General features: G+C 50.2%; 4 protein-coding genes and 1 long non-coding RNA gene across 12 annotated transcripts; 2 read left to right on the plus strand and 3 right to left on the minus strand.

Annotated features, from left to right (window-relative positions):
* Window positions 1–35522: 35522 nt before the first annotated feature.
* On the plus strand, window positions 35523–38031 carry CDK5R2 (cyclin dependent kinase 5 regulatory subunit 2). Its single transcript, XM_015092832.3, has one exon. The coding sequence runs from the start codon at window positions 35711–35713 to the stop codon at window positions 36830–36832; it is 1122 nt and encodes a 373-aa protein (XP_014948318.2). The 5' UTR covers window positions 35523–35710; the 3' UTR covers window positions 36833–38031.
* Window positions 38032–58016: 19985 nt separating this feature from the next.
* FEV (FEV transcription factor, ETS family member) lies at window positions 58017–62349 on the minus strand. Its single transcript, XM_004004936.5, has 3 exons — window positions 62234–62349; window positions 61419–61493; window positions 58017–59136 (listed from the first exon to the last, which is right to left on the minus strand). Exons 1-3 carry the CDS (start codon window positions 62283–62285, stop codon window positions 58550–58552), a joined length of 714 nt encoding a protein of 237 aa, XP_004004985.1. The 5' UTR covers window positions 62286–62349; the 3' UTR covers window positions 58017–58549.
* On the plus strand, window positions 61781–73134 carry LOC121818754 (uncharacterized). Its single transcript, XR_006058849.2, has 2 exons — window positions 61781–61859; window positions 71171–73134. It is a non-coding gene; the product is annotated as an uncharacterized LOC121818754 (long non-coding RNA).
* Window positions 67162–70570, minus strand: CRYBA2 (crystallin beta A2). The gene is made up of 4 exons (XM_027965198.3): window positions 70382–70570; window positions 69419–69560; window positions 67838–67980; window positions 67162–67364 (listed from the first exon to the last, which is right to left on the minus strand). Exons 1-4 carry the CDS (start codon window positions 70540–70542, stop codon window positions 67217–67219), a joined length of 594 nt encoding a protein of 197 aa, XP_027820999.1. The 5' UTR covers window positions 70543–70570; the 3' UTR covers window positions 67162–67216.
* Window positions 73135–80854: 7720 nt separating the features above from the next.
* CFAP65 (cilia and flagella associated protein 65) lies at window positions 80855–120322 on the minus strand. Of its 8 annotated transcripts, none has more exons than XM_060411312.1 (35): window positions 120237–120322; window positions 119402–119568; window positions 117752–117798; window positions 117197–117428; window positions 114893–115077; window positions 109032–109134; window positions 108350–108516; window positions 107958–108157; window positions 107525–107670; window positions 106861–107083; window positions 106202–106467; window positions 105597–105797; window positions 105005–105364; window positions 102668–102805; window positions 100500–100745; window positions 99692–99916; window positions 98641–98799; window positions 98247–98397; window positions 97672–97800; window positions 96062–96275; window positions 95620–95748; window positions 91120–91296; window positions 90762–90828; window positions 90504–90614; window positions 88350–88472; window positions 88087–88245; window positions 86774–86917; window positions 86254–86367; window positions 85949–86056; window positions 84041–84085; window positions 83602–83804; window positions 82997–83125; window positions 81986–82474; window positions 81167–81304; window positions 80855–81053 (listed from the first exon to the last, which is right to left on the minus strand). In XM_060411312.1, the coding sequence occupies exons 4-35, from the start codon at window positions 117359–117361 to the stop codon at window positions 80921–80923; spliced, it is 5547 nt and encodes a 1848-aa protein (XP_060267295.1). In that variant the 5' UTR covers window positions 117362–117428; window positions 117752–117798; window positions 119402–119568; window positions 120237–120322; the 3' UTR covers window positions 80855–80920. The 8 variants fall into 8 exon arrangements, 7 of the variants coding, with proteins under 7 accessions (XP_060267295.1, XP_027821000.2, XP_027821001.2 ...); XM_027965199.2 differs by having other exon boundaries at window positions 88350–88541; XM_027965200.2 differs by lacking the exon at window positions 117752–117798 and having other exon boundaries at window positions 88350–88541.
* Between the last annotated feature and the right edge of the window lie 1574 nt (window positions 120323–121896).

Consider the following 121896-nt stretch of genomic DNA (forward strand, 5'->3'; position numbering starts at 1 on the left):
GCGAGTGCGCAGCAGCGGATCACTCCGGAGTCCTGGAAGCGGCCCGGGGTGGGGACCTGAGGCAGGTCAAGGGGGCGGGGTCCCAGGGGGTAGTCCCTGGCCAGGGGTCCTTAATTAAAGCTTCGGGCTGTGGCCTTATGCCCAACTTCTCCGCTCCAGACAATATGGGGAGGAGAGGTCTACTCGGTGCTCAGTCCTTCTCTGCCTCAGTTTCTTCCTCCTGGAACGCAGAAAGAGCGCATGGTGTGTGTGTGGTGTGTCTGAGGACGCAAGAGCTCAAACCCCTCAAGGCCGGCTCTCTTTCCCGCCGCAGACAGCCGCGTGGGTCTCTCTTGGCGTGACGCCCCGCGGGATGGACCGGGTTCTGTCCTGCTGAGCCAGCCGGTACCACGTTTTTCTGGGAATCGGTACATGGCGCCCCCTCTGGGCGGGAGGTTCCCACGCTTCTACCCCCACAATGAAAAACAGTCCCGGAGCCTGCAGGGCAGCGACGTGGGGATCCTGCCACCACATTTGCCCCCCTGCCGTCCCTTCTTCCCTCTCCCCTCGCCTGCGGGTCTGCAGGGGCTAGGGGAGAGCTCAAGTCTCCCGTGGTCCAGCTTCGCACATCTGGCCCGCAGCTGGGACCCGCCCACTTGGAACTGCTGTGGACCCAGCGCCCTCTGTTGGTGCCTAGCGGCGGCGCACCAGCTTTCCGCCTGGACCGCCGCCCTCCTGGGGTCTCGCTCCAGTTCCAAGGATTTCGGGTTCCACCCATTCGGCGCCCCATGCCCTTGCGTATACCCCACTCTCTGCCTCACGTCGCTCCCAAATCCGACTCCTTAGGCTTTTTGCTGTCCACCGGCCGATGCCTCGCTGACTCTCTTTCCTCGGTCCCTGTGTGCTTAAAACCGTGTCCGTGGGACCCAGCTGTCACCCAACCTCCCATCTCAGTCGTTCAGGCTTCGAGGGCAAGTACTGTGGTGAGGTCTCTCTGCGCCCAACATAAAAGTCCGCAAATAGGAACATAATTACATAAATCGCTGCCCATCTGCTGGATGGAATTCCTCGCTGTGCCCTTAAAAATGAGGTGGTTGGAAGTATATTTAGGGACTGAGACTGTCTGCTCTTCATCTAGAAGAGGGTGGGTGTGCAAGATGCAAAATAGCACAAGGAAGGATCCCTCCTTTATTGCAACAAAAAAAATTATAGATGTGAGTTGCATTTATAAAGTCATTAAAATAGGCAGCAAAATGCTAACATTATTTTTGGATGATGGAATTATAGGTGGTTTAAAATTTTATCTCCCTTTTATCTACATTTTTCATTTACCTTTAATGCACATGTATTACTTGGGCATGATAATTACTTCATTTCCAGAATATTTTTGTTCAAAATGTGGTCATCGAATTACATCATTAGAATATGTTAAATTGTAAAAGAACCCTTTTAAAACTAGGAATTAGGGAGACCTCCTGACAAGAGCTTGGAGAAGGCAATGGCACCCCACTCCAGTGTTCTTGCCTGGAGAATTCCAGGGACAAGGGAGCGTGCTGGGCTTCTGTGGGGTCGCACAGAGGCGGGCACGACTGAAGCGACTCAGCAGCAGCAGCCTGACAAGAGCTAATATGATTATGTCATTGGGATTTCCTTCTTAAAATCATAATGCTTTGTAGGGAAAGCAGGCTTCTGACCTCTGAATTTCAGGGCCCAAAGAACTGAGAAGTTGTCAGAAGGGTCTACAAATCCAAACGCATATCCAGTATTGTTGTGAATGGAATAGCTGACTTATTTTCCATTGTAGTACATAAGTATAAAGATGCTGTCATGATTAACAATGTAGAAAATAGTTTTAATACCTTTTCCCCCGTCTTGATCTTCTTGGATCTCTTTGCAACACTATACATCATTAAATGTCCTCCCCTTAGACATATTTAACCCTTTGGCCCATATGTTTGATGTCACACTGCCTCATCCTCCTCTCATTCTCCACTGCCTCAGGTACAAAGAACTTTCCCCTTCCCTGAACTGCTTCCTGAAAAAGTTGCCTCAGTTCAGTTCAGTTCAGTCGCTCAGTCGTGTCCGACTCTTTGTGACCCCATGAATTGCAGCACGCCAATGCCTAACATTTTAGCGTACATACTTTAGGGTATATTCCCTCGTGTCTCAGACAGTAAAGGATCTGCCTGCAATGTGGGAGACCTAGGTTCAATCCCTGGGTCGGGAAGATCCCCTGGAGAAGGGAATGGCAACCCACTCCAGTATTCTTGTTTGGAGAATCCCACAGACAGAGGAACCTGGTGGGCTAGAGTCTATAGGGTCGCAGAGTCAGACACGACTAAGCTACTAACACTTTCACAAACTTTTCACTTTCTTAATAACCCAATACAATACTCACAATCAGGAAATTAACACTGATACATTAATACTATCTAACTGCCAGATCTTACTGAACTTTCCTCAGCTGGTCTAATGATGAAAGGATCCAGTCCAGAATTACTCATTGCATTTAGCTGTTGTGTCTTCCCAGTCTCCTTCAGTCTGAGACAGTTCCTAAGGTTTCCTTTACTTTTATGACCAGGATGACTCAGAAGACTACAGACCTATTGTATCGTAGAATGTCCCTCAACTTGGGTTTATTTGTTGTTTCCTCATGATTAGATTTGGGCTATACAGCTTTATGCAACAATATTACAGATGTGAGTGTTTTACTCAGTGCTTCATTATTCATTTTGATGCTTAGAATTTCCCAGAGTTGGCCAGCTGCCACACTGACTTCTGTCACCACAATTCTTTGAGTACTTCCTTACTTTCTCAAAACAGGATATTCCAGGTTCATCTTGTACTTTCTCTGCTCAAGTGCTGTAACCAGCCATTTCTCCAAGGGACATTTGTTTCTTTTAATGGAGAAAGATATGTAGAAAACAAGACCTGGGTGCCAGGCGTGCTCATTGTTATGAGGTGTCACTGCTTCCAGGTCTCTTATGGAGAGTGCTAGGAAATTTGTGTCTGATTAAACACACACATATGATCTATCTATATATCTATCAATCATTTATCAATGTGCGGAGAAAACCATTTGTTCACACAATACCTTAATTCCCATCTAACACTACAGGATTTATGATATTTTCTCCCTTTTTATTTGCATAACTTCCTTCTCTCTTCTTGTTGGATTTATCCCTTTATAAGTAACCTATTCCTAGCTGCTGCTGCTGCTCCCTCCACTCCCCTTGCAGATATCATCTTCTCCTATCTTGGCCTTGATAACTTATGCCAACCCAGTGTCCACTCTGCCCCCACATGCTTGCTTCACTTTGGTTGGCCCCGACATCATGGCTTTTCAGCCACATTATTCAGACAGGCAGGCAGACAGGAAGGCTAGGAACAACTTTGCTCTCTTTTTAAGATTTAGATACAATTCTCAATCCTTCCAGTTCCATAAATGCCAACTGATCTTCCTGTCAAAAGCACTGGAGTCGTTGGGCACCTTTAGTTCCCTGACATCTCACATCCAATCCATCAGCAGATGTTGTTGGATTTCCTTCAGTTTATAGCTAGAGTTTGGACACATGTCACCTCCTCAATCATTACCATCATGGTGCAAGACACTGTGGTCTCTTGCTTTGAATGACTGTGGTTATCTCTTAGTTGATCTCCTTGCTTCTGCCCTCACATATCTCCAGCATACTCTATACATAGCAGCCAGAGCGATCCTTTTAAAGCATAACATTAATCATGCAGTGCACCTGCTGTGCTCAAAATTCTCCAGTCTTCCTATCTCAGAACAACAGCCAAAGTACTTACAACCACTTACCTAGACAGCGTATTAAAAGCAGAGACATCACTTTGCCAAGTCAAAGCTATAGTTTTTCCAGTAGTCATGTACGGATGTGAGAGTTGGACCATAAAGAAGGCTGAGCGCTGAAGAATTGATGCTGGAATTGTGGTGCTGGAGAAGACTCTTGAGAGTCCCTTGGACAGCAAGGAGATCAGACCAGTCACTCCTAAAGGAAATCCAACCTGACTATTCACTGGAAGGGCTGACGCTGAAGCTAAAGCTACAGTACTTTGGCCACCTGACATGAAGAGCCAACTCATTGGAAAAGACCCTGACACTGGATACAAGATTGAGGTCAGGAGGAGAATCGGGTGACAGAGGATGAAATGGCTGGATGGCATCATTGACTCAGTGGACATGAGTTTGAGCAAACTCCAAGAGATAGTGAAGGACAGGGAAGCCTGGCATGCTGCAGAACATGGGGTCACAAAGAGTCAGACATGACTTAGCAGTTGAACAATATGGCAAAAGTGGTACTAAGTTCATAGTAGGTGCTCAATAAGTGAATGAATGAATGTCTTTGGGAATGACTACCAATGTGTCTTTAGGCCCAGCCTTCCTTCATAGGATCCTTCTTGAAGTTCTGGATGCCAGCTAGACATATTTTGCTGTGTGTTTGTGGCACCACAAACTGAAGCTTTATGAAGGCAGTTTCATGATCTCATGCATATACTTGTTAATACAAGGAATGAAATTTCACTTTATTCACTGAAAGTTGATCAGTCGTGTTCGACTCTTTGCGATGCCATGGACTATACAGCCGATGAAATTCTCTAGGCCTGAATACTGGAGTGGGTAGCCTTTCCCTTCTCCAGGGGATCTTTCCAACCCAGGGATCAAACCCAGTTCTCCTGCATTGCAGGTGGTGTTTTTTTTTTTTTTTTTTTAATCAGCTGAGCCATAAAGGAAGCCCAAGAATACTGGAGCGGGTAGCCTATCCCTTCTCCAGGGGATCTTCTTGACCCAAGAATCAAACTGGGGTCTCCTGCATTGCAGGCAAATTCTTTACCAACTGAGCTATCACCTGAACAGGGACTTTGTTCACTGCTGACTTCTTAGTGCCTAGAACAGTGCCTTGCATAGAGCAGGCATTTAATGTTTGTTAACTGAATGAATGAATGATTTCCCTCTCAAATTAGTTCTCCCTCTCTTTGTAACATCATTTTTTCTCATTATTAAGGCTCAAAATTCCTGTCAACTTGGACTTTCTCCTCTTTCTTTTCCATATTCTATGACTTCCCAAAACCTGCCCATTCTCCCCCTTCATTGGCACTGTCAATATGATAGTTCATCACACACCTCAGATGTCATGACAGCCTCCCATCTAACCTCTTTGATCCATCTCTATCAGATTTTCCTATTTTTCTCTCCCACAAAGTGCTCTAATCATGTAATTTCCTTTGGCTGAAGCTTTCAATGGGTCTTTGTACCGATTAGGGTACTTAATTGCAAACAGTAGAAATGGACTCTGGTTCACTTAAGTAGAAGTGGAATTTACTGGAATGATATCAGGCAGTTCACAGAACTGACAGGAAGCCTCAAGAATCAGGCTCAGGAAATAGTCAAGTACCAAGAGAAGTTAGGCAGCCAGAACCTCATTCAGGTCTTGCCCAGGAGCAGCCTGATTAGGGAGCTGCTTCCCCTGGGCTTCGCTCTCACATAGCCACCACCACCGTGAGAACTGACTGGTGCTGCCTCTAGGATGACTCATAAATAGTCATCTGCTTCTTTGGGTCACTTGCTGAAGACTCAGAGTCCTGAGTGGGATCATTGCTTTGGTTGTACACTGTTGAGGTCATAGTTCTGTGACCTTCCTGCTGGGGGTCAAGGGAATGAGTATCTCATTTCTCACTAAGACATCCACTAAGGAGGATACTCCAGCATAGGAAAGAGGCTCAGATGCCAAGCAGCCTAAAAACCCAGTGTGTACCCACATACACAGTTCCTGAATGCGTCATTGAAGCCCTCCATTCTCTGCCACAAACCATCACCTCTAGTTTTTTCTCTCTTGCACGCCATGTTCCGCTGAAGCAGGACTACATGCCATCCCCTGAGTTGATCCTTCCTGCCTCAGCCCCTTGCTGCAACTAATCTCTAAAGATGGTCCCTATCGAAGCACACTTCCTAGATATTCACATCTAAGTATTGTCTTCTGTCCTTGAATCTTGGCTTGCCCGATGATTCATCTTCATGGATAGCAAGCTTTGGAAATGATACTGCATGACTCCCAAAGACAGAGTATAAGAAGTCTTGCAGCTTCTGCCTCAGCCTTTTGGAATGTTAGGGGAAGCCAGTCACCATGTATGAAGTCTGTCTGCTCTGAGACAACAATGCTATGAGGAAGTCTAAGCAAGGCACAGGCAAAGGCCATGTGGCGAGAGAGAAATTCCTGGCTAGTCCCCATCTGTTTCATCTCATCTGAAATAATTCAGATGAGATGCCAGACATGTGATTGTAAAAAGCCATCTCTTGGATATCCAGCCCAATTTAGTCTTCAGATGACTCCAGCTCCAACCTCCATCTGACTGCAATTGCAGAAAAGACTCCCAGTGACAACTGCCCAGCTGAGTGTCCTATTGGACTGTGAAGATAATAATAAATTGTTATTTTAAGCCACTAAAATTGGAGGTGATTTGCTCCACAGTAATGGAGAATCAAATCAGCCCCTTTGTGGTTCATGTTTTGTTCTCTCTGGAATGTCGCCCCAGTCTCCTACCCTATCCATGTACCACTCATATCTGCGATTGTCGAAAACCTTCTGCTTAGTGTGGCTCAGGACACAGAAAAGAGCCAGGCTTTGGGAGTCATCTATGGATGGGTTCAAAGGTATTGAATCTTAACTTAGTCCCACCATCCCTGTGACTTTAGGGAAAACAATTTCTCTGGACCTCAGTTTCTGCATATGCCATATGGAAGTAAAAACGCCTGTCTCCCAGAGTTCTTTTAAGTAAGAGATAGAAAAATATATAATACAACAACGCAACTGGTCCATTTTAGTGTCTTTGAATAGAGGTCTTCAGGAGATACCCAGCTTTCTAGACCTGCATCAAATGGCATTCCCAAAGTCTAATTCTTGTCACTTACAAAATACATAGTTTTGGGCAAATCCTTTAAATTTCTTTGAGCCTACGCTCCTCCTATGTGACACAGGTTTGACGATAGTAACTGTAATGGGGCTTCTTGACTGGGCCAAGGATTGGATTATCTCATGGTGTTAGGCAACACTGCCCCCTTGAGACAGAACACCTAGAATCCTTAACCCATGTCCATTAACCTATATGACATCAGGAATCCTTTGGAAGTGAACAAAACCACACCCACAATTGTAGTTTGGGCATGAAAGGACATACCTAGTGGGTCAGGGACTGCCAGACCACAGGAAATAACAGCAGAGTTTCTGAAAGCTCATCACCCTGAGTGAGAAAGGGGTTTCAGTGGAGGCGGGAAGTGGTGCATTGAACAGAGCAGAGGGAAGACTGTTATTTGGAATCATGTGAGGCTAGACACGACCATCTTATGGCTCAGTGCATCTTCATCTCCTACTTTTCCAGGGCCTTCCTGGTGGAGAAGGAAAGATCTGGGGTATAATGGCAAAGACAAGGGCTACCAGAGACACATGTATCCTTACTAAGGGAATCCTTATGAGAAGCAGCAGCAGATATTTTTCCACCTCAGAGAGGGAGGCATGCCAGGGGATTCCAGTTGCAACCCATGCAAAAACAGGAAAAACATTTGTTGTTGGAAGGCAGAATAGTGGTTACACCTGCAGGGGAAGGAGTGACTAGAAGGAAACATGAGGGGGATTCTGGGAGCTGGTAACGTTTTGCTTCTTCATCAAGGGGCTGGTTACACCAGTATGTTCATTTTATAATGCTTGAGTACACTTATGATTTGTGTGCTTTTCTGTATCTTATTTCAATAACAAGTTCACACACACACCTACCCCTCCTTCTGTGGAAGATAACCAGTCATTTCCCACTTCAAGCCTTTTGAAGTGTAGTCACATCAGGTAAGGGGATAAAAGATTTGTGAGGTGGAGGCAAGATTTCCTGGTATCAGCCCAGATATATTTCACTTCTCCCTCCATTCATTCACTCTCACTTAGTTTAAGTATCCCCTAAACATTGAAAACTATAGTGTGATAATAGCAGTAGCTTCCACCTATTAAGCAGCTTATTTGGAATAGGGTCTGAATACAGACAACTCACAATAATCCCATGTAGTCTCATCCACATCTATTAGTGAAGGAGTTTCAGAAAGGTTAAGCAAATTGCTCAATGTCACACAAGAAAGTGTCTAGATTTTCATGGGTCTACGTGAACCCAAAACTTTTCACTGAGCTACACTCTCCTATAGGAGTCTAGGGGTAGAAGGATTGTTCACAAATTGTTCCATCGCAGCAACGGTAGAGAGGCTTTAGAGCTGGAATCAGGCTTGTCTGGGTTCGAATTTTGGTCTCACCCTTTTTCTGTGACCTTCAGCAGGTTCCTTCATTTTTGAGCCTCAGTTTCCCTATCTGTGTAATGAGCGTAAAAAAATACGTTCCAGTGAACGCCTAGAACAGGCAGTCATTAATATTTTTGCAAAACTCTACCAGGGCCACAGTCAGGCATGGGTACGGAGTGGGAAGGCGAGTCCCTGCCGCTCAGCTCCTAATCTAAACCATTTGAGCCTGGGGGACTTAAGTGAGCCGGTGAGCCTTAATAGCCCTGTCAGCGGTCGTAGAAAACGGGTCGGGCGAAGAGCCTACGTGCCAAACGACACTCCAAAGGGCTAGGATTCCAGAAGGCGACTATGCCGCTCCGCTCCGCAGGCTATCAGATGCAATATCGCGAGACCTGAGGGGATCCAACGGGTTTCCAGGCCGGAAGTAGCGGGCGGGCCGGAGGGGGCGCGCTCCTTTTGAAACATGCAGAAGGGGCGTGTGGGCTGGAGGTCGCTGTCCCTTCTGCGAATCGGTCGAGTAACGCTGGAGTGGGAAGCTGGATCAGCGGAGACCTCGATGTGCGGTTAGGCCAGGAGCGGTCACAGCTTCATTCATTGTGCAGCTACCAGGGTTTGTCACGCGCTGTGAGCCACTGTGTCGAAGCCCCTCCTTGCCTCCCCTGAGTTTAGCTCTGTCCGCTCCATACCAACCTTCAACCGTAAATAAAGTTGCCTCCTTTTGGCACAGCCTTTTAAGGAGCCTTTGTGACCGCGGAGGTGGTTTGCTCTGACACTAACCAAACTTCACCTTCTGGAGGGCCACTTGCCCAGGTCCCGTTTGTGGCCATGGTATGGATCTTAGCAACGTGTTCACACGATCATGTTTTTATAAACTTAGCAAAACTGGCGATATCAGTATTTTAATCCACATCTGTTAAGACAACTGCCTCTTTCCACTGGGACTTTCCGGTCTGGGAGCATTGAAGTAGCCAGGGCATCTTGGGGCGTTTTTAGGTAGGTCTTCTCGTGGCTAGGGCTTGATTGTTTCTACTTGGGCTGCCTTTGGATTCTGGGTGAGAGGCTCAGTAAAGATAAAAGGGAAACAGTTGCGTTACTGAAGTGCCTCCAAATCTCGGAAGGTGGCAGCCTCCTCCCTCCACCCCTCCCAGCAATGAAAGGACAGCGTGTGGTGAAAGAACCATCACAAGAACTGCAGCCATGGGTCCTCCCTCTATATCAGGGTAAGTGTGGAATCCTTGAACAGAAACATAAGCTGGTGAACCGGCTGTGAGTGAATATGCATGCAAACATGTCTTTTATTGTTTCTCAAGCCAAGTATATTTTTGATCTGTTTCCCTGGAGACCGGAATAGGGAGAAGCTTTACTAAGTGGAGTATAATTTTGCCGACTCCACTTCCTTTCCAATTCTCAGAGTTAGTCATCTTGTCTATTCACCTGAACTGGTTTTATCCAAGGTTATTTAACTTCTTTGTTGCTAAATTTAACTTTTCTCTCCTAATCCTAACTGACTCTCCTTTGCTACCAATGCTCTTTTCAAAGTCCTATCCACCTCTGCTTAAAATCTTTCAGTGGCTTTGCTTTTAGAATTAATACTCAAATCTCCAGCTAGCATGGTCAGACCCAGATCTCTCCAAATTCATTCCATTGATATTTTACTTCTCCAGTGGGCCATGCGTGTTTCCTGATACCAAGGTTTTGCACATTTTCCTTCACTCATTTTTATACATGCCTCAGTTTATCTGTTAACACCACAAATACTGTGGGACAATAAATTTTTGCTACTTACGCACTCAGTTTATGATAATTTGTTACAGCAGCTCTAGAAAACTAATATACTCACCAACACTTCCATCAGCAGATGAATGGATAAGAAAGCTGTGGTACATATACACAATGGAGTATTACATCAGTTCTGATGAGATGGATGAAACTGGAGCCGATTATACAGAGTGAAGTAAGCCAGAAAGAAAAACACCAATACAGTATACTAACACATATATATGGAATTTAGGAAGATGGCAATGATGACCCTGTATGCAAGACAGGGAAAGAGACACAGATGTGTATAACGGACCTTTGGACTCAGAGGGAGAGGGAGAGGGTGGGATGATTTGGGAGAATGACATTCTAACATGTATACTATCATGTAAGAATTGAATCGCCAGTCTATGTCTGACGCAGGATGCAGCATGCTTGGGGCTGGTGCATGGGGATGACCCAGAGAGATGTTATGGGGAGGGAGGTGGGAGGGGGGTTCATGTTTGGGAACGCATGTAAGAATTAAAGATATTAAAATTAAAATAAAATAAAATAAAATTTTTAAAGTACAAATTTATTTATTTTAATTGGAGGCTAATTACTTTACAATATTGTATTGGTTTTGCCATACATTGACATGAATCCGCCATGGGTGTACATGTGTTCCCCATCCTGAACCCACCTCCCACCTCCTTCCCCATCCCATCCCTCTGGGTCATCCCAGTTATTTTCCATTTTTAAAATGATCATTATAGCCATCCATTTGGGTGTGAAGTGGTATCTCATAGTTTTGGATTGCATTTCTTTAACACAGGTGATTTTGAACTTTCACATGCTTATTAGCTATGTTTATATCTTCCTTGGATCCTCTGTTCATTTTTCAATTGGATTATTGGTCTTTTATTATTGAGTTTTAGAAGTTTTTTTTTTATAAATCTAGAAAGAAGTCCTTTGTCCTTTATGTGTGTGTGTGTGTTAGTCACTCAGTTGTGTCCAACTCTTTGAGACCCCATGGACTGTAACTCGACAGTCTCCTCTGTCTATGGGATTTTCCAGGCAAGAATACTGGAGTGGATTGCCATTCTCTTCTCCAGGGAATCTTCCTGACCCAGATATCGAACCTGGGTCTCTTGCATTGCAGGCATATTCTTTACTGTCTGAGCCACCAGGGAAGCTCCTTTTATCCTTTATACATTTTGCAAACATTTTCTCCTCTGTTCAGGTGGTCTTTTCCCTTTCTTGACAGTATTCTTTGAAGCATGAAAGTTTTTACTTTTGATGAAGTTCAATTTATCTATTTTTTCTTTTGTTGCAGTGTTTTTGGTATTTAGTGCCCTTCTATCTTGACCTAGCTCAAATGTTCCTCCCACAAGAAAGATAGCATTCCTCTGATGTATGCTCTCACAAAACCATTTTTGTAATTACAGATTTATTGGAGAGATTTATTCAATTGACTTTCCCTCTACATGATAAACTCCAGAAGAGTTTATCCATTGTGTCCCCAGCAGAGTGCCTGCTATGTAGCAGGTGCTCAGAGTTGAATGAATAAATGTGGACTTGACTCAATGGACCATTCCCCATGTGAAACACTTGGTGTGGTCTTGATACATTCACTCTCCTGCTTCTCCTACTTCCTGCCTGATCCTCGGGCTGTTCCGCTGGTTCCTCTTCCTTTACTTTTCCTGTGGTCATAGGCTCTTTTCTCTTCTCCCTCTCCATACTCTCTTTGCCTCTGTTGCCAAGACTTTAATTGCATACTTAAAGCTAATGACACTCAACTGTTTCCTACCTAGATGGTTCTCCTCAACTGCAGACCACTGAAAGAACTGTGCATTTTTTTGTTAAGTGGAGTGTTCTATAAATGGCATTAGGTCAAGTTGGTTGATAGTGTTGTTCTTGCCTTCTGTGTTCTTATGAATTTCTGTCAGCACGTTCTATAAGTTATTGACAAAGGAATATTGAAATCTGAATATAATTGTTGATTACTCCTTGCAGTTCTATCAGTTTTTGCATTGTGAATCTTGGAGCTCTGTTTTTTAGAAGCATAAACACTTTGGATTGTTATGTTCCTTTGATGAATTGACCTTTTTAATCACTATAAATTTTTTCTCTGAAATCTACTTTGATATTATTATAGCCACTCTGCCTTTCTTTTAGTACCAGCATGGTATGTCTTTTTCTATCCTTTGGCTTTTACCTAGTTATGCCCTTATATTTAAAGTATATTTAAAAGAAATTGTTTATCTTACTGAGCCATATTTTAGTTGTGGTACGCAGGATCTTCAATCTTCATTCCGGCATGTGGGGTCTTTTAGTTTTGACAGGCAAGTTCTTAGTTGCACATGGCATGCGAGATCTGGTTCCCTGATCAAGCCTGGGCTCCCTGCTTTGGGAGCACGGAGTCTTAGCTGCTGGACCACCAGGGAAGTTCCTAAAGTGTATTTATTTCACTTATCCTTATTCCTTCTCCAGTGTTCTTCCTTTCTTTATGTAGATCCATTTCCTTTTCTCTAAAGAACTTCTTCTAACATTTCTTGCAAGGCAGATCAATTGGCAACAAATTCCTTCAGTTTTTTGTTGTCTGAGAGAGTCTGTTTCTCCTCCACTTTTGAAGAATAATTTTGCAGGGTACAGAATTCTAGGTTGGTAGTTTTTTCTCTCAACACTTTAAATATTTCAGTCCACTTTCCTCTTGCTTGCATGGTTTCTGAGAAGTTGGATGTAATTCTTATCTTTGCTCCTCTGTAAGTAAGGTGTTTTCCCATCTGGTTTCTTTCAGTATTTTTTCTTTATCTTTGGTTTCTATAGCTGTAAAATATTAGTAGTATAGTGAATCTAGTCCCAGACCTTCCGCCTTCACAGAAATTAATTCAAAATGAATCACAGACTGTTTTTTGTTTCTTTTTATCTTTTTCTTGCCTTCTTTTAAGATGTATACTAAGATGTATATCACCATCTACATTTGGCAAGAAGGTAAGTATTTTATAAGAAACCAAGAACAGCTAATCCTTAGGTAACCTGGGACATAACTTAAGAACTAGCTGATTTAGGACCTTAAGTGAAATTGTGACTGGGTCATGTTATCATGCCCACAACATCAGAAGTGCTTCAGTTCCCTGCCATCATGGGGACTCAGCTTGTTTCTTTCCTTGATTTTCATACTCTTCCTGCTAGCAGTCAACCCCTTCAGTCTCTTCTCTGAATATCATTTGTTTGTTCATTGATTTTGCTTACTCATGGCTTCTGCTTCTTTGTGGCCTCAAAACCTCTGCAACCTGCCCCTTCTTTTTTGTGTTCACTGAATTTCACAACCTGTTATCAGCTTCTGCATCTCAGTTTCAGCTGTGCAAGAGAGTGAATCTGATTGATTCATTTAGGCATGGTCAGTTCTCTGGGCAACGCTCTTGTGCCAGGTCACATCATGGTCATCATTCATTTATTTGCCTATTTAACAAATATGCAAAGGGCATTGGCTCACATTCAGGTAATCTATCATAAGGTACGTGCCCAATCCTGGGCTAGTAGCTGTGGTTGGAGTAGAGTGGAGGATGAGGTCATAAAGTGGTAACAGCATGGAGATCTACCAATATATTTAAGAAACTGTCTTAGGAAGGGGTTGTGGTCATACCAAGCTTTCTTAGCCTTGACCAGTTCAGGAAACAAATTCCAGCAAGACTTTTGGCAGAAATCATTGAAAGTAATTAAAAATTAAGACCCCTGGTGCCAGGTGTGGTGGCATTTGCCTATAGTCCCAACTACTCGGGAGGCTGAGGCTGGAGGGTCGTTGAAGCCCAGGAGTTCTGCGCTATAGTGCACTATGCTGATCAGATGTCTACACTAAGTTTGGCATCAATATGGTGACCTCCCGGGAGTGCGGGATCAACAGGTTGCCTAAGCAGGGGTGACCAGCCTAAGTTCAGAACCCTCATGCTGAGAGAGTGGTATTTTACATAGCTAGTGAATAGAAGTGTCTTTTGAGATATAAGTACTGAAGGTGACAGAGTTAATTTGGGGGATGGGAAGCAGAGGTCATTTAATGTGAAACTGAAGAGTTGATTCATATTCTGGCCTGATGAATAGTTGTCCCATCTTTGCTGCAGGAACACTTTTAAGGTTAAGATTCCCTAAGAAATTCTGTGCCCTAAAACCATGAGAGATGTCTTGATCTGGAAGACCGTCTGAGGAAAGAAGCTTAGAATGTTTGATTTTGAACATGGATTAACTGCACAGTTCAAAAATTTTAATAAATTGATCCACATAAGTAACTGTTGAATTGATCCTCCTGGAATAATATCAGCCAAAAATGGGAATTTGACATTGGCATCTTCTTTCCTATTAACAGACTCAGCTTGCTGCCTTCCTCCCTTCCTCCCTTCCTTCCTCTTTCAAAATGTTTTTTGTTTTTCAAGGAATTAAAAATAGATCATATTATTAAGAAATTAAGAAATATATCAATCACTTAAATATATTACATGAATATGTATAGTTTAAAGATTAATCATCCAATGAACTTTCATAAACGCACTATTTAGGTTAAGAAACAATATATTATGAGGGTTCCATAATGCTCCCTGTGGGCCCTTCCACAATTATATCTCCCTCCCTCCTCCACAGAGATCACCTCTGCCTGACTTCTATGTGAGTTATCTTCTAGTCTCTATAATTATCCTTACAATTCCTAATACCTCAGTATTCCTCTACCGTAATTGTTTTGCTTCATAAAACAGTAACATGCACAAAACTAGTTTAGTAAGACAGTGTGCAGTTCCTCTTTAGATGCAGGCCCCCAGGAGAAGCTGAAATGATGGTCTCTGGATTAGAGGTAACCTCATGTTCTCTGAAAATATACAAGGCAAAAGCACAAGTGAGTCTATGGGAAATAGGACTCATCAAAATTGGCCTCCATGGCAGAGTGAAGTGTCAGCCAAATATAGGACATCAGGCAGGGATGTGATCAGGAAGAGTGGGTGGCTGAGTATTTTGTGATTTGAAGTTCCCGTGGCCTACTTCCAACTCCTGGGAATGGTTTGGAGCAAAATATTTTTGTGAGAGTGAAATAAATATCTTCACATAATGCAGACAGGAGGGCATCAAGGGAAGAGCAGGAACTTCATTCACACATGGTCAAGACAAGCTTTCTGGTGATGCTTCAAACACCAGAACCAGCTAAAGATTTATGGTCAACCAGAAGGGCTGTGGGAATGAGCCCCTCAAAAAGAAGAGATGATGTCGATGGTAATGATGGTTACTGAATGCTTACTGTGAGACCCACATGGAGCTAAGCAGTGTCCACATTGTCTCATTTAATCTTCATAACAATCCAGAGAGGTAGATATTAATATAATGCTTGTTGTCCAAATGAAGAGATTGAGCTTCTGAGAGTTTTTAATTAAAAAACTGGCCCAGCATCACACAGCTGGTAAATTGCTTCACAGGTTTGCCGGGGATCAGGGCCACATTATCTGCTAGGAGAGAGATGAAGAGACTAGCACAGGTGGTGAGCTGATGGGAGCATGCTTGGGCTTGTGGCAATAATAATAAAATCAGGGGAATTCCCTGGTGGCCCAGTATTTAGAATCTGCGCTTTCACTGCGAAGGGCCTGGGTTCAATACCTGGTCAGGGAACTAAGATCCTACAAACCACACTGCCAAAGGAAAAAATGGCAGCATTTACTGCATGTGCACTAAGTACTTGACCCAGTGCTAAGCACTTTACATGCACTAATTTGAGGTGAAATAAAACCCAAATACACAGAACTGGCACATGAGGGACCAAGCTTGAGGCTTTTGAAAGAGTTAAAAGTACCCCTCTAGCCACATCAAATGGGCAAAAAAATAAATAAAATTCTAGTTGTACTGTAGATATTTCTTCTGATCAGAGATATCTATTTACTCAAATTTTATTTATGTAGTGCCTCTTGTCTCCCAGGTATTGTTTTAGGCACTGAGAACATAGCAGAGAACAGAACAGGCTCAAGGAGAAGAGGAAAGTTCAGAAACATATAAAGAAATATTCAGAAGCATCTGTATTTTTGCCCCTCTGATCAATGCCACCAGAAAAGGAAAAAAGAAAAAGACGGTTACAGTTGCTACTGGTGCTACTAAATTGTGTCCTTGCCTAATTTCATTTCAGCAAGGCTTTACTGTGAACCACTAATGTGCCAGGTACCATGTGTGGAGGCACTGGCCCAAAGATGAAGATGAGGTTTCTCTCCTTGAGAAGTACAGTGTGGGAGACAGACAGGTAAGTGGATAATTATATTACGGATGATTTGTGCTATGATTGGGGTATGAACAGAATTCCGTAGGAGCAGAGAAGAGTGACTAATCCTGCCTGAGGGTGTCAGCTAATGTTTAATGGAAGAGAGGACATGTTAACTGGGTCTAAGAGAGGATAGGAGATGGCCAGATGGAGATGGAGAGAAAAGACATCTAGGGAGGAGTCATTTGTGGATAGAGTGACGAAGGGACTGTTGCTGAGTTCTGAGACGTGGCCTGCACATGGACAGCCTGGATCCCTTAGACAATAGTGGGATGGGTTAGTCCACAGGGTTAACGATTTATTGAAAGGAGGATTGAGGCTTATTAAATGACTGGGTTGATAAACAACCCACTGACTGTTTCTCTATGCAGAAACCATTCAGGCATCCATCATAGTTTCTCCACTTTGTGTTTAAGCTGAAGTATCAAAAACACTTAAATCGCTGCCATTCATATTTGGGGAGGGCAGTGTAAATTGGTATGGCCCACATGAAAAGCAGATTTGCACTATCTGTAAAATTACAAATGGTGTATGTATCTTATGACCAAGCAGTTTCACGTCTAGGGATATATCTTTAGATGCACTCACTCACACATGGAATAACTTATGCATCATGTTGTTGTTTCAGTTCAGTTCAGTCTCTCAGTCGTGTCTGACTCTTTGTGACTCCATGGACTGCAGCATGCCAGGCCTCCCTGTCCATCACCAACTCCTGGAGCTTACTCAAACTCATGTCCATTGAGTCGATGATGCCATCCAACCATCTCATCCTCTGTCATCCCCTTCTCCTCCTGCCTTCAATCTTTCCCAGCATCAGTGTCTTTTAAATGAGTCAGTTCTTCTCAACAGGTAGCCAAAGTATTGGGAGTTTCAGCTTCAGCATCAGTCCTTCCAATGAATATTCAGGACTGATCTCCTTTAGGATCCAAGGTTGGATCTCCTTGCTGTCCAAGGGACTCTCAAGAATCTTCTCCAACACCACAGTTCAAAAGCATCAATTCTTCGGTGCTCAGATTTCTTTATAGTCCAACTCTCATATCCATACATGACGACTGGAAGAACCATAGCTTTGACTAGATGGACCTTTGTTGGCAAAGTAATGTCTCTGCTTTTTAATATGCTGTCTAGTTTGGTCATAACTTTTCTTCCAAGGAGCAAGTGTCTTAATTTCTTCATGACTTCAGTCACCATCTGCAGTGATTTTGGAGCCCCCCCAAAAAGTCTGTCACTGTTTCCATTGTTTCCCCATCTATTTGCCATGAAGTGATGGGACCAGATGCCATGATCTTAGTTTTCTGAATGTTGAGTTTTAAGCCCACTTTTTCATTCTCCTCTTTCACTTTCATCAAGAGGCTCTTTAGTTCTTCTTCACTTTTGACATAAGGGTAGTGTCATCTGCATATCTAAGGTTATTGATATTTCTCCCGACAATCTTGATTCCACCTTGTGCTTCCTCTAGCCCAACGTTTCTCATGATGTACTCTGCATATAAGTTAAATAAGCAATACTGTTTACTAAAGCAAAAGACTGGATACAAATTAAATGTTCATCAAGAGGGGATTGGTTAAATAAAGTATGGTATCTCTTTAAGATGGGTTACTAGTCAGTTTAAAAAGAAAACAAAGCATAAGGTAGTTCTTTATAGTATTGTTTGGAATGATACATTGTTGAAGGAAAAAGAGCAAAAAGCAGACCATTTGTATAAATTGGGGATGGAGAGAATTCAAGTCTTCATGGAATGTTCCAACAAAGAACCCTGGGCTGCCCTGCCTCCAGGCTCCTTGTGATATGTAATTAGAAAGGTCAGCTGAGAAGGAGTCTTCTGTGACTTGTAGCCGAAAGCATCCAGTTACAACTCTGAAGTCTGCAGAGATCTTTATGTTTGGACCAGGAATAATGCAGAAGAGTGAAATCTTTGATTTGCAGAAACTCTCCAGTTGACTCAATTTTAACTCCAATGGGCATCCCCAAGTGCTTTCTCTCTCGGGGTATGCTGAGCTCTGGATCTCTGGGCAGCCAGTCCTTCACATGATGCGGGTGTGGGGCTTCTGTGCAGAGACGCAATCTGGCAGAATTCAACCTGCCTCCTTTTCAAAGACAACCTCATCAAAACAAAAATGCTGAACGCATGAAAGAACATGTGTGCAGTCAGGGGCAAGAGGGCAGTGCACTGGATGCTAAAATCAGACCTTGTAATGTGGAATTTAGACAAGCCATTCTCTGCCTGCAGAGTTCAGTTCAGTTGCTCAGTCGTGTTCGGCTCTTTGTGACCCCATGGACTACAGCATGCCAGGTCTCCCTGTCCATCACCAACTCCCAGAGTTTACCCAAACTCATGTCCATTGAGTTGGTGGTGCCATCTAGCCATTTTGCCTGCCAAAGGATCCAGATAATCCTGCCTTGCCACAGTGACTGTAGAGCTGAGAAGTCTCTGGATCAAGCCATGTGATCTGAGAACTTGTCCACATGGCTGAAATTGTCCTGTCAGTGTCATTCAGACAATTTCAAGGACTCACTTTCACTCACTCATCTATTCTTTCAAGAAAATTATTTGTCCCCTGCACTCTATTAGGTGCTAGAGATACAACAGTGAGCAGAACTGAACTGGCCTTGCCTTTATTGACTTCCTGTCTGGAGGAGGAGATGGCCATTAGTTGAATATTATCCAGTAGGTATACAATGGTAACTGAGCAAAGTATGGTAAAGGAAGTGTTCATGGTGGATAAGAGTGGTTAAGAAAGATACCTGTATTTGAATAGGATCAGAGAAGGCCTACCTGAGGAAATGATACTTGAGCTGACATCTGAAGAATAAGTGAGATAATTAGGTGATGTGGGAGAAAAGTGTTTCAGCAGAAGGAATAGTTCCTGCAAAGGCCTTGGGGTTGGGGGTAGAATAGAACACTCAAAGAATTGGAAGAAGGCTGGTGTGGTTAGAGGGCGGAGGTGGGGTGGGGGTTGCTGGGAGGTGAGACTAAAGCCTGTAAAGGCAACACCAAGAGACATATATTTTTGTAAGAGCCAAGGAATACCATTTGTGGCATAGAGTATTGGTTGTGCTTCAGTATCCTTTTCCCCCTCTATTCTTTCAGTGTTTAAATCCTAGAGTTTCAGCTACTCATTTAAAAGGTAACTTTCCATACTGACTTGCATATGGATTTGCCCATGTGACCAAGTTCTGATCAGTGGGTTGTGAGCAAAGGGCCGGCTTCCATTTCTTCCTATTTCCTTCTCATCAGCTGAAATCTTCTCACTGGGCTGAAGGAGTCATCCTAGACCTTGAGATAGAAGCCATATGCTAAGGATGGCAAAGCAGCAACACAGAGAGAAACTAGATCCCCATCATCATGAAGCATGCATAGCAGCCCCAGGCTGCTAAACTCAGACTATATGTGACATGTTGATAAATTTCTGGTGCTTCCCTGGTGGCCCAGATGGTAAAGCGTCTGTCTGCAATGCGGGAGACCCAGGTTCGATCCCTGGCTCTGGAAGATCCCCTGGAGAAGGAGATGGCAACCCACTTCAGTACTCTTGCGTGGAAAATCCCATGGACAGAGGAGCCTGGTAGGCTACAGTCCATGGGGCCACAAAGAGTCGGACACGACTGAGTGACTTTACTTACTTACTGATAAATTTCTAACCTGTTTAAACTATATATATATATAGTCTTTATTATGAAAGTTACACCTGTATTCTCAGTTACCATTACAGACTGAATGTTTGTCCCCTCAAAGTTCATATGGTGAAATCCTAACCCCAGTGGTATTAGAAGGCAGGGCCTTTGAGAGGTGATTAGGTCATGAGGGTGGAGCTCCCATGAATGGGATTAGTCTTTATGAAAGAGGCTCCAGAGAGCTCTCTTGCCCCTCCTACCGTGTGAGGACACAGTGAGAACACATCTGTGAGCCAGGAGGGGGCTCTCACCAGACACTGAACCTGCCAGCACTTTAGTCTTTGACTGCCCAACCTCCAGAACTGTGAGAAATAAATGTTTGTTATTCAAGCCAGCAGCCTATGGGACTTTTGTTATGGAAGGACTAAGACAGTGTCACACCACTGAAGTGTTCTCCGTGACAGAGTCAGATTTCTGTCTTGAAGTGATCACTCTGGCTGCTGAGTGGAAGGCAGAAGCAGAACTACCAGAGCCCCCTGTCAAGGAGGACAGTGTCTTGGACCTGCAAAATAGCTATGAAGATTGTACTGGAGTCTACTAGGACACCTTTCACCTGGTGTAGTGGAAAGAGCATAGGCTCTGCCCTCAGGGATGGTTAGGTTCTGCTCCTGGATCCACTCCTTTGTCGCTGTGTCCTTGGGCAAGTTACTTAGGATCTCTGAGTCTCATCTATAAATACAAATTGAGGTTCTCTGTAGGGTAGGGGCTATATGGTTTATTTTAAGGCGGCTTTCAGACTTGAATTGCAACATCAGCTCTTCCCTGGGTCTGCAGCCTGCCGTCTTACCCCGCCTAGAGACTTTGGACTTGCCAGCCTCCATAATAAATCTTTCCTTAAGATGACTGTGCCAATCCTTTAAGATAAATCCCCCCTCTGAACTGTCTGTCTATCTACACACCATATTAGTTTTGTTTCTCTGAAGAACTCTGACTAATAAAGGGTAAACTTTCTATCAATTTATAATATACATAACAGCGAGTACACAATTATGAAGGGCACAGATCACTGATTTTGTACAGGGTGAACACACTCAACCGCCATCCACAAGAAGATATAAAGCAATGGAATTCCGTGAAGGTAGCTGTGTCAAAGGCATAGTATTTCACTCTAAATCCCTACATAAAAATAGATATAACAATCAGCAAAAGTACAATCCCATGGATAACATTTACAACAAAATTAGATGGCAAGTTATCCCCCACGAAACCCAAAATACAAGTGTGTGAGGACAAGGCACCAAGACCCCGAACTGGCATGTGTGCAGAAGCAAGCAGAGGAAGCAGTGAGCTTCTGATGAGCCTGAGAATAGGAGGGACATAAAGATAACTGATAGGTGCTGGTGGGTCAATTTGAGAACGTGGCAGAAACTGGAAGGGGTTTTACCTGATCCAGCAGTGAGTGCTGCAGCCGCAGCAGCAAGCAGTCTCCAGGAAGATTTGATATAAACGAGCACTCTAGCCCTAGTGAACTCTCAAGATGGGCTGGCCATCAGGGCTCTCTGCCAGGACAGGAGCCCACGCTAAGAAGAAAGTACTTGGAGAAGAATCAAAACTGGGCAGGATAGGTACAACAAAGATAAAGACAAGACAAGGCTCAGACAAGAATGGGGAGGGGAGCAGAGCCAAGAAACCTTAGAAAGCATGCTGCCACATTTTTTTTATTACTATATGAGAATAGCAGGAAAGAGAACTCTGTGAACTTAGGAGATTCATTCTGACCCGGAGTCAGATACAACTGAGCTCACACACACACACACACACACACACACACACACACACACACACTGAGCACATCCTAGTATATGCCTTATGGTGAATATATATATATATATATATATATATATATATATTATATTTCTGTAGGTTATAAACCTAGGAGTTAAAATTCTGGGTCACAGGATATACAGATGTTCAGCTTTAGTAGGTGCTGTAAAGTGTTTTCCACAGTGCTTCTGTCAATCTGGGGGCTTCCCTGGTGGTTCAGTGATAACCAATTCACCTGCTAAGCAGGAGACATGGAGTCAGTCCCTGGGTCGAGAAGATCCCCTGGAGAAGGAAACGGCAACCACTCCAGTATTCTTGCCTGGGAATAACCATGGACAGAAGAACCTGGTGGGCTACAATCCATGGGGTCATAGAGTCAGACATGACTTAGCAACTAAGCATCAATAACCTATCAATGTATACTCGTTACCAGTGTGCAAGAGTTCTTGTTGCTCATATTCTTACCCACACTTGCTCTTTTCTGTCTGTTTTCATTTTAGCCATTTTTATGGACTATAGTGAAATCTCACTGTGGTTTTAATTTACATTTTTCCTGGTGTCTAATGAGGTTTAGCACTTTTTCAAAAGCTTAATGGCCATTTAGAGTTCCCATTTATAAAACACCTGTTCAAGTCTTTTACCCATTTAAAAAATTGAGTTGCCTCTCTTTTCCTGATTGATTTATTCGTTTTTATGATTCTGAGATTCATCTTATATTCTATAACCAGTCCTTTGGCAGATATATATTGGTTTAGCCAAAGAGTTTGTTTGGGTTTCTGATAGATATTATGGCTATTATGGAAAGCCCAAACGCACTTTTTGGCTAACTCAGTATTTCTCCTTCCATTCTCTGGGTTTCCTTTTTATTCTCTCAATGATGACTTTTGATAAATAGAAGTTCTCAATTTTAGTGTAGTCCAGTTTATCAATCTTTTTCATTTGGTTATTTTAAATTTTATGTCCTGTTTACAAAATCGTTGCCTACTCCAAGTCATGGAAATATTTTGTTAAGTTATTATCAAGAAGCTGTATTCAGCCTGTGATCCATTTAGAATTGATTTTTGTGTACAGTGTGAGGTAGAGATTGTCTGGCACCTTTTATTGGGAAAAAAAAAACACCCTTTCCCCCGGGTATTAGAACTTTATCATAAATCAAGTGACCGTAAATTTAGGGGTCTGTTCATGGAGTTTGTTCCATTTGTCTATCCAATATCATGCTGTTTTAGATTGTGTGTGTGTGTGTGTGTGTGTGTGTGTGTGTGTGTGAGTGAGTGTGTGAAGTCGCTCAGTCGTGTCCGACTCTTTGCAACCCTGTGGACTCTAGTCCGCCAGGCTCCTCTGTCCATGGGATTCTCCAAGCAAGAATACTGGAGTGGGTTGCCATTTCCTTCTCCAGGGGATCTTCCCAACCCAGGGATCAAACCTGGGTCTCTTGCATTGCAGGCAGATGCTTTATCCTCTTAGCTACCAGGGAAGCCTTAGATATTATAGATTTATAATAAGTTTGGATATCTGGTTATTCGATAGATAAGCCTTCTAACTTCTTTTTCTTCAATACGGTCTTTACTGTTTTGTCTTTTTGACTTCCATATGAATTTTAGAGTTAGCCTATCAATTTTCATTCGGAGAAGGCGATGGCACCCCACTCCAGTACTCTTGCCTGGAAAATCCCATGGACGGAGGAGCCTGGTAGGCTGCAGTTCATGGGGTCGCGAATGGGACACGACTGAGCGACTTCCCTTTCACTTTTCACTTTCACACATTGGAGAAGGAAATGGCAACCCACTCCAGTGTTCTTGCCTGGAGAATCCCAGGGACGGGGGAGCCTGGTGGTCTATGGGGTCGCACAGAGTCAGACACGACTGAAGCAACTTAGCAGCAGCAAGCAGCAGCAGCAGCAAGTTCCACTGAAACATCTACTGGGGATTTGACTGGGATTTCATTTAGTCTTTTGACAAATCTGGGGGAAGTAGACATACTATTGAATTTTACAATCCATTGGTATATATTTTTCTGTTTATTTAGGTTTTCTTTAATTGTTTTTACTACTGTTTCCTAGTTTTGCATGTAGAATCTTGAATATTTTTCATTAGATTTATATCTTGGTATTTGATGCTTTTTTGATATATGATAAATGACATCACTTTAAAATTTTCAGTTCTAATTGTTATTGCTTATATATAGAAATACAATTGATTTTAAAATATTGACCCTTATATCTGGTGACCTTGATGAACTCTTTTGTTAGTTTTGTACTTTCTTCTTTTTTCTTCATGTACAGTCTTATAGTCTCTAAATAAAGTTTTCTTTTCATCTTTATACCTTTTATTCCTTTTCAGCTTGGATCTCCAGTATAATGTTGAATAGAAGTAATAATAGAGACATTCTTGTCTTGGTTTTAGTATCAGGAGGAAATCTTTTAGTATTTCACTAGTAATTATCATATTTGATGTGGTGGGGGCCCTGCACAGGTGTGTGATCCTTTGAGGAGAACATCTCCATAAGGAGAATGACCTGACCTGCGGCACTGGAGCCTGAATGGGGTGAGAAGGACCTTGCAGTATTAGGGCAGTACAGTACGGGGCTTCAGAGCCCAGGCAGACTAAGGAGGGCATGTTAGGCAGCCTCGTGGGGTGTGTTGGTGCCCCAATAGGGGGAGGCACAGGTCTACATATGGTGAAAGGTATTAGACCCCTGAAGGGTAAGGAGAGCTTTTACATAAGGGATGGCCTGGCACAGGGTATCAGAACCCTAGTTCAGATAGAAAGATATTTATGGAAGATTTGCAGAGGAAGGGAAGTGGAGGTTATAGGAGATTGATAACATACAAAGGGTTGAATACAGTCAGGAAATATATTGAGGAAAGTGGGAACCAGGTTTCTTGCTGTTAGAGAAAGAAGTTATGAAAAGAGGTACAACTAGAATGAAAGCTACAGCTATACATAAAAATGCCTGCAGATTACAAAACTACAGCTCTCTATATGGGCTGAATGGCTCCCCACCTCTGCCTCCCCCTCCCCAAAGTTATATCCATATTCTAACCTGTAGAACCTACAAATATGACCTTATTTGATAAAAGGGCCTTTGTCAATATAATTAAGTTATGGATCTCAAGATGAAAATCATCCTGTGTTTTGAATGGGCCCTAAATCCAATGGCAGGTGTCCTGCTAAGAGAAAGGCAGTGGCTCCTGCATTATAGGCAGACTTGAGAGACGCAGAGGAAAAGGTGATGTGAAGACAGAGGCAGAGATTGGAGTGATATGTCTACAAGCAATGGAGCTCCAAGGATTGACACAGTCATCAGAAGCTTAGGAGAAAGGCATGGGATGGATTCTGCCTCAGAGCCTTCCAAAGGAACAAAACCTGCCAACACCTGGATTCTGGACTATGAGAGAAATTCTTAATTATTTCAGGCCACCACATTTGTGGTAATTTGTTACAGTGACCCCAGAAAACTAATACAGCCACTAAGTCCAAATGAAATATTATCCCAATTTTATCTTGACCCCAGGAACTGTCATAGCATTTCAACATCCTCTGCATAAGGAAACAGGTAACAAAGGGGGAGTTGGAATGGAAACAGCATCTTAACCAATTTTGGCTAAAATACCAGTTCTTCAAATTTTGGAAAAATCATAAAACTCTGAATACATGAATAGGGCCCCTCCCAGGACATTGGAAGGGGTCTGGCCAAGTAAGAGTACCTGAAGCTTACAAATGGTAAGTTTTACAGGTGAGAAGCACAGTGTAGTGTTATAAACCCAAGCACTAAGTCAGATGGCCTAGGTTCAAATTCTAGTTCAGAAGTACCTGGCTGTTGACTTCAAACAAGTTACTTAAACTTTCTGTGCCCCAATTTCTTCCTCTGTAGAATATAAATGATAAAAACAGTATTTACCTCATAGGGTTATTAACATGGTTAAGTGACATGATACATATAAGTTGCATAATACATGTCACACACACATAGAACATTATATACCCCATGGTAAGTACTCAATACACATTAGCCATTCTATGATTTACTGGGCCAGCCAATGTTCTAGGCATTGGGGTGTAAAGACAAATGAGAAATGGCCCTTGCCTTCAAGAAGCTCACTTTAGAGGGGAAATAGAATATAAAATGATCACAATACATTTGCTAATTGGGATCTATATATGTAGTAGGAGAATAAAGAAATATATAAAAAGATAAACATCAAATCTGGAACACTGGTTATTTTGTTGGCCAGTTGGTGATAGAGAAAAGAAGGCTATTGGATAGAAGATGAGGAAATGGAACTATAGGCAATATTTTAAACCAGGTATGTTGTTTTGGCTTCTCTGGTGGCTCAGCAGTAAAGAATCCGCCTGCAGTGCAGGAGCTGCTGGAGACACGGGTTTGATCCATGGATTGGGAAGATCCCCTGGTTGCATGGCATCCCAACTGCAGTAATCTTGCCTGGAAAATCCCATGGACAGAGGAACCTGGCAGGCTATCGTCCATAGGGTTGCAAAGAGTCAGACAAGACTGAAGCAACATAGCACACATGCACACACTTATTGTTTTACTTTTTATAACTTCTTGTATTTTTCACTTATTGCATAGCAATTTTAAAGATTCCCAACCCTCAATCATAGCCTATAAACAGTAGAGGTGCTAGACATTGAGGGGCTCTTTGGGCTTGGACAATGAGTTCTCCCACAGGTCTGTGCTAGAGACTGTCTTCTGTTTTCTGGATATATTGTGCAACCTTTGGGAGGAGGATAAGAGTCCCCATAACAACTGAGATTGAATTTCCCTCCACCCCAATAGAATGAGACTAGGAGTCAGATTTAATTTAACATCTCCCCTACAAAGGAAAAAAAGAAAATGTCTTGCTCATCAATTTGTGTTGAGTGAATGAATGGAAAGATGAATTCTGAATGGATGCTGAGGTAGTCACACAGTCACTATCAAGACTGTGTATTTGGATCATAGTGTAGTATAGGAAAATAGTGTCCTATTGCAGAATAATCCAGAAGCTACTTGAAAGTAAGCAGCCTCAGAGTTAAGAGAGAGAGATGAACCATGTTGTAACCCCAAACTGTGGTTTTGTTGGGGCCCCAGCCACTCTCCTGAGAGAGCTCCCCAAGGGCAGGCCAGACCGAAGACCTGGAAGAGAACCCTGGGGCAGCTTAAAGCTCAAACGTACCCCTACCCCGCTCCTCACAGACATTGTGCTAATAGCCCTGATGATAACAAATGGTTCTGTGTGGCCACAGCTGCCTCTTAGACTGGTTGGGGGCAAACTTGATTCAGAAGCATGATGGAGGGTGAAGCATCAAGTTTCCTATTTAGCAGAAAGCTGATATCCAAGGAATGCAACCTGGCAGCTGCCCAGAAAGAAGACTTGACAGTTGTGCAGGCTGTGGGGAAATGGCTTTCTTGTCCCAGGGCTTTCACTTTGAGGGTTACTGGGATTCAGTGAACACCAATCACCAGCTACAGTTTGCACGAGGAGGTTTGAGAAATTCAGCAGGAAATAAGCCTTGGGGTCAGGAGCCAGGTTGTGGTCTACAGTGTTTCATCCAGATTCAGTCCTTCACTGACAACCCGGTGCAAGAGACCATCCCCTTCAGTGATCAAGACCCAACACATACTTCTCTGAAGTTAGCAACAAATGTCCAGAAGGAAAATTTCCAGGCAGGAAGTTCTATTTATTGGAACTTTTTTCCTTTGCAAATATTAAATTTGCTACTCAAATTACTTTAAGATTAGAAAAAAAGTGGGAAGGAGGGGTATTTATTGGGTCATAGACTTGCATTAGGTCCAGCTGGATCCAGGGGCTAAAATTACATGAGGAATCTGTCCCTCCATATGTTGCCTCTGTTTTCATGGGTATTAGTTCAGATGACCTCTCTCCATGTGAGGGCAAGAGAGTCACCAACATCTCAATGCTTAGCAGCCTCAGAGGAAGAAAAACATCTGATTCTCAGTAGTTCTAGTAAAACTCCAAGAACTGAATCATCTCATTCTCAGTAGTTCTAGTAAAACTCCGAGAACTGCATCTTGTTAAGATTGGCTTTGGTTGTCGGCCCATCTCTGATCCATTGTGACTGGGGAGGTAGATGGTCAGATACATAACTCTTAACGTGGCTGTTGAAAGTATCAGGTGAAATCTTGCCTAGGGATGTGCTTTGTAAGCTGTAAAGCACAGTATTCAGTACAGGTCTGGCCATTAGGTACATGGAAAAGACATGCCCATTGTCCCATGTAAACCACATGAATTGAGAGTGTGGGAGAAGTAATTTCCCAAAAGCAAGTTAGGGTATTCTTACTGCAGGGAGGCTGGATGCTCTTCTGGCAGCAAGAGCAGTGGTTCTTAACAAAAGAAACAGGTGAGACCTAGCCATCTCCCCAAGTTTTCCTCTTTCTCTTAAGACCACCCAAAGAAATTATGGTCCCATGGGTCTGAGATAGGTCCCAGAAATTATATTTTTACAAAGTTCCTTCAGATGACTCTGCTAGGCAGAGTAGTTTAGAAGCTACCAGTTAACCTAGCAGACAACCTCCTTACACTTCTCTGCTTTTTGTTCAATCGCTCAGTCATATCTGACTCTGTGACCCCATGGACTGTAGCCCACCGGGCTCCTCTGTCCATGGGATTCTCTAGGCAAGAATTCTGGAGTGGATTGCCATTTTCCACTCCCTACCCCAAATCAGAAGTGAGTATGGAACTTCCCTGGTGGTACAGTGGATAAGAATCCACCTGCCAATGCAGGGGACACAGATCTGATCCCTGGTCCAGGGAGATTCCGCATGCCATGGATGGTCTATACCCCTGCACCACAACTACTGAGCCTGCTGTCTGGAGTCCTCAAGCCACAGCTGCTGAAGCCCGTGAGCCTAGAGCCTATGCTTTGCAATAAGAAAAGCCACCACAGTGAAATGCCTGCGCACTGCAACTAGAGAACAACCCCCACTCCCTGCAACTAGAGAAAGCCCACGCACAGCAACAAAACCCCAGTGCAACCAAAAATAAAAAAATATTTTTTAAAAAGTGAGTATGTGTGCGGCCCTAGGTGATAAAATCAGGATTGCTTTTTTACTTAAAGGAGATAAAAATAAAGAATTGATCTTATATTTTGAGACCACAGAGATGAAAGCGTAAATTAACGAATCTGTTACAAACCCCATCCCCCCTCAGCCCCTAATCCTGGACAAATAGGAGGTAAACCGGCTCCTCTCCAGTTCTGGGCCTTAAGCAGGTCCACCAGGGCTCCTCCCACAAGCATTTACTCACTAACCCTCATTGCTCAGAGGGCAATACAGGCAGTGGCTGAGGCCTGGCTCTGCCTTGGGAAAGGTGCTTAGCATTTATCACAGCTTGAGGGCGGAGAGGAAAGGCCGTGGACTGGAGAGGATACAATACCAGATGGAGAAACAGGACCTCAGTTAAAAATTGATTTTATCCCCCTGCCAGTGGTTGCTTAGCTGTGAGACTTCAGGATAAACTGGAGTTAGATTAGCTGCAAAGGTAGAAGGGGGAAGGGCAGGGTTGGTCAAGTGGTCCAGTCCCATTCTCTGTAACTCACCAGAGGACATGGATCAATTTACTACTATTTATTATTATTTTTCATCTCTCTGTAATTTCTGTTGTATATTCTTTGAAGGCCAGAGGTCACCCCCACCCCAATTCTGTTTCCTATTCCCAGCCCCTAACCCAGTACTTTCTAGCTGACAGTTTCTCAAATAGTATTTGCCATTAAGGATTTTATAATTTTGCAGAACATTCTCTCAAAACTCTTGAAAAGAAGATCTGACCCTCCATGGAGTCTCTGGAGCTTTGTAGAAACAGCAGGGTGTGAGATGAGTAGCCAGAGAATGCCCTCTGAAAAGTGCAGTCAGAATGCAGGGCCAGCATGGTGCCGGGCACATGGCAGGCACACACAGCTTCACAAAATTAATGAGGCCCACAGTGGACTGGAGATGGGGCCAGTGCCTGATATGCTGGCAGGTCTTTGTGACCTCAGGAATCAAATCAAACAACCCCCCACCCAGGAACAGTCTGAGAAGCAATAGCTGCCAGCATAATGGCCCAGAAGAAAGGATAGCTCTAAATTCAGGTCTCAAAAGCCAAACAAAAAGAAATGATAGTACAACTCCTACCCTTTAATGAAGAATGTTCTAATGAGAGAAAAAAAAAATGCTAGTGGTACAGGTCAGACAAACTGTTCCTGCCCTGTAAAAATAATGATAGTATAATTTTGTAATAACTTACATTTTGTAACACCAAGCACCATGCACATATAATATACAAGCACTGTGGAGCATTGTGAAATTAAACAAAATCTTACAGCAACCCTATGATGGTCCACCTTTATGGGCCTCAGAAGAATTTAGAAACTTGCCCATGGTCCCTCAGCTCATAAGTGGAGGGGCTAGGCTTGAATCCAGACCTGCATGACTCTAGAACTCATGTATGAACCCCTATACTGTCTTTTTTTTTTTAAGGTGACAAATATTTTCAGTGCTATTTGTGAATGAATCAGATCTCTTCCTGGCCCCTCCCTCTGCTAACAAAGGAGTCTGGGACAGTGAGCTCCTTGTTCAGTCCTAAAGAAGGATTGTAACCCAGGGCTCAGCCTCTCTCAGGAGGCAGCCCTTGAACTCCAGGTTGAATTTAAGTTAAGATTAGAAAGGCTCTCGTGATCATGAGCTTAGGGATCTGAACATCCCTAGAGTTTAGGGATCAAGTTCCATGCAGGGGGTGACAGAGGATGAGATGGTCAGATGGCATCATAGACAGTGGACATGAGTTTGAGCAAACTCTGAGAGATAGTGAAGGACAGGGAAGCCTGGCAGTCCATGAGGCCACAAAGAGTCAGATACAACTGAGCAACTGAACAACAACAGGGGTTGTTGGCGCAGATGAAAGTGGGGCAGAGGCAAAGATTGTGTGGGAACCCAGGGAATATCTGAGCTAGAGTTCTCAAAGCCTCTTTTCTTTCCCCGAGAGTCTCCAAGACAGGGTTTTCAAACCTCCCTGGGCTCAAGCCAGGGCAGAGAGAATCCGTCTCCCATCCAGGGCATCAAGATGGGAAGGTAGGACTCCCAGAGTGGAATCAAGATAGAGGACAGAGGCAGGGAAGGAGATAGACAGCTACATGAAGACCCAGACACAGCGGCAGCTTTCCTGCAGCCACCTGCCTGGTTGAGATGGAAACGCTGATTCCAGCTTCAGCCCCCAGACAGGCTAAGAATATCCCAGAAAAGCAACAGCCACCACCCCCACCCTTCTTGATCTGCTCCTGCATCTGGAGTGCTATGCTGGGCTCCAGCAGGGCAGGGAAGAGACAGAGATGCTTGTGGCTGGGGTTGGGGGGTGAAAGAGAGGAGGCAAAAAAATGGGCTTGGTGGAGGGAGGAGGAGATGAACTGAGAAATAAAGCTATTGAAGAGTGTATATATATATATATATACACACATACATACATATATATATTTTATATATATATATATATATATATTGCTGGGAGGATTGGGTAGAGAGGACTGTTTTTAGGGGGCAAAAAAGGGAGATGAAAGCAGGAGCCAGACAGCCGGGGAGAGAAGGTCCAAGTATGAAGTATGAGGATGTGAGAGGGCTGGCATCAGTAACCTAGAGGGTAGACCAAGGCTTTATTAAGGGAGCAGAGCTTAGGGCAAGGAAAAAGAGCCCCAGCCTCGCCCTTGTCCTCCCCTGACCCTTCATCCTGGGCCTTGCAGCCTGTCAGCCTTGGCCTCTTCCCTCCGTGTCTCAGAGCACCACTTCCGCAACTGTGCTTATCAACCCTATTTTCTTTTCTATAAATCCTTTATTTGGGCTCTTCAATTAAGTCCTCCTAGCAAGGGGTCTGCTGGAAAGTGAAAGGCATGAGAACATGGGGTTTCCCTCTTGGCAGCTAGCAGCACCCCCTTTGTCAAGTCCATCTCTTCTCTCTGCTGTCTCTTTCTACACTCCCCACTGTTGCCTGGGGGCAGGCAGGGTTTCTACTCCCTCCATGGCTTCCCCGCCCCAGCTCCTCTGGGGTGAGGTCCTCTGGAGAGGGAGGGAGGGCTGGTGCATATGCTCTTCCTTTGCACACCTCAGGAGCCAAGGCCTTCAGGTGGGAGGAGTGAATCAGGGTAGGGCGGCAGCCAAATCCAGGCATTCAGATGCCTAGGCTGAGTCTCTTCTCTGGCTGTTTTAAGAACCTACATTGTCATCAGCCCCTTTGTAGGGGCCTCTTGGAGACATGAGATGCAATGACCTTGAGTTCCAGGGCCTCCCGCCTTGATGTTTACTGGGGAGACCATCTTGGCATCCTGTCCTTTGTTGCACCATCTTTCAGGCTCCCCGCCACCTAAAGCTTGGAGGGACCTAGGAACGTTTACATTGCTGAGAGCCTGAGCACCCCTCCCCTTCATCTCCTGGGTAGAACTGCAGAAGGGCAGGCCTCACACAGATGCTATGCACACAGGCCTGAGCCCATCATGCAGAAATAAGGAGAACCAGACAGGACTGGAGCTAGAAAGTGAAACAGATTCACAGGGCAGGTTTTATTTAGAAACAGATTCGTAGAGCTAGAAGAGTCTCTAAGAATCATTTTAAAGTTCAATCCCAAGATATTATCTTCCTCCTTCAGTGTTGTTGTTTTTTTTTTGCCTGATGATAAAAATATGTAGAATTCCTGCATTGTAGTGTGAAGGGAGAGCTGAAATGACTTCCCCAAGTCATACAATTAATAAGCTGTGGACTAAAACTCCTGACAGAGGATGAGATGGTTGGATGGCATCACCAACCTGATGGACATGAGTTTGAGCAAGCTCCAGGAATTGGTGATCGACAGGGAAGCCGGGTGTGCAGTCCATGGAGTCACAGAGTCAGACACGACTGAGTGACTGAGCTGAATTGAACTGAAAACTGCATCCCAGACTATGACTTATCAGATAAAAAGATAAAAAGCAGCCAAAGGGCAGAAGAGTTTGAGCAGCATTGCCTTTGGATGTTCCCTTAAAGATGGGGCTCATTTGGGGAATTCCCTGGTGGTCTACTGTCTTTCCATAAAGCCCACCTTCTCAGGATGCCTTTCCGGTTTCACTGTGCTTATCCTCCTTGGCCTCCACCCTGTAGAGACATAAACTCCCTCTTTCCTCCCTTAATACTGCAAGCTTTTTTGGTAACAGAAATGCTGTCACTCTTTATAGATTTGCTTTTATTATTTTGTCTTCTTGTCCTTTAAAATTCCATCCATATTCTTCTTGCACATCTTGGACTGAGAACTCAGAGCCCAGCCCTTAACCGAGTTATGTAGCAGCTGCTGCTGGCAGGGGAAGAGGTTAGAAAGACTGATGTTAGGAAGGGCATCAGGTCCCTCCCAGTCAGTCCATAAAAGCTTCTTGGAGGAGATGGAATTTCAAGAGCTTGACAAAGGCAGATTGGTGGTTTGAGGGAGGGTCCTGGCCCAGTGATAGGAGCTCAGAGATTCAAGAGGGATGACCAAACTAGGAAGGTGGTGATCATGTGAGCCCAAGAGAGGGGGTCTGAGGCAGGGTAAGAGGAAGATGAGAAGGGGAAATATGATATTTTAAGGCACCTGAAGCAGAGGAGGGAACTCTCAGTTCTAAAAGGACAGCAGGTCACTGCCGGGCTTGGAATGTCCCACAGTGGTGACATCTGTAGGGGTTGCATAGACTCTTGTCCTGAATGACACCAGCAGTAGGCCTTACGTCAGTGAGGGACTCCTGGGAGCAGAGGACCCACATGCCATTCAAATCCACATGCCTGGTGTTTCTGCCGGTGCAACTCAGTCTCTATGGGGCCTGTCCTTAACTACTGGTGAACCGACTGTTCCTTGGGTGTCAGATAAAGGCTGACTCAGAAAGCCTTGTAGGAGGAAGTAGGACCAATTACAGAAACTGAAAAAAGGGAACATTTTTCAGTAACTATGGGGAGAATGAGAGGTTGGGCAGGTCAGCTTGAGTTGTGAGAGAACAAAGATCAGATCTAAGGGAACAGGAGAGACCCCACTGAGAAAGTACAGTTGAGTGCTGAGTCAGGGAAGGGTACAAGTTGGCCTGTGTAAGGTGGCGTATGGTAGGGAATCAATACAGCTAGACCACAGGCCCCCACAGGGGTGGGGTGGGGGCAGGCCTGTGGGATAGCTGAGAAAAGCTGGTGCCTCTGTTGGCAGCCCAAGGGGATTCTGAAATAGCCTTTCTGCAATGAACTAGGTACACACGTGCATACACAGAAGCCCTGATAGCAGTGGATCCTTGGAGCTGGGTTGGTGGTCTCTGAGGAGCATAGAAGTGACTCTGGGGCCAAGTCTGAGAATTCTGCTGAATCCATGTGTGTGTTAGTCATTCAGTTTTGTCAGACTCTTTGCACCCCCATCAACTGTAGCCCACCAGGCTCCTCTGTCCATGGGATTCTCCAGGCAAGAATATTGGAGTGGGTAGGCATTTCCTTCTCCAGGGGATCTTACTGACCCAGGGATCAAACTCAGTTCTCCTGCACTGCAGGCATATTCTTTAACATCTGACCCACCAGGGATAGGTGAAGGCTTCTCTCCTCCATGAAACCCATACCTACCTCCAAAGTCCACTTAAGAAGCCAGAAGACTCCTGTGCTGGGGAGCCAGAGATCAGGCCAGGAGAAGGGTGGACACAGTCCTTCAAGGCAGATAGAACAGCCCAAAACCAGCTGGGCTCCAGACCTGCAGGTAAGGCCTATAGAATACCAAATCCGGGACAAAGGCGTTATGGGTGCCGAGGAGAGAACAGACAGACCCAGAGAGAAATGGGCAGGACCCAGCCTAATAGCCTAGAGCTGGGAATGGGGTCAGCTAGGACCTGAATGGCAGGGGGCATGTGACAATAAAAACCCATCTCAGCCTGGACCCAGGACTGGCCATGGGTGGGACCAACCCTCCTGGGCCTCCCTCTGCACAGAAGGCCAGTCTGCTGAGACTGGAGAGACCAATTTCCAGACTTTCCCCAGGAAATCACCCATCATCCACCCAAGTGTGAAATCAGGGGATTGGAGGGGAGAGGGACAAAGAGCAGGACCAGAGCTCAGGGCCTCTTATCACAGACTCAGCAGCAGAGAATCAGGTCGGCAAACCGTGGCTTCGGCGACAAATCTGAGTGTCTTACCACCCCCAGACTAAAGGCCTCTAAGGAGGCGGGTCGCGACCTTCAGGCAGACGAGGGCCCAGCCAACACCTCGTCACAGGCAGAGCAAGAATACACCTGCTGCAGTCTTCCCTCGTGGCCACATGGGGGAAGGGAGGGGAGGAGAGTTAAGAGGGAGTCCACCGACTGCTAGATTGGAGGAGCTGGTGCAGTGCGACCCAGCGGGGGCCTGGGCGCCTTGATGAAGGCACTCGCCTTGATGAAGCAGCTGCCCACGCTGCCCTCCCCCCACCCCAGCACATAATCAAAAGGGGAGGAGGCTGTTCCCATGGCATCTCTGCTATCGCGATCCAGTGCATCAAAACAAGTTGATTCAGGCCCCTAGGACCTGTAGGTGTAGGTGGGAGCAGCCTCCCACACCCACCCACCCACCGGTTCTGACCCTGATGAGGTCCTCGAACCAGCCACCTCCTCCTTTCGCCTTTCTGGTGAAGGGACTGGACCAGAGACCAAAGCATGGGGATGGGCGGAACTTGAGATTGGCATGAGAGATTCTATTGGTCAGCGCAGCTGCCGGTTAGGAGGGCAGCTTGGGCAAGGATTGGCTGCGTGAGACGGGGCGTGGCGCGGCGAAGACTGGGCCCAAGGGGTGGGGCTGACGCTGCAGCTGGCGCAGCTCAGACCCCGAGCAGCCGGCGCAGAAAAGCCAAAGCAGCCGCGTTCTACTGCCCGTTCCCGCGCCCGGGCCGGGGCTGGGCCCCCACCGCCGGGTCCCCGGGGGCTGCAGCAGAGGCGGCGGCGGCGCGGCGGGCAGGGGCGCCGCCCGCGGTTCCCGCCGGGGCCCGGGCGCCGGCCCCGCTCTGCAGGATGGGCACGGTGCTGTCTCTTTCCCCCGCCTCCTCGGCCAAGGGCCGGAGGCCCGGCGGGCTGCCCGAGGAGAAGAAGAAGGCGCCGCCCGCGGGAGACGAGGCGCTGGGGGGCTACGGGGCGCCGCCAGCGGGCAAGGGCGGCAAAGGCGAGAGCCGGCTCAAACGGCCGTCCGTGCTCATCTCCGCGCTCACCTGGAAGCGCCTTGTCGCCGCGTCCGCCAAGAAGAAGAAAGGCAGCAAGAAGGTGACGCCCAAGCCAGCGTCCACCGGCCCCGACCCCCTGGTCCAGCAACGCAACCGCGAGAACCTTCTCCGCAAAGGTCGGGATCCCCCCGACGGCGGCGGTGCCGCCAAGCCCCTGGCGGTGCCCGTGCCCACCGTACCCGCGGCCGCCGCCACCTGCGAGCCGCCGTCGGGGGGCAGCGCCGGCGTTCCGCCGCCAGGCTCGGACGGAGGGAAGCCGCCGCCGCCGCCGCCCCCAGCCCCGCAGGCGGCGCCGCCGGTCCCTGGCGGCTCGCCGCGGCGGGTCATCGTCCAGGCTTCTACTGGCGAGCTGCTGCGCTGCCTGGGCGACTTCGTGTGCCGGCGCTGCTACCGTCTCAAGGAGCTGAGCCCGGGCGAGCTGGTGGGCTGGTTCCGCGGAGTGGACCGCTCGCTGCTGCTGCAGGGCTGGCAAGACCAGGCCTTCATTACTCCCGCCAACCTGGTGTTCGTGTACCTGCTGTGCCGCGAGTCGCTGCGCGGGGACGAGCTGGCGTCGGCCGCCGAGCTGCAGGCCGCCTTCCTCACCTGCCTCTACCTCGCCTACTCCTACATGGGCAACGAGATCTCCTACCCGCTCAAGCCCTTCCTCGTGGAGCCCGACAAGGAGCGCTTCTGGCAACGCTGCCTGCGCCTCATCCAGCGGCTCAGCCCGCAGATGCTGCGGCTCAACGCCGACCCCCACTTCTTCACGCAGGTCTTCCAAGACCTCAAGAACGAGGGCGAGGCCTCCGCCAGCGCCGGGGGTCCACCCAACGGGGGCGCGCCCGCGGCCCCCTCCACCTCCTCCTCCTCCTCGGCCGCCAGGGACAGCTGCGCGACTGGAGCCAAGCACTGGACTATGAACTTGGACCGCTAGGGATAACCCAGGGCAGCGCCCGCTCCCCGCCCCAGCCCCTAACACACACTCGGAGCCCCCGGGACCATCAAGCCGCCGCCGCTGCTACCGCCGCTCCGCGCCGTGGCCGGAGGAGGAGCCGCCCCTGCCCCGCTGGGGAAGGTGGCGGCCAGGATGCCAGAGGCCTCGGCGTTTGGATTTGCTGGGCGCAGGGTGGGGGTGGGGGATGAGCGCGGGAGAGGAACCCCCAACCTCACCCTTTCTATCTATCTGCGCCCTCATCTCTCCAACTCTGCCCGGGTCGCCCCCTTCCCTTCTCTGTGTAAGTCCGTCTCCCTCGGACTTGTCCATTTCTTCATCTCCTTCCTATGTCTTCCCCTTCCCTCCTCCCTTCATCTTTTGCCTCCCCACCTTCCTCCTTGCAGTCACACTTTCCATCCCTTGGGTGTGTGTTTCCGTCTCCGTGTTGCCTACTACCTGACTCTCTCTCATTGCCCCGTTCCTCTTTCTGCGCCTCTGTCCCCATTTCCCCTTCTCTTTCCCTCGCTCCTGGCATGTGTCACCATCTTCCCCCTCCCGTCTGCCTTCCCCCCTCTCCGCCTGTTAGCTTGCATTTCTCTCTCCGACTGCGACCCCGTATTCTCCTCCCCAGACCGAAGGGAACATGAATTCTTGATTGGGATCGGCTGAGGTACAGCAGAAACTGCAGCCCCGGGAGCCCAGACAACCACCAGGATGGTCCTTCGCCCCATCCCCACCACCTCTCCCCACCTTTTCCAACGTGTTGCATGCCGGGAGTTGGGGGGAGGGGGATGCCAGCTTCAGGAGGCTGAGGTTTGGGAGCAAAAATCAACCTAGGAGGTCACCTCGGCGGTGGCGGCGGGGCCTCAGCAGAAGGGTGGGAGGAGACAGAGTACTCTTCTTACTCTGAGGGAGGAGCACCCCTCTTCCTTGCCCTTAGGTGTTTTTGTCCCCCCCACTCCCCACTTTTAATTTATTTGGTTGTTTCCGGAGGGAGGGGGGAGGGGCTGGGTTGGGCCCGGAACTGTCTGAGGTGCTGATTTGAGGCCGGGCCAGAATTCTCCTGGGAGGGTACCAGGGACTGGGTTGGGCCTGGTGCCGTGTCCAAGGTGCCAATGATGCGGGCCGACGGTGCGGGCCGCATTGTCTGTCTGTCCGTCTGTCCAGGAGAGAACTATAAAGCGCTGGAAGCGCCTGCAGATGTTTTTGCGCCAGCCTTTTTTTGGGCCTTGGGAGGGAGGGAGCGGGAGTGGAACTATCATAGGCAGGGCACTCGGGCCCCCATGGGCCTAGTGGGGAGGGTCGAGTCCCTGAGAACCGCTACTGTTTCCGTCACCCCTCCCCCCACTGACTTCCATCTTACAGAGAGCAAAGTGAGGGAGCCAAAGGACGAGAGGCCTGGTGGTAAGGCTGAATTCCTGCCCCACCCCGTGCCCCCACCCCCGCCACCCCTGCCTTCATTTTTTTCTGACCACCTGCGCATTAACACCCAGGCCATTTAGGGGATAAGTGATGAGGACAGCAGAAGTTTGCTCCCCTTTTACAGAGTGGCTCATTGAGGCAGCATCAGCTAGTTATTGTTGTTTTCTCTCTTTCCTCCACCTCTCCCTGCCATTCATTCTGTCGAGAGTTTCGTCAGGCCTGACTAGGTCTGTCTTCACCACTCTCAGGTAGGGCCCGAATGCCACACTTAGCCACATACTCTTTCCCCTACCCATGGGGCTCCTTCAAGACTGTTTCAGCCACATGCCTACCCAGGGCAGCTTTGGGAGGTCCATCCCTGCTTGAGATTCAGACCTAGCCCTTAATCGCCAGGGAGGCTAGTACACAGGCAGCCTGGAAGACAGGAGCCATTCTTCGGGGTTGAATGAAGAAAAGTAAGCCAGTTAGCCTGAGATTCCTCTTTGGTCCCCGTTGCCTTCTTAACCACTTAGCTAAGCGCCCCATTCAGTTTTTCATTGGCCCGAGGAGGCCCTGGCTGCAGCGGAGCGCTGGCGTCTGTGACCCTGGTCTCCACGGAGACGTCCGGAGCATTCGGAGAGAGAAGAGGGAGAAGCCCACCTAGAAAGGCCCTGGTTCGCTGTCCGTGGTACTGACGGGGCGCACTCGACAGGGTGAGGGAGGGCATGCAGGAGTAGGAGGAGCTGCAGACGGCCTCCGTTAGGTTTTCCTGATAATTGGGAGTAGATGTGATCCTTTCTGGTGGTAAGTTACAGGAGTCTGGCCCAAGAACCCAGGAAGACTGTCCTCCTAGGAAGACAGATCTCAACTCTTCCCCGGACTCTGCCCAGCGCCCTCTCAACCGGCCAGTAGCCGGAAATCCCCAGTCCAGATTTGTGAATCGAGTTCCCGGGGGGGAGGTGGGGAGAGCTGGTGGAAGGAAAGGCGGGAGCAGTCGCCCATTGGCTGGAATTTGGCGCAGTCAGCGCGGTGCCGTCATCTCTCTAGGTATGGAAGGAGAGAGGGAGGAGCACTTGGGTCACCCCGCGGCTGTCGCCATAGCAACCAGACTGAACAGGCGGGGTGGGGCGGGGCAGGGGAGGAGGGTGCCCTTTCCACTCTCTTACCTCTGGCCGGGAGGTTGCAGAGAACAATCCTGGTCCCTCTTATTTGGAACTAGTTATCGAAACTATTTGAGTGGGATTTCTGTGTTAGAAGAGCCCAACGGGGATGGAAAAGACACTCCTACAGAAACCCTCAAACATCCTTGGGGAGAGACGTCTAGATTCTGCCCCTGAACGCGTAGACACAGCACCCTTCTATTACTACGCTCCTATGCGCACTGGGACACACAGGTGGGCGACAGCGCGCTTGCCTCCAAGAACCTGTGGTCTGGCATTTGGAGACCTAGAATGAGAAAAAAGCCTTAGGGCCTGCTGGCAAATTAAATCTCACTTTCCTTGCCACGCCCCAGGCATGAGACATTGCCATAATCCGATTAAGTAGTGAGGGACTGGAGGAGGATCAGCACGAATACACGGAAGAATTAGCCTCCCGGTCAAACTTGGTCCGATTCCTGTTTTCTCAGGGAGAAGGTGGTCGTTAAGAGAAGGACTCGGAGCAGTCTTTTGAGAAGGCAAAGTGATAAGGGAGTAAATGCAGAAACAGAGTGACATGCCTTCTCTTGATTGCCCAGAAGTGAACCTCTGGGAAAATAAGTCCAGGCTTAGGACAGAGGTGGTGAAGAGGGCCCAGAGGTCTAGAGAGTCCAGCAGGAATGAGGGAGGGGTGGGCTGAGGAAAGAATGGAGATGGAGGATAGGAGACAGAAACCCAGATGGAGCCATGACTCAGCACTTCTGCTCAGCAAAGGTTGGAGGGCGGGGTGATTCTTACAGCACAGGGGCAACAGAGAGGGGAGGGGAGTAGGAAGCAAATGGGCAGATAAACTGTGATCTCACCATTTGCATGATACATGCTGATACATACATTGTTATACAACACATCTGAACACAGAAGCAGGTACATAGGCATTTAAGCTGATGAAGTCTCATTCAATCATAACATAAACACATCTCCACTTTCCTTCCCTGCCCTGCTTCCTGGAGCAGAGGATGTTCTGTTCTGAGAGCTATGCTTGCCTCTCCTTGAAATACCGTGGTACTTAATGGGAAAGGATAAACACAAAAAATCACAGGTGTGTGTGTGTGTGTGTGTGTGTGTGTGTGTGTGTGTGTGTGGTGGTTGTCATGGTAACTGCTTTGCCTGCCAGGCAGGGTGCCCAGCAACCAGAGCATCTGGCAGTATCCAAGGGGACATCCTGTGGCCTCTACCCTCTGGGACTCTGCCATGGGCACCAGATGGGCATCTCTAGAAGATTTCTACTACAGAGGCTGCCAAAGCAGCCCCTCTAACCATGCCACCATGACCAGGGACATCTGGTAGCCAGGTCTGGGGACCTGGCTTTCTTCATATGCCCCACTTTAAGTGCAACTCCTGACCCCTTTATACACCATAAACAATATTTGCCATGAGTGGCCTCAAGACAACAGAGGTTAAACTTTAAAGACCTTTTTAAGACCATTACCGGGACTTTCCTGGTGGTCCAGTGGCTAAGACTCCAAGCTCCCAGGGCAGCTGGCCCAGGGTTCAATCCCTGGTCAGGGAACTAGATCCCACATGCCACAACTAAGGCCTGGCACAGTGAAATAAATAAATTGTATATATATATATATATATATATATATACAAACACACAAAGACCATTACCTTCCCTTTCAGCATCTTGTCAGACATCCAAGAAGATCATCACACACAGGTTAGGTGTGTAAATGAGGCATACAAAAGTGTTTTAGTTCAGTGTGATTAAAAATTGGGTATAAGACAGATAAACTGCAGAGCACAGTCTCAGGATTCAAGTTCCTTTGACCTGAGTTTAATATTTTGCTAAGGTTTTTAGACGCAATCTCTCTTTTATGCTTGCAGACTGGCTGTCTGACTTTGTACTCTAGCACCCCACTTTCCTTATTTTCCTAGGCATTCAGTTTTAACCTGTTAGTTTCTGGCTTAAAATTCTCCCAACTGATTTTGGGCTTCCAGGGGATTTCTTTTTCCCTGGATTCTAATTCTTTAGCAGATCTCTCTCTACTTGGCCACCATAGTTACTCCCCTTTTACAACTTTCCCCTGCCCCATTTCTTCACCTCCCTTGATCATAATCTCCTGTGACTGATATTTGGCTTCAAGACCATACATCATAAAATTAGTCTCTCTGCATGCATTTATATATATGACAATCTAAAAGGAAGGAGGGGTGATGGTAAACAATGTAAATATGAAAAGGGATATTTCTTTATAACCTTTCTACATTTTACACGGTTTTTTGAAAATTTACATATTATCCCAGAAAACTGCAGGACATCAAGAAAAGCATAAGAAATAAGACTAATGATTGAAGGCTTGCCCTACTATATAATAAAATTTACTAAAGTGCTAAGGTCGCTAAAGCATAAGGCACTGATGTAGGAACAGATGTATCAATAGAACAGAATAGATAATCCCAAACTAAACTCCAACATAGGTGGGAATTTAATAGATGATAAAGGCACCATTTCAGATCCATTGGGAAAAAAGATAGATTAGTCAGTAAATACTTTTGGTTCAACTGGATACTCATTTATATGAAGGAAAAAGATCAATCCTTTCTCATTCTTAGCCCCCAAATAAGTTCCAAATTGATGAAAACATTTTTAAAAAATTATAAAACCTTAGAAGAAAGAACAATTTGAAGGTATCTATTAGAAATTCAAATGCATATATTTTCTACCCTGGAATCCCAATTTCTAGTATTGACCCCAGAGAAATACTTAAATGTACAAAAGATATGATAAAGATTTGTTTGTTGTATTACTGTTTAGAGAGAGAAACTGTACTCAACCTAGATATCCACTAGTAGGTGAGAAATTTAAAATGCTTTGATATAATGTTCAGTTTAAAAGGATGGACTGGACTGTACATACCAATGTGAAAGATCTCCAAAACACATAGTGTCATTAAAAGTTGCATAGCAATATATATAGTACCATATCATTTATACAAAAGCAAAACAAATCAAACTGTAATTTCTGTGTATATGTGTGTGTATAATAGAAGCTTAAAAAGATACAGATCACTCTTATTCAGTGACTTCTGGAAAGGAACTGAGATTGATGTTGTCTAGGGGACTTTTGCCTTATCTATGGGGTTTAATTTTTGCAACAACAATGTATTAGTATATTATTTGCATAATTAGAAAATAGTAATTAATATGTGATGGTAATCTAATATTAAATAAAATACTTGAATAAAACATGTGTTTATAATTATTATTATTGCATCTTGGGTTGGGTCAGTTCAGTTCAGTTGCTCAGTTGTGTCCGACTCTTTGCGACCCGATGAACCGCAGCACGCCAGGCTTCCCTGTCCATCACCAACTCCCGGAGTTTACCCAGATTCATGTCCATTGAGTTGGTGATGCCATCCAACCATCTCATCCTCTGTTGTCCCCTTCTCCTCCTGCCCTCAATCTTTCCCAGCATCAATGTTTTTTCAAATGAGTTAGCTCTTCATATCAGGTGGCCAAAGTATTGGAGTTTCAGCTTCAACATCAGTCTTTCCAGTGAACATCCAGGACTGCTCTCCTTTAGGATGGATTGGTTGGATCTCCTTGCAGTCCAAGGGACTCACAAGAGTCTTCTCCAGCACCACAGTTCAAAAGCATCAATTCTTCAGTGCTCAGCTTTTTTTATAGTCCAACTCTCACACCCATACATGACTACTGGAAAACCATAGTCTTGACTAGATGGACCTTTGTTGACAAAGTAATGTCTCTGCTTTTTAATATGCTGTCTAGGTTGGTCATAACTTTCCTTCCGAGGAGTAAGCGTCTTTTAATTTCATTGCTGCAGTCACCATCTGCAGTGATTTTGGAGCCAAAAAAAATAAAGTCTGACACTGTTTCCACTGTTTCCCCATCTATTTGCCATGAAGTGAAGGGACCAGAGGCCATGATGTTAGTTTTCTAGATGTTGAGCTTTAAGCCAACTTTTTCACTCTCCTCTTTCACTTTCATCAAGAGGCTCTTTAGTTCTTCTTCACTTTCTGCCATAAGTGTGGTGTCATCTGCATATCTGGCATTATTGATCTCCCAGCAATCTTGATTCCAGCTTGTGCTTCTTCCAGCCCCATGTTTCTCATGATTGGATTGGATAGGGAACATCTTTTTAGACATGGAGAAAGCTTAAAGAAAAAGATTGATTCCACTTAAGTTGAATGTTAGAGATACAGAGAAAAAGAACGGCCATAAACAAGATTGAAAAACAAGTGACAATCTAAGAGAACATAATTGCAACACAATATATTTTTAATAGAAAGATAGTTAAAACTGTGAAGAGGTAATTCACACAAAATATAGATAATCAATAAGCACAAAAAAGATAATTGACTTCACTATTAACTAAAGAAACTCAAGTCAAAACGTGGGATATTGCATCACTGACAAAGATCATAAAAATAGAAAATCCCAGCCATGACCAAAAAATGGGGAAATGTGCACTTCCTTGCACTATTGTCACCATATACATTAGTCCAGTGTTTTTGGAGGGCTACTTGGCTGTGGATCAAAATGTGAAAGGGAGTATACTTATTGTCCCAACTACTGCATTTCCAGAAATTGCCCTAAGGTGATAAGTGGAAAAAGACATGATACAAGGATACTTATAACATTGTTTATAAAAATAAAAAAGTGGATGCATCAGTAGGAGACGAAGTAAACTGTGACAAATCAATATTCATTGGGATATTATGAACCATTAAAAATGGTACATTAATCTATATTAAAAACGACCATGACAAAGTGAAAATAGCAGGTTGAAAACAATGTAATGTGGTCCCATTTGTGTACGAGAGAGATCTTTAAATAGCTGTCCTTTTCCTGTCATTCAGATCCTCCACTTAACAGCTACCTCTTCCTGCATGAATTCATCTCAATCTGCCCCATAGTCACCCCTCATCACATGCCTCAGATTGATTTCTTCATGACATTTTTTCCTGCCTGGTAATTTTTTGTTACTTGTTTTGTATCCTGTCATAAATGGCCTATCTTGTTCAGTGCCAGATTCCTGGCACCTGGCAGCAGGCAATCAATTGTTATTGTTCAGTCTCTCAGTCGTGTCTGACTCTGCGACCCCATGGACTGCAGCACGCCAGGCTTCCCTGTCTTTCTCCATCTCCCGGAGTTTGCTCAAACTCATGTCCATTGAGTCGGTGATGCCACCCAACCATCTCATGCTCTGCTGCCCCCTTCTCCTCCTGCCCTCAGTCAACAGATATATACTGAATCTGTGTGTATGTGTATGTGCAGCAATGCCAAGTTTTAGGATGTTTTTGTCTGTTTAGTCAGTTGTGTCTGACTCTTTGTGACCCTGTCCATGGGATTCTCCAGGCAGGAATATTAAAGTGGGTTGCCATTTCCTCCTCCAGGGGATCTTCCCGACCCAGGGACTGAACCTGTGTCTCCTACATTACAGTCGGATTTTTTACTCACTGAGCCATCGGGGAAGCCTAAAATTTTAATAGTTGTTCTCAATAAGTGGCAGGATTTTAAAAGACCAGTTTTACTTTCTTCTTTATACTTTTCTGAGCTTTTTAGTTAATTAAAACAAACTAAACTATTGTTATTACCTAAAAAAAGAAGAAAAATTATAAAGAAAAAGAGATAGAAGATAAATGAAAGAAAGGAAGGAAACGGGAAGAAGTGACACTCCTTTTCCAGTGTCTGGAAAAGGAGAAGCGCACATCTACAGCCCTGCCTACCTCCTCTTTCATGTGTCTCCAAACTCACTTCACTCCCTTCCTCCTCTTCAAGCTATTTCCAGATCCCTAGGATTTAAGGGTGTCCCTTGCTGGACAAGAGAAGTGAGACCCCCATCTATCCCAGCAGGCATGGGTGTGTGTACATGCACAACACACGTGTAGTACAAGCTCACACAGAGAGCATGGGCATGCACGCATACACACTCTTACAAGGATCCATCCAAGACCATTGAAAGAACATTTCTCTATCTCTCACATAAGTGCTGAGGAACACCCATTGTTACTTATACGAACAATAAAGCTAGGGAAAATATTCCTCTTCACATTAGCTTCTTCATATCTTTTCGTTAAACAATGAGAATTTGCTCAGCACCTGACGGTAGATCATTTCACACACTAGCAAAGTAATGCTCAAAATTCTCCTAGCCAAGCTTCAACAGTACGTGTACCGAGAACCTCCATATGTTCAAGCTGGATTCAGAAAAGGCAGAGGAACCAGAGATCAAATTGCCAACATCTGTTGAATCATAGAAAAAGCAAGAGAATTCCAGAAAAAAGTCTAATTCTGCTTCACTGACTACGCTAAAGCTTTGACTGTGTGGATCACAACAAACTGTGGAAAATTCTTCAAGAGATGGGAATACCAGACCACCTGACCTGCCTCCTGAGAAATCTGTATGCAGGTCAAGAAGCAACAGTTAGAACCAGACATGGAAAAGTGAACTGGTTCCAAAATGGGAAAGGAATACCTCAAAGCTGTATACTGTCACCCTGCTTATTTAACTTATATGCAGAGTACATCATGTGAAATATTGGACTGGATGAAGCACAGGCTAGAATCAACATTGCCAGGAGAAATATCAATAACCTCAAATACGCAGATAATACCACCTTTATGGTAGAAAGTGAAGAGGAACTAAAGAGCCTCTTGATGAAAGCAAAGGAGGAGAGTGAAAAAGTTGGCTTAAAACTCAACATTCAGAAAACTAAGATCATGGCATCTGGTCCCATCATTCATGGCAAATAGATGGGGAAACAATGGAAACAGTGACAGACTTAATTTTCTTGGGCTCCCAAATCACTGCAGATTGTGACTGAAACCATGAAATTAAAAGACACTCCTTGGAAGAAAAGTTATGACCAACATAAACACCATATTAAAAAGCAGAGACATTACTTTGCCAAAAAGGTCCATCTAGTCCAAGCTATGACTTTTCCAGTAGTCATGTATGGGTGTGAGAGTTGGTCCATAAAGAAAGCTGAGCGCCGAAGAATTGATGCTTTTGAATTGTGAAGTTGGAGAAGACTCTTGAGAGTCCCTTGGACTGCAAGGAGATCAAACCAGTCCATCCTAAAGGAAATCAGTCCTGAATATTCATTGGAAGGACTGATGCTGAAGCTGAAGCTCCAGTGATTTGGCCACTTGATGTGAAGACCTGACTCACTGGAAAAGACCCTGATGCTGGGAAAGATTGAAGGCAGGAGGAGAAAGGGACGACAGAGGATGCAATGGTTGGATGGCATCACTGACTCGATGGATATGAGTCTGAGACACTGCGGGAGTTGGTGATAGACAGGGAAGCCTGGCGTGCTGCAGCCCATGGGGTTGCAGAGTCAGACAACTGAGCGACTGAACTGAAATGAACTGACAGTAGATCTCAATAAACGGGAAATGGGTAAATGAACCAAAATAGTGACAGCGACAGTTTCCATGTTTTGCTTTGGTTGTCAACAAGTATACAATTAAATATAATATCTTTAGGACACAATTTGGTAACTAACTCCTCCCAGATGTTTGATATTCCTCTTCTCTTTCTGAATGCTCTTATTTTATGCTGGATTTGGAGATTAGGATTTGTTCTGTTTTTGAATTTTATTCTGGTATTTTTACAGTATGTTTTATGGTGTCTTTATTTCATTAATTTATTTTGGAATTTATTTTTGTATGTAGTGAGAAGGAGAGATAGAACTATTTCCCCCAAACGAATAACAGGTTGCACCAACTTTTGAACAATCTTCCTTTTCTTCCAGTGTATTCCCTCTCTATCTTTTATGGAATTTTCACAAGTCCATGGGTCTGTTTTCAAGACTCTCCTGGGTTCCACTGGTCTATGTGACAACTGGTGTGCCAAACCACACCTCTAATAAAATAACTGTAGTTTGTGGAATGCTCCTTGTTCTTTTGCTAAAACCGTCTTGGCTATTCTTTTTAAAAAATATTTATTTATTTTTGGCTGTGTCAGGTCTTCGTTGCATCATGCAAGCTTCTTCCTAACTGTGTCTTGTGGGCTTTCTAGTTGAGGCACTGGGCTCAGTAGCTACAGTGTGCAGGCCTACTTAACCCGAAGAATGTGGGATCATAGTTCCGCAGCCAGGGGTTGAACCCACATTCCCCGCATTGGAAGGCAGATTCTTAACCACTGGACCAGCAGGGAAGTCCCCCAAACACATCATCCAGAAGAACTTTAGAGCCAAGCCTGTCAGTTTCCATAAAATCCCTTTGGAAAAAAAAATATTGGGACTTTGATTGAGACTGAACAGTTTATAGATGAAGTTGGACAGATCTGACATTTTGCAATAATGAGTCATTCCACCCAGGAACATGCTAAGTATTCTATGTATTCTGGTCTTCTTTTATATTCCTTAGTGAAGATTTATAGTTTTATTTTTCCATTTGGATATTTCTCATGTATTTCACTAGGTTTACCTGGGAATGTATTTTTATTGCTCTTGTCAATCTGTCATTCCCAATTCTTTTCCTTATTTCTACACAGTATGGAAAAAGCTTTTTTGTGTACTAACCTTGTATCTTACTGGATATACTATTTTCATTAGTTCTAATTGATTTCCAGTTGAGTCTCTTAGATTTTCTAGGGAAGCAATCATATTGTCTGCAAACTAGGACATTTTGAAATCTTCCTATCTAATATTTGCATATAGCAGATAACTTTTCTTGTCTTATTGTGTTGCCTAGGACTTCCAGTAGAATGTTCAGTAGTAGCAATGATGACAAGGTTAGAAGGGGTAAAAAAGACACCACTGCCTTTTCCCAGACTTATGGGAATGCTTCTCATATTTCACCAATTGCTTTTTTATCTTTTAGAACTGAATATTCTGTTTTGTGTATACTGCTATATAGTAAGTCTTCTCAAATCATTTTTTTGGAAGTTGATAAAGCTTTAATCAAAATAATTTTTCAAATTGCCTGTTCCTTGTGGAACACCAACTGAGCCATGATCCTGAGCAGGTACAAGTTGGGGACAGAGGATAAAGTGGCTAAATGTTCCTCTGGGACTCCTTTTTCCATCCTGACATTAGAAAGCAGTGTTATATGATGTACAGATCAAAAGAGTAGGAGCCAGAGGTTTGAGTGCCTACTCTACATTTACTAAAAGTTGACGTAAGACAGTTATTCAGCCTCTCTGAATGTCAGGTTTCTCATCTATCAGATGGAAACAAGAAACTCAGATTTGTGATGTCTTATCAAATGGCTAGAGTAAGAATGACAGTATTACTGGTTTTGGAGTAACAACCATTGCTATGGTAGTCAGCACTATTAATACATTTTGACAGAGGGACCAAGACAGAGTCCAGAAGGGGACCCTGAGCTGCTCTGATCAGCTCTGCTGGCCCCCGAGGCAGTAGGGAGCCCTAGAGGCCTGGGCCTCCCATGAGGAATCTGTGACCTGGGTGATATGTGTTTACTCCTTGCCTCCAGGCCCCGGCCCCAGTGGGACCCACATGCTTCTCTCCGGAATGCCAGGCAGGGGACTTGCTACAGCCACTGGTGTGTAGATGCCTGTGCCAGCCTGGCCCAGCCCAGCAGCATTCCTGGGTCTAGGCATTTGGGCCAGGAGACCAGGCCTCTCGTGGGACTCTCCACTCCAAGGATGCCTCCTGCCCCAGCAGGGAAGAACAGCTGGGTCTGCCTCCTCCACTCACCTGCTTTCTGATGAAGGGTGGGGAAAGATGCTCATTGGGGGCACCTCAGGACAGCCGGCATGAAGAATCCTCAAACTGTGAGGACACGGAGTAGCAGGCACAGCAGTGGTGCCAATGCCTGTACTAACATCCGTGCTGCGATATGTGGTGGAAGTGTGCTGAGATTTGCAGCAAATCTGGGCCCTGCTGTTTCCTCCTGGGGGAACCTTCAGACTTTTCCCCTCATCTGTCATATGGGAATTGAAGAGGCTACTGTATCTGGTGAAATCATATATATGGATGTCCTTTGTTAACTGTAAAGCACAGTATACATTTAAATGGTCCTGAATCTAGCCCTTTTGGCACATGGTTACAGACATGGCCAGTGGACAGACATGTGTACAGGATGGATCCTAGAACTTGTCTCTCTGTCTCTGCTTGTCAACGGTAGAAAACAAGGGGAATGAACTGAAGGACTGGAAAGGTGATCATAGAAAAGGGGAATGAAGCCCAGAGGTTATCAGAGTCTGGGACCCTTCCCCGCTTTCCCCATTCATCTCCCCATTGAATGTCACCCCAGATTCTCTATGTTGCAGAATAGAAGAAGATAGCCCTGCCTGGAGCCTCCCTGACAACTTCCTGCTGTGGTGCTAAGCAACCTGGCCTCCTCTCCCAGAAAAAGGAACCCAGGATTTGGCCTTCCAGCCTCCCTCAGCTATTTCCTCCTCCCCCAACCTCACAGAAGAAGCTTCTCTGACTCATGGAAGAAGTTGGGTGCAGTGTTGGGGGGATTAGATTGGGGGAGGTGGTTTGAGACCCCAGAGCAGGGGGCTGTTCTGGGGTGGTCAGTGCTGGGGGATGGTAGTTATGGAATGGTCCTCAGTGCTGGGATCTTTGGGCATATGCTCTGCCCATGGCAGCAAACCAACAAGGTAGATATAACCAATGTTTCCATTTTACAGATGAGGGCACTGAGGCTCAGAGAGAGCAAGAAGCCCTCTCTTTCCCACAGGGGATAGGCAGAAGTTGCATCTGAATCCATGTCCTTCTGGACTCCCTCTACTCCATCATGCCATGTGAGATAAATGCAAGGGTCACATTGGCCACAGATTTCCAAAATGTATTTCTCAGAGACCCACAGACTTAGAAAATGAACTCATGATTTCTGGAAGGAAGGGATATTTAAGGACTTTGACAAGGTCATGTACATACATGACTATTTTTTAAATGGATAACCAGCAAAAACTTACTGTATAGCACATGGAACTCTGCTCAATGTTATGTGCCAGCCTGAATGGGAGGGAGTTTTAGGGGAAAATGGATACATGTATATGTATGGCTGAGTCCCTTCACTGCTTACCTGAAACTATTACAACATTGTTAATCGACTATACCCCAATATAAAATGTTTTTGGTGTTAAAAAATAAAAATAAAATGTATTTCTCACTCTGTAATCTGTCTGGAACCAAGGTGAGTAGTGAAATTGGGAACCTAGCCTAGGATTGGGCTGAGATTTGAGGAAATTGTCCTGCCACTTACTGGGCCTCTCAGAATCTCAGAATCTGCTCATTTTTCCGTGAGAAAGGATCAGGGGAATAAGGGATGGGGAAGGAAGTGAAAGCTGGGCTGCTTGGGGTTGAATCACCTTGCTACCATTTAGCAGCACAGTGACTACAAGCAATTTATCTGATATTTTGTGTCTCGAGTTTTCCTCATCCATAGAATGGGAATAATACTAAACCCAACTCCAAAGGGTTGTGAGGACCGAATGAATGTAAAGCTCTTTAAATAATGCCTGACACATAGATGTTCAGTAAGTATTAGCCTTTATTATTATTGCTTCTAGGACACCTTAACATATAAATCTCTTTCACATCCCTAGTGGTTAAGAGACTCACAGCCTCTGAAATCAGACTGGGTTCAGATTCTGCTCTGCCCTTTCTCACCGTGTGACTTCAGACTTAACCCCTCAGTGGGCTTCCCTGGTGGCTCAGACAGCAAAGAGTCTGCCTGCAATGCAAGAGACTCGAGTTCAATCCCTGGGTCAGGAAGATCCCCTGGGGAAGGGATTGGCTACCCACTCCAGTATTCTTGCCTGGAGAACTCCATGGACAGAGGATCCTGACGGGCCACAGTCCACGCAGTGGCAAAGAGTTGGACACGACTGAGTGACTAACACACACATACTCTGTGCCTCAGTTTTCATATCATAAAATGGGGCAAATCATACTCTCTCTTTCAGAGGATTGTTGTAAGGATTAAATGTGATTTAAATATTAGTTATGGTAATGTTAGTTGCTGTAACAAGAAAACCTCCAGATTGAAAGTAACAGTCCAATATATGAGTGATTTCTCTCCATGTGATGTTTAAGGGACCCGGATCCCTTCATAATGGAGTTCTGCCATCTCTTAGGAACTAGCGGTCCTCTAGTGGACCACTGGTGGTACAGAGGGAGTAAGAGAACACGGAGAAGGCACACTCACTTCTAAATCCCTTGGCCTGGGCACAAGATACACTGTCATTTTGGTTCATATTCTGTTGGCTAAAACAAGGCATGCAGCTCCCACCAAGATGCAAGGAGGGCTGGAAAGTTAGTCCCTGGTTGGGCAATCACTTTTCAGTGACAGCTCCACTACCTGAAGTGAGGAGCATGCAACTTAGGTTGCAGGGAGGGGTAGAGCTGCCTGTGTCTACCACATTGAAAGAACTATTAGGGTATTATCAAATGTGTTATTAACTGCAAGAAATATGTTAAGTGCTATTATTAATATTATTTTTATTTAATCCACATACTAACCATGGGAAATAAGCATTACTATTACTCATACTTTAAAGGAGAAAGCTAAGTGTCTGAATGGTGTGGATCTGTGGTCTTACCTGTGGTCTTTCCTTTGCCCTGGCCACACCTTGCCAGGTGGGGATGGTTGTCTCCACTTTCAGGTGAGGAAACTGAGGCTTTGAGAAGTTGAGTGACTGGCTCTACCCGTGACCCCATAGCTCAAGTCCTCACCCATCACACCAACTCCTCTCTCACTGGGCCTTCCTGGAAAGCCTCTTCCTTGTGTGGAGGTGACCTGCAGCCTGCCCAGATCAGGTGTACTCCATCCACTTATCTAGTCATAGCAGGTGACTTCCCAGGAGGCTTCCCCGTGGGAAGTCGCACAGCTGGGAACTAGCTGAAACCCTGTCATCTTAAGTTCAGTACGTTGTCCAGTTGCCCCATAAAGAAATGGAGGAGGCACTGAGTAAAACAGGCTGATCCGTGTGATGGTTATGGCCATATAATCATTCAAGAGACAGGTTCTTGGTGAAGCTCATCAGTTGGTCGACTGGCCTAGAAAAGCAGGTGTAGCCACTCAAAGTCCTTCCCAGGGTATGTGGAGAGCATCTGATTGGGACTGGAGGGGAAGAACCAGTGCTTTCTTTGTTTGGAGTTGTTTTGTTTTTTTTTTTTTTTTAAACACTGATTTATGTGTACAAAGTTTCTTACATGATCATTTATTCTTTCAACCCTATGAGGGAGGGTCTGTTATTTTCATATCCATTTTGTGGATAGAGTAATTGAGGCACAAAGAAGTCAGTAACAAAGCTGGTAAGTGACAGAGCCAGAGCTTGAAGCTAGGAAGCCCAGCCTCGGAGCCCTTGCCACTGAGCTGTTGTGCTATGTCACCTTTTGTTGCCAAAGAAAAGAAAGAGGAGCCAGCAAAGAAAATGCAGTGGGAGAGAAGTCTTGCAAACAGAAAAAAATCTCAGTCAGTGGGCCATTGGGCTATTGGCCCCTCAATCGGCCATCCCAGGATGGAGGAGTGTCAGGGGAAATTTAACTGACAAACGGATGTAGGAATTGCCACCAAAGTCAAGTTGTAGTCAGACCCTAGCCCCACCCCACAGTACGGTGATCCCCTCAAAGGTTGTAGAAACACAAGAAAGTGAAGGCTTACAAAAGACAATGGGGGCAACCAAGCAGTCTGATGTGTTTTTTTAATCAGACCAAGGCCCTCACTAACCAAAGACATTCATAAGACAAGTCATCAGCTTGTCCATTATAACAAATCATCTTCTGATTGCTTTAGTCATGTCCGACTCTCTGTGATCCTATGGACTATAGCCTGCCAGGTTCCACTGTCCACGAGGTTTTCCAGGCAAGAATACTGGAGTGAGTTGCCATGCCTGTCTCCAGCGGATCTTCCTGACCCAGGGATCGAACCCACATCTCTTGTGTCTCCTGCATTGGCAGGCAGGTTCTGTACCATTAGTGCCCCCTGGGAAGCCTCCTGGGAAGTCACCTGCTATGACTAGATAAGTGGATGGAGTACACCTGATCTGGGCAGGCTGCAGGTCACCTCCACACAAGGAAGAGGCTTTCCAGGAAGGCCCAGTGAGAGAGGAGTTGGTGTGATGGGTGAGGACTTGAGCTATGGGGTCACAGGTAGAGCCAGTCACTCAACTTCTCAAAGCCTCAGTTTCCTCACCTGAAAGTGGAGACAACCATCCCCACCTGGCAAGGTGTGGCCAGGGCGAAGGAAAGACCACAGGTAAAGCATTAGCTTGGGGCAGAGCACGGCACAGAGTCAGGTTCAGTGAGTGCAGGCACATATTTTATTTCCAGCAGTTCTACTTGCTGTGAATTATAGAAAAGGTTAAGGAACAGGCTGAAGTGAAGTGCATTTGAAAGATACTTTAAAGGGAATGTGAAGGAATGAAAGCCAGAAAAGTACATCACAGCAACCCATTTTGGTGTCTGCCTGTGGTCACATGGGCTGATGCATGAGAAGGTGCTCTGTAAGCCTTGGTGCCCTGGGTGGCATCACTGCTCTGTGGCTGTGCAGGTCCAGAGTGCGTGGCTATGGATGTCCTCACACGGCATGCTAATTGGACTTCTGATTCCATCTGCAAGTGGAGGCAAGTGGAGCTTGGTCACAAGGAGCACACGTTAGAGGAGAAGACACAGGTCTGTGTGATCCTGGGAGGATGGGGGAGTGATCCTACAACATGGTGGTCAAGGCCACCTGGGGCTATGGAGAAACCACTCGGAGCACTGGGAGAAGGTCGGTGAGGAACCTGGTCCTAGGACGAGCCCTGAGACTTTGGCCAAGTTTCTTAACATCCTAGGCTTTGGTTTACTTATCCTCCGAGTGGATAAAGCCATCCCTGCCCCCCCATCTTCTTCCCTGGCCCTGGACAGGATCAATAAATCAATGGATGTGAAGGTGCTTTGTAAACTCTGTCATGCAAGTGCATGGCAGGGGGTGGGGTGGTGAGTGAGCCATATTTTCACCAGTGACATGAGTGAAGAGAGAGAGAAAAGGCTCAGACCTTCAGGGAATGAAAGAGGGGCTGCACCCTGGACGGGGGGACAGAAGCAATGGTGGGATCAATACCTTGGAGAACCAAAGACCAAGGGATTAAGGGTCAGTAAGGACAGGCCTGAGTCATCAGGAAGCTGAGTGTGGTAAGAGTGTGGCTCCATCGGGGCTTGGGTGGAATGGAATCAATCCAAGACCACAGTAAATGGAATCCCAGAAGAATTATCTGAGGGTTAAATAGTAAGTCAGTTGCCAATCTAGGACCAGAACTCAGGTTTTCTCATGCCCAATCCTATAAGCTTCCCAAACTGGCTTGTTTGAAGGAAAGAATAGAGGGGCAGGGTGAGCTCTAAGGATGTGATGTCATAGGTAAGAAAAAGCGAAAGTGAAAGAGAAAGTGAAAGTGACTCAGTTGTGTCCAACACTTTGCAACCCCATGGACTGTAGCCCACCCAGGCTTCTCTGTCCATGGGGTTCTCCAGGCCAGAATACTGGGTGGGTAACCATTCCTTCTCCAGGGGATCTTCCCACCCAGGGATCAAATCCAGGTCTCTCGTACTGCAGGCAGATTCTTTACCGTCAGAGCCACCAGGGAAGCCCAAAGGTAAGAAAACCGTCTAACACTTCCCCTGGCTTCCCAACGATGCCCAAATCCCTCTTTTGCCAACTCACTCACAGGACTTTGAATCTCAAAGTCAGCTAACCCACCTCCCCTAGTAGTCCAGTGACAAAGCACTCCTCGTGAAGGTCCATGGCAGAAGGTTCTTCATGAGATCAAGTGATCATATCTACCTCACTGTAACTTCCTACCACGTGTCCCAGTACCTGCATCCGGGTGCTCGGCCACAAGAAAGATCTCTGAATAATTGAGGACAGCTTCTGTGCCTCATTCCCTAGTGATTTCCCAGACCACGTTTCCCATGGTTGGTTTTCCAGCACTCTTCCTTCTTCACTTGGTGGGTCCACTATTCTATCTGTTCTCCATTTGATCTTCTCCTGAAAGTGTTATCTATTAACACCATGTACAACATGCTGGGGCCACAATCCTTTTTTTTATATTTATTTTTTGACTGCGCTGAATCTTAGTTGCTGCCTGTGGGCTTTCTCTAGTTGCAGCGTGCAGAGGCTACTCTCTAGTTGTGGTGTATGAGCCTGCTCGTTGCAGTGGTTTCTCTTGCGGAGCACAGGCTCTGTGGCACGTGGGCTTCAGTAGTTGTGGCCTGTGGGCTCTAGAGCACAAGTTCAGTAGTTGTGATGCAGGGTCTTAGTCGCTCCTCGGCAAGTGGAATCTTCCTGGACCAGGGATGGAACCCATGTCCCTTGCATTGGCAGGTGGATTCTTAACCTCTGGAACATCAGGGAAGTCCCGGGGGCACAATCATTACAGCAAGTGGGTCCTTTCCTTCAGTCTAGGGTGTCCATAGCTGCATCAGTGCATCCTCAGATCACAGTGGTTCTTCTGCATCTAGCTTACAGTCTCCCATGTAACACTGTAACTAAGACACCACTCATTTACACATAGGCTCTACCCAGGCCCACCCTTGCATATCTCACACTCTGGCCTTTAGAGATCTAAGTAAGTAGAGGACCTCACACTCCTTGCCGGGAAATTTCACCTTTTTACCTTCAAGCCACAATTCTTAGCAGCCCAGATCTTTCTGGAACCTGGTTCTGTCTTCCCTGTGTACTCCCAGCTTCTACTTTCTGCAGAGAGGCCCTCCGCCCCTCCCCCAGAGTCACTGAGTACTTCACCAGGCTGGACTCCTCCCCTGGCCATCTGCTGCCTGAAATACACGATCCCACCCATCCACCTCATGAGGTCTGCAGAGCATAGTAACATGGAACGTGCTGATGCCAGAATGTTAAGGGACTAAGTGTGTGTTAGTTGCTCAGTTGTGTCCGACTCTTTGCAACCCCATGGATTGTAGCCTGCCAGGCTCCTCTGTCCATGGAACTCTCCAGGCAAGAATACTGGAGTGAGTTGCCATTTCCTTCTCCAGAAAGGGACTAAAGCAGGCACCATTTAATTCCAAAGGGTGTAGAGAAAAAGGAAGGTGATTATGACAAAGGGTTATAAGGTGACCTCTGTGTAATGAGACTGTAGGTGACTTTTCCCCATGCTTCATTACATATTTCATTCAACTAGTATTTAATGGCGGCCTTGTTGTCTATTTTTCAAATTTTCTATGCTGAGTGTGTTATTTAGAAAACCAGAAAAAAAATAAAGTGAAGATGAAAAGAAATACTCTTTCTCTAGATGGACCTCGATCTCATTCCCTTTGGGAAGAGGCATTCAGGCTCTCCCTGCACTTATTAATAATTGACCTGCATTTCCTGCCCACAGGGCACAGGGAAATCTCCTCAACTGCCTTGTGGGAGCCCAGGCAGTCTCCAGGCAACAAGTGAGGAACCTTTGGTCCAGGAGGGATATGGCCCCTGGGAAAGAAACACCAGGACCATGGAGAAGGGCTTGCCCTCTGTGTTGCTTCCGTCTAAGGAAACGCATTTAAGGCGGTTTTCCCGCCTACACGTTTTGTAAAAGGCCTGAAGAAAGCATAAGAGCTGTGGGCCCCGGTGGGCACAGTACTCAGAAAAGCCTCAGGTGGTGAAGAAAATGGCCCAGCCAGGAGGACCATCCACTTGATCCACTTCTCAGGTTTCTCGAGGTGGGACCTGGGATGCAGGGCTCCTTTTCCCTCCTCTCTGAAAGCCAAATTTGGCCTGAAGTCTTCCCAGGTGGCACTAGTGGTAAAGAACCCGCCTGCCAATGCAGGAGTCATAAAGTACGAGGGTTCGATCCCTGGGTCGGGAAGATCCCCTGGAGGAGGACATGGGAACCCACTCCAGTATTGTTGCCCGGAGAATCCCCTGGACAGAGGAGCCTGGCGGGCTACAGCCCATAGGGTCGCAGAGTCGCCACGGCTGAAGCGGCTGAGCGCGCACGCACGTCGGATCCTCAGCTCAGCTGCAAAACCCGACTCTGGCTTATCTTCCTCAGACCAGCAGAGGGCGCGCGCCACCTGCGAGAAGGAGGTTTGCAGCCGCAAGCCCGGAGGCGAGAGGCAGGCGCAGAAGGGGAGGCTCCCCTCTGAAAAAGAACGCAGCTCCAGAGAAAAGAGAACATTAGAGTTGCTGCGGGCGGGCGGGCGGGGGTGGGGGGTGGTGGTGAGTGGGAGTGAGAAAACAAGTCTGAGTGAGGGTAGGATAGGGAGGAGAGGGGAGGTGGGGAAGGGGATGAAATGGTGACTGAGGGATGGTTGAGATGACGTGAAGACGAGAAGATAAGTTGGGGTGGAGGTTGGGATGAGGGGAGGAACTTGTGGAAGGATGGGTGCGATGAGGGTAGATGGGATGCCAGGGCGCGTTGGGAGAAGTCAGGATGGGGTAAGGTGAGAAAGGGCAAGCAGAACGCCAGGCAAGGCAGGCGGAGGAGGGGTCTGTTGCGAGGTAGGAGGGGGGCTGCAGCTGGAACCCACTAACTAGGAGCTCTGCACTTCCCTCCAGTAGCACCCAAGCCTGCCGGCCCTCATTCTCTGGAGCTTTTCCTTGACAGGCCTTTCTGCGCACGCCTGAGCTGGGCATCTGGTTACCTTCATGCCCCTACCCGCGCCCCATCACCCCCTCAAGTTTCTGGGGCAGCTAAGAACAGAGAGAGGAGGCAGTGGGGAGCTTCGGAGCTTTAATAGGTCTGGAAGGGAAGGGAATAGAAGCACACTGCAGTCCTGCGGGAGGGTTGGGGGTGGGGAGGAAGGGGACCTGGAAGCTACCTAGAAGTGTGTGAGGTGCCCGGAGAGGAGAAGGTGTACTGAGCCGGGCATCGAGGGGCCCGGGTGGGGGTGGGGGGAATGAGAAAAGATTTGGAATTCGAGAGAGGGGTCATATCGAGGGGCTTCCAGGAGCCAGAGGGAAGCACAGATGGAGGGGAGGGAAAATCGGGAGAGACGCAGGGACCTGGGGTCTAGAAGGTTAGAAGTGGGGGCACAGTCACCCTCCCTCAGGGGCTGAGGGACGAGGGCAAATCCAGCGGTAAAGGAAGATTGAGGCGACGTCAGCCCCTTCCCCCCGGGGCTGAGTGCAGCGTGTGGAATCAAATCTGAGCTGGAAAGAACGGAGGGGGAGGCCCCGGCCCCCTCTCCCGTATGTGGATGGGATTGAGCGAGGCTCCGGGCGGCTGGGAGAGGCTCCCGGGGCGCCCGGTCTAGTGGTAATGGCCCCCCAGATGCGAGGCCGCGGCCACCGCGCCGAAAGGCCCGGGCGGGGGCTGCAAGCCCGGGCTGGGGTAGAGCGCAGCGGTGGCGGCGGCCGTGGCGGCGGGGCCCGGACCTGGCCAGTAGGAGAAGCCGGCGGGCGCGACGCCGGCCGAGGCGGCCATGAGGTTGAGTTTGGAGAGGCCAGGGAAGGGCAGCGGGGCCAGGCTGGCCGGCAGCTTGTAGAGCGCGCCGTCCTGGGCGGCGGCGGCCGCGGCCGCGGCGGCGGCGGCGGCGTGCGCGTGCGAGGGGGGCGGCTGGCAGGCCTGCGCCAGGCCCTGGAAGTCGAAGCGGTAGGCGTAGCGCTTGCCGTGCACCTTGCTCATGATGTTCTTGTCGTAGTAATAGCGCAGCGCGCGGCTCAGCTTGTCGTAGTTCATGTTGGGCTTGCTCTTGCGCTCGCCCCAGCGCCGCGCCACCTCGTCCGGGTCGGTGAGCTTGAACTCGCCGTGGCCGCCCTCCCAGGCGATGCAGCCGGCGTTGGCGCGGTCAGCCAGCAGCTCCAGCAGAAACTGCCATAACTGGATCTGGCCGCTGCCTGTGGGGAAGGGGGCGGTCAGCCACGGGCGGAACGAGGTAGGCGGGGCGGCGGGGAAGAGGTGGGGTGCGAGAGCCCACCATTCACCCCCCAAGTCGGATGTGGGGGCCGGTGTCAGGAAGGAAAAGGGCACGTCCAGCTGAGTGGCTGACCATGGAGGAGATGATCAGTAAAGCCGTCCCTAGGCAGTACCGCGCTTTCGCACAATGGAAACGCAACCCCACGGGCGCACAGCTTTGTAAGAATTAGGGAGGGAAGGGAGAGCATCACTTGTTCCGTGTGGGAGCAGCGGTACTCCAAGGCACAGGGCTCTTGGAGGTAAGTGAAGGCAGAATGTCAGACCCTCGGCCTGAGAGCCCTTGCTCCGTGCAGAGCCTGCACAACCGCTCCGGGTAGCCTACATAGGCGGTTAGCTTGCCACATCCCAGCTGGACCACGTCCAGAGATCCAGAGGGAAGAAGTCGGCCTGCAGCAGGATCACTCGGCCCAAGGGACAAGGCATACACTTGGACCCTCTGCCTGAGGTGGAGAAGAGGTGATGTCTGGCTTCCTTGAGATACCATGTCAGACTGGGACACGGACAGTGGCTCCCTAAGTGTGAGAGGAACGGCAGCCTCTAAAGTCTCCCACCCTTGCCAGCGTCTGGTGCTGGGGCTACACCAGTTCAGCCTTTTTTTTTTTTTTTTTTTTTTTTTGCCGAACAGGCGGGATTCCCAGGGTACCAAGGTGTCATAGTTCCCTGGGGATATGATACACAGCTCTCAAGAGAGGAGACCCAGACGCTTCTGTGCTTGGCTCCCTGCCTCCGCCCATCTTTGGCCAATCTCCAGGCCCTTCTGCCCTGTCCAGATTTTCAGGGTTACTAGAAAGGGCCAGGAGGTTTTTCCCAGATAAGTGGGTAGTGAGAACTCCTGTTTCTCTGTCTTGGAGCCTCAGTCAGACAAGCAGAGAAAAATCTTGATAGAATTAACCCCCCACCACTAGCCCGCCCCCACCCACCCCACCCCCACCCCAGTCCTTGCATCTACCGGCACAAATACACACACAGCCTTTTAGAATAAAATGGATTTTCCTTGAAGTTATCTGGTTATTGTTTTAAACTGAGCCTGGTGACTGCTACTGCTACTGCTAAGTCACTTCAGTCCTGGTGAAGCTCTCTTCTTTTTTCAGTGACTTCCTCAGAACCCAGATGCTGCCCTCCACATAATTTCGACCGCAATCCTTCCACACTAGTTCTGGGAGGGGCTCCCTGGCTCCAGGTCAGGAGCACTGAATTTTAGGGTCAGAAGCACAGCAAGGGGTGGGGGAAATGTGCATCTGGTGCTGAGAGATGTAGAGGCTTGGAAACCCATTCCTGTTGGGTGTTGTGTTCCCTTGTAGATAAAGCAGTCTCTGGCCTTGTTTTTCTGCTCACTTGATGAGATCTAGGCTACCAACTGTGGGGCTTCTCCTGGTGGAGAATCTGCCTGTAGTGCAGGAGACGCAGGAGATTCACGTTCAATCTCTGTTTCGGGAGGATCCCCTGGAGAAGAAAATGGCAACCCACTCCACTAATTCTTGCCTGGAAAATCCCATGGACAGACGAGCCTGGCGGGCTACAGTCCAAAGGGTCACAAAGAGTCGGACATGACTGAGTGACTATGCACAGGGTACCAACTGGGCAGGGACCAGTGGGGAGGCTTTACCTGGTAGGTCAGCCAGGTCCTACTGCCAACAAGGCAAAGCCAAGGGTAATTTAGCGACCAGCCAAGGGCGGGTGGCAGAAGCTGGAAATCAACTGAAATGGCCTAGAGGACTTGGCTCACGGAGCTGCGCTGGCCAGGCCAGTGAGGCAGGTGGGCGCTGGCCCTGGTGCTAATGGTGACTCAGCCTGGAGCAGCCTGAGAGTACTTCTCCGGGGTCACCTTGCTGGGTGGTGTCCAAGCCTTGTGCTCCTGGTGCCAGCAGGGAAAGGACACCAAGCACCAGAGCAGGAGAGGAATATTCCCAGCTGAAAAGGGGTGGGGCGGGGTGGGGTGGGGGCGGCAGGATCTTCTCAGCGTGCCCTGGCCTGCAGGGTCAACACTGGGTCTCAGAAGGTACCAGAGCCAAAGGCCAAATGAATGTTCACCACCATCCCCCCCAGCCTTCCCACAATCAGGCCCGGACCCGCCGTTTCCCAAAGCCCAGCGTTCCACATCCTCCCACCCGCCGTTGGGGTGACAGTGGCGCCTGTCGCTATGCGGTGGGTGCCCCGGGACCCCATCCTCCACTCTGCCCGTACACTCCGGCGGCCAGCTCACCTTTCTGTACCGCGGGGCTCAGCGGTCCCCAGCCCGGGCTCTTTCCTTCCTTGAAGAGACCGTCTCCGACGGGATCTGTGGCAGCAAGAGAGGAGTCAAGCGGATCCAGGCGGAGGTTGCCGACTTGACCAAAAGACCCCGAGGCCAAGGCTCAAGGAGGAAGAGGGGCGTGCCATGGTTCCCGGGAGAGAGACTGGGGGCCCTACCCGTCCGGCTCCTCCTCCCGGAGCCTGGCCCGGGCGCGCGCCGCGCGGAGCCCCTCCATAACGCCCAAGTCAGGAAACGCGTCCAGGAAAAAGGAAATCCGCTTTCCGAACGGGCCGGCGGGAGCCTTATAAAGCCGAGTGGGGTTTGCGCCAGCCGATCTGGAGCGCGCAGAGCCCACCGGAGAGGAGAGGACGCCTGGAAGGCTGGGCTGGTGGGAACGCTCGGAGCACGGAGGTGAGGAGCCACGAGGGCGCTCGGGCCACGCCCGGCTGACCACAGCCTCCCAACACTGCACGCACACTCAGTCCCTTGCTACACTGACGACCCCTGCTCCCCTACCAGGCTCTTTCAGCCCCCGAGCCGGCGCTCCTGGCTCTCCAGGCTCTCAGTGTGCTCACTTCAAGTCCTCTAGACCTCACGCTTAAACCTCAAAGCCCTCCACCTGCTTTTAAGGTTTCCTGATGCCCTAGCTGGCTCAGTTCTGCCAGCAATCTGAGTCTCTGGACCGCGCCCCCTTCCCTTGGACCCCAGCATCCCCGTCCCAAGCCCTAACCCAGATTTCCCGCCCCGGGTCCCGGTGCCTCCAGCCCCCAGCTGGTCCCTGGTACCTGGCAGGTACATGTTGATCAGCAGGGGCTGGGAGGCGCCGCTCTGTCTCATCGCCGCCAGGAACTGGGTGGTGGGAGGTGGGGGGGGGGAATGGGAGAGGGGGGGATCGCGTCAGGCTTTGAGCTCCGGGGCACAGATCCCCGCCCGAGGCGACCGAGGTGACAGGGAGAAGAAGGCGGCGCTGGGTCCAGCAGGGCCGGGCGGGAGGGGGCTGCCCGAGTGTGGCGGGGGATGTGGGGTGGGGGGGGTCCTGGAGCGACGCTCCCAGCTACCAGGCTGTTCGAAACCCTCCGGCCCCCAGCGCGGGCAGGGGCCGCAATTTCCGTTTTAATTAAAGAGCTGCCGCCTCGGCCCCCCGGACCCCGCCCCCGTCCCTCTTATCGCCCCATCGCAATAAAGTCTCCAACGTGCCGCGCGGCAGCCAAGCGCACCAGGCAGCCCCCCGCACCCCGCAACCCGGGAGACGCGCGGGGGATGGGCCTGGGCCTGGCGCTCTGATAGGGGTCAGGAGCCCATTTCTTTTCCGCCTCCCTGATTCGGAGCAAACAGCAACGGGGTGGACTACCCCGGCCCCACCTCGGACCCCCGGGGCCACAATGCGGCGAGGAGGAGGCTCACTCCTCCTCATCCATTCCCCCCACCTCACTGCTCCACTCTCCTCCCCTTCCTCCCCCACCCCTACCCGGGTTCCCGTCTCCAGGCTGCGTTATCTGCATCTTCACTTTTAAATTTCCGCTTCCCTCCCTCTCGCCTGTCTCTGAGCTCCGGGTCGGCAGCCGTTGCTCTCTTTATCTGCCCCCCTCCATCCTCACTACTTCTCCCTCCTCCTCCTCCATTCTCTGCTCTTCCCTAAAGACCCGATCTCCTTCACTGTTTCCCTCTTGTTTCCCCGGGTTTCCTGTCTTTCCAGGGCTCCCAGGCCTCTGGGCCGTCACTGGGGTGTCTCCCTTACAAGTTTTAGTGGGTTGCCCTTTCTCTCCTTTTCTAGGTCTCTCCTCCTTTCATCTAGTCCCTCCTCCTCCTCCTCCCCCCATCTCCCCTTCTGTCTCCTCTCTACCTCTCCATCCTGTCTCTCTCGTTCCCTTCCTTTTCTCATTGATCTGTTCCGACTAATTTGTGGCATATGGATCTTCCTTCCATTCCCACCCACCACAACCACTTCTCTCCTACCTCTGCCCATCTCTTGTCATCCCAGCTTAACCATCTACCCTAACAACTACTCCTGATTATCCCTGAACTAGGCTACAATTGGCACCTTGCTCTAGCAGAAGAGGAGTGAAAACAGGTGTACTGTACAAGGCCCCCAACCCTGGGGAAGTGGAAGTAAATCCACTCTGGGAAAGGGACAAAGGCGGGTATGTGGTTCCCAGGTGGTGGCCTGGAGTCTCTGGGTGCAGGTGAGGCTCCCTGGCTCTGGAGATGTGCATCTGGAGGGATGCTGGCTGAAAATGAGGCTCTGGGCCCAGAGTACCACCGGCAGCCGTACAGCACTTGGTGACTCCAGGCAGAACTGGTAAACGCAAAGCCTTTCTTTCCCACTGCTTGACTCGAGGAGACAGGGGGCCTGGACTTCAGGGCACTTGGATTGGAGCGAGCAGGTTACCTGTAAGATCCCTGGTCCTGGGATGCCTGACTGAGAATGGCTGGGAAGTCCAGCTTGAGGTGGAGACCCTGTGCATTCTTCACTTGCTGTGACTGCTGGGTTGTTCCTCCTTCCTGGTGGAGGGTACAAAAATCAGAAGGAGCCAAGGAGGAGTGTGGGAAGAAATGGGGGGGGGGATCCCAGTACTCTAGAGAATCCTCAAGGGATACGAATGGAGGCTTCAGGATGTGGAGGTGGAATCTGGTGGGGAAAAGGTAAGCGATTGGGATGCTGGCTGGGGACAAATTCAGGGCTTCGAAGGAGCAGAGCATCTTGATGGTGGGGCCAAGGTCCTACTCCCTCTCCTTCAAGCCTTCTGTCACTGCCTCAGATAGAAAATGAGAAACAGGAGACCAGCATTGCAAGAGTGGGGAGGCAGAAAGTTTCATTCACCTAATGGTCTCAGCAGAAGGCTGAGGGAGAATGGAGAGGCACTTAGAGTGGGGGTCTGTCCAGACACCCCAGCTCCGAGCTGGTGAAGGACCAAAGGTCAGGCTCTGCCTCACCTCCCTGAGGACTGAGGGGCTGAAGGCATGGGTGAGCTCTCGGAGAGTTTGTGAGGGAGTGAGGGGTGAGCCCCGACCTCCTGTGGATCTTGGCTGCGTCCCTAGAAATGAGATGACTTCCTCCATCCCCTTTGGCCTTTGGCTGAGTGCAACCAAAGAGCAGGTCTAGACAGCTTCCACCATCACCTCCCACCTGATTGGGTGTGGGTCCCACAGGGTTCTGCACATGCCCACAGCCTGCTCAGAATAGGAGGATGGGAAGGTGCTTCCCTGATGGCTCTGTAGGTAACGAATCTGCCTGCAAAGCAAGAGATACGGGAGACATGGATCCCTGGGAGATGCAAGTTCAATCCTTGGATCAGGAAGATCCCTAGAGAATGAAATGGCAATCCACTCCACTCTTCTTGCCTGGAAAATTTCATGGACAGAGGAGCTGGGCAGGCTGCAGTCCAAAGGGTCTCAAGGAGTTGGACATGACTGAGCGACTAAGCACGCGAGATGAAAACACCCAGGCCCAGCCTGGCATCTGTGCCCTCCTTCTCTTTAGTTGCTGGTATGGAGAGCAGAGTTGCCATGCTGGCAAAGGCTGCAACAAATATTAGCTCCGCCGACTCCTTCATTGTACAAGTGGGGACACTGAGACCTAGAGACAGGGTGCGCCCTGATCAGCATCACACTGCTAGTTCCCGAAGGCATCTTGCTGGGTGTTTTTGGTAGCCATGGACCTTCCTGGAGGGAGGGCAGCTCAGCTGATGGAGGACACCAGATCTCTCTTTGCCCATTGCCTGCCCCAAAGCAGGTGGTGGGGGAGATGACTTGCTGGGCTCTGAGGCCAGTTTACCTGGGTCTGGGCTCAACTCTTCCATTTTCTAGTTTGTGCGGTTTTGGAGAAAGTTACATCACCTCTGTACCTTAGTCTCTTCATCTGTTAGATAGGGATTAGAATACCAACTATACAGAATTATTAGGGTTATATAACATGCTGAGTGCTCAGATAAAGCTGCATATATGTAGCTGTTACTATTACCAACCCCCAAGGGGACAGTTAGGAGCCTGTGACCATGCAGGAACCCCAGACTCCTCTGGAGGCTACAGAGGTTTGGGGCTCTGCGGAGGCCTGAGGGTTTTGACCACAGCTCAGATCAGTCTCCACTTAACAGCCTGGATGTGGGGTCAGAAGCCCTGTGTTCAGGTCCTGGCTTTGTCACCAATTAAATGGATAACCTCATCCATTTAAGGCTTCTCCCTCTCTAAGGAGCTCCAGTTTCTTCCCTGGTGAAATTGGTGAAGAATGGAAGCTGTTAGGAGGATTAAATGTGACAGGGGCCATGGACTCTCAAACCCATCCAAGTATAAAGCAGAATTCATACTCTATCTGGAAGTCTGTCCTTGGTCCTCTGACCCAACCTTGAGATCCATGGGGGAAGGCAGGGCCTATGGTAACTGTCCTTGCGCTTTTGTGAATCACAAGCATTTTCAGGGGGTTCTCCTTGAATCCTCACAATCCTTGTCCTGTGAGAGAGACAAGGCAGGAATATCCAGCTCCAGTTTCCAAGTGAGGAAACTGAGGCTCGGGGATGTTATGTGGCTGGGTCCTAGGTGTTCTGACTTCTGGTCTAGGGGGTGGGGGGTGTCTTCCCAAGGGAGTAGATGCCTAACTTTGCTTAGCTGGGCCCCTGGAATTGCCCAGGTCCAAGTCTGAGTTTTCTTCAACGTTGCCTTGACTCCTCCAGACAAAGGCAATGATCTGGGCCAACTCTCCCTGTGGCTAGATCCACTAGGGGCTTGAAAATTCAAGCATCCCTGAGGGACAGGATAAGGATAAAGGGCATCCCCTTGAATGTCCTGCCTGGGCTGAGATGATCATAAACTGGGTCAAAGAGGGAACTAGGAGGAAGCTATACTGGTGCCATGGATTCTAATGGCTGCTACCACACTCAGCCCCAAAAGCATGGCTATGAGCTTCTACTACCTACCCCAGAATGCAGGCCCGCTGTGGTCAGTGACTTGGGGGTTTTCTCTCCAGCTCACTGGTCTTCTGAAAAGTGGGAAGGAAGAATGAGGAGGGAGTCGTTTGAGACAGCCGAGAGGCAAGGTATGAAGCTGTTTTGTAAAATGCTTGAGCTCACTACCACATGAAGGATTGCTATTCAAAGGGTCTGAGGCTCAGCTTAGAGATAGGATGTCTCCCCTAGAAGGCAGTGGGACCTCCCACCAATTACCCCTCTCACACCCTTGCTCCTCTGTCAGGCAGAGATTCTACATAGCTGGGAAATGGGTGCAAGTTTCCCTCAGGCTGGATAGGCAGCCAGGATGAAGAGAAAGGCTGGAAATGCCTGTGAGGAGTGGGGGTTAGAGAGGAGCCCAAAGGGGCTCCTGCACAGAGTTAAGGATGCCCTGCCCTGTATGATGGTGCCTGGCCCAGGGGGGGCTGTGTGAAGGTTGAAATTCAGCTGCGAGCCCTGCCATGGCATCGTGTGCACTCAAACCAGAGGATGGCACAGGCGCTATCTGGGCTAGCAGGATCCCCTGGTCCAAGCTGATAGGTCTCTATTATGGAGAGGTGTGGGGCTGGCTGCACTTAACAAGTTCCTCATGATGGTTAGCAGCAGTTTTATCTCAGCCCCATCTCAGCCACTTACATCCTAAGCCTGTGTAGGCTCCATAGTCAAGGATCCTGGAGCCCAAGGGAATGGTCAGGTTGGCAGAGAAGGACTCTCAGAAAGATGAGGGTGAAGGTCACAAAGCAAGACACCGAGAAGGAGGCAAGAGGGGCAGGCAGGTTCAGGAGCCTTTATTGAGGGTCCTCAGCAGAGGCGCTGGGGCTGTGAAACTCAGTGCTGGACTCTCCGGATAGACTGCAGCTGCCCAGTGTGGGCCTGCGTGCCGAATTCGCTGTAGTTGCGGAACTCCCCACTGTGGCGGTCCCGCTCCAACACATACTGGTAGCCCCGGTAGCCCGGATACTGGTAGGCCACCCACCTAGACGAGTGAAGGCACAGGGGTGATAAGCAGGCTCTGCCCTCACCCCCAGTGATGTCTCCATTGCTGGTCCTCCTTTCTCAGCTCCCAATTCCCACCTCCAAAATCATGGCTTCAGTTAACCATACATGGTCTCTCCCTGCCCTGTCTACTGCTCCAGGTCTTCCTAACACCTTCCTCCTCTCATCTCCTATTCCCACCCTCCATTGCTTCCTCAATTTCAGTTCCTTCCTCTACCCCACATTGCTCCCCTGACTCCTAGTCTCCTATTACCTGCCCCCCATGCCATCCCCATCTTCTCCATCATCTCACTTCCCCTTGTCTCTAAGTCTCCCACGACCTCACTCCTCCAACCCCCCATCCCCCAGTAGGTATGTTCACTGTGTCTCTTAGCATTGTCACCTTTCCTCACCCTCCTCCCTGGTCCCCAATGCCTCCCTGCTCTACTCCCCTGTTGCAGTCCCAGGACTCACGCTCCAGAGCTGACTTTGAGGGAACCCACATCCTTGCTGGCCCAGCCCATGGAAGGCAGGGATGGGTAGTCATCATTGAGTTCAAACTTGCAGCCCTGGAAGTTTTCCCCCTCAAACAGTGTCACACGACTGTCACTGTGGTTCTGAGGAATGAGAAGGGGAGGTGGACAGGTCAGACCCTCCAAAGAGGTGCTAATGGATACATTCCATCAGCAGGAGGGAAATTAGAGGTCCTAAGAGAAATCTGGTCCACTACGCAAGACAGTTTCCCAAAGGTCTCATTGACTATCCACTCCCCTGCCCAGGACCCTGGGCATAGCCACTCATAGGGTAGGACCCAGTGAAGAGTGATGGCAGAATCATCAGTGTTTGTTGAGTCTGGGCTCCCCTTGTCCCAGGACCTTCTCCCTGCAGGACTCCTTGGCTTCCTGGAATAGAGAACCTGGCCCGAGTCAGTACCTGCTCTCTGTCCTCCACCCCACAGCCCCAGATTCTCCCCTCCAGTATATTTGATTCATTAACAACCCTTTCCCCCTCTCCCCAAAACATACACGCCCAGACCATCCCTTTTTCAACCTTGATCCCTGATTGAGTATCTAGTCTTGTCTTCATGTTAAGTTTTATGAGCAGAGGCAAACCACTTTGCCCTTCGTGCCCCATTTCCACACCAACGTATAAGGTTAACAACAGTCACCCCGACCTCACAGGGCTGTGTGAAAACAAAAGTGCTTGCTTATGCGTGTGGACAACTGGAAGTGAGAAATGGAGCGCAAGACTGTCACGGATATGGCGCTGTCCGTGGTTCTGATTTCTGACGCCTGGTTTAGCCCACAGTCTAAACTTTTGGAGAACTCTCTTGCAGATGGTGACTGCAGCCATGAAATTAAAAGACGCTTACTCCTTGGAAGAAAAGTTATGACCAACCTAGATAGTATATTCAAAAGCAGAGATATTACTTTGCCGACTAAGGTCCGTCTAGTCAAGGCTATGGTTTTTCCTGTGGTCATGTATGGATGTGAGAGTTGGTCTGTGAAGAAGGCTGAGCACCGAAGAATTGATGCGTTTGAACTGTGGTGTTGGAGAAGACTCTTGAAGGTCCCTTGGACTGCAAGGAGATCCAACCAGTCCATTCTGAAGGAGATCAACCCTGGGATTTCTTTGGAAGGAATGATGCTAAAGCTGAAGCTCCAGTACTTTGAACACCTCATGAGAAGAGTTGACTCATTGGAAAAGACTCTGATGTTGGGAGAGATTGGGGGCAGAAGCAGAAGGGGACGGCCCAGGATGAGATGGCTGGATGGCATCACGGACTCGATGGACGTGAGTCTGAGTGAACTCCGGGAGATGGTGATGGACAGGGAGGCCTGGCGTGCTGCGATTCATGGGGTCTCAAACAGTCAGACACGACTGAGCGACTGAACTGAACTGAACTCTGGTTCTGAGAAGTAATGCTGCTACTACCCATCTAGGAGTTGTGTTTACATACCCCTGTAAAGTGAGTGGATGGTTTTTCCCAGGTGTTGTGGTGGAGCCAGGACCTGGAGCTAGGCTGCAGGGGAGGAGGGGGAGAGCTGTGCTTACTGCGCAGAGCACCGGCCGGAAGGAAAGCAGCTGGTCACTGTGGTGGCCGGCACTGCCGCTCCAGGCACTCCAGCGAGGATAGTCACCCTTCTCCAGAATGAACTGCTGTCCTTGGAAGTCAGGGTACTCAAAGGCCACCCAACTGGGGGAAGATAAGGGAAGCTGGGAGGCCTCTGCCCCAGCCTCATTCATTCCTCTTCCCCCAACTCCCACCCCACCCCCAGCCTCATACCCCCTTCTTGCTTGCTAGGAAAACCCATCTTTTCCTCCACCCCAGACCCTTCCCCTGACACTCTCATCCCAAAGCAACCCAGTCCCTCTAGAGGCTAGAAACCCAAAGCCGGCTGCTATCTGGGGCTAGAGGGGTCCAGGATTCCAGCTCAGGGCTCCCAGGGTGGAAATAATTTTCCAGTCTATGAGAATCACCCGAACAAGCACGTCTACCTCAAGGATAGGTCCCTGCAAAGGTAGGTGTAGGGAGCCCCCTGACCTGTGGTAGCAACCTGTGATAGCAACAAACTGCAATAGCTCTGGGACCTCAGCTTTCCCGAGGCCCCCAGTCTCTAGGAGGCCAGGGTGGGGGGAGTGGAGGGGACTTGGCTTTCTGTTGTTGCTGTTGTTAGAAGAAGCTTAGTGCCATCTAACTTTGGAGAGGACAAAGCTATGCTGTGAACTAACCCCTTCAGGACTCAAGCTGGCTTCACGGAGTTCTGCCAAGGGTCGCTTCTTGTCTTTATCCCTTTGGCTCGCACGAGGATACAATCTCTCATGATTTGTCTTGGGGCTGGTGGGGAGTTTTGAGGACACCTAGGGTTTTTCCATCTTGGTGGGTTTCTCTCAGGCACGGTTTTTCTACAGTCTGGGGAATGGAGGGCTGGGAGCCAAGGTCCCAGTTTCCGAGCTTGGGCCAGAGGAGCCTGGCGCCTCTCAACCCAGCCCAACCATGCCGGGGGCATCACTCACGCGCCATTTTCCACCTTGACCGAGCGCACCCGGCGCAGGCCTCCGCGCTCGCCGATGTTGGCGCAGTCACTCAGCAGCCTGCAGCGGCGGCCCTGGAAGTCCTCCTCATCCCAGAGCGTGAGGCTGGCGGGCGCGGGACCCTGCGCGGGGGCGCTGCTCATGGCGCTGTGGACGAGGACGGGACCAGGCGCTGAGAGTCCCCAGAGCACCCTCCCGGCCCAGGCCCGCCCGATCCCGGTGGGAGGTGAAGGACCCGCGGGTTGGACCCGAGCTGCTAGCAGCTCTTTTCCATCTCGCCCTCCCCGCCCGAAGAGACCCCGCCCCAGCTCCGAATATTCACCAGGTGGGTGGGTGAGCGCCGTGCCGACGGAAATGGAGAGGCTGCGCGAGGGCTGGGCGTGCGGGCCTTTATACCAGGCCTCGCCCCCTCCCCGCACCCTCTCCCGCCCGGGTGGGGGGAGCTGAGTCAGCGGGCAGGCTGCGCTCAGCTCTGGTGTCCCCGGGGGTGGGGGTGGGGCCGAGGCCTTTCTCGCAGCCGCTGACCTGGCCCCAGCCCTCGGGGATGACAATAGAAAGTGCTGAGACACACGTCCGGGGCCGGCCACAGCCGAGGCTGACTCCGCTTTTTCTTTCTGGGGGGCCTGAGCCAGGCATGGCGCACCCTTCGCTGGCCCAGACCCACAGGGATAGAGGTGCCAGGCCACCCTGTGGCCATCCCGCTAAAACCGCGCTATCCCGACTAGGGATGCTGAAGCTCTTCCCAGCGTCTAAACTCCACCTTTTATTCAGCTCTAGGTCGAGACTTCTCTTTGAGGCGACGCTAGCGAGGAAGTAGACAAGGCTCCCCACAAGCGACCTTCCTACGACGCTCAGCCCTCTTTTCCCTGGAAGGTGGGCCATCGCGGCCGTGCTCCTCTCAAGCTCGAGTTCCCAGACTCCGCGCCAGAGCTCCCAGAGCTTTCTTGTGGAAAGGTGCTGAGAAGAGGCGATAACCAAGACTCGCCGCAAGACGGCGCTGAGCGCAGGGAACGAAGCGCCCGGGGGAAAGCACGGATTTACAAAGCGTTTAGGGAGTGGCGGTCGTTTGAACGTTGTTTGGCATTACCTTTCTTTGGGATTGGAATGCAAACTGACTTTTTCCAGTCCTGTGGCCACTGTTGAGTTTTCCAAATTTGCTAGCATATTGAGTGCAGCACTTTAACAGCATCATCTTTTAGGATTTGAAATAGCTCAGCTGGAATTCCATCACGATCTCCACCAGCATTGTTCCTAGTGATGCTGCCTGCTTAGTGATCCGCTGCAGTAGGTAGGTAAAAACGCTTTCGACTGATGCGCGGCTGGAACTGCGACGCGGCCGGCCACCAGGCAGAGCTCCTGGGTCTGGGACCCCCGGCTCCAACTTCAACCTGAGAGCTAGCAGCTGATTATTGAGCGCCTGGGTCGGGTCACACCCTCCGCTCAGAGCTTTTACGTGCGTGATCTCAACTAATTGTAGCACCGATCTGTTGAGGCAGACGCTGCTGTTGGCTGACGTTTCACAGAAGATCCTGCGGCCCAGAGGGTAACACCTGGACGCAGTCCGGGAGGTATCACAACTGAGAAGTGGCCCAGATGAAGTGTGACCCTGGGGTTTCCGTTTTGACTATAGGTCCTAGGCTCTTGGTTTCCCACGTGGTGCAGTGGTAAAGAATCCACCTGCCAATGCAGGAGACACAAGAGAGGGGGTAGGATCCCTAAGACGGGAAGATCGCCTGGAGTAGGAAATAGCAACTCACTCCAGTATTCTTGCCTGGAGAATCCCATGGACAGAGGAACCTGGCGGGCTACAGTCTGAGGGGTCACAAAGAGTCCGACTCCAGGGAGTAGGGACGACTCGGCCTCCTAGGCTCTTAACCCCAAACCCACTGCATTGTGGGAGGGGGACAGGGGAAAGGTAGGGTCTGGGGAGGGAGAAATTTAAGGGGAAAGGCTTGGAGCCCCAAGGCAAGTTCCAGGAAAGAAATTTCCTTACAACTTGCAGCAGAATTTCCTAACCATCATGGCTGTCGATGAGCCACAAAAGTTTCTGGCAAAATTGTGTTTTCCTTAATGAAGGGGGTATGCCAGAAGAAGTGTAGGGGTGAGAAAGAAGGGAACTTATACTTCATTTTCCTCATGAACCAAGTGCTTCCCTTATAGGCTCAACAGTCCAACGTGGTGAGTTTGGGTGAACTTACCATGTGGAAATGTGCAAGAGGCTTCCAGAGGTACAGGGCCTTTCCCAGACCCACATAGCTAGCCAGTGTCAGAGCATGACTAGACCGGAGTGCTTTGCCACCCAACTTCTGGTGACTAAAGGGGCTCACAGGCCAGATGCCGATGCTACAGATCCAGAAGTCTAACCACGCTGTCTTCCACGCTTTCTCAAAACTGCCATCCTCACTCCAGCCTCAGAGCCCCTGCACTGGCGGTCCCTGTTACCTGGAGTGTCTTAGTCACAAGGTGTGACTGGCTCCTTTTTCATCACCTGGGTCATGCTGTTCCTGACATTTACTGTCCTCCACATCACCCTATTTTCTTTATAGCATTTATTATTCTGTAAAGTTGTCTTTGTCATCTTTTGTGTATGGCTGTATGGAGTGTTTCCTTTTGTACTAGAGTGTAAGCTCCATTTAAAGGGGCAGGGGCTGTTTAAGTCTTGTTTTCAGTTGTTTCTCTCCGTCCTAGCCCAGTGCAGGACGCATAGAAGTTGCTCAATAAAACGTCTCAAACGAGTGAGTGGACAGGGTGGTCAGGTTGGGCCAAAGGTGCCTGGGGAAAGTTGTGTAGAGGAACTGCTGCCGTGAAAAGGGCGTGATGTTTCGCCCATCCTGCCGACCTCCCCAGCCTTGAATTTCTGGCATGCTGACAGCAGGCACGGGGGTATTGGGGTCTCCCTTGAGTCTCTCTTTTCACTGTTGAGAAATTGCTGTCCAGGATTCTGATGTGTGTGAAGGTGAAGGCCCTAAAACACAGGGAGTAAAGTCCAGTTTGGAAGTTTTGGAATCAGAGCGGGGACAGCCCCAATTTGATTGCAGATGAGGTCAGAACCATGTCCAGTCCCCTGACTCCCTGTACCAGAGGGGGTGTGATCAAATAGGGTATACTTTTCCCAGGCCAAGAAAAGGGGAAACGCAGAATATCGAAAGAGGCAAGAAACACTCCTAGACTCTTCGTCTCCAAGCACTTGGTCTCGGTTTCACAAGTGGGGCTGTCGCACTGGTGACACGTGAGGGATCGAAAGAGTCCCTCTTCTACATTCTCTGTTCCTCCCCGGTCTCTATCCAGCGAGTCTGGACTCGGCCACCAGGGGGGGCTCGCGGGCCGCGCTGGGTGGAAGGCCCGCGCGAAGGCCGGAGCAGCGCGGGCAATGGAAGTGGCAGTTGCTGGGAGGCTGAGGTCTGGAGGCGCAGCAGGCGCGGCAGGCGAGTGCGTCAGGCTGTGCGTCTGCGCTGGTCAGTGACGCTGCCGGTGAGTGCTAGTCCCGAGGGTGCGGGGGTGTTTGTCAGAGGCCAGTCACTGTGTGTTCAGGAGCTGGGGCTGGGAGGGCAATTTCCAGTCCAGGTGTTGGTGGGATCACCATATTCCTCAGGAGATGCGTGTGGGGGTTGTGTGTGTGTCTTCAAAGGCTTGGGGGGAGATAACACCGTTGAGATCCAAGTTAGAATTCCAGCTGGAATTTGCGGTGGAGACCTGTGTGTGAGAATAGTCATGGCTTCTCTCCTAGTCCTAAAATCTAATCTTGGCTCTGCGCTGAGTGGCTGTGAGGCGCTAGCTGGCCTCTTCCCTCCTCTGCCTCAGTTCTCTCATCAGGAAAATGGTGTGTAGGTCCCACCACCGATACATGATAGTCAATGGCTTTTCGTTCTACCTGTCCTCACCGATTTTCTCAGAAATGGGCACAGCCACCAACACCGCCCGTAGCCATTTGCCCAGATTTCTAGACCTCTCTCAGGCTCCTCACGTCCCTCCAGACCCCTCTCTGGTTCTGGTGGCCCTCATAGTCATCAAGAAAGGGAAGAATGAACCCCTGAGGAAAAGGGGTTGTTGGGCAGCCCTGCCCCGTGTGCTAGAATGGGGCTCTGGGATCCCTGTCCCTTTCTGGTACTGGGGACCTCCTTCCTGCTTCCTTTCTCCACCAGCTGATCCATCTCCAGCCTCCAAGCCTCCCCTACCCACTCCCCTCCTAGCCCCCTTCCGTCCCCCCACCCCCCAGCAGCTGGTCCTGTTTGTTTTCCCAGATCAGTTGTGCTCAGGGCTTCCTGAAGGATGGATGCACAGGTGGCTTTGTTTGCCATCTCAGCACCATCACCCTACCTCCTCCACATCCACAGCCTCTCATGGGGAAGGGGTGGGGGAGGGAGTTAGGTAGACAAAAAAAAAAGAAGAAAGAAACTGTCCTCAGGTCTACACATCCAGGAGACCTCAAGATCTCATCGGGATCTCGTTACCTAAAGAAAACTTGCCACCCTATCCAGTCCCTCATCTCATATAGGGACCTTTGGTCCCACAGAGAAATCCTCAGGATTCCTCCTCTCCGTGATTCTACTAAAGTACTCATCTCAGAAGCACCCTAAGATCCCACAGAGAAGCCCTAAGACTCAGTCCTGTATCCTCAGTGAGGCCCTGGATCCCACTCAGATGCCCATCCCATACAGGGAAATGTAGATCTGATGAAGAAACCCTCAAATGCTCTCTCACTGAGGTCTCCATCCCAGGTAAAGGTGCAGAGAATCCCCGTAGAAGTGACACCCTCCTCACATAGGGCCCCATCCCTTGAACAGCCCGACTTCACATACTGCTGGGCAGCTTAGAGGGCCCCTGCCCAGTGGCCAGTGTCCTCGAGTCTGCCTGCTCCCACCCCTTTCCTTCATTTCACTGGCAAATCAGCCAGGGCTTTGGTGACTGCAGATGCAAATTCTGTGAATGGTGCCTTCCCCTACCCTGTGCTGTCACCAGCCCCTCCTTTGCAGCCCTGCTCCTCCACTCCCCACCCCCACCCAAGATCAGGAGGGAGCAGGGAACAGGCAGTGAGCACCTTCCCCGGGGCTGTGAGGGCTAGTCTCCTGGGAGACAGAGATAACACGGGTGAGAGACTAGCGCAGCTCAGGCTGGGTCTGACAGCTGGGCCTGAAAGAGGTGGGTCTGGAAGGGGTGAGAGCCCTGCCCACACAGACTCTTCATCCTGTCCCTCAATCAGCAGAGCCCTCTTCTCTACCCCTCAGAGGGATGGGATAACTGGCCCCATCCAGGGAGGTGGGAAGCAGCTTTCACCACCACTCACTCAGAAGCAGAACCGCGGGGCTTGCAGGGAAGGGCACACACATGCACACGTTCACACAGGTGGATCCCACACGCGTCCCATGTGAACGGTCTCTCCTAGGCTCAACAAACACCTTAACAGTCATGCTCATTTACGGGCAGACATTTGTTCGCTCCTTTATTCCTTAAATATTTAGTCAAATGTACGGTGTTTCAGACACCATGCTGAGTGCCTTCCAGACCTTCATTGTGCGTGCCACCCACTCCATGGTCATCAGAGTCATGGTCATACAGACACTGAAGTGTTAAGAGTGTGGGCGGAGTCCTGGGTTCAAATCCAAGCTCCCCTGCTAATAAGCTGGATGAACTTGTACTTCTCAAATTTTCCCTTTAAAATTGTGAAGATTTAAATGCATGTAAAACCCAGCACTGACCCGTATCAAATAAATGTTCACTGTTACCGTTGTTGTGGTGGCTGTGGTTATAACTGGCTTTGCTGTCCTGTTGCTCCCCTTCCATGCCCCCTGCTCCTGGGGGTGGGCTGGGTTCTGGGGAGGAGTCAGGACAGCGAGCCTAGCTGCATTTCCCCCATCCGCATCCCATATATGTCCCCCCATCCAATACATGCCCTGTGGAAGGTAGCCTGGCTCTCAGAATGGGGAGCCTTCCTGCTTCACCCCATTAGAGCCACTCTAATGAGCTCAGCAGGGGAAGGGTGGGGGGGTATCCCTATTTCTTTTGTTTTGCTCAGTCCTCTGCTCTCCAGGTGGAACCAAAGACCTGACTTGTGGTCCCAGCGCTTTTCCTGGCTCCATATGTGGTCCTGGGCGGGTCACTTCCCCTTTTGGGGCCACAGTTTTGTACCTGAAAACTAAGCTAACTGCTGATCCTGGAGGGGCCTCCCAACCCTTACTTCTGTGATCCTGTGATGCCTCAGGAAGACTCCCTTCCCTCCTCCCCCAGCCTCGGCCTGGCCTCCCCCACCCCCCACCCATTCCCCACCCTTTACCCACACACCTGGCCTAGCCAGAATGAGGGGGCGAGTTGCCACTGTTGTCATAGGGACTAATCTCCGAGAAGGTCAGTGAGGCTCTGGTTCTGCCTTGGCCCGATTGGGGATTAGCGCTTGTGTACAACAACCCCCCCAGCCAGAGCCTCCACTCCCAGGTCCCCACACTTCACACAGACCCTGGGCAGCCTCCACAGCCAGAAGTTCCAAGGCTGGGCAAAATCCACACGTGGACAGTGGGGCCAGGGGCAGCTGCCGCAGCTGTCCTTCCAGCGGTGGCCAAGAGAGAAAGGGGGAGGGGTGAAGTCAGACCCACACCCCTCACTCCTCACTGCGGCCTGAGCTTTGCCCTTCTTCACCTTCTGCCCTTTGCTGGGGCAATGCTGGTGTCCCCAAGAGAGGAGTTCACCTCCCCTCCCAGCCTCAGGTAGAAGCCACCTCTTTCTCTTTTGCTGTGGGTAGCATCTCCCTATCCCGAGACACGGCTTTGGCTGGAGGCTGTTTTCATATAGCTCCCCTTCCTCCACACACACGGTAGCTTCTATCCCTGGTTACCCTGACCTCTGACCCATCTTCAAATGCCTCCATCTCTCTGCAGTGTACATCCCTTGTTATCTCACATTGCCTTTTTGTGTCTCTGGCCTCTCTCCAGCTCTCGCTTTCACAAGTCTGGGGTTGGGGGTGGTAGTGGTGGATACAGCCTCTCTGGACTCTGAAATCTTCCACGACCGCTGGGCTGGGCCCACGGTCTGTCCCTCAGCAGTCCTGTTTGGATTCCCCCATCTCTTGCGCATCCTTCTCCCCTCTCCCTTTCTCATCGGTGATTTCCAGTTCCCCCTACAGCCGCACTCCAAGTGCTCTTTCCCTTTTTCCACTTCCTCCATTACCTGTCCCCTCCCCCGCCCAGGGTGCTGACAGGGATGACAGGAAGCAGGCTCCGGCTTTGAGCAGGAAGGGGGAGGGGGTGCCCCCCCTGCTTCAAACACCAGCTGCTAAGCACCCCCCTCCCCAAGCCCAGCACCTGCAGGCCTGCCTGGCGCCTGGAGACTCCACCCCTGGGCTGGCAGGGGAGGAGGGACAGGGAGGAGAGAGGCCAGATCCCAGCCACATCCAGGAAATGCGGGTCTTGGGGGGATGGGGAGGTGGAGGTCTGCGGACACCGTCCCCCCTCCCTGGAAGCAGGGGAAGAGTCAGTGACTCTCTGTCACAGGGGCAGACACCAGTCCACTGGTGAAACACTGTATGTTGGGGGCGGGGGCGGGGTTCATTCCAAGGGGAGAACTTTCTGTCGTGCAGCCCTAGGGCCTGGAATCCCAAGGAGGGGGGCAGTGCTCTGAGCCACTTCCATGACTGGAGGAGGGGAGAGGATGCCCACAAAGACAGAGGGAAGATGTGCCAGTGCCAGACCAGGCCCCTGACAGGCAGATCAATCAGTGCCAGGCAAGGAGCAGAGTGCTGGGCCAGGACTGAAGCCTGGTCAGGGAGGCCGGGCTGGGAGCCACGCACACCCAGCCCGGGACCCATGCATGAGCTTCCCCTCACCCTCTTGCCCCAGGGTTGCTGCACGTAGACCCAGCCTGCAGTCCACCCTCTCCCCAGCTCTGCCTGGGATCTGTCAGAGCCATCTCACCCCCTCCCCCTCCCTTTCTCTGTGCCAAGACTCAGCAGATCCTGTGGCACCTGCGGGTAGTTGGGTGAGGGGTGGCAGTGAAGTGGAGGGAAGGTAGAGGGGGAAAGCCAGCACCCCCAGGAACCTCCAAATTGAAGTGGGAAGAGACCAGCAACTCCTGACCCTCATTCCCATCCCCCTGGGGGCTTCCTCGGCCTAGATGTGTGAGAGTACAATCCCTCCTCATGATGCCTCCTCACCCTTAGGAGAAATTGGGGAGCTCCTTACTGCCATCCAAGGAACCTTCCTTCCACCCCTGGCCCACAACTAGCCCTTCTCTCTGGGGCTGACTTCGCATCGACATCAGTTCTGGGGGAATGGAACAGAAGACACTGGGAATCAAGGACAGGGACTCAACTGAGCCCAGGCCTGCATTCTAGGTTCTCCAAGCAGGGGGCAGGGGTCTAGCGCAATCTTCGTCTTTCTCCCTCCTGTCAGATCTTAACACTCTGAGTCACTGAAAAGGGGGTGGCCTGTCCTAGGTTTGGGTTGTAGCTAAGGACCCACTAACTCCCACCTAATCTGAGGGCCACTTAGACCCACCCCAACCCCAGCTGACTGAAATAGGAAACCTTGTGATTGTGAAGTCTGGGAGAGGTGGTCAGCTTCAGGGCCTGGGAGCCCCAGCAGGCAAGGGCTACCAGACCCTGTGTTTGTCCTTCTCAAGCAATCTGTTCAGAGGTGAGGAGACTGCAAGACGGGCCAAGGAGATGGCAGGGAGTGAACCCTCAGAATGTCAGCACCAAAGAGATGAGGAGGAACCGAACTTGGTCCAATGTAACCCTAGCTCCCCCCACCCAGATTTTCCACACCTCATAGCTGTTGCTCCAACCCCTTGCGAGCCTCCAATTTCCCAGGTCAAGGGGCTCAAAATCATTGCTGAAAGCCCAGAAACCAGAACATGGGGACTGGTGGGCCCCACACGAGAGGCCAGACTAACCCTCTTCTCCTTATGCAAGTGGGAATATCCGAGGAGAAGCCGGGAAATGACTTGCCCAAGACCACAGAAGTCGCTGGGACAGAGCCAGACTAGAAACCCGGGTTTCCACCTCTGGAAGAACGCCTAAACTGGCCCCCAGACCCCCTACGCCACCCGGTGGAGCTGGCTCTGCCAGCCCGCATTATCCGGAATCGAAGCGGGCAGCCCTTGAGCCGCGGGCCGGACAGGACAGGGCGGGCGGGGCCGGATGGGAGCCGGATGTCCCCGGGGAGCGGCGCACAGCCTCTCCGACCCGTATGGCGGCGGCGGCGACAGGTGCCTGCGTGGCGATCGGCCCGGGCCCCCGGGCGGGTGCTGAGAGGCCGCCCCTGCCTCACGCGAGCCGAACGAACAAAACGCTCAGGTCCGGTTTGTGCGAGGGGCTCGTCGCGGGGCGGGAGCGGGGGGTCCGGGGCCTGGCTGTGGCCCTCGGCGGTCTCCTGGTCCTGGTCTTCGGCGAGTGCCGTGCTGTCCGGCGCCCGATAGCCGCCGCCCTCACCTGCGCGCATCTGCGGCTGACACGTCGGCGGCCGCGGCGGCCACTGCAGGTGCGCACCTGGTCCGCCCCTCCCTTCCTGGCCACCCTCCACCCGGCCCGGCCCCGCTTGGCTTGGTCCCCAGCGCAAGCCGCGGAGCTTGTGCGGGAGCCCCGGCTCAGCGCGCTTTATACGGCCTACTCAGTCCCCGCCCATAGAGACACACACACGCGCGAGCGCACGCGCGCACACACACACACACACACACACACACACACACACCTGTCCAGGCGCCCGTTTGCTCGGGGCAAATATTGACTCAGAGGAGGCGGAGCGCCCCCTCACCCCTCTCCCCGTCACCGCCTAGGCTTCGGGGCCGGAGCTCCTCTGAGGCCTTGGCGGTGGGGGTGGAGGAGGGTGTCGGGGACCTGGGTGCCTCTGGAACAACACCAGATGTCACTTTTCCACCCACCTGCCTCGGGGAGGGGGTGGGGAGGAGCCGAGGACAGAGGCTACCAGGCGGAGGTTAGGGGGAGCGGGAGGTTGGGTGTCCTAGGGAAACTGGGGCATCCTCTGGCCTGGGGGATTCGAATTCACATTTAATAGGGTCTGTGGCCCGCGGCTTAGCGATGCGCTCCGTCCCCGTCCCAGCATCAAATTCTTGACCTTCCTCGACGTGCCTCGATTTCCCTTCCTCTCAACCTCCACAGAGTCCCGGGAGCCCGGCAGATGCTGAGTAAAAGCTAGCAGTGGAAAGGCCGAACCTCGGAGCTGGTGCGGCGGGGAAAGGGAAGGGATGGCCCCTTTTGCTCCGCGGCCACCTGCTGTGCAGACCAGGCCACCCGGCTCTGCTGGGGCAAAAGCCGGCCAGAAACCACCCCGAGCGCCCTCCACTGGCCAGACCACAGAACTCTCGCCCAGCTGCCTAGTGGAGAGGAGCGACTCAACTTCCCAGCTCCAAAGAGTCAGTGCGGTCCACCTTGGCCGCTTCCACCATCTGTGCCTCTCAGACTGCGCGCGAGTTCTTGTCGCTTATGAGGAAATAAAGTGAAGGCAGATGTGTGTGTGTTGGGGGAGGGGGTAGCTAAATGCTTTACTGGGGGGTGGAGAAAAGGTCGGGAGGAATCTACAGATGCAAGTCGGAAGGGGTGGGCGCTTGCGTCTGCAAACAGTCGGTGGGGGACAGTTCAAACGAGCCGGGCATCTCCGCTTGCTGCGGCCCCGGGGCTGCTGCCGGCAGCGACTCGGGACTCAGAATCCTGGAAGACAGAAAGCCCCAGGTAGGGGAAGTGGTGGAGAAGCTTCCCGGCGCCCCTGCCCGCCCATGCCGCCCCTCGCGCCCTCCGACGGCCGCTGGCCTCGGTTCCCCCACCTGGGAACACTGAGCGGCGGCAGGGCGATGATGCGTGGTCGCGAGGTGAGCACCACCTCCCCGCGGCTCGCCTCCACCAGGATGTTCTGGATCATGTTCTCCAGCAGCGCCTCCTGCAGGATAGCGAAAGCCGGGAGCCTGCGCGGTGGGAGGCGGGCGCGCCGGGGTCAGCGCCGCCACCGACTTGCACTGGGCTTCTCCACTGGCTTCCTCTGTGCTGTACCGTTTGCCCCGAGCTTTAGGTGGATTCTCACTTAACTCCCCGCCCTCCCAACACCATGAAACATTCTCGTCCGGATTTTACAGACGTTCAAACCGTGACTCAAAGAGACAAGGTGCTAAATGGCATGCTGTTGGCACCGGAGAGGGACTCGAACTCGGACAAGCCGGGTTCCCATCCCAGGACCAGGCTTGGGGAAAGGTACTGAGCGATGAGACCGCACAGAAGGAGCTCCTAGGGAATCCCACCGTGGACAGAAAGCCATAGAGCAGCCCCAGGAAACAGCAGTACCAGAAGAGGTGGTACTTTGCTCCCGGCTCTAGAAAGTCACTTAAGTGCTTTGACGACTGTAATCACCCTGCTGGAAGTGGTGTGATGGTAAATGTTAATAGTCTGCTCTTGGAGAAGAAAAATTAAAGCTCAGATCGCCATTCTGTACATAGCGCCTCCTGAGACCTTAAGCTTCCAGCAGCGCAGCCAATGAAGGCGGAGTTGGAAAGAGAAGCTGAGACAGGTAGCCGCCCAGCACACCACTGCCTCCTAGGACCCTTCTGCACTCAGCGCCCCCTCCAAACCTTCACCTGGGCTTGGCTGCTCACCGGCTGATGGCCTCCTTCTCATCTTGCTCTTGCCTCTCCTTCAGTAAGGCCTTCATCTGCTGCTGCCACTGCCATTTCAGGGACTCCTGGGATGTGGGCTGCAGCATGGGCTTCATCTCTGACCAGGGCAACTTCTCCGCCTTGTCTTCCCCCTCCTGCTCTCGCAGCTCTTCCTCGCCCATCTCCTCCTCCTCTTCCATCTCCTCCTCCTCCTCTTCCTCCTCCTCCAGCTCCTCCTCTTCTTCCTCCTCCTTCTCCTCCTCTTCTTCCCCTTCCTTACTCCCCAGCCTCCGTTTGTCCTCCTCCTCCTCCTTCTCTTTGCTGAACTCTGAGCTCTTGGATGACTGAGATGGGGCTGGCACCACGTGCAGGCTGTTGTGGGCCACGAACCTGGCTGACTGCTCATTCCAGAACTGGCAGAAGTAAGGCATTTGTTCCACCAGGTTTTGTCCCACAGCCTCATGGAAGAGCTTGTCTTCCAGCAGGCCCCTGGGTGGGCAGAGAGGGCGGAGAAGGTCCTCACTGAGAGGCCTTGCAGCCCCCTGTGGGGGACTCTGGTTTCAGGGTTCCCCAAGGGGTGGTTCTTGACTACTGTGGCCACAGGTGCTGGTGGGGGGCTGATCAATTGCTCTTCCCACCGTTTCTTCTTTAGAAAAAGGCATCTCTGGCCCCCCTCCCCCTCGGATTCTTAAGGGTGATCATTATATGATAGTGGAAGAACCAGGAGGTCAGAGGTGCCGAGATGAGGGTGGGAGCCCTGGAAAACAGTGGCCCAGCTCCAGACCCCATCTACCAGCCGCAACGAGGCAGAACTTGGGACGCAGCCCTGATGATCCCTCCAGCCAGGCCACCCTCCAGAAGGGCCTGGAACAACCTGTGGAAGGGATCTTGTGAAGAAGTTCTATCTTTTGGGAAAGGAAGGGCTGGGACTTGTGGGGCTTTGGGTGGGCCCAGAGTTGACCGAACTCACGAGGGAGGCAGAGGGGTGAGGGTTTTGGGGAGGGTGCTCACCTGATGATGGCGGAGAGGCAGTCAATCAGAAGCTGCTTCTCCTGGTTGGAGACAGAGGCCCACTTGTCAGGGGATTCTTCCTCACCAGCCTCCGACTCCACCTTGGGGCACATCCTCTTTGGCAGCTCCCTGGGGGGCGGGGCAGGCCATAGCATTCTGAGTGGCCTGGGCAAGCCACCATGCTGGGGTCAGGGGCCTGAGCAGTGATGGTGGCTGCCCAGTCATGAGGACCTAGGTGAGCTTGCAGCAGCCTCTAGTCTTAACCCAAACACAGTGCTGCTGCATTTTGGGAATCAAGTCCAACTCTCAGAGTCAGCACAGGCCTTGGAGACGCTCCAAGGTGGAAAGGGAGGGAGGAGGGGAGGCAGGGAGGCCTAGGTGGGTTCCCCAGGGGGCTCTGGCTCTCTGCCCCTCCTCATAAGGGCCTAACAGTAGCGGGGGAATCTCGGGGCCAGCAGGGCCCCAGTAGTCCCGCTGATGGCTGCACGTGCTCCAAGCCCTCAGCAAGGGTTAGGTCTGGGTAGCCCCTGCTCTGGAGTGTGTGTGGGAGGGGCGGTGCAGAGAGCAGAGAAAGGAGACCCCTCCCTCCCTCCCTGAGAGTTCACCAGTGCAAGAAGTGGTGGGGAAAGTCGGAGAAGTAGTTGGCCAGGAAGTAGTCGGTGGCATGGGCACGGGCAGTGAGGCCTAGGCAGAGCATGCCTGGCGACGGCGGCTGGGGGCATGGCCAGAATGTCTCCTTCTTCGCCATCTTGAGGTTCCAGCTGGTCGGCCGGTTGAGATCCTGCTGGTTCTTGATGGGGGGCAGCGTCTTTGGGAAAGGGGAGGCACTGACGACAGGGGCTAGGGACTGCACTCCCATCACTGATGTGTGCTTAGTCCCCCAACCAGGCCTTTGGCGACACCTCTGGCATCTCATCCCCACCCATCAGTACTTTCATCCCTCCCTTCCAGCAGGCTGGACTGGGGGTTGGAGGTATCTCTGGGGAGCAAGCAAGGATCCTTTCAAGACATCTTAAGGAGATGGGCCTGGGCTTACGTCCTCACCTTGTACTTTCTCACAGGCTCACAAGCTGTACAATATGCCCTTTTCTGTGGAAGCAAAGAGACCCTTGCTTAGGATGCAAGAGGCCTGGAGGGATTCCCTTCGTCCTTCCCTTCCTGCTGACTGACCCACAGAAGGCCTGAAGTCAGCGCCACCACCTGCTGCCCTCTTGATCCTGCACAACTCCTAGCCACACCCTCTTCCAGAAGGTTCCCCAGGGAAGCACTGCCTACAGATGAGGGAAATCTGGCTACCTTGCTAAAGGGAAGGAAAGGAGACACCACCACACAGCGCAGGCTGCTCAAGCAGCACTTGTCCCCAGGGCCCAGGAACACTGCGCTTTAGAGGGATGAGTAAACAGCCTCCCATATTAAGCCTTAATTCAGAAATCCCTTCTTCCATAGCCCTCAAAACATGATTTGCCTTCAGAGCTGGGCTAGAGCCTCAGAGTGAGGCAGTGCCTCCCTGGGGGTTCAGTGTGGGGGACACAGGGGCGATCAAGGTGCAAGAGTGCCACCATTGGGAGGAGGAAGCAAGGTGGACATGTTGACTCATTTATTACCAGTCCCCTTGCATAAATACTAATATTAGCCCATATTGAGTGGAGGCTTTCTGGGCACCAGGCACTGTTGTAGGTAATCTACAAGCATCAACTCATTTAATCCTCCCACCAATGCCACAAAGTGGATCATTTATTTGTGTTTTAAAAGTTTTAAAACTTTTCTTTTTAACCTTTTTTGTTTGTTTTTGGCCACCCTGCACAGCTTGTGGGATCTCACTTCCCCAACCAGAGACTGAACCTGGGCCATGGCAGTGAAAGCCCGGAATCCTAACCATGAGTCCACCACGGAATTCCTTTTGTAAACCTTCTTAATATGGAAAATTTCAAAGGTATGCACAAGTGGACTTTCCTGGTGGTCCAGTGGCTGAGACTTCATGCTCTCAATGTAGAGGGCCCGGGTTCAATACCTGGTTGGGGAACTAGACCCCAAATGCCACAACTAAATATCCCATGTACCACAATGGAGATTAGAGATCTCGTGTGCCAGAACTAAGACCAGGTGCAGCCCAATAAATAAATAAAAATACATATTATTAAATAGTATACAAAAGTGCTGAGAATGCTACAAAGAGTTCTCCATTACAGCCAACCCAGCTTCAACAATTACCAGTTTATGGCAATCTTCTCATCTAGACTATCTTGAAACCAATCTCAGATGTCATATGACTCCCATTATATAGTTGAGGGAACTAAAGAGGTTAAATAACTTAGCTAATATCCATCAAAGGTCAAAAACTAAGCCAGACACTTGTTTCCAGAGCCTCCACCTGAAAACACTATGCCACCTTCCCTTCCACCAGAAGGTGGGCTCTGCCTGTTTCCCCCTGGATCCCCAGTGGCCAGCACCCAGTAGCCACTCATTAAATACAGGCTACATGAGGGAGAGAATGGTCAGCCAGCTTTCTGTATTCACAGTTTCTTGGGAGGGGCTATGCTTAGTCTGGAGAAGGCAATGGCAACCCACTCCAGTACTCCTGCCTGGAAAATCCCATGGGTGGAGGAGCCTGCTAGGCTGCAGTCCATGGGATTGCTAAGAGTCGGGCACGACTGAACGACTTCACTTTCACTTTTCACTTTCCTACATAGGAGAAGGAAATGGTAACCCACTCCAGTGTTCTTGCCTGGAGAATCCCAGGGATGGGGGAGCCTGGTGGGCTGCCATCTATGGGGTCGCACAGAGTCGGACACGACTGAAGTGACTTAGCATGCTTAGTCTAATAAAAGAAATTTAATCTCTTATGTCAGGCTGGTCAGCTTTTAGGACCACCTCGGATCACCACCTCTGTCCCCTCTGGCAAGGCTAATCAGAAGGCTCTGTGGTGTTCAGAGCCCACCCTCCCCTCCTCACCTTCACTTTCCTATCTGTGATGGTGAACTCCACTTCCTGCCGCAGCTTCTCGTCTTTCCACTCCTGCAGGTCCTTACGGTACTGCCTCAGGCGTTCCTGTTGGTACACCTGTGGCTCAGGACAAGGAGAGAGAAGACCAGGTCTGGAGGGCCTTGGCCTGGGCCTGTGCTGTGGTCCCCCCACTCTTCCAGAGCTTGGCCCTTAGAAGAGGGGCCTTGGGGGGATCTGGGGATCTCACAGACCACCGCACCCCCCCAAGACTGGGAGCTGTGTGCCATCCAGCTTCTCTTTGAGGGTGGTCCTACCTTGCATATCAGGTCCATGCTATAGAAGCTGGCATGCACTGAGGCCTTCAGGGTCACTATGAATGGGATTGTCTCTTCAGGAGCCACCTTTCCTTTCATAGGACTCACAGACACCTATTTATATTTGGGGAAGGAGTCTCTCTGGAGCTTCACAGGGCTGGGATGGGACAAGATGGGATAGCACAGGATGGGATGGGGTGGGATGAAGTGGGATGGGATGGAGTGGGGTGGGATGGGATGGAGTAGAGTGGGATGGGATGGGATGGAGTGGGGTTGAATGGTATGGAGTAGGAAGGAGTGTGGATGGGATGGAGTGGAATGAGATGGGATGGGATGGAGTGAGATGGAGTGGGATGGGATGGAGTGGAATGGGGTGGGATGGGATGGAGTAGTGTGGGATGGGATGGGATGGGATGGAGTGGAGTGGGATGGGATGGAGCAGGGTGGGATGGGTTGGAATGGGATAAGTCTAGAGGCCCTCTGAAGGTTCTGGTTCCCTGCAAACACAGGGAACTCTCACCTCCCCAAAATCTAGAGGCTTCAGCTGCCAGGCGAAGACAACTGTCTCATTCTTGGAGATGTTGTTAAGGAACAGCAGGCGGCTGCACTTGCTCTGCACAGGAATGTTTCCCAGGGAGATATGTGACTGGGACAGGAAGACATTCTGTTGGTGGAGACAACACAACGGCAACTTTGGGAGGTGAAGAAATACTCAGCCTAGCCACCAGTACCAGTCACAAGTGCTTTCAACAGGCCAGGTACCATTGTCGGCAACTGACAGGCATTTAATTCTCACAGTGGCCCAGGGATATAGGCACCACTGTTGTCTCCACTTTACAGATGTTCAGAGCATATAAATAATTTTCCAAAGGTCTCTAGGATAAACCCAGACAGTATCACTCTGAAGCCTATGGTTTTGACCATTTAAAACAGTCTTGAAAGGGCTGATAAATCAGAATTTGCTTACAAAAAGCAGAAGCAAGGCTAATATGATTTGAGTCTCTGAAGGGTAGTTGTGAACTACTAGGTGGTCAGCTGCTGGCATCTTCACCGGCACAGAGCAGGAGTTGTGTGGTAGGGGTGTCTGGAAAGACCGAGGCCATGGAAGGGGCATTTTCTTGGTCTAGACCCTGAGTTCCTCCAGAGCTGAGACTCTGGCACTTTTGTGTGTCCCCAAAACTGTGTCCTCCATGGTACTCATCCTTAGTAAGAGTCCAAACAGGGGAGAAGGGGAAGAGTAGACAGGCAGATGTATTGGTGGATAGTGACTGGACGAGTGCATGGACGGTTGAATGGAGGGACAGGTGGATAGATACGGGATGAGCGAATGGGCATGTGGGTCAGTGGGGAAACACATGGAAGGTGGATGGATGAATGAGGCAGGCCTCAAAACAGTGGGAAGTGTGTGAACTAAAGGCAGGGTTACTGACCCTAGGTATCTTTCAGCAAAATCCATCTAGTTCCAAGGGAGAGGCTGTTCTGAATGAAGATAGCATCTCAGAGCCCTAGAATAGGCTTCTTTCTACCCCTCCCAGTGCCCCACCAAATGCCCCGAGGTGAGGGTGGCTGGGGCCGCGCAGCAGGGGGAGCCTTGCGCAGGAACACCTGTGGGCACTAGCGGGCAGGGTAAGCCTCTCCTGGAGCGGGTGCTGCATTCTAAATATGGAGGAGGGTCAGTTCCAGACACTCCCCCCACCCCCACCCGCCCCATATCCCTTTCCTTTTCCAACTCTGTGTCATTCCCTTCTCAGCCTCCTCGTCCCGCTGCGCCAGCCCCCCTGGGCCCTCAGGCTCCCCCTAGGCCTCAGGCCTTCCCTGCTCCCTTTGCCTTACCTGTCCAGGTACCATCAGCCTTGAGTGGATGGCGTTGTTGTCCCACAAAGAGAGGTTGTGGAATGGGGCCGCGTCCCCCAGGACGTGGGGGTCATAGCCCACTCCCTGGAAGCGGATGACGGCCGAGTTCCATCCCAGGATGTGGATGGGTACATCTACCTGGGAGGTTAGGCAGGTGGGTGCAGGCCCTCATCAGAGCAAAGCCTGCTGGGAGGGGGCCACCTCCAAACCCCCACCCTGTGTGAGCTGGGGCTTCCGCTCACCGTGTAGGTCTTGGCTTCAATAGGCGAGAAGATCCAGAAGACCCGGGCAGTTGTGCCTGGCTGGATCTCCCCTTTGGGGTTGAGGCAGCAGAAGATGGGGTGATCAAAATTTTTTTCCCGAACCTGTGACAGGATGTTGGTCTGGATCTCATATGTTACGGGCACCGAGCCACCATTATACAACTCATAAATCTGCAGGGGGAGGAATAGAGGAATCTTCACACCCACTCAAGTCCACAACGTAGGGAGGCTGGGATTCTGTGTTCACTGTGGGAGGGTGGGTTGATCTCCATGAGGTCACCCTTACAGTCCCAGACTTCCCCTAAAAACTTCTGATTTCCCTTCTGCCTGGATCACCCACAAAGTATACAACTGTATTTTAAGCCTGCAACATTTTAGTACAATATGTAATCTTCATATTATTTGCTCTCAACGTACCTAAGTCAAGTGTAAGGGGACACTAATGCTTGTGTCCACAGTGCTGGAATTTGGGGAAACGTCCATGCACTCACCATCCGGACCCTTCATGGTTTTCTAGACTCTCATTCTAATTACCTGGGAGGCTGCCACTTTCCACCTCTGCCATTAGAGGTAGTTGTGCTTAAAGGCAGAAAAGGGAGCAGAAGGAAGGTATGAGGTCCCCCAAGGCTAACCCTGAAGTCGGGGAGTCACAGAACATCCTGCCTGAAACCAGAGGTCTTCTGGTCCAAGACTCCATGTTAGAAATGAGAGAAAGAAGACAGTGAGAATAAAGAGTTTGTCTGGATTTAGGTTCAGCCTCCCCATCCTTCTCAGCACCCACTCCTGAATGTGCTTTTTTTCCTGTAGCTTGGATGGTTGTCTGAGCTTCAGACCTGGTATCCAACTTCTATTTGATGACTCCTCCTTGTTGTTTCATAGGCATCTTACATTTGGCCAAGACCAAATTCTTTACAACCTATTCCTCCCCCTAGTGAATCTCACTTCAGCAAATGGCACCTACATATTCCCAGGAGTTCAAAGTAGGAATCCAATACATTTTCCTCCATCCCCTTCTCTTACTTTCCAGATCTAATCCCCAGCAAGTCCCAGTGATTCTGTCTTCAAAATGTAGATTAAATCTGTTCATTCACTGTGTTTCTGCTGCCTTCTTGCAGGTCCCGGCCACCATCTGTCATCATCTTATGAATGAAAGGAGATGCTTGACTGCAGTTGTGGAGTTTGGTTGGCGGTACAAGTTGGTCTTCTCCTTTGTCCATTTTCCACTGTCTGTGTTCAGTGTCACAGGGGAGTGGTCTGGTCTCTCTGGAAAGCTCTCCAGGAAGCATATGAGTCTTTGCTTGTCTTTTTGAGGGTCTGGGCTTCTGGGTGAGGCTTCTGGGAAGCCAGTGGGTAGACGGGTGGTGTAAGGAAGTGAGCAGAGCCCGGGGCCATGAGACCCTCTCTCGGGTCTAGGAAGCCCTTTTATTTTGCTCCAGGCTGAGTGCCTGGAGGCCTCTCCCAGAAACACAAGGGATTCTAAATGATTAGAAATTTCAGAGTTGTGAAATGTTTGGAAAAATTCTACATCTCCCTCTGGGAGATTTCCAGCGTACATTTTCAGAACGAAGGAACCTGGTTCCCTCCAATTAATAGAGACAATTCTGTAGCTTCATGAGGATTCACTTTCTAGCATTTCAGCCTCCAGAAAGATGCCCTTTTTGGAGCAGTAATTTTCAAGATGTGACCGTCAATAAGCAGGTGCTGAAACCAGTTTATCAGGCCATGTCCGGCATTTAAAAAGTGGAACAGAATAAAAAAGAAAACATCAGAGCACTCAGCATGTAGTGGTGTACGTATTGACTTGTGATACTTTTGTTTCAGTTGGATGTGTATGTATAAACTGGGTTTTCCAAAATATACTATGGTTCGTGGTCAAGTTTGAAAAACCCTGTGTTAAAGGAAGGAACCCCCTGCTTTTGCATGGGAATGGGGCCTGGCAAAGGGCTCAGCACCAGTGCCTAGAAGCTGAAGCCTCTCGCCTTGGGTCTCTCCCAGTTGCCCAATCTTGAGGTTCAACCTGCAACCCCACCTCTGTGAGTGAGGACAGGGGCCTTGTCATCCTGTCATGGGCTGATGCAGACACACAGAGAACACTTCAGCATCCTGGTGAGCAGGACCACGTAGACCACTGACCTGCCTCGGGGGCAATGTGTCACCAATGGGGACAGGGATGAACTGATGGCTGGTGGAGGTGAAGTGCACATACTTCTGCTCCAGCTTCACCGTCACACCTATGAAATTGAGCTGGAAAGAGAAAGCCCATGAGCAGCATCCTTCCCTGGGAGGAACTGAAGTGCCCAGAGGAGAGATGTGGACCCCAGTCCCCTGGGGAACGGTGCTCCCTATACCACTCTCTAGGCTCTCCAGGACAGGACAAGGGCGGGACCTCACCAGGATCTCCCGGCCATGGGACACCTTGAAGAGCACCGGGAGGCGGTCAGTGCCGATGAACAGATGGCTGGAAGGGAGGAGACAGTCCAGGATGACTTACTGAACCTTGGTATGGATGGAAGAACAAAGGGTCATGGCACGCGTGTGGCTTTGGGCTGGCTACGCGGAAATCCCTGAGCTGGGATGGGGCAAGAGGAAAATTAAACCTCCCCTGTAGGTGGGAAGGCAACACCTTCTCAGGGTGGTGGCCACTCAGGGTACCCTGGAGTCACACAGTGTAAGGCCAGGCTCCTCCAGGGGTTGGGGGAAATGGAGGTCTTCGGGACTGGAAGGGCGGGGTGAGCGGTGGGGGCAGCACCTGTATTTGAGCTCCACCATCTGCTCTTGCCCGGGACTCAGGCTCCCAGCCTTGGGACTGATGGAGAAGATGCAATTGTCCTGCACACGCATCTGGTGCAGCTCGGTGCCATCAAACTCTGCCTTCTCTGCCCAGAGCTCCAGGTCGATCTGCTGGTCACTCGGGAAGAGGAAGGCCCTAGGGGAGGGGTGCAAGACAGAAGGGGCGAAGGAGCCTCTCGGTCAGACCAGAGGCAGGAGCTCTGAGCCCCAGCTGGGATGCATGGAGGCCTCCTCTATTCCCTCTCCCTCTTCTCCGCCATTAGGCAAGCTGTCCCGTGCAAGGCTGAGCAAACACTGAGGCTGTGGATTCTCATTTCATAATGGCCCCCAAACCTAGGAACAGAAGCAGTGACTAAATGGAGTATGGAAATTGGGGCTCCCATTGTGGGAACCAGGGGTCAGCGGGCTGCTTGTATATGTGGCCACTTTGAGCTTGGCAGTGACCCTGGAGGGGTCTGTGTGACAAAGAGCTTAGGAAGGGCCATTTGAGGCACCTAGGAATGTCAGCAGCACCAACTAGGTGGCCCCAAGAAGACTGGCATTTTTGAGTCCAAAGCAAGGCTGGGCATAGAATCAGTGCCCCTGTGATGCCAGGTGCTCCAGTAGAGCAGATATTGCATTCTGAAAGGTGCCCAAATAAGTGATAAAGGGGTCCCAAGATCGCAATCTGAAAAGAAGGCTCCATCCACTCTCAGAGGGATTAACTGGCCTCAAACTGGGCAGGGTATATGAACAGGGAATAGCCAGAAGCGGGGAGAAATGGGCATCACACCTGAAAAGACTCAAGGAGAGTCTTGGGAAAATGCAAATCAAAATCCCCTCAAATCAATCTTAAGTATTTTCACATCTGAATCGTGAAAAATGGTTACATTTGATGCTGGTAAGTTCAGGAAGGACAGACATCCTCGAATACAGGGAGAGGAGGAATTGCTCCCACCTTTTGTTGCAGGAATTTTGATAGCATCTTTTAGAATAGAAAGTGCATAGAACAGAAAATGCTCTTTGACTCAGAAATTCCACTTGGGAGAATTAACTTGCAGGGGTAAAAATGTAAGCACGCATGCAGGCAGGCACACTTGCATGTACACACACACACACAAGGATGTTTATTATAACTTTGTTAGTGATGGTAAAAAAACATTAAAAAGCACTGGGAACAACTAGTGTCATCTGAAAGGAGCGGTTTAAAACGTAAAGGCTTCCTTGACAGTCCAGTGGTTAAGATTCCACACCTCCAGTGCAAGGGACACAGGTTCAATCCTGGGTCGAGGAGCTAAGATCCCACATGCCATGTGGCATGGTCAAAAAATTAAAAAAAAATTTTAATACCAAGAATTAAAAAATTAACAAAACAAAATAGACATAAGGTCCATTCATATTACAGAATATTATGCAACTATTAAAATGAATGAGTTACATCTCTATATACTGATCTTTATTGATCCAAAAATGAATGTTACTGACATAAGGCTGAGTGACAATGTTATTGTTATAATGCTGAACACAGAGTAATACATGTAACACCATGCCATTATTGTAATAAAAAATGAAGGAGTAACTGTGTCCACGTGTCTCTGCCTTGTACCAGTGCTGAGAGTGGAAGCACATGCCAAGCCCACCAGGGCCGAACGGAGAGGGAGCTGGCGGGGTGGGGAGCTTCTTACTTTTCTTCCATCACCCTTGTGTTGTTGGACTTGTTACCGTTACTTGTTAGTTGCTTCTGTCGTTTTATCTGCAGGATATTGATCTGCAGCAAAACTGGCGACCTTGCTACTTCAGGTTTGTCTGCAGTTTCCCTCTCAGCTCTCACCCCAACTCCGTCCAAATAATCCCTGCCTGTCCTCTGGTGTGGGCCCCCAACTTGGGACTGTGGAAACCTGCCAGCCTGTTCCCCTGCCTCGAACTGCCAATCCTCCTCAGAAGGAGAAGAATTACACGCCCATCAGAGGACTCCAAGGCCCTGCCCACGTCCTTATCAACATTACAGCCACGCTGTGTCTTTTTCTCTTACCCATGTCTGCACCAGGGCCCCTGTCTAGAAGGCTCTCTGAAGGCTCTCTGCCTCTGCTCCCTGGCCTATAGGTCTAGCTTTCTCCAGGAAGTGCTTCTGAGGTGTGCACACCCTCCCACCACTTCTAAATCCGAGGGAAGTAGCTCTGACGCTGCCCAAGGGTCTTTGGCAGCATGTCTCTCACCATGCACCACAAGGCCGGTCTGCCCATCGGGAGGGCAGGGCCTAGGCTCGTCCGCTTTTCTATTCTGAGCTCTGGGCCTGAGGCCTGCACCAAGGAAGCCCCGGTCCACGTTTGGCCGATGGCTTAATGAATGAATGAGGGAGCAGATGACGTTAACTTGTGCCCCTGACACCTGTGAGGGATCTCCCTTTAAACACACAGCCCAACATCTCCCTGGGCCAAGCGCAGGGGCAGCAGAGGAGGCTTGGTGGGGGCATGGCAGCAGCATGGCTCCCAGCTCCCCCCGATGCTCCCCCCAAACCCACTTCGGGTTCTCTGTCCTGCCTGCTGCTGCCTCCAGGCCAAGTCCACACTCCCCATTTTTTACTGATCTTGGCAGGAATAAAACCTTCGGTCTGCTCCTTATGAATTTAGCAGAGACTCGGCTAGAACTTTCAAAAATAGCCTTCTAAGAAACTGAAAGGAAACACAACAACGCAAAAAGCCGAGGAGAGTCAAGTGTTCTTAGGAAGGTTCCCTGCGTTTGGAATCTAGGAAGAAGCACGGACTGCCTTCCTGAACCTCAGACAATCTCCTGATGGACGGGCCTGGCTCAGTGGGCACTCTGCCTGGCTTTCCTCCTGTCCGATTTCCAGCCACCTGGCCCCTCTCCACTGAGAGTGAGAGCTGGCGTGCTCCTGCACAAACACACATGCACACACAGTCCACCAAAATACACTGCTCCACACCAGGACACCGGCCAAGGCCGCTTCTCCTGCCCCTACTCCCAGGCCCTGCAGGGCCTTGGCTCCTGGCCACTCAGACAGCTCAGTGGATGGCTGACGCAGCGCTCCAGGCAGGCCCTGGGCCTTCCCCACTGGGCCATAGCCTGCCAAGCTTCCCAGTCACTCAGGGCCAGGAGCCCTTAGTTACTCACAGTCCCGGGCCTTCTCAGACAGAAGCTGCTTAATGAACCAGCTCCCCCTCCTCCACCACAGGGAGGGACAGGACAACCCAGAGAGTAAGGGGCGGCCGCTGCACCGGGGACAATACAGCGCCCCCAGTCTCACCCACATGTACCCCGAAAGCTCTTGAGATCACAGATGCATATGCCCACTCTCATCCACCCACTGCCACACCCCGGCTGGGCCCCTGGCTCTCCTCCCACCCCTCCCAAGCCTGACTCAGATGGGGACACTTCTTTCTCACCTCCGTCTAGCCAAGCAAAGTTGGAAGTCATCAAAAGGAAGTTTACTGGGAAATGAAGGCGCGTGGCAGAGGCAGGAGGAAAGAAAGAAACAGCGCTGGCACGGAGACAGGATGCTAACTGGGCACCGGTTCAGGGCCCCTGTGGGAGTTAAGCCAAGCACAGGAGGGGCCCAGCGAGGAGGACTCTGGTCTCCAGGCCTGGGCCCCATGTGACCGGGAAGCACAGCTGCTCCGTGCCCAGCCCCGACTCTTCCTGCAGCCCCATGTGGCTTTGCTCAGCTCAGCCATCTCCCTGACACTGACGCTGTGGCAGCAGAGCCTGGCGGAGACCCTCACCTCGCCCCATGCAGGCCCGGCCCCCACTGGCCTGGGGCTCTGTTGGGGCTGCCCAAGCATTTATCTAGCTCAGAGATCAGGGCACCCTGTAGCTTCTTGCTGACTAACCTGTGTAGGTGGGGGCTCTGGACCTAGACAGATCTGGATGGGAACTGGCTCTGCCTCTAACGGCTAAAGCTCTTAGCTGAGTCCTTAGCCTCCCATCTGTGAGACAATCAGCAGAGGAGGATTTTTTCACAGGGTTGGTGTGAGGCTCAGAGAAGAGGGTCCTAGTGGCCAGCTGTGGCGCACGCGTGGTGGCTACTTCTCACTCGCTAAGCTATGACGATGCCTCTGCCAGTCTCAGCAGTAAAGAATCTGCCTGCCATTGCAGGAGATGGGGGTTCCGTCCCTGGGTGGGAAAGATCTCCTGGAGAAGGAAATGGCAACTCACTTCAGTATGCCTGTCTGGGAAATCCCATGGACAGAGGAACCTGGCGGGCTACAGGCCATGGGATCACAAAGGAGTCGGACACGACTTGGTGACTAAACAACTGCCAGTCTCCATCAGGGTGAGTCTACCACTTCTGAGCCTATGGACGCGACTCAGCCAGATCTGATGTCCCGTTGGACGACCCTAGTCCTACCCTGGCGTCTACATCCAACTGATGCGTGGGGTCGGGGTGCACTTCATGGACACCAGGCGACCAGGGCTACAACCAACAAGAGAACACCTCCAGCCCCTGCATCCCACTCCGTACCAGTCCAGGGGCACCATGCCGCTGTTCTTCAGGGCCAGGAGCACCACGGAGGGCGGGGCATCTATCGGTGCCGCCCCAAAATTGAAATTGAGCTTCAGAGCGGTGAAGACAGGGGGGATCTGGCTGGTGCTGTGTGGAGCAGAGAAATGGTCTGGGACAGGGTTGGGGACAGGCTGAAGTCCTTTCAGGGGTGGCTGGCTTGGCATCCGTCTCCCCACAGAGGGGAACTGGAGAATCTGGGACTCAGGCACAGGGGTGGGTCAGCATTTGAGACCTCAAGTCAATCTCAGCCTTTTCCAGGCCCCACCAAGGATGGGCAGACATTGGTGGGGGGCAGATAGGGAGCCCCTTCTTGGACAGGGCCTGGTGCTGGGGGCATGAGTGGAACATTGCTCCAAGAACATTCCCAGACAGGCTCTGCCTCTCCCCAGGCCCACCTCACCTGTGCCGGGTGGGCACCTTATAGGTGAGTTCCCAGGGTGTGGGGTCACGCTCCAAGTAACTGTTGAGCAGGTCCAGGGAGAAGAGGTGCCACAGGTGCTTCCGGGTGATGCCCTCGGCGCTGCCCATGGAGCAGATATCCAGGATGGAGAGGAGTGGGTACACAGCCGTCAGCGACACGTGGCACAGCTCCTGCTTCTCCCCAGCCTTGTCATCTGTGGGGTTATGGGAGAGGGGTGGGCTCACCTCCCAGCTCCCCTGGGGAGGGGAGTACACACTGTGGGTGCAGGGGTCCCGGGCAACCTGCCCCGGGTCCCTAGTCAGGAGCAGACTCCTGGGACACTTCCAACAACAGCCAAACCTTATCTGATACTTTCTACATGAACCAAGCACTGTCCTAAGAGCTTGGCAAACACCACTGTATTTAATGTGCGTTGTTATTCATTTTCAAACTTTAATGGCTTTATTGAGATATAATCTATACACCATAAAATTAACCATTTAAAAACATTTGGGGGGGGGACTTCCGTGGCAGTCCAGTGGTTAAGGCTCTGTGTTTCAACCGCAGGGGGCACCGGCTTGATTCCTGGTCAGGGAAATAGGAACTTACATGCCATGCAGTGCAGCCAAAAAATTAAAAAGAATTTTTTGGTTGCATCATGTGGCATGTGGGGTCTTAGTTCCCTGACCAGGGATTGAACCGGGTATCCCCTGCAATGGAAGCGCAAAGCTTTAACCACTGGACCACCAGGGAAGTCCCCAAGATTAACCCTTTCAACACACAATTCAGTGATTTTTTTTTTTTCGTGTATTCACAGAGTTGCACAACCGTCATCACTGATTTTAGAACATTTTCAGGCCTCCCAAAACAAACCCAGTACTAAGTGGCTGTCACTCTCCATTCACCCCTCTCCCCACCCCTGGCAACCACTCGTCCACTTTCTCTCTCTAGATTGTCCTATTTTGGGTATTTCACATAAACAGAATCATACAATGTGTGGCTTTTGGTGACTGCCTTCTTTCACTTGGCATGTTTTCGTGGTTTGCCCATGTGCTAACATGTATCTGTACTTTTTTTTTTTCACCAGTGCACCGTTATTATCCCCATTTTACTGATGTGGAAACTGAGGCATAGGGAAGTTAAACAACTTTGCTGAGGTTACATGGCTAATAAGTGCTGGGGCCAGGATCCAATTCCAAGGAGCCCACACTCTCAGCCACTCACTCTCCTGTGCTCCTCTGACTGTGCTGTCCTGGACTCCCACCAAGTGGCCCCCGGGGCAGGCTGCTAACAACCTCATTTTATGAGGGAGGAAGCTGAGACCTGAGGCATCTGAGAGGTTACCTGAGATCCCTCAACAGGTAGACACAGGGCCCCACTCTTCACACTGAGTCCCCCATAGCTCAGGTACGCATATGTGGACACCCACACAGACAGAGGTGGCTGGTATGAGGCATGTACACCAGACACCCAAAAGCACACCCTAGCACGTTCTCATCCACCCTGCCAGCTGTGTCTGGACCCTCGGCATCCTCCCACCCCAAGTCCTGCACACACAGCCCTCTGCCTTTCCTCCCTGACCCTGACATCCCTGAAGATGGCCCAGGTACCTCTGTGGGAGACGACAGCATAACTGATGGTCCAGGAGTACTGGGACCGGTGTTTGGGACAGGCAGTCAGGCAGATGGCATCCTGGGACCGGGGCGGCATGCTCCCCTCGGTGCGGTCCAGCTGCAGAGCTGCTCAGGGGTGGCCGTCAGGGGCGGCCGGGTGGGGTCAGGAGCAGAGGAGGCCTCCAGTGCAGCCTGGAGAGGCCCGGCCTTTCCTCTCACCCAGTCCCAGACATTCTCCCCTGGGCCAGCAGAGCTCTGGTTAGATAGCAGGAAATGGGGAGCAGAGAGCTTCCTCCAGACCAAGACAGTGGGGACCAGTCTTGGGGTCACTGGCACCTGCTAAGCACTTTGTTCCACTCAGCTGCCCTGGGAGGTAGGCACCACCAGTAGCCCCATTTTACAGATGAGGGAACTGAGGCTCAGAGAGGACAATTACCCTTCAACCCCACACATCTAGCAAGTGGAAGCACCAAGTTTCCAGCCCTGTCCCCAAACCATGGTCCGGTTAACCAGTGTTAACCCATGCCCCTCACTCCTGCCCCGAGAGCCCAGTCCTGCCCAGGCCTGAGTACCAAGGGGACTGTTCTCGACAGCCTTGGGGTCGCTCTGTTCCAGGAAGAGGCGGTAGTGGAGGGTGCAGTCGCCATCATTCAGGAGCACCAGCATCCTGGTCTGCTTGCCATTCACCAGCATGTTCCCAAAGTCCAGCTCCTTTTCCTGTGCCTGAGGGCCAGAGTCAGCCAGCCCGGGGGTGGGGGATCCCCCAGGCCCACGGCCTCATCTGTTGCCCCCCACTCCGGCCTCAGAGGGTCCCCAAAGAGCGGATCCAGCAGGGAGAGCCAAGGGGCCAGAAGACTGCCATCCCCTGCCTTCGTGGGGTCAGGTACTCTGGGGCCTTCCCTCCCATCTGGGCCCTGCCCCTCGTCCCCTTCCCCTCCCCACACCCACCAGGGTCCTCCCACTCACGGACAGGCTGCTGGTGATGCCCATGCCCACCAGCCGGAGCATGTAGTGGGTGGTGGCGGAGGGCTTGGTGTTTGGGGGCAGGCCGGCTTCCCAGACCCACATCCCCACTCGGAACAGGTACTTGGTCTCCTCCAGAGGGCTGAAGGTCCAGGTCAGCGTCTGGGGTCACAGACATTATCCCTTCGTGGGGGTCTCTGGGAACCCCCGCCCAGCTCTCGGATGTCTGAGGTCCCACTGCAGAACGTCAGGCTATAGAAAACCTTTCCGAGTGCTTCCTCGAGCCAGGCACTTACACACATTGCGTACTCTGCCATTTCCCTCGGGCCCTCAACCACTTAGCCCCAGAGGTAAGTGGTGTTATTTTAGTGTCTCATTGTCTGATGAGAGACTGGAGCTGCAGAGAAGCGGGGTAACTCCCCCAGGGTCACACAGCTGACGAGGGTACTTGGTGGGAGCTGGGGATGTGCACTCTTGAGGCTGGACTCCAGAGTCTGTGTGGTCTCTCGCCTTACAGAGTACTATCCCTGGGCTCTAACAGACACCGTGTGTTGGTGGTTCTTGGCTCAAGCTTGGCCTCCTTGACTAGGAGACCCTAAACCAGGGCTGGGGCTCTGCTAGTTTGGGTCTCACCTGTGCCCCCTCCAAGGACCTACCGCTTTGACCTCCAGAAGCTCCCTTCCTCACTCCTTAATGACAGCCACCCATTAGCCCCAAATCCAGCTGCTCCGAAGCACCCCCCAGCTTTGGGGGACCAAGGACGGAGGATGGGCTTGTCCCTGGGCACTGACATCAGAAACCCAGGTTTAAGTCCCAGCTCTGCACCTCTTAATTCACAGTCTTAGTAAACAGTTTTCCCCCAATCCAAGTCTCAATTCTTTGTAAAATGGGGGTGAAGATGATGGTAACAGTCATACCTACGCATAAGGCTGGAAGAAATGACAGTGGCTTAGATGGAGGGGTGAGCCTGGCCCCAGAGAGACGTGAGTAAGAGCTGATGGTGAAGGTGAGGGTGATGGGTATCCTTCCCTCCCGCCCTTGGCAGGGCACTCACAAAGCTCTCGTTGGGCTGGATAATCCCTCTGGCGGGCTGGACCGCCAGCATCTTTCGGTGCTGCTGGGAGACCCTCCACTCAAATTCCAGGGGCAGACGGGAGGGGTTTCGGAAGGTGAAGAGGCTGGTAGAGGAGCAGCCCACCCAGGTGGGCTTGAAAAAGACGCTTTTACAGGTGTCCAGCTTCAGCTGCAGTGGCTCCTCGCGGCTCTGCATGGTCACCTCCTGGGGCAGGCAAAGGGAGGACAGTGCCCTGACATCGCCCTGCGGCCCTGGCTCCCCCAAAGATCCTAGATGGGCAGCTTTGCTCCCTCGGAGAGAGCAGCAAAAGGTGCCCCACCCTGGGCCCTGGGTATGGGCAGGCTCTGTCAAAGGCAGAGTATGTACATAGTGACTGAACAGGAGATGGTTCTTGAAAAGAAGTCAGGGACCGAAAAAGGATGTACAGATCATTTCATTGGCCAGACGTGAGTCTAAAAACCTCGGACCCTTTCCCTGGCCTGGCCCCAAACACCCTTCCACCATCTGTAGTCATGAGTTTTGGGCTGCCCTCACTCCTTCCTTGGGGACCTTTGCACCCCTTTTTCTTGCTCTGGATCCTATAAGTGGACAGGCAATGTCCTGGGGAGAGCCGTTCCCAGACATGGCCCAGGGATCCTCTCCCTGCCATGCCACTGCCTGGATGGGGAGCAGCCCCTGAGCTATTTTAGGGGAGCTTTATAGGCCAGTCCGAGGATGCGGCTTTGAAAAGGGAAGCCCCAGACTCTGGCCCCCTCCCAAGGATCCAGTCCCCACCCCCACTGCCTACCTTGAGATACTGGGGGCAGGAATTGAACTGCAGGTAGAAAACATGCTGCTTCCAGGAGCTGCCCTGAGGGTAGGTATAGGTGAGGAGGACCTTGTGGGCCCCAGGGCCCAGGAGGCCCGAGCGGGGCCGCAGGGAGATGTCCAAGCTGCTTTTGGGGGCCAAGCTGTAGGTGAGCAGCATAGAGCCTTTGTTGACGAGGAGCAGGCTGCGGTAGGAGGGCTCGCTGGGGGACACTGCAGGAAAGAGCTGGGATGGGAGAGAGGAGAGGCCCCAGCTCAGATCTGCATGCCCTCCCCAGCCCCACCCCACATGCACACTCCAGGTGGTCTGTGTGGGCATGGGTGAAGCCGTCTTCCAGGAGGCCCAAGATGCCCTCGCACAACCCGGTCAGTACCCTGGGGGCAGGGAATGGAGGGACACAGCTCGGGCTCCGATCTCCAGAGACCTCCAGGCAAGGAGATGGAGCGGCCACAGGGACTGGCTCCAGGAAATTGAGGACCCCGGACCCCACCACCACAAGTTTCTTTCATCTTGTTGTTGTTCAGTTGCTCAGCTGGGCCGACTCTTTGGGACCCCATGGACTGTAGCCCTCCAGGCTCTTCTGTCCAGGGGATTTCCCAAGCAAGAATACTGGAGTGGGTTGTCATTTACTCCTCCAGGGGATCTTCCTGACCCAGGGATCAAACCCACATCTCCTGCGTCTCCCACATTGGCAGGCGGATTCTTTACCGCCTGAGCCACCAGGGCTCTGAAAGTGCCCACAAATCATCTTTTGGAGATCCCTGTTTCATAGAAGCAGGTGCAGAAGCTCTGGGATAAGCAGCCCCTTTTAGATAATTCTCAGGTAGGCAGCCTTGGTAGGGGAGTGGGGGGAGCCCCACTCTGGGAAGGGAAAAATCCCAGCAGTCCCAAACATCCCTCAGGCATCTAGGGTGTGGCCAGCACGAGGCAAAGAGCTGGGTTGGCTACCAAATGCATGGCCGAAATCGCTGGCCCGGGTGCCCCCTCCAGCTGGAACAAAGAGCACAGGTGCATGAGGTGGGGGCAAGGGGTACATGGGCAACATGGGTCCAGCATTCTGCTGGATTTCAGCAAAGGCCACAGACTATAAGCAACCAGCCAAGGGAAAGGGGCAAGGGTTGGCGGGGGGCACGGTCAGTGAGGAGACCCCAGGGAAGTCAAGAGGGCTGTGGGAAGGGGTGCCCTTGAGCACCAGTGTAACAGTTAAGGGGCAAGATCATCCCCAAACACACAGTGCAAAAGTAATGTCTTTCCAGCAAGCGTGAGACAGGAGGGTGGAGCAGCTGGATGAAAAGACTGATGATGGCAATAGAAGCTGGGAAGAGGCATCGAAGGGGAAACCAAAACTGGCACTTGGCCATCTGGCTCCAGAGTCTGTGTTTCTCAACCTATGTCATCCTGGGGCTCAGGTCAGACAGGGCCTCCAAGGGCCCTGCTGGAGAGACCTGGGAATGATGACTCCCTCAGGACAGGGTTAAGCTAAAGGGCCAGCCTTGAGACACTTGCTGGGCTGGATAATCCCTGAGGGCAGGGGCTCATGGCCTGGGAGGTCCTATTCCCAGCAGGCACTCGGTTAATATGCAATCAGGAGCTGGAGACTTTAAAGCTGAGCGTCGGAGAAGGTAATGGCACCCCACCCCAGTACTCTTGCCTGGAAAATCCCATGGACGGAGGAGCCTGGTGGGCTGCAGACCATGGGGTTGCTAAGAGTCGGAAACGACTGAGCGACTTCACTTTCACTTTTCACTTTCATGCACTGGAGAAGGAAATGGCAACACACTCCAGTGTTCTTGCCTGGAGAATCCCAGGGACGGAGGAGCCTGGTGGGCTGCCGTCTATGGGGTCGCACAGAGTCGGACACGACTGAAGCGACTTAGCAGCAGCAGTGAGAGGGCCGGGGAACTGTTTCAGATGGAGCAGGCCAGAGCCAGTGGTCCAAGCCCCAGACTCTTCGCAGTTCCACTGCAGTGGTCCAGGAGACAGTCCTTCAGGATGGGTGCAGAGCCCCAGGGGCTGGTGGTGGGGAGGTTGGGATGGCCAGGGAGAGCACTGGACGTGCTTCTGAGGCCACCAGAGATGGGAGAGGGATCTGACGGCAGAGCCAAGCCCTCTGTCCCACCTCCCACTGCGGCTGGGGCCACGCTCACCTTGGGGGCGTCCAGGGTGTACTGGGGGATGTGGTGCTCCAAGCCAGGGCAATAGCTGTGGCCTCGCACCTGGAGTGTCAAGCACCAGGACGGGCACACAGTGCAGTCCTCTTCGATGTTGTTGTAGCTTCGCAGGACCTGTGGGACAACCACACCCATGACCGCAGTGTCTGACCTGGTGGGGCACCCCAGCCTGCCCCCTGTACTGCAGGAATCCTACATGGGGCCCAGGGGGAGGGGGCCCCCTGGGAAGACAGTGGGGGAACCACAGCCATAGCAGCCCCTCCTGCTGTGCGCCAGGCCCCGCATTGAACACGCAGCACCAAGCAGTCAGCAAACACGCTCTCTAATCCTCCCAGCAGGACGAGGGTGGGGCTGGGATGTGAAAGCAGCATTCATCCTGCAGGAATGTGCCAGAGAGCACTGGCCAATAGAAACAGAAGGCAGCCGCAAGCGCGAGCCGCAAACATGGTTTTAAATGCTCTAGTAGCCACATTGACAAGGCAAAACACGTAAAACCTATTTCAACAATATATTTTATTTAACTGTGTAGATCCAAAATTGTATTGTTTCAACATTATATATGTATGTGTGTATATATACATATACACACATACATATATGTATGTGCACGCTTAGTCACTCAGTCGTGTTGGACTCTTTGAGACCCCAGGACTGTAGCCCAGCAGGCTCCTTTGAAAATACTAGAGTGGGTTGCCATTTCCTCCTTCAGGGCAATCTTTCTCACTCAGGGATTGAACCCACCTCTCTACGTCTCCTGTGTTGGCAGGCAGGTTCTTTACCACTAGCACCAATTTGGAAGCCCATACATATCTGTGTGTGTATGTATTCTTGTTGTTCAGTTGCCCAGTCATGTCCGACTTTTCTTGACTGCCTGGATGGTAGCACTCTAGGTCTTCCTGTCCCTCACCATCTCCTGAAGTTTGCCCGAGGTCATTGCATTGGTGATACCATCATATACACATATATACATACGTATACATATATATACATATATGATGCATATAGATGATGGCATTGGGCTTCCCAGGTGGCTCAGTGTGTAAAGAATCCACATGCAATGCAGGAAAAGCAGGCAGATGTGAGTTCAATCCCCGGGTTGGGAAGATCCCCTGGAGGAGAGCATGGCAATCCATTAGTATTCTCGCCTGGAGAATCCCATGGAGAGAGGAGCCTGGTGGAATACAGTCCATGGGGTCAGAAAGAGTCAGACACGACTGAAGTGATGGAGCACGCATGGACGCACAGGATGGCATCACCATATATGGTGCATATATATATGAGGCAGGAGACATTTTGCATACTTTTTGTGCTAAGTCCTAGAAATCAGTGTGTCTCTTCCCTTTACAGTGTGTCTGTTTGGACTAGACACAGTTCAAGCGCTCAGTGGCCACATATGGCTAGTGGTTGGCATATCGGACAGCTTAGGACGGCAACCTGTAGCCTAAAAGTCTGAGGAGCTCAGCCAAGCCAGATTCCACAGCCTCATTCCTACAAACTTTCGAGTTCCTGCACAGCCAAGATATTAGAACAGAGGCAACTAAAGACTCAGCTTTGGAAAAACTTCTCGAAAGTTTGGATATGCTCCCAAGTTTATAGATGGAAAGACAGCTCAGGGGTCTATACATTAAGGGAGGAGCCCAATGTCACAGAGCTGGTAAGGGACTCTGATCTTGACTGCACAGCTCTACTGTTCCCTGAGCCCCAGCACCCAGCCACTGGGCAAGAACAGCAAGGTGGGCAGAGCAGAGAAGGAGGGAAAGGGGAGGACGGATTGGAAATGAGAAGGGAGCAATATGTCTGGGGCTAAGAGGCTGGACTGACCACTTGGTCAAGGGAAAATGGACAAGAAGCCCCTTACTACATGCACGTAATTACTGGGTGCCTCAGGCTCTGTCCCCCCAGGGCCTAGTTCCTGCCCTCAGTTCTTCCAGAAGGACCACTTCCTACCTCAAGGACTAGCGAGAGGTCAGGAGCCCCTCAGCCAGGAGGCCGAGGAAACTACGTGCACCAGAATTGTCCAAAGGGCTTGAGCCCCACTGAGTTTTCCCTTCAGAGCGGGTGGGAGGCACACAAGAGGGAGACATAATCAGCTGGGCCAAGAAGCCCCTCAGCCAAGGCAGGCCATGAACCTGGGAGAAAAACAGACCACCAAGGCCAAAGTTCGGCCAAGGGTTCAAGGAAAGGAGGGAGCAGAGCCCGGCACAGGGAGGACGTGTCCTACCTCACCCTCCCCTCCCCTCCGACCCCATACCCTGCCGTCCAGGCTCCAGGGCAGAGAATCCACATCCCCCTGTCCTGTCTGCCCACACATACCTTATAGACGGCGAAGGCTTCAAGCTCCACGGCGTATAGGCCGTTGGGGTGAGGTGGCTGGAAGTGCAGGCGCAGGGCTGTGGACTTAAGAGGGGGCACATCGCAGGTGTTTGGGGTCACCCAGAAGGGGCAGTCAGCCCTGCGTGTCCAGGCCACGGTGATCTTGCCGTTGGTGTGGTTCATCAGGCACAGGGGGACGGGGCTGGGGTCCTGGGGCCTGGGGCAGGCACCGAAATCCACCTCGATGGGCTCAATGCTGACGGCTGGGGGAAAGATGGCCACGTCACTGGTGCCGTCGAAGAAGTATTCAGTCATCGGGGGGATGAGGGGATACTGCGGGGCCGGTATGTCCTCCGAGTCCTGCGTTGGGAAAGAAGGGTGGGTGGGGGCCAGTTCTCCAGCTGCTGCCCCTCATCTCTGTGCTTCTTTCTGGAAAAGGCTACAAGAGCTCCGCACATGTCACACCCCCTGACTACGAACGATGCCCACGGCACTGTGGAGCACGGGACTGCCCAAGGACTGCTAGAGAAGGGGGGGGCGTGAACCTGGGAGGGTGGATGGCCCCCCGGGGTCCCAGAGGGACACATCGAACCTCGATGGGGATCATCAGGGCGCCGTTCTTATCCTGCTCCAGCTTCCTCTCCCTCAGCATGATGCCCAGGATGTCGGGCGGGTAGAGCGTCAGGCCCCGCGCCAGGTGTGTGTGGTACCACGTGAGATGCTGAGGCCGAAGGATGGCTGGCTTGGTGCTCTCCGAGTGGCATGTCCCAATCAGGTCCAGGAACAGTGGGTCCTACGACATTTCGTCTGTGTGAGGCTAGATTTCAGCCTCCACTCGCCACCCTGGCCAGAGACCGGCTTCGTCAGGGCACAGTGCGTACCACCTGGTCTAGGGGCCCAGGTGGGGTTGTCACCTCAAGGCTCTCTGCCCTGCACGTGCTGCATGGGGTGAGGGCCAAAGTCCCGGGCTGGCAGCAGTGAGAGCAAGACTGGCCCACCCACCTGGCTGGAAGCGAGCCTCTGCATGCCCCTAGCCAACCTCTGGCTCCGAAAGCCAGGCTGGGGGCCCTGGAGGAGAAAATCCTGCAAGTTCCAGAATACAGGTGACTGAGCACCGAGCCCTGTTCTCATGACCAGGTCTCGGATTGGGCCTCCAGCTCCTGGGGAGCCTGGCCTCGCCCCTCCCCGACAGCTCACCTGGTGGTGGATGAGACAGGCCACCCGCCGCCAGTAGATGATGGGTTGAGTGGGCTGGAAGACACAGCACAGGGTCATGCGGGCCTTGCCCACCAGGGTCCCAAAGGCAGGTCTGATGCTGAAGACGCTCTCCGGACAGTCGATGTCAAAGTGGAAGTAGGCCCTGCAGTCCGACTTGTTCTCCATCCACAGGCGCTGCTCGGAGCGGGTCCCCAGGCTGACCCAGCTGAAGTCGACACAGCGGTGCTGCAGCGACAGGTCAGGACCTGGTGGAGGAGGCGGAGGCGGGGGGGTCGCTGTGAGTGACCCACCTGGCTGGGTCTCCAAGGGTCCCACCGATGGGATGTGGTGCTGCTTGGAGACAGAAGATTGGGTTGGAAAGGCTTGGCGCCCCAGTGGCCTGTGCAGACCGCCAGGTCGGGTCGTAGAGGGGTGGCGGTTTGAGGGGGATGGTTGGGAGTCAGGGAGTCGGGGAGTGAGGATGCCAACAGTATCTCCAGGTGACCTTAACTGATTCCTAGCTGAGCCCACCAGGGGGCAGCAGACACCCAGGCTGAGGGTAAAGAGGCCCCAGGCGTCTAGGAGCAGACGCTGGTCAGTTGTAAGCAGGGGCTGCTGCTGTCCCTGGAGGCAGTGCAGTGACCTGGGACTGCCAGTACCTCTAGAGAAACCAATGACTTTGAGCAGGGTCTGGGAGGCACAGCCAGAGGGCACGATGGACAAGTAGTCCATGGTCCTGACGTCCAAGGTCTCAGGGCGGAAGAACACCGACACGAATTTCTTCTCTCCGGGGGGCACAATGCCATGGGCCGTGGGGCACGAGAAGGCCTGGTCTTTGACCAGCACGTCTGGGGCCACTTCAATCCTGAAGGGGGCGCTCACCTGTGGGGCCAGGAAGGATCCGGTTACAGGGTGGGGTGGTCCGTCATCACCAGTGCCCAGCTGAAGCCCTGCCTCTGCCTCAGTCATCAGCTTGATTGTGGAACAAGGCTGCCTCTCAGCCCAGAGGAGGGAAGGGGCTGGGAGGGACTGCCCAGAGCAGGTACCTCTGCCTTGCCCCAAAGGTACCACGAAGGCTAACAGTGGTCCTGGCATCAGGACACCTGAGGGCTGCTCTTGGGGTTGTTATGGGGGAAGGTCAAGGGATAGTCCAGCCTAGCCCCCAGCTGAGATGATGGCGGACCCCTGCTGACATGAGTGTATCAACAGACATAGGTATGCAAGGCTTGCAACATTCTGTACAGGGGGTGGGTATTAGGCACACCCAGGCCTGTGGTCCCTGACCCCTGTCCCCACTTCCCGCTACTGGCACAGGACACATACTGCCGATGGGTTATACAGCTTGATCTGCCTCTCGGCGGTGCAGCCCACAGCAACAGTGCCAAAGTGCAGCACTTTCTGGAAGCCCTCGGCATCCTGGTCCTCCGGGCGCCTCTGCTTTATGCTCACCAGCAGCTGGGCGCATTTAGCTGGGCAGAGAGTGGACAGCCTTGGGGAGAAACCCACCAGGGCCTCTGTGGCCCCAAACTGAACAGCCCCTTCAAGGAAGACACGGGTTCCCAGGGGAACACTGGTCTGCGGCACCAAGGGAAGCAAAGAGATGACAAAGCCTGTGGGGCTCGGTGAAGGGCGGGAGGCTGATGGAGGTCCCTTGGGGGCCAGGCCAGGGTGGGGGTGGCAGGAGCACACTGGAGGCTTTGTTTCCCAGGGAGGTGAGCGGGGGGGCTCTGGGGACGGGTGAGAGGTCGGGCCTCACCCACAGCCTGCAGCTGGATGCCGCTCTTCTGCTTGCTGCCCTCCCCATACCAGCACGTGGCCTGAGCTTCATAGATGACAGCCATTGGGGGCTGGAAGGTCACCTTGATCCGGCAGGCCTGGCCTGGTTCCAGCAGCCCTGTGGTCGGCAGCATCTGGAATGGGCTGGGGGACTCCCAGGTGAAGAAGGTAGGCAGGTCCCTGGGGGTGGGGTGCGGGGTGGGGGGGATGTGGATCAGAGCCACTTTGCCCCCTCTGACCACTGCCCCTGCTTTAGAAAGGTAGAGATGCCCCCTTTACTCCCACACCCCATATGCCGGTCTCTCCTGCTCCCAGGAATCCTCCTCCCAGTTGTCGCGCTTCCCACCTCCAAGCCTGAGCCTCTGCCCTCACCCCACATTTTCCAGGCAGAACCAGGCCTCAGCCATGTCCCCCATGGCGCACATGGGCAACTGCAGGGACGGTGGGCAGATCAGCTTGTGGCAGGGCAGGGTGGCTCTCAGGTCCACACAGAACATCCCCTCTGCTTTCTCAAGCCACAGCTGGTCCACGTACTCCTTCTGTGGTGTGTGGGGGTGGTGGGGAGAGGCAGAGGCAGTGACTGATCAGTGGTACCTGGGTGGTACCCACCTCACCCTGGCCCTGGCCATCCCCCCAACATAACTGTGGAGGGCTGGGCCAGGCCACGGCCCTCCTCCATCTCAGTCTCTAAAGACAAGGTCAGTTACTTGAGCTCTAGTGCCATCCTGGTCTCAGAGATATGGGGCCTCTTTTGTGAGGGACAAAGTTTTGGGAGAATATTTTGAGAGCAGGAAGAAGCCAAGGAATACAGGGCTTTCTGACGGCTGGCAGAGTAGCCCAGCTTTCCCCACTGCCCCACCCTCCCCACTCCATACGTCCAGCTGGAAGCCCCTTCTGTCTAATGAGTTTTGGCTCCAAGTGGTAGGATGTGGCTGAGGATGTGGGTGTGGCGGTTGGGTTGGAGGGGCTCCTCACTGCTCTGGCCTGGCCCCCTGCTCCGAGGTCACTGTGCCCGTGTCCCTCCCTGTCCTCCGCTCACCACGGCAGGCCTTACCTTCTCCAGAGGGCGGAAGATGACGGGGAGTGAGAGGGTTAGGCCTGGGCTCAGGAAGATGGGCTGTGGGACGACCGTGAAGAAGAACTTGGTCTTGGGGGGCCTGTGGGAGGGAGCAAAGGAATAAACACTTCAGGATCAGAAAACTAGGAGAGGCAGAAGGATTAGGGGAGACCCTGGAAAGGTAAGCAGCCGGTGGGACTGTAGAAGGGGAAACACAGCAGTTATGCCCCAGTAGGAATTGTCTCTTACATGGCACCATTTTTATCCCAAACCTTCACTCCAGGATGCCAGAGTGCTGAAGGGAAAGATACAGGAGCGGACTTCCCTGGTGGTCCAGTGGTTAAGGAGCCACCTGCCAACGCAGGGGCGTGGGTTCCATCCCTGGCCTGAGGAGATCCCACATGCTGTGCGGCAACGAAGGCCGTGGACCACTACTGAGCCCACGCTCTGCAGCGAGAGAGGCCGCTGCAAGGGGAAGCCCGCGCACCACAACTAGAGAGTGACGCCTGCTCGCCGCAGCCGGGGAAAAGCCCGCGCAGCAACAAAGACCCAGCACAGCCAAAAGTGAGTAAATAAATAAACAAAATTACTTTAAAAAAAGAGAAAAAGACAATACTGCCAAAAACTCTATACCAGTAAGTTCAGATAAAATAAACACATTTCTAGGAATGTATAATTGACCAAAAGTGACTCAAGAATTATACATTTTGTGGCCACCCTAACCTAAAATTATCCAAAAAATTGAATAAATAGTCAAAGAATCATCCCACAAAGAAAAGACCAGGCCAGATGGCTTCGCAGCAAGTAGTATGGAGCACTTGATAATTCTAGCCTTGTCTTCCCAACAACAGAAAACAAGGAAACCCTCCCCAAAATACTCTGTGAGTCTATCATAATGTTGTTATCAAAACCTGACAGTTATGAGAAGAAAGGAAAATTACAGGCCAGTACCAGCCATAAACAAAATATTGGCAAAAACAATTTAGCAATGAGTATAGAAAGAACACTCAATCATGAACAAGCGGGGCTTATTCTAGGTATACACCATTGGTTTAACATTAAAAAAAAAAGTGGGGATGGATTTTCCTGATGATCCAGTGGTTGGTAATCCTCCTGCCAATGCAGGGGACATGGGTTCAATCCCTGGTTTGGGAAGATTCCACATGCCTCGGGGCAACTGAGCCTGTGGGCCACAATTACTGAATCCTCTGTGCCCCAGAGCCTGCACACTGCAACAAGAGAAGCTTCCCGCTCACAGAAAGTGCTTTCACAGCAACAAAGACCCAGCATTGCCAAAAAATAATCAATTAACTTTTTTAAAAATCAGGGGATTTCTCTGGCAGTTCAGTGGTTAACGCTCCAAATTTCCACTGCAGGGGGTGCAGGTTAGATCCTACATGCCCTGTGGTGCAACAAAAAAAAAGAAAATTAAAAATCATTTAATGTAATTCATTGTATTGACAAATTAAGAGAGAAAAAAACACATGACCATCTCAATAAAGAAAAACATTAAATAAACTTCAACATATGTTTATGACAAAAACTCTCAGCAACCTAGGAATAGAAGGGAACTTCCTTAACCTGATAAAGTCTAAAAAAAGAAGAAAAAAAAACAACTACAGGAAACATGCAAATTAATGGTGAACACTGGAATCTTTCGCATTGAGATCATGAGCAAAACAACAATGCCTTCTATAACCACTTCTGTTCACCACTTTCCTTTTCAATAGTGCAGGAAGGAAAGACAAAGAAAGAAAAGATATAGGATTGGAAAGGAAGGGAAAAAATGCCATTTTTAAGATATGAACATGTACATGGAAAACAGAATTAACAAACACATCATTAGAATTAACAAGAGAGTTTGTCAAGGTTACTGGGCACAACGGTGTGGCAAAAACATCTATATTTTTAAAAAATGACTTTCTAAAAAACCAGCAACAAGCAGAAGAATAAGACAACTTTAAAAGATATCATATTCAGCATCATTAAAAATTTAAAACACTTAGGTATAAATCTAACTAAAGATATGTAAGACATCTATGGAGAAAATTTTACATTTTATTGAAAGACATGAAAGAAACTCTAAAGAAATATAAGGAGGCACCATGTTCACGAAAGACTCGATTTGTAATGATGTCGATTCTCCCCAAATTGATCTGAGTGTATGCCCGTGTGCTCAGTCACTTCAGTCATGTCCAACTCTTTGACCCTATAGACTGTAGGCTCCTCGTGTCCATGGGATTCTCCAGGCAAGAATACTGCAGTGGGTTGCCAATGCCCTTCTCCAGGGGATCTTCCCGACCCAGGAATCAAACCCGTGTCTCTTGCGTCTCCTGCATTGCAGGCAGACTCTTTACCCCACTGAACCACCTGGAAAGCCTAAATTGATCTATATGTTCAACTAAATCCTAAACAAAAATCTTAAAAAGTTGTCTACTTGTATGTATTTAAGTTGATTTGAAGATATTTATGAAAGTTAAAAGGTCCAATGAAAGCCAAGACAATCCTGAGTAAGAATGAAGTTGGAGGACTTACACTACAAGATAATCAAGACTTATAAGCTTTAATAATCAATTCAGGATGATATTTATTGGCCCAGGGAGAGACAAATAGAGCAAGGGAACAAAACAGGGTTCAGAAATGATTCCTACATGTATGGACACATGACAAACATCAGTGGTAGGGAGAGCATAAGGCAAAGTATGAAATTATCAATAAATGGTGCTGGGACAACTGGACATTGATTTGAGGGGGAAAAAAGTCATTGGATCCCTACTTCAAACCATTCACAAAAATCAATTCCATGTAGATAAAAGACAAATATGAAAGGCAAAATTACAATGTCTTTAGAAGATACTATAGGAGAAAATCTTCATGAACTAGTTAAGGGTAGAGAAGAACTTGAAATATCAACCATAAAAGAAAATATATTGATACATTCGACTCCTTTGAAATTAAGAATGCCTTTTCTTCAAAATACATGATAGAAGAAAAGACAAATCACAACGCGGGAGAAGATATTCACAACACATAACTGATAAAGAGTTAGTGTCTTCAATAAGAACATCTATTAAAAAAAGACAGTCTACAAAGAACATGTAAAGATAGGTAACAGGTACATGAAAAGATACTCAACATTGCTAATTATTAGAGAAATGCAAATCATAACAATGAGGTATCACTTTGCACTATTATCAAGAAGTCTACAAATAAATGTTGGCGAGGATGTGGAGAAAAGGGGACCCTGGTATACTATTGGTGGGAATGTTAATTGGTCTGCCATCCTGAAAAACAGTATGGAGGTTCCAAAAAAACTAAAAATAGGACTACCATATGATCTAGCGATTCCACTCCTCTGCATGTGTCCAGGAAAAAAGAAAAAGAAAAATACTAATTGGAAAAGATACATGACCCCAATGTTCATAACAGCACTATTTACAATAACCAAAATGCTGGAGCACCCCAAGTGACCATCAACAGACAAATGAGTCAAGACACACACACACACTCACAATGGAATATTGCTGCTAAGTCACTTCAGTCGTGTCCGACTCTGTGTGACCCTATAGACGGCAGCCCACCAGGCTCCCCTGTCCCTGGGATTCTCCAGGCAAGAACACTGGAGTGGGTTGCCATTGCCTTCTCCAAATAGAATATTACCCAGCCACAAAAAATAATGAAATCTAGCACATGGGTGGACCTAGAGAATGTTATGATTAGTGAAGTCAGTCAGACAAAGACATATACTACATGATATCACTTGTATGTGAAATCTAAAAACTAAAACAAACCAATGTTTATAGCAAAGCAGAAACAGACTCAAAGATACAGAAAACAAAGTAGTTGTTACCAGTGGGGAGAGGGAAGTGGGAAGGGGCAAGATCAAGATAGGAGTATGGGGTTAAGAGAAACAAACCACCAAATTTAAAATAGATAAGCAGGACTTCCCTGGTGACACAGTGGATGAGAATCCGCCTGCCAATGCATGGGACACAGGTTCCATCCCTGCTCTGGAAAGATTCCACGTGCCGAGGAGCAGCTAAGCCCTTGTGTCACAACTACTGAGTCCGCACTCTAGAATCCTCGAGCCGCAACCACTGTGCCCATGAGCCTCGAGCCTGCGCTCCACAGCAAGAGAAGCCACTGCAGTGAGAATCCCAAGCACTGCAATGCAGAGCAGACCCTGCTGAACGCGACTAGAGGAAGCCCATGCAAAGCAACAAAGACCCAGCACAGCCAAAAACTGAATAAACTAATAAACCTAGTCTTAAAATAATAGAATGAAATATTTAGGCAACAAGGTATCCTGCAGAGCACAGGAAATGATAGCCATTATCTTGTAATAACTTTTAAGGGAGTAAAATCTATAAAAGTGCTGAATCATTATGCTATACAGACGAAATTAATATAATATTGCAAATCAGCTACATTGTAATTCTTTCTGAGAAATGAAAAAAGATAATCTAACAGAAAAATAGGCACAGACTTAAACAGGAATTTCACAAACAAAATGGCCAATAACAGGAGAAAAACACTTAATTGTAATAGTAATCAGAGAAATGCAAATTAAATCTACAACAATTTAGCATTATTGGCAAAAAATTTAAGTCCAAACAATATCAATTGTCGGGAAAGTTAAAGAGGAATGGGGATACTCATATGTGGCTCGTGGGAATATAAATGTATATAAGTACTTTGGAAACGAGTTCGGCAAACATGGACAAACATCTGTAAGAAGCAAACGTGTACATGTTCTAAGTCACAGTAGTTCTATTCTTTTGTATCTACTCTAGCAAAACTTGAACTTGTGCAATAGCTGAACAATGTCGATAACAGTCTCAAACTTGAAACAAACCGAAATGTCCCTCAGCAGAAGAATGCACCAACACATAGAAGCATACACTGAACTCTGTGGTGGAAAAGGATAAACTATGCGTGCAATGTGGATGAGTATTATGAACATAACCGAGCTATGACCAACCTAGACAGCATATTAAAAAGCAGAGACATCACTTTGCCAGCAAAGCCCCGTATAGTCAAAGCCATTGATTTTCCAGTAGTCATGCGTGGATGTGAGAGTTGGACCATAAAGAAGGCTGAGTGCTTAAGATGCTTCTGAATTGTGGTGCTGGAGAAAACTCTTCAGAGTCCCTTGGACAGCAAGGAGATCAAACCAGTTAATCCTAAAGGAATTCAATCCTGAATATTCTTTGGAAGGACTGATGTTAAAGCTGAAACTCCAATACTTTGGCCACCTGATGTGAAGAGCTGAATTACTGGAAAAGACCCTGATGGTGTGAAAGATCGAAGACAGGAGGAGAAGGGGGTGACAGAGAATGAGGTGGTTGGAAGGCATCATCAACTCAATGGGCATGAGTTTGAGCATTTGTGAGATAGTGAAGGACAGGGAAGCCTGGCATGCTGCAGTCCATGGGGTTGCAAAGAATCGGACAAGACTTAGTGACTCAACAACAACAACAACAGTATATCGTGTTATCCCACTTGCGTAAAGTTCACAGGAAGATAAACAAACTATACCATTTAGGGATGCAAACATCAGTGGCAAACCTCTTTGAGAAAAACAAGAAAATCATTATCATGAATGTCAGGACAGTGGTTACCTTCACCAGTAGGGAAGGTGTTCCAGCGCTCGGGGGGCACATGATGAAAGAAGGTGAGCTTCAGACACTGTTATCACTCCATTAATTAACCTGGTCACATGGGTTCCACTTTCAACAACTGTTCAAACTATACATGTTCTATACACTCTTTTGGTTTTGCATTACTTTGTGTTTTAAGTGACTGCTTTGGGGGTTTGAGGGCTCAGGGAGTTAGTCTCTGATCCCTCATACTGGTACCTGTATTTTATCTTCTGGATTTTCAAGGAGAGATTTTTCAGAACCAGGTTTTTGGTGATCTCCTTCCCCAGCATCCAGCCTTTCCACTGTAGCTCCTCAGCCACCTCGATGTCCCAGATGACCCTCTTCTTCATTTTGTCCTGCTTCTTTGGGAAGCACAACTGAGTGTCCATGGAGCTGGCAGGCTGTCCGGTTGGCAGGGAGAAAGGAGAGAAGAATTCAAAAACCCAGAGAATGGGCTAAGATCTCCCCACCTCCAGAAGGTAATGAATTACACCACTCCTTGCCCCAAAGGGGATGGTCTGGAGAGAGAAGGTGAGAGGCAGGGAGCCCTGGAGTCTGATATTATCTCTTCTGAGGTCACTGGAATGGTTTTCCAACTAGATTCCCTGAGATACTGCCCCTGAAGCAGTCCCTGGACCGCTCTATTGGCCCCTTAACCCAGCACACTCAGCAGCCTTAGCTGGCCAGTTCTGTCCGCTGTGTGCCCTCAGACACTGCTCTGTTCAGTTGCTGCCTTCTCACCATTTCCTCTCCCATCCCTCATCTAGCTGGTGGAGCAAAGGACAAAGCCAACTTACCTGGGGCCAACCCACACCCAATGCCTTGGCTTTGAGGCCACTCCAAGCACTTCTAAGGATGCTAGACATTTACTGTACCAACACTCCCTGTCTGTAACAGCAAATCCTCTCGTAGGCTGATCCTTAACCCTTAATTATCTGAGGAGGGAAGGGAATGGACAACTTCTGGGGCAGCAAGATGGCGGGAGGAGGAACCAGGTGCCTCTTCCTACCATTCATTGCAGTGAATGTAAATTCACTGCCATTTTCCTTTAGCTTTGACCAAGGATTGTTTTTATATCATTATATAAAGGGGGCCTGGCGTGCTGCAGTCCGTGGAGACACGACTTGGCAGCTGAGCAACAACAAAGGATAAACGTATGTGTTTAACAGATATGTGTTTCACTACCTATGATGCGCCAGACACTGTAGAGGTTAGTGCCAGGCCTATAATAGTGAACGAGACCATCAAATCCTTTCTGTCTTGGAGCTTACATCTCAGTTTCAAAATATACAGAGTGTCAGATGGTCCGAACTGCCCACGGAGGAAAGGTGACATGGGTGACCGAGGGTCATTTATTATAAACATCAGTTGATGCATCAATCAGAGTCCAACCAGAAAAACAGAAGCCCCTCTGGGTGTTTAAGGAATTCAATACACAACCAGGGGCTAGTGAAGTAACCTCAAAGTTAACAATATCAAGAAGCTGCCACCAGGGACCTCCCCGGTGGTCCAGTGGTTGAGAATCAGCCTGCCAAAGCAGGGGACATGGGTTTGATCCCTGGTCTGCAAAGATTCCACATGTGGAGGAGCAACTAAGCCCGTATGCCGCAACTACTAAGCCCGTGCACCTAGAACATGGGCTCCACAGTAAGAGAAACTACTGCAATGGGAAGCCCATGCACCACACCGAAAAGTAGCCCCCTGCTCACTGCAACTAGAGAAAGCCCACGTGCAGCAACAAAGACCCAGCACAGCCAGAAAGAAACAAATTAATTTAATATAATTTTAAAAAGAAGGTGTCACTGTATACAAGTTAGGGGAAGAGGTGGGGTTCTTAGAACCCAGAGCACTGTCTGGTGCCGATGGGAGTCACAGCGAGATGCCGACCGAGACACTGTCAAAAGCAGGGAGGGAAGAAGAGACAGACCTGGGCTTCTCCCCTCCTCCCACCTTCAGTCTCCAGCTAACTCACAGTGGAGTGGGGAAGGGCAGTGAATGAATCTGTGTGCAAACTGGCCTGGAAGGGCACAGATGCAGGGGAGAGATGACCATGGTCCACAGGGAGGCAAATGCAACCACCATCACATCTAAGGCAACCCAAGAACTCCCACATGACAGACACACGCTGCACAAAATGCAGTCAGACACCTACGTTACCTCCCTAGATGAGCACTGGCCACCCTGACCCGGTGCTGTCACACAGAGAGAACCCTGAGAGCTGCAAAAAAGCAGACAACATCCACCCACTGGACAAACGCAAAGCCCTAGGCATCAAGATCAGAAGAGCTTTTCGAAGGAAGAGAGAACTACAGGCTACTCTTATCAGCTGCAAACTCCCATCTCCCCAACATTCTTCTCTCCGCCGTCATGCTCACAGCTGCCACTGCTCCAGTTGGCCTGGGGCTCTGTGTATGTAGCATCTAGTAATGTGGTTGGGACAGGAGAGAGGGGTGCTCCCAGACTCTGACCCCTGCTGCACTGCTGCCCATCCACCCCACTTGGCCCCACAGGCATCCTCACAAAGGCACTGGCGTTGCTGCTGCTGTAGGCACTCATGGCCATGCTGCTGCCAGTGATGGTGGGAAAGGCCACCGTGCTGGCACTCAGGCACGATCCGGAGTTCATGGTGCAGTCCCCACTGTCCCTAGTCCTCATGAGGAGGCTGAGGGCTGCTTCAATGAGCATCGGGTGCTGGGAACACAAGTCCGAAGGAAGCTCTCTGGCTAAGCCAAGAGTTCCTGCCAGTCGGGAGCTGGAAAGAGATCAGAGAGGAGACAGGAGGGGCATGAGAAAGAGACGTCAGTGGAGAAGACTCACCATGGGCACTGTGATCGTGGAGGAGTTGCCTGCTTCCGAGCTCTGGCAACAGGTGTGAAGTGGCACGTGAGGAACGAGCCTGAATACAAGACCCAGGGCTTTGTCTGGGAGCCTAGAGGCTCACCATTCAGGAAAGGCCATTTGGGAAAGGGAACTGGGGATGAGGCCCCTGCAGCACTGGCATTTCTCCATAGCCACACGTGGCGTTTCTCAGTAAGTCCCCAGTGAGTGTCACTGAAGCATATGCATTGCTTTTACCTGGCTCTTACTCTCTACTTGTTGCCTCTGAACATGGCTGGCCTCCTCTGGGAAGAGAAATAAGGAACAAAGAAAAGGCAAATGAGACTGAAGGCTTCTTGGGCTTCCGAGTTTTCTCTATCAGTACACATCCTGTTCAGTTCAGTCGCTCAGTCGTGTCTGACTCTTTGCGACCCCATGAACCGCAGCACGCCAGGCCTCCCTGTCCATCACCAACTCCCGGAGTCTACCCAAACCCATGTCCATTGAGTTGGTGACGCCATCCAACCATCTCATCCTCTGTTGTCCCCTTCTCCTGCCCTCAATCCTTCCCAGCATCAGGGTATTTTCAAATGAGTCAGCTCTTTGCATCAGGTGGCCAAAGTATTGGAGTTTCAGCTTCAACATCAGTCCTTCCAATAAACACCCAGGACTGATCTCCTTTAGAATGGACTGGTTGGATCTCCCTGCAGTCCAAGGGACTCTCAAGAGTCTTCTCCAACACCACAGTTCAAAAGCATTAATTCTTCGGCACTCAGCTTTCTTTATAGTCCAGCTCTCACATCCATACATAACTACTGGAAAAACCATAGCCTTGACTAGACGGACCTTAGTTGGCAAAGTAATGTCTCTGCTTTTAATCCAGGTTTAAAGGAAGCCTTCACTGAAATGATGATTCAATCCAAGGATAAATGAATCAACCTCTAAAGCAGAGGCTGTGTCTGGAAATTATATGCAAATGTTATAGGCAAATTATATGCAAATTTCATGGGTAGGGGGCTCTTTTCCAGGGAGAGTGTCCACAGCTTCCAACAAATGCTCAAAAGGGTTCTTGGCCCTGCTTTGGACACACAAGGATCCCAAACTGGCTCTGGCTCCATCTCAAATCCCCCTTCCTTCTGCACATATGCCCAGGTATGGCTACCATATTTGAAAGCATCAATGTACTTCTTTTTTGAACATATGTGCATCTTTAAGATTACTCAGTATCTTCCCCCACCTCTTTGAATAACAATTTCAAAAATAATAACTTCTAAGAATGCTTACTGAGAACTTCTCATGTGCCAAGCAGTGCTGTAAGTCCTTCACGTGTATTTTAATCCTTATAACAATTTATGATTAGATGTGAGTCATCTTTTATTTGGCCTGAAATTATTTATTTTCAAGTTTGAGGTTCAGCCCCTTATTATAACATATTTTGCTTTAGGAAACAGTTGTATGGTCGCCCTTTAGAAATTTCCCCACTTCCATCAGACACTCTCCCATACCCTTCTCACCATTCATCCAGACCAAAAGATTCTGTTGATGTACTTTTTCCCTAATTGGCAACAAGTCTAAACTGTCTAGGGGCTTCCCTGGTGGCTCAGTGGTAAAGAATCTGCCTGCCAAGAAGGAGATGTGGGTTCAATCCCTGGGTTGGGAAGAACCCCTGGAAAAGGAAATGGCAACCCACTCCAGTATTCTTGCCTGGGAAATCTCATGGACAGAGGAGCCTGGTGGGCTCCCTGGGGTCACAAAAGAGTCAGACATAACAGAGCAACTAAACAATAGCAACCAAACCCTCCAAAGGGGACTATCTTACATTCACTCATTCATTCATTCACAAGGCATTTACTGAAAGCCTGCTATGTACCAGTGCTAGGCATCAGACAGGACAGGCAAGGCTCCTACCTTCAATTGGAAGTGAATATTCAGATGGAATCAGAGAGATGCAAGCTGGTGAGACAGGGAGGAAGGCCCCATTACTTTTCTGCTGTTGGGTGGCTTTGTAGTACTTCCCTGACTCAGTAATGCCTGTAACTGTAGGGCATTCTACAAACAGCCTCTGCCTCTGGACTCTGAAAAAAAAAAAAAAATCTCTGATCAACATTTGTAGAAAAAAAAAGAGAGATAACAGGGTAGAAAGCTGGTCCAGACCAGGGCTTAGGGCTTAGGGCTTAGGGAAGTGAGAACTGGTCCTGGAGCAAGAAAAGTGGGGTTCCAGCATCTGCTCCGATTCATTTGAGATGGGCAAATTTCTCCATCTCCTCAAGCCTCAGTCTCTTCACCTGTAAAATGAAGGTTATCCTATTTCACAAAATTGACTTTAAGCTTGAAAGAAACAGAGAATTTGAAAAAGCCCTAGGCAAACCTTTGTTACTATAATTAACAATGATAATTTCCACACTAGCATGTGCTACTCTTCCACAGACTGCAATCATTGCGAGGACACTGGGCAAGGGTGGTGCTGTTTTTCGTCTCTTTATATCTTGAGAACCTTAAAAAAAAACAAAGTCAGCAGCTTCCTTTATTTGCCTAATTCCCAATCTAAAAATTCCTAAGATGACCAGTGTAAAAAGTGGCGGGCTGCCAAGAAGAAATAAAATATACTTGGAGCGGTTTCACTATCCTCTAAGAGATCTCCAGGCTGATCTCGCCCACGTCTTAGTCCCTCGGGGCTCTCCGACGGATATTGAGGGGACCCCGTCACGACTTCCCAAAGGAGACGGTCTCTTAAGACAGATACCTTCCCTGGCTACTCGCGCAGCTCGCCCGGTCGGTGGGACCAACGCTCAGAACTCACACCGCCGCCATGTTGTCGTTTCTATAGATACAAGACGCACGAGTCAAGGCGTCTCCTGGTTTCCCAGGGCAACGACGGCTACCGGCATGAGTCATGGATCAGAGAAAGCGAAGACTCTGCCCAACTACAACGTTCACCCTTATTTTTTATTCTCCAACTTTCCGGGCTGGCTGTAACTGTCTTCTACCAGTTGCAACACAGTTGTTGGGACGTCCCCAAAATCTTGGCTTTCGTTGACGACCAAATTCGGAGGAGGCTAATTCAAGGACTTGTCAGAGCAGTGGGAGTTGTTTCTGTTCTTTCGTGATACCCCTTGGCGATAGGTCAGAATTTCACCCGGAACTTCATTCTGTGATTGCAATTGTTAACTTAAAAGCAGTAGTTAGTTCTTACTTTCATTGCAAATGAATTCTTTTTGCAGGTGGAAGGGAATGTCTCCTAGGCATTTGCTCCTGGCATTTCCCCCAGCCCAGCACAAAGCTAACTCTTTTGAAGGGATCTGAAGGTGGATGTTTGAAGAAGGCGTTATTACACATAATATGGATTTTTGGAAGCCCACTGGTTCATTTGTTCGTATGTCCTTTGCGGAGAAGAGTCTCATTTGGTGAAGAATCCTTAGGTGGTTGAAGCTGAAAATCTGAGATCATTTATGGGCAATTAAAGATGCTTCACTACCCAGGACAGTGATGGAGGGTAGGTGTTATAGGGAGAGACTCTAGGGGTAAACCCAGAAAATAAACTCTAATTTTGGGAAAGTTGGAGTTTAAAGGTAAAAGATACACTTAGATGACAGTGCCACCCTAATTGGCCTGGGAGATTCACATGGCCAGAGGCTGAGAGGAACGGTCAGGCCAGGGGCCCATTACGTTATGCCAGCACAATTAGGTCTGGAGTTTTCTCGGGATCGAGGAATGTGGAACTTGGTGAGCTTTTCACTGGTTTTAACATTATCCTCAGAATAGGAAACCTGCACTTTGGACATTACCACTTCTGTGTTGCTTGTGGTTTCTATAATGATTTCCTTCTTGTTTTCCTTTAAGCTCTTTTTGAAATAGTCAGCCTGACTCAGCTGAACCTGAGGAACAGAGAAAGGGACCTGTGTGTCTATTCTTCAGCCGTAAAAAAAATAAGAAGCAGTAACTCTGGAGGCAAGGCTTGGTTGTAGCCTCAGAAATCCCAGCAAGAAAACCCTAAGGAGATTAGAGCTAGAAAAGCTTATTGCAGGAGCCACACACCCTTGTGCCTCTTCACTGAAGGAGTGTCCCTCCAGAGCTGGTCTGTGCAGTCAGTGGTGGCTTCTGGGCTTGGGACAGTGAGAGGGAATTCTTGGTTGGTCCCTTGTGGGCTCTACTTCTACAAGGTTCCGCCTGCCTCCTGGGAGCTCTGCTGATGAGTGACCTTGACCAGCATGGTGGACTCCCAGGGAGAGGCCCAAGTTGGACTTAGCCCTGGGAAGCAAACAGCATGGAAAGGGGTGTGGCAATGGAGGAAACTGAGAAGGGGAGAGAAATCTGGGCTTGCCTCAGAAGTCCCTCATTTCAGGATCCCAGAACCTGTGGGGAACAATGGGTGCTGGGTCCTGGGGACCATCTCCTTCGTGGAC

The sequence above is a fragment of the Ovis aries genome, chromosome 2, assembly GCF_016772045.2.
Source record: "Ovis aries strain OAR_USU_Benz2616 breed Rambouillet chromosome 2, ARS-UI_Ramb_v3.0, whole genome shotgun sequence".
Lineage (NCBI taxonomy): Eukaryota > Metazoa > Chordata > Mammalia > Artiodactyla > Bovidae > Ovis > Ovis aries.

What these genes read in the sequence shown, in the direction of transcription:
- CDK5R2 (XM_015092832.3), top strand. Translation starts at nt 35,711, where the DNA reads ATGGGCACGGTGCTGTCTCTTTCCCCCGCCTCCTCGGCCAAGGGCCGG.
- FEV (XM_004004936.5), bottom strand. Translation starts at nt 62,285, where the DNA reads ATGAGACAGAGCGGCGCCTCCCAGCCCCTGCTGATCAACATGTACCTG. An exon ending in GATCAACATGTACCTGCCAG is followed by an intron (nt 61,494 to 62,233) that starts GTACCAGGGACC and finishes TTGCTGCCACAG; the next exon opens with ATCCCGTCGGAGACGGTCTC. An exon ending in GAGCCCCGCGGTACAGAAAG is followed by an intron (nt 59,137 to 61,418) that starts GTGAGCTGGCCG and finishes CCTTCCCCACAG; the next exon opens with GCAGCGGCCAGATCCAGTTA.
- CRYBA2 (XM_027965198.3), bottom strand. Translation starts at nt 70,542, where the DNA reads ATGAGCAGCGCCCCCGCGCAGGGTCCCGCGCCCGCCAGCCTCACGCTC. An exon ending in TCCGGCCGGTGCTCTGCGCA is followed by an intron (nt 67,981 to 69,418) that starts GTAAGCACAGCT and finishes CTCATTCCTCAG; the next exon opens with AACCACAGTGACAGTCGTGT. An exon ending in CTCAAAGTCAGCTCTGGAGC is followed by an intron (nt 67,365 to 67,837) that starts GTGAGTCCTGGG and finishes TCACTCGTCTAG; the next exon opens with GTGGGTGGCCTACCAGTATC.
- CFAP65 (XM_027965200.2), bottom strand. Translation starts at nt 117,361, where the DNA reads ATGCTCATTGAAGCAGCCCTCAGCCTCCTCATGAGGACTAGGGACAGT. An exon ending in AGCCTGTGAGAAAGTACAAG is followed by an intron (nt 83,805 to 84,040) that starts GTGAGGACGTAA and finishes CCTTTCCCAAAG; the next exon opens with ACGCTGCCCCCCATCAAGAA. An exon ending in GAGAAGGAGGCCATCAGCCG is followed by an intron (nt 81,305 to 81,985) that starts GTGAGCAGCCAA and finishes CCCACCGCGCAG; the next exon opens with GCTCCCGGCTTTCGCTATCC.